Source organism: Apis florea, unplaced genomic scaffold, assembly GCF_048593485.1.
Source record: "Apis florea isolate Af1SG1 unplaced genomic scaffold, ASM4859348v1 contig_3176_pilon, whole genome shotgun sequence".
NCBI lineage: Eukaryota > Metazoa > Arthropoda > Insecta > Hymenoptera > Apidae > Apis > Apis florea.
The window spans coordinates 1-130,128 of record NW_028256716.1 but is presented as its reverse complement, the minus strand read 5'-3'; the positions used below and the strand labels follow the sequence as shown (position 1 = coordinate 130,128).

The following is a 130,128-nucleotide window of genomic DNA, read 5'->3' as shown; positions in this document are numbered from 1 at the left end:
GTTCCCAGGTATTTCGATATTCGTCTTTTTTGTTTAATATCTCCCTTATTACTAACAATATAGAAAAAAGTTTCGAACAAAAGTTGCTTGGTTTCGAAAGGGCTATGTTCCGGTGTAATCACTTTTTTCGTAGGTGGCCTCATAAAAAACTTCTCAAGCACAACATTATTTTTTTAAATGGCACCGTGTACTTTTTATAGCATCGGTCGATGCACCATAGTATCTTCTATAAAAAAGTTCTAATGCACTTTTAGCAAAAAACCATTAGTTAAAAAGATATTTTTAGATTTATTTAATTTGATTAAACTTTTTTATCTCTTAAACTGTAAGTTTTTTACTATATATGGCTTAATACTTTTTTATAGAGAATGCCAGGAGGCACCAACTGGTGTATTAAAAAATGTATAGTTCCATTTAAAAAAACAACGTTCCTTTTTATAACTCCTTCACGCTTCTTCTTATAAAAAAATAAATGGTATCACGATGTTCCTCCCTCGAAACCACGTAACTTTTATTCGAAACATTTTTTAATATCTTCACAAACAAGCGAGATACATCGAAAAGTTTCGATCTATTGGACGAAATTTCCGAGAATTTGACGTCATTTCTTGGAAAAATTTTTCGAACGACCTCCTATCGTATCATGTTCTCCTAATACAAAGTCGCATTTTTGGACAAAAATTTTTCTTCGTTCCCAGGTATTTCGATATTCGTCTTTTTTGTTTAATATCTCCCTTATTACTAACAATATAGAAAAAAGTTTCGAACAAAAGTTGCTTGGTTTCGAAAGGGCTATGTTCCGGTGTAATCACTTTTTTCGTAGGTGGCCTCATAAAAAACTTCTCAAGCACAACATTATTTTTTTAAATGGCACCGTGTACTTTTTATAGCATCGGTCGATGCACCATAGTATCTTCTATAAAAAAGTTCTAATGCACTTTTAGCAAAAAACCATTAGTTAAAAAGATATTTTTAGATTTATTTAATTTGATTAAACTTTTTTATCTCTTAAACTGTAAGTTTTTTACTATATATGGCTTAATACTTTTTTATAGAGAATGCCAGGAGGCACCAACTGGTGTATTAAAAAATGTATAGTTCCATTTAAAAAAACAACGTTCCTTTTTATAACTCCTTCACGCTTCTTCTTATAAAAAAATAAATGGTATCACGATGTTCCTCCCTCGAAACCACGTAACTTTTATTCGAAACATTTTTTAATATCTTCACAAACAAGCGAGATACATCGAAAAGTTTCGATCTATTGGACGAAATTTCCGAGAATTTGACGTCATTTCTTGGAAAAATTTTTCGAACGACCTCCTATCGTATCATGTTCTCCTAATACAAAGTCGCATTTTTGGACAAAAATTTTTCTTCGTTCCCAGGTATTTCGATATTCGTCTTTTTTGTTTAATATCTCCCTTATTACTAACAATATAGAAAAAAGTTTCGAACAAAAGTTGCTTGGTTTCGAAAGGGCTATGTTCCGGTGTAATCACTTTTTTCGTAGGTGGCCTCATAAAAAACTTCTCAAGCACAACATTATTTTTTTAAATGGCACCGTGTACTTTTTATAGCATCGGTCGATGCACCATAGTATCTTCTATAAAAAAGTTCTAATGCACTTTTAGCAAAAAACCATTAGTTAAAAAGATATTTTTAGATTTATTTAATTTGATTAAACTTTTTTATCTCTTAAACTGTAAGTTTTTTACTATATATGGCTTAATACTTTTTTATAGAGAATGCCAGGAGGCACCAACTGGTGTATTAAAAAATGTATAGTTCCATTTAAAAAAACAACGTTCCTTTTTATAACTCCTTCACGCTTCTTCTTATAAAAAAATAAATGGTATCACGATGTTCCTCCCTCGAAACCACGTAACTTTTATTCGAAACATTTTTTAATATCTTCACAAACAAGCGAGATACATCGAAAAGTTTCGATCTATTGGACGAAATTTCCGAGAATTTGACGTCATTTCTTGGAAAAATTTTTCGAACGACCTCCTATCGTATCATGTTCTCCTAATACAAAGTCGCATTTTTGGACAAAAATTTTTCTTCGTTCCCAGGTATTTCGATATTCGTCTTTTTTGTTTAATATCTCCCTTATTACTAACAATATAGAAAAAAGTTTCGAACAAAAGTTGCTTGGTTTCGAAAGGGCTATGTTCCGGTGTAATCACTTTTTTCGTAGGTGGCCTCATAAAAAACTTCTCAAGCACAACATTATTTTTTTAAATGGCACCGTGTACTTTTTATAGCATCGGTCGATGCACCATAGTATCTTCTATAAAAAAGTTCTAATGCACTTTTAGCAAAAAACCATTAGTTAAAAAGATATTTTTAGATTTATTTAATTTGATTAAACTTTTTTATCTCTTAAACTGTAAGTTTTTTACTATATATGGCTTAATACTTTTTTATAGAGAATGCCAGGAGGCACCAACTGGTGTATTAAAAAATGTATAGTTCCATTTAAAAAAACAACGTTCCTTTTTATAACTCCTTCACGCTTCTTCTTATAAAAAAATAAATGGTATCACGATGTTCCTCCCTCGAAACCACGTAACTTTTATTCGAAACATTTTTTAATATCTTCACAAACAAGCGAGATACATCGAAAAGTTTCGATCTATTGGACGAAATTTCCGAGAATTTGACGTCATTTCTTGGAAAAATTTTTCGAACGACCTCCTATCGTATCATGTTCTCCTAATACAAAGTCGCATTTTTGGACAAAAATTTTTCTTCGTTCCCAGGTATTTCGATATTCGTCTTTTTTGTTTAATATCTCCCTTATTACTAACAATATAGAAAAAAGTTTCGAACAAAAGTTGCTTGGTTTCGAAAGGGCTATGTTCCGGTGTAATCACTTTTTTCGTAGGTGGCCTCATAAAAAACTTCTCAAGCACAACATTATTTTTTTAAATGGCACCGTGTACTTTTTATAGCATCGGTCGATGCACCATAGTATCTTCTATAAAAAAGTTCTAATGCACTTTTAGCAAAAAACCATTAGTTAAAAAGATATTTTTAGATTTATTTAATTTGATTAAACTTTTTTATCTCTTAAACTGTAAGTTTTTTACTATATATGGCTTAATACTTTTTTATAGAGAATGCCAGGAGGCACCAACTGGTGTATTAAAAAATGTATAGTTCCATTTAAAAAAACAACGTTCCTTTTTATAACTCCTTCACGCTTCTTCTTATAAAAAAATAAATGGTATCACGATGTTCCTCCCTCGAAACCACGTAACTTTTATTCGAAACATTTTTTAATATCTTCACAAACAAGCGAGATACATCGAAAAGTTTCGATCTATTGGACGAAATTTCCGAGAATTTGACGTCATTTCTTGGAAAAATTTTTCGAACGACCTCCTATCGTATCATGTTCTCCTAATACAAAGTCGCATTTTTGGACAAAAATTTTTCTTCGTTCCCAGGTATTTCGATATTCGTCTTTTTTGTTTAATATCTCCCTTATTACTAACAATATAGAAAAAAGTTTCGAACAAAAGTTGCTTGGTTTCGAAAGGGCTATGTTCCGGTGTAATCACTTTTTTCGTAGGTGGCCTCATAAAAAACTTCTCAAGCACAACATTATTTTTTTAAATGGCACCGTGTACTTTTTATAGCATCGGTCGATGCACCATAGTATCTTCTATAAAAAAGTTCTAATGCACTTTTAGCAAAAAACCATTAGTTAAAAAGATATTTTTAGATTTATTTAATTTGATTAAACTTTTTTATCTCTTAAACTGTAAGTTTTTTACTATATATGGCTTAATACTTTTTTATAGAGAATGCCAGGAGGCACCAACTGGTGTATTAAAAAATGTATAAATCCATTTAAAAAAACAACGTTCCTTTTTATAACTCCTTCACGCTTCTTCTTATAAAAAAATAAATGGTATCACGATGTTCCTCCCTCGAAACCACGTAACTTTTATTCGAAACATTTTTTAATATCTTCACAAACAAGCGAGATACATCGAAAAGTTTCGATCTATTGGACGAAATTTCCGAGAATTTGACGTCATTTCTTGGAAAAATTTTTCGAACGACCTCCTATCGTATCATGTTCTCCTAATACAAAGTCGCATTTTTGGACAAAAATTTTTCTTCGTTCCCAGGTATTTCGATATTCGTCTTTTTTGTTTAATATCTCCCTTATTACTAACAATATAGAAAAAAGTTTCGAACAAAAGTTGCTTGGTTTCGAAAGGGCTATGTTCCGGTGTAATCACTTTTTTCGTAGGTGGCCTCATAAAAAACTTCTCAAGCACAACATTATTTTTTTAAATGGCACCGTGTACTTTTTATAGCATCGGTCGATGCACCATAGTATCTTCTATAAAAAAGTTCTAATGCACTTTTAGCAAAAAACCATTAGTTAAAAAGATATTTTTAGATTTATTTAATTTGATTAAACTTTTTTATCTCTTAAACTGTAAGTTTTTTACTATATATGGCTTAATACTTTTTTATAGAGAATGCCAGGAGGCACCAACTGGTGTATTAAAAAATGTATAGTTCCATTTAAAAAAACAACGTTCCTTTTTATAACTCCTTCACGCTTCTTCTTATAAAAAAATAAATGGTATCACGATGTTCCTCCCTCGAAACCACGTAACTTTTATTCGAAACATTTTTTAATATCTTCACAAACAAGCGAGATACATCGAAAAGTTTCGATCTATTGGACGAAATTTCCGAGAATTTGACGTCATTTCTTGGAAAAATTTTTCGAACGACCTCCTATCGTATCATGTTCTCCTAATACAAAGTCGCATTTTTGGACAAAAATTTTTCTTCGTTCCCAGGTATTTCGATATTCGTCTTTTTTGTTTAATATCTCCCTTATTACTAACAATATAGAAAAAAGTTTCGAACAAAAGTTGCTTGGTTTCGAAAGGGCTATGTTCCGGTGTAATCACTTTTTTCGTAGGTGGCCTCATAAAAAACTTCTCAAGCACAACATTATTTTTTTAAATGGCACCGTGTACTTTTTATAGCATCGGTCGATGCACCATAGTATCTTCTATAAAAAAGTTCTAATGCACTTTTAGCAAAAAACCATTAGTTAAAAAGATATTTTTAGATTTATTTAATTTGATTAAACTTTTTTATCTCTTAAACTGTAAGTTTTTTACTATATATGGCTTAATACTTTTTTATAGAGAATGCCAGGAGGCACCAACTGGTGTATTAAAAAATGTATAAATCCATTTAAAAAAACAACGTTCCTTTTTATAACTCCTTCACGCTTCTTCTTATAAAAAAATAAATGGTATCACGATGTTCCTCCCTCGAAACCACGTAACTTTTATTCGAAACATTTTTTAATATCTTCACAAACAAGCGAGATACATCGAAAAGTTTCGATCTATTGGACGAAATTTCCGAGAATTTGACGTCATTTCTTGGAAAAATTTTTCGAACGACCTCCTATCGTATCATGTTCTCCTAATACAAAGTCGCATTTTTGGACAAAAATTTTTCTTCGTTCCCAGGTATTTCGATATTCGTCTTTTTTGTTTAATATCTCCCTTATTACTAACAATATAGAAAAAAGTTTCGAACAAAAGTTGCTTGGTTTCGAAAGGGCTATGTTCCGGTGTAATCACTTTTTTCGTAGGTGGCCTCATAAAAAACTTCTCAAGCACAACATTATTTTTTTAAATGGCACCGTGTACTTTTTATAGCATCGGTCGATGCACCATAGTATCTTCTATAAAAAAGTTCTAATGCACTTTTAGCAAAAAACCATTAGTTAAAAAGATATTTTTAGATTTATTTAATTTGATTAAACTTTTTTATCTCTTAAACTGTAAGTTTTTTACTATATATGGCTTAATACTTTTTTATAGAGAATGCCAGGAGGCACCAACTGGTGTATTAAAAAATGTATAGTTCCATTTAAAAAAACAACGTTCCTTTTTATAACTCCTTCACGCTTCTTCTTATAAAAAAATAAATGGTATCACGATGTTCCTCCCTCGAAACCACGTAACTTTTATTCGAAACATTTTTTAATATCTTCACAAACAAGCGAGATACATCGAAAAGTTTCGATCTATTGGACGAAATTTCCGAGAATTTGACGTCATTTCTTGGAAAAATTTTTCGAACGACCTCCTATCGTATCATGTTCTCCTAATACAAAGTCGCATTTTTGGACAAAAATTTTTCTTCGTTCCCAGGTATTTCGATATTCGTCTTTTTTGTTTAATATCTCCCTTATTACTAACAATATAGAAAAAAGTTTCGAACAAAAGTTGCTTGGTTTCGAAAGGGCTATGTTCCGGTGTAATCACTTTTTTCGTAGGTGGCCTCATAAAAAACTTCTCAAGCACAACATTATTTTTTTAAATGGCACCGTGTACTTTTTATAGCATCGGTCGATGCACCATAGTATCTTCTATAAAAAAGTTCTAATGCACTTTTAGCAAAAAACCATTAGTTAAAAAGATATTTTTAGATTTATTTAATTTGATTAAACTTTTTTATCTCTTAAACTGTAAGTTTTTTACTATATATGGCTTAATACTTTTTTATAGAGAATGCCAGGAGGCACCAACTGGTGTATTAAAAAATGTATAGTTCCATTTAAAAAAACAACGTTCCTTTTTATAACTCCTTCACGCTTCTTCTTATAAAAAAATAAATGGTATCACGATGTTCCTCCCTCGAAACCACGTAACTTTTATTCGAAACATTTTTTAATATCTTCACAAACAAGCGAGATACATCGAAAAGTTTCGATCTATTGGACGAAATTTCCGAGAATTTGACGTCATTTCTTGGAAAAATTTTTCGAACGACCTCCTATCGTATCATGTTCTCCTAATACAAAGTCGCATTTTTGGACAAAAATTTTTCTTCGTTCCCAGGTATTTCGATATTCGTCTTTTTTGTTTAATATCTCCCTTATTACTAACAATATAGAAAAAAGTTTCGAACAAAAGTTGCTTGGTTTCGAAAGGGCTATGTTCCGGTGTAATCACTTTTTTCGTAGGTGGCCTCATAAAAAACTTCTCAAGCACAACATTATTTTTTTAAATGGCACCGTGTACTTTTTATAGCATCGGTCGATGCACCATAGTATCTTCTATAAAAAAGTTCTAATGCACTTTTAGCAAAAAACCATTAGTTAAAAAGATATTTTTAGATTTATTTAATTTGATTAAACTTTTTTATCTCTTAAACTGTAAGTTTTTTACTATATATGGCTTAATACTTTTTTATAGAGAATGCCAGGAGGCACCAACTGGTGTATTAAAAAATGTATAGTTCCATTTAAAAAAACAACGTTCCTTTTTATAACTCCTTCACGCTTCTTCTTATAAAAAAATAAATGGTATCACGATGTTCCTCCCTCGAAACCACGTAACTTTTATTCGAAACATTTTTTAATATCTTCACAAACAAGCGAGATACATCGAAAAGTTTCGATCTATTGGACGAAATTTCCGAGAATTTGACGTCATTTCTTGGAAAAATTTTTCGAACGACCTCCTATCGTATCATGTTCTCCTAATACAAAGTCGCATTTTTGGACAAAAATTTTTCTTCGTTCCCAGGTATTTCGATATTCGTCTTTTTTGTTTAATATCTCCCTTATTACTAACAATATAGAAAAAAGTTTCGAACAAAAGTTGCTTGGTTTCGAAAGGGCTATGTTCCGGTGTAATCACTTTTTTCGTAGGTGGCCTCATAAAAAACTTCTCAAGCACAACATTATTTTTTTAAATGGCACCGTGTACTTTTTATAGCATCGGTCGATGCACCATAGTATCTTCTATAAAAAAGTTCTAATGCACTTTTAGCAAAAAACCATTAGTTAAAAAGATATTTTTAGATTTATTTAATTTGATTAAACTTTTTTATCTCTTAAACTGTAAGTTTTTTACTATATATGGCTTAATACTTTTTTATAGAGAATGCCAGGAGGCACCAACTGGTGTATTAAAAAATGTATAGTTCCATTTAAAAAAACAACGTTCCTTTTTATAACTCCTTCACGCTTCTTCTTATAAAAAAATAAATGGTATCACGATGTTCCTCCCTCGAAACCACGTAACTTTTATTCGAAACATTTTTTAATATCTTCACAAACAAGCGAGATACATCGAAAAGTTTCGATCTATTGGACGAAATTTCCGAGAATTTGACGTCATTTCTTGGAAAAATTTTTCGAACGACCTCCTATCGTATCATGTTCTCCTAATACAAAGTCGCATTTTTGGACAAAAATTTTTCTTCGTTCCCAGGTATTTCGATATTCGTCTTTTTTGTTTAATATCTCCCTTATTACTAACAATATAGAAAAAAGTTTCGAACAAAAGTTGCTTGGTTTCGAAAGGGCTATGTTCCGGTGTAATCACTTTTTTCGTAGGTGGCCTCATAAAAAACTTCTCAAGCACAACATTATTTTTTTAAATGGCACCGTGTACTTTTTATAGCATCGGTCGATGCACCATAGTATCTTCTATAAAAAAGTTCTAATGCACTTTTAGCAAAAAACCATTAGTTAAAAAGATATTTTTAGATTTATTTAATTTGATTAAACTTTTTTATCTCTTAAACTGTAAGTTTTTTACTATATATGGCTTAATACTTTTTTATAGAGAATGCCAGGAGGCACCAACTGGTGTATTAAAAAATGTATAGTTCCATTTAAAAAAACAACGTTCCTTTTTATAACTCCTTCACGCTTCTTCTTATAAAAAAATAAATGGTATCACGATGTTCCTCCCTCGAAACCACGTAACTTTTATTCGAAACATTTTTTAATATCTTCACAAACAAGCGAGATACATCGAAAAGTTTCGATCTATTGGACGAAATTTCCGAGAATTTGACGTCATTTCTTGGAAAAATTTTTCGAACGACCTCCTATCGTATCATGTTCTCCTAATACAAAGTCGCATTTTTGGACAAAAATTTTTCTTCGTTCCCAGGTATTTCGATATTCGTCTTTTTTGTTTAATATCTCCCTTATTACTAACAATATAGAAAAAAGTTTCGAACAAAAGTTGCTTGGTTTCGAAAGGGCTATGTTCCGGTGTAATCACTTTTTTCGTAGGTGGCCTCATAAAAAACTTCTCAAGCACAACATTATTTTTTTAAATGGCACCGTGTACTTTTTATAGCATCGGTCGATGCACCATAGTATCTTCTATAAAAAAGTTCTAATGCACTTTTAGCAAAAAACCATTAGTTAAAAAGATATTTTTAGATTTATTTAATTTGATTAAACTTTTTTATCTCTTAAACTGTAAGTTTTTTACTATATATGGCTTAATACTTTTTTATAGAGAATGCCAGGAGGCACCAACTGGTGTATTAAAAAATGTATAGTTCCATTTAAAAAAACAACGTTCCTTTTTATAACTCCTTCACGCTTCTTCTTATAAAAAAATAAATGGTATCACGATGTTCCTCCCTCGAAACCACGTAACTTTTATTCGAAACATTTTTTAATATCTTCACAAACAAGCGAGATACATCGAAAAGTTTCGATCTATTGGACGAAATTTCCGAGAATTTGACGTCATTTCTTGGAAAAATTTTTCGAACGACCTCCTATCGTATCATGTTCTCCTAATACAAAGTCGCATTTTTGGACAAAAATTTTTCTTCGTTCCCAGGTATTTCGATATTCGTCTTTTTTGTTTAATATCTCCCTTATTACTAACAATATAGAAAAAAGTTTCGAACAAAAGTTGCTTGGTTTCGAAAGGGCTATGTTCCGGTGTAATCACTTTTTTCGTAGGTGGCCTCATAAAAAACTTCTCAAGCACAACATTATTTTTTTAAATGGCACCGTGTACTTTTTATAGCATCGGTCGATGCACCATAGTATCTTCTATAAAAAAGTTCTAATGCACTTTTAGCAAAAAACCATTAGTTAAAAAGATATTTTTAGATTTATTTAATTTGATTAAACTTTTTTATCTCTTAAACTGTAAGTTTTTTACTATATATGGCTTAATACTTTTTTATAGAGAATGCCAGGAGGCACCAACTGGTGTATTAAAAAATGTATAGTTCCATTTAAAAAAACAACGTTCCTTTTTATAACTCCTTCACGCTTCTTCTTATAAAAAAATAAATGGTATCACGATGTTCCTCCCTCGAAACCACGTAACTTTTATTCGAAACATTTTTTAATATCTTCACAAACAAGCGAGATACATCGAAAAGTTTCGATCTATTGGACGAAATTTCCGAGAATTTGACGTCATTTCTTGGAAAAATTTTTCGAACGACCTCCTATCGTATCATGTTCTCCTAATACAAAGTCGCATTTTTGGACAAAAATTTTTCTTCGTTCCCAGGTATTTCGATATTCGTCTTTTTTGTTTAATATCTCCCTTATTACTAACAATATAGAAAAAAGTTTCGAACAAAAGTTGCTTGGTTTCGAAAGGGCTATGTTCCGGTGTAATCACTTTTTTCGTAGGTGGCCTCATAAAAAACTTCTCAAGCACAACATTATTTTTTTAAATGGCACCGTGTACTTTTTATAGCATCGGTCGATGCACCATAGTATCTTCTATAAAAAAGTTCTAATGCACTTTTAGCAAAAAACCATTAGTTAAAAAGATATTTTTAGATTTATTTAATTTGATTAAACTTTTTTATCTCTTAAACTGTAAGTTTTTTACTATATATGGCTTAATACTTTTTTATAGAGAATGCCAGGAGGCACCAACTGGTGTATTAAAAAATGTATAGTTCCATTTAAAAAAACAACGTTCCTTTTTATAACTCCTTCACGCTTCTTCTTATAAAAAAATAAATGGTATCACGATGTTCCTCCCTCGAAACCACGTAACTTTTATTCGAAACATTTTTTAATATCTTCACAAACAAGCGAGATACATCGAAAAGTTTCGATCTATTGGACGAAATTTCCGAGAATTTGACGTCATTTCTTGGAAAAATTTTTCGAACGACCTCCTATCGTATCATGTTCTCCTAATACAAAGTCGCATTTTTGGACAAAAGTTTCGTTCGTTCGAAGTTCATTCGGACATTTCTAGGAATTTGACATCTTTTCCAAGAATTTATTAAATTCTCAGAACTTAACATTATTTCCAAGAATTTTATTGATTCCTAGAATTTGACGTCATTTCTTTTTAAAATTTTTCGATCGACCTCCTGTCGTTTCATGTTCTCCTAATACAGAATTTTATTTTTGGATCAAAATTTTTCTGTCGTTCATCGATTTTCGATTTTATCCTTCTTTTCTTAAATATCTCCTTTCTAATTTTCGCAATATCAAAAAATGTTTGGTTAAAAGTGGTTTCGAAACGTCTACATTATTGTGCCCTTAGTTTTTTCTTAGATGTTCTTATGAAAATCTATAAATAATCTTTTTGTTTAGGTACTTTTTAGTAAGAAAAATACAATTTAAAAAGAAAGTAGTACTTATACTTGCCCTTTACATACTTACCTTATGAAGTTCTCATGTTTTTTAGGATGCGTTTTTTAACATTTTACTTACATCTAAAGGACTGAAAGGAATCTATGAATTGGATTAAATGTTTTTTGAATAAAAAATTCATTTATTTATTGAATTATGACATTTATTAAATATAATATACAATTTGTGTTACATATTTTTTAATTAACAATATATTAAGTTACATTCGTGTTTATAATATAATATAATATATTAAAAATATACTTATTTTTTTTGTACCTATATTGTATACAATATTTGTATTATTAATTCACTTAAATCTAAACTATTGGAAGGAATGCAAGCTTAGGAATTAGGTTTTTTTTAAATAAAAATACTTATTTATTTATTCAAAAATAACATTTATTGAATATAATTTACAATTAATATTACATATTTTCTAGTTAACGTTTTATTTAGTTATATTTAGGTTTTTATATATTTATATTATTCTTCATAATATTATAAAATGCTTCAAATAAATGTTGAATTTTATGAAAGAGCTATGTTTTTTTGCTTTTAATTTTTTAATAAAAAGCATTATCAACTTATTAAGATCAACTTAATTTTTTTAAAGAACTATATTCATTTTAGCGCACCATTCTAATGCATCTTGGCATTCTTTGTAAAATAAAAATGTATAGGACCACTTAAGTAAAGAATCATTACTTTAAAAGATATTTAATTAAATTTAATTATTTTCTAAATTACAAGTTTTTTGGTATGTATCATATATATATATATATCTTTGTACTTTTTTTATAGAGAATACCAAGATGCATAAACTGAAGTATCAAAAAGTATACGTTTTTATTTAAAAAAAAAACAATGATCGCATAAGAAAATAATTCATTACATTTTAGTATAATTGATTATTTTTTTTTTGATGTTTTAAAAATATTTGAAATATATTTTGCAATTTTGAAATAGTTAGGTTTTAGTTTAAAGCTTTCAAGGGTTTTGTGATTTGGTATAATTGAAACGTATAGCTTATACAATTAGCTATAGAATACGAATGCTATTTGGGAATAAGATTCTAATGTGTATTTAAAATATATACTTTCTGTTTTGGAATAATTAGAATGTATGCATTCTTGGAGTATTTAAAATTTAATTTCAAAAGATTGGAGTGTACAATTTGAAATAGTTTCAACTACGTCTTAGAATACGAATCTACTCGAAAGTTAAATTCTCGCAAAGAATATTTTTCGCAAATGGATGTTGCACTTATAATGACTGAGGATAATTTGCACTCTCTCAAGCATAGTTCTTAATTAATATCCAGAGAAAATTAACACTGGAAAGTTATATTTTCAGAATTCGTATTTGAATCTTGCTTTTTAATTTGGATATATAATTAATTTTCGAACGATTAGAATGTGATGAAATTCAATTTAATGTAGAATGATGATGACAGAGATATTTATTTTTACATAAGCGAAATCTATTTATTAATATACAAGCGATTTTCTCGATCGTTATTGCAAATTGAAAATAAACATAGACAGCGCGTGCTGCGACTCATTCTGATGCAATTTGGCATCGGATGCAGCTCGTAATTTCTGCTTATCCAACGATTAACTGCACATTACATGCGTCGCGATCAATCATTCTCTCATAATTTGTAATATAATAAAGCAACGAAATGACTATCGCATACCTTCTCACAATTTCACAACGAGAAATCAGCATATAGATATCCATTGAATTATTAGAAAGTTTAAAGAATTCAGAAGATCAGAACGTTAAACGATACAATACATTCTTTATAGCGAATAAAAATGTCAATGACTTCGGTGAACGGTTCATTCATCAAACGAAGCGAAGACTTACGACATACACCGGGTAGTATGGAAATTCAAGTAGCATGATTCTAACCAGAAGCTTCTTCATCAATGCTGAATCACTTTCTATTCACCTCCGTGGCGCAAGAAATTCAACAAATCTTCTTGCACAATATTTGAAACATTTAATGAAGTTGAAAAGTTGTTAAATTGTAAAATTAAAATATAAATAGTATATAAATACAATTTTAAATAAGATTGGATAATATTCGATTAATATTCGAATTGAAAATAAAAATAAAACACATTTCGTATCACTTTTCCACGGAATTTTTTACCTTTAATAATTTCGTCATGTTTTAAAATTTCCATCTTAAATTTCTTCAAAGATACGCAAAATGATACGAATGCAACAAACCTCCTTAGGCAATATTTACAATATTTGAGAAACTCGAAAGAAAAGTATTAAAAAAATAGCAAAATAATTTCAACAAGAATATTAATTTAAAATGTCGTGAATCTTTTTCGGAAAACACATTTCATTTCTTCACAAAAGCTTCTATCTCTAATTCCTTATCTCATATCCTTGTCTCTTAAAACTTCCATCTTAAATCTCTTGTAATACACGAAACAACGAATGCAACAAATCCTTCATAACATTTGCAATTCGGAGGAAAAATATTGTAAAAGTAAGAAAACAATTTGAAACAACATTACATGACTCACAGAAATTCATATTTATGGATCTTCTTCGAAACAAATAACTCATTCCGCTTTTCCACAAAATCGTTCATCTACCTCTAAGGATTCGTCGTCCCTTAAAACTTCCATCTTAAATCTCCCCAAAGATACCCATCCTTTTATCCAATTATCATATTATTACACGAACGGGCACGTCTCCGTCGTTTCTCCTAATTAAAAACGCCAGGACCAAAACCGTGGCTGCGGTGAAACTTCCGTGAAACGGTAGACAGTTTGATTCGAGGAATTCCGCGCCGCGGGATTTCGTGGTCTCTCGTGGGAAGGAGATAGAAGGTAAACAGAGAGAGAGAGAGAGAGAGAGAGAGAGAGAGAAGAGGGAGAAAACATGGCAACTCGAGGCATGGAAAAGAGCCGCGATGCCGCTCATTCAGTGTCACGAAGGAGTATTGTCGTCGGCGAAGGAGCCGAGGCGACGATCAATTAAGCGCATCCCGCAAAGTGCTAAGACGTTTATGGCCGACATCTTATTATACCTGGCACATGGGGTGCATGTCGGGTCGTCGTCCTTCTCTGCACGATCTCGACATGCACCCATCGAAGAAAGCGGAACCGTGAAGCCCCATCGGGGCACCGACGTCTCCAGCCAGATGTCTTACAAGATTCGTTTAAGGTAGTTTCGACACGAGCCACGATAACGGACGCTCTGCCGAATTAATTGACGTTATAGACGTGGTTTTCCTCCTCTTGTAAATTAAGTATTCGACAGCCTTGACACGATGATTGATTCGAGTGAAAAATTGGGACAAGTAGTTATAGCTCTTGCAAGTTCTCGTCAAACGATCTATTGTTGTTATATTTTATTGTACGGCTCTTTTTCAAAGTGTCATTCTGATGAAAGTTTTTTATCAATTTTGTAACGATGGTACGAGAAAATTTATCATGGAACAGAACGATAGATGCGAAAAGTCTGCGTATCGTCGTCTGATTCTACTGTGTCTATTTCCATGCCACGTTACGCTTTTTCGAAGATGTAATTTTGATGAATTTTTATTAATTTCATAGGAATTATATAATAAAATGTGTGCGTAAAGTAGAATAATAAATATTGTTATACTTAATAAAATTGTTACAATAGCACGGCTAAAATGTGAATGAAAGATATTCGATTTGAGAGTAGAAGAAGAGTATACTTGAAACGAATACTTGAAATATCGTTTGAACAGAGGGTGCATAATTACTCGAGGCTTGGAAACAAAAGAATGTACATGCATCGATAAATACTTGCACAAATTACAGTTTGTTATTACTTAATATTTCATAACTACTGATACTAATCTATAGTCAAACTAATAAACGACTATAATTTTTTAAACGCGATAAACATTGAATCAAATTTTTCTGGAAAAATGGAAAATAATAGAAAAATCTCGAAAAATTCTCCTTTACTACCGATCCAATTTATATTGCCGGTCCAACGAATTCATTCTTACCATTGCAGGGCGCTCCGCAAAGAAACAAAAACACTCCATTCCAATTCTGGACAGCTCAATTAGTCAGCAAAGGCTTCGCTGGACTAGCTCTTTCTGCGCAAACGAGCTCTCCGGAAACACGCTCGAAACGAGTCCAATTTGCATCTTCGCGTCTAGCAATAAACGCTGGACGGATCGTTAATCAAATGAGCTGGCACGCGAGGGTGGAACGAGAAGTAACGCCCGAGACAATATGGATCAAGGAAAGAGAGAAGGAGACGAAACTGGTTCATCGCGCGAGACCACTTATCCGCACCGACCGCCCGTAAATCAGGCCGGAATAAACGAAATGGGCCATGGTTTCTCGGAGAAACTGTCCAGGTAACGTGCCCTAATATTCGCACGAGTATTGTATTAAAATCTCAACTAGTGTGTGACCTGAATTTTCGTTTTTTCTTTATATAAAAAGGTGAAGGTGATTAATTTACAAAAATGTGCTTCTCTCCGATTTTGATAACCTTGTACGTGTATATTGTCAAATTTATGTGTGTATATATTTAATTAGAATTAACAAAATATATTCTTGTCACGTTTGTAGAAAGATATTACAATTTAAATACTTGAAAGAAACGTATAATCAAAATAAATAATTTTAAAAAAATAAATTAAACAAATATATAAATACGTATAAACACGTTAGATGTAATTAAAAGTTACATGGCTCCACATTTCAAGTCATTATACAGCGTTATACGTACTTAACGAGAAATAGAAGACTTTTTCGCATAAAAAAATCTGATAACCGCATAATTCGAATTGGTAATTAAAATTCCTCGAAATTCAATTCAGCCGTGATTGAAGCTCATCGGCGAGGCTAGTTAAATACTTCTCCAATCCTTGATTAAAAGCTTTTCTCGTCTGGTTAATCCAGTGGAAAGTGTCGCGTGGCCAACAATGGCACGCTTAATACAGCTGTGCGAAACTGTTAATTAAAGTTAATGCATGCGATCCGCCATTATTATCTCGCGTCAGCTGGCCAGCCTGACCAGGATATGCTTACAGCCTGCCGCCTGCTTCTATCGGCTGATTCGAACCCTTTCTCCTCTCTCTCTCTCTCTCTCTCTCTCTCTCTCTCTCTCTCTCGTTACCTTTCTTCTCGCCGCGACGAGTTCTTGCGCGAATCGGGGGACGACTGGCGTGCCCTCCGGATAGAAACTTAATCTTCTACGATGAACGTTCTTGCGTTCTGGAGAGCAGCTTCTAGGGACTGCTTATTGTACGATACGCGTGTGTATGGATAATGTGTAGTGGTCGATTTGATGAAGCGATATTTGGCAGATACTTCGGTGTGGATTGTTTGAAGGGGTTGGTTTTGTTGGCGAGAGTATACAAATTGGAGTTTGATATCGAAATGTATAGTCTTGGAGGAGTCTACGTCGGAAGCGAAATAGCGGAGGTGCTGGATGAATCATGGAAGACAGATTGGAAGACTGGAAGGCTGAAGAGGAAGGGTTTTGTTTTTAATAAATAAATATACGCATCAATTTTTATCAAGAATGAAAAGTTTTAGGTAGATAAGGAATTGTGACTTGTATTATTTATAGATAAAACTTCATCGATATATATATATATATCGAAATAAATTCTCTTAATGTCTTTATAGAAATAGTCTTGATAGAAAAACATGAGTCTTATTGAATCGAGAAGACGAATCCTCCGCGACAGTTCCCATCTTCTCCCCATTAATTGTTTCTCTGGTAACACGTCACTCATACGATTTCCTTCGATTCCCCCTTCAGAAGTCAACCAATAATTCATTGCCTGGATTCGATCTTTCACCATCCGAATTGATCTATAACATCCCTCCGACTTGAAATCATCTTCTATCTATAAAAACATTCTTTTTTTTTCGATCGTGACACGGCTGTTTTTAGCTGTTTTGTAGATAACGAATATCGTATTCTTTTTTAAGTAATATTAAAACTCTTCTACTCGATCTACTCAAATAAATTATGAGAAATATACAAAAATAAAAAATAAGAAGTTAAGATTCCAAAGTGTAAATATATATATATATATCGAAATTTTGAAATTTTATACGTCTTTTAATTCTAGTTTGAATATAACTAGAAAGCTCTATATGTGCTTTCGTAGGGATCTCATTAATTAAATTTTTCATCGCATCAAGCGATAAATAAAACCTTACACTTTTACACGTTTCTAAACGTTGGATTAAAAAAAATTTTCTACAACAAAAGAGAACGTTATAACATTTTAAACGGGCGACTTTGCATTTTTAATGATTGCGCCCGTAAAAAATACGAATTTGCGAAAGCATCCGCTTTAATTATCGTTCATCATCCCCCCCCGCCAAGCTGAAAGGAAGTGCGATGAAAAAATTTTTTCCCACAAGAAAATAAAAATCCCTGTTGTATGGGGTTAAAGTACATTCACCCCGACATGTGGAGGGCCTTTGTTGCAGTTTCAAGCGTAAATCACGGGGAAACGGAAGAGTCTTGGCGACACGAGCCGCGAACAACAGCCGTTGTTCACAACACCGGTTGCAAGGATCGAGGCGAACGTTGTGAGCCGGGGCGATAGTCGAGGATGTACCTTCCGCGAGTCTGCTTCTCGTCCGTGTTACGATACGATCTATTTCTCGAGTATAATAACGCCATTATCCCGGCGGCGCGTGTTTCCTCGTCGCATGGCCGCGCGACGCTTTCACCGAAACGCGGCCGATTAACGAGCGGAGCCTCGGCCGGAAACCGAGGATAACGGCCGTTGTATTTCGCGGGCTAAGTGTTTGGAAGCGTGCGCGGAATTCGGAAATTGTTTCCTTCCTGTTTGGCTTGGCTTATGGGTCTACCCGGAAGTTGATTCATATATTAAGAGAGTTAATGGTGGAGAATTTTTAAGATATTGTCCGGCTAGGAAATTCAGAATCTGAGTTGGTTAATAATTGATTATCGTTGAATAAGAATAATAATTAAGAAGGGTATAAAGAATAATTTGACTCGAATTAGGTCTGAGGCTATTTAATTTGCTATTTGATTTTATTTGATAATGGAAATGAATTTGGGAAAATTTCAGTTTGATTATTTGATTTTGAAATTAATTTATTATCAATTGAAGCAAAAATAATTCTAAAAATAATTTAGGTTGATCATATTTAATTTTGAAGTTAAAATTGTTTTATTATCGATTCTTACTTGGTTTCGTTGGATAGGTTTCGTATGAATAATTGAAAATAATTGAAATCAATTTATTTAATTTTGGAGTTATTTTGATATTTTTGACTTTGATCAAATAACATTAGGGATATATTTGTAATTTTACTAATATCGATTGATTTCGTGGGTTAAAATATAACTGATATGGAATATAAACGATTTAGAATTGATATTATTTCTTCATTGTCAATCGAAATAATTCTAATTCAGTTATTCAATTTTGAATTATCATCAATTGGTATCGTTAGAATAAAGATGCAGCATAATTTCACCACTTAATTTTTTTTAAGTTATTTTATTTCAATACATTACAAAATGTATAATAGAATTTTAATTACCTTACACCTTGTAAGACAGAATTTTAAAGATAGTAATAAATTAATATCGCGTTTAATTACATCGCACGTAATTACACGCTATTACATTATGAATTATGGCACGTGACTACAAGATATATTTCCATCATGCTAAAAAATAATGAAAAACGAAATTTTAGAATAATGTGAAAAATACGTGACATACGCATAACGATACGCATAATGATGTTATAATAGCTCGATTGTGATTGTAATTTATTTCCAACAGATTTAAAACTACGATAATGCGTCGGCTCATATTCTACAAAGTCACGCAACAGCATACGTAATATCGTGTGACGTGTTATTAATGTGTTCCTCAATTATCTCAATTATCTTTGAATTCATCTCGAAGAATATTCGACTATTCAATATCTTGATTGCTATCGAAGAAACTTTCTACGTGGAGATAAAGAGAACGAATAAGCATTTTCAAAATTCCCGAAGGAAAAATTTCAAGGAAAGTGAGCGGAAGTAAAAATTCGTCTTCGAAACGAACGCGATTAAAAACTTGACAAACGAGATCGAGAATTGACCCGTTTTATCGCCAGGGGCACAAAGAGGGGGAATATTCGTCGCGGGATGTACAAAGGAATCCTCGTGGCCGCTGGTTATGGCAACATTAAGCCGCTCGATAAACGCATTACGAGCGAAGAGAGTATGGTAACCAATCGAGTTAACATCCCGGTCATCCGTCGCGCAGCTCGAGTTCCGGCGACAGCGGAGACGCGAAACTCGCAGTCGTTCCGCTCTGCCACGAATTGAATTAAAAGTTTGGTGGTGGGCCGGCTGTCCGCCATGTTAAAGGCGAATGCACCGGCTCAGTCAGCATTTTAATAGGCTATTTCAGTCAGCGTTTTAACGGCACGTGTGTGGAAAACTCGCGATAGCCAGTGCTAGTGGATTATTCGATGAATCGTCTATGTGAAATCTTCTTCATTGTCGCGTATAATCGTTGAAACGATATTACTCTACCAAAAATTTTCCATAATATTCGCGTATTTTATTTCATTTCTCGTTAATGCCAAGGTGACGTACATGGCACCTTAAAAGAGAAAATTACGGTTAGCATAATTGATATATTTAAAAAGGATCAAAAGAAGTTGATGAATAGTCAAGTTGTTCGTTTTAGCCTCGATTCGTTTATTTATTTTTTACGTTATGAATCACTTAGTGCAAAAATGGTTTAAATTAAAAGTAGATAATTACTAGATGATAGGAGATGAAGAGATTTGGTAATGCAATAATATTAAAAAGTGTCTACTAAAAGTGTCTTTTATATAAACTATTATTAATATCTATTATGTAAGGTTATATCACGAGGTGGATAATATTTTTTCTGGAAAATTAAAATACATAATCAATTTTTCTGTGGATGGTTTTTATTATCAGACTTACTCAAAAAAGAAATACGTTTAAGTATTATTTTTATTATACTTTTATTACTTGCTTACCAAATCGATAAAGAAAAATGAATAAACGTGACTCACATCGAGACGTGAAAAATTTTATTATGAATCTAAATCGAAAAATAAAAAAATAATAACGAGCATGATTATAAAAAGAGAGATATATATTATACATTACACGTTTTATAACTATTTGCTTACATTTTTTATTCATTTATTTATTTACACTATCACTCATCTTCCTCGTATTCCTAAAAAAAAAAGGATCAAAGCAGCAAGAACACCAACCCTTCCCTTCCATACAATGCTCTTTAAATCTAAACATCATAAAGATTCCTACGCGCATATTTCCCTGAAATACACCATGGAAACATACATTATACAGCTTGTAAAGAAAGCCAAAACCTTCCACCCCCGACATCCATCCCACACTAATCTCCTTCTTCAAAAATAACAAAGTGCAGGCGCTTCCTCCCGACGCGCTCAAGAAAGAGAGAGAGAGAGAGAGAGAGAGACAGAACTACTCCTCTCCCAGAGGAGAGTTTATCGTCTCGGCGCGTCTGGGGCGCGCGTACCTGGCGCGTTATCGTCGCGATACTCGGCCGGAGTGGACGAAAGAAGAGCTACAGGAACGCTCATACTCCTCTCGAAGAAGCCGGTTCCCTCGTCGTCGTTCCACGCGATAACCGCTTATCGATTTGCGGTTGCCTCGAACGCGGGCCGAACAATCTGACGAGCGCGAGGCATGCGCCGGCTACCAACCCGATTCGATAGCGCATCCGAGTTCCATGGAACGTCCGCTTATGCACGGCCCCGGAAGCGCGACCGAACGAGCGTACCACGCGTGAACGCGGATCACCGCGGATTCTGCCTCCTGTTCCGCCGGACGCATTCGTTGGATTCTGCCGATCGAGTTCCGAAGTCGTTTTCGAATCGGTCGTTTGGGATCGGTTTTAGGGGAATTTCCTGAGTAATTTCGGGGCTGGGATGGGACGGGATTCACGAGAGGAGCGTAAGTTGTGGAGTGGGTTTTAATGAAAATTTGGCGTTTTAACCTTGTGTATAGGGATGATTTAGGATGTTTTGAATTCTTAATTAGGTGATCAATATCTGTGCTTTGTTACGTGGAATAGATATGTTTTAAGTAATGATATCTTTGGATTGTTTCACACGTTTAAAATTTTTTCGATGTTTTAGGCTTTTTTTTGGGAAATTTTGAAAAGAATTTATAGAAAAATAGAATTGGTAAGATTGCTTTAGAACACAATTTATGATACGGTATAATTATAGTTTCGTTGATATGTGAATGAAGAAAAATGACACTGATTTGGATATTTAATATTCCAAGATAAAAGAAAATGTGTGCAGCAAAATATTTTTGCTTCAATTAAAATTATACGACGCTCGATTGCATTGCACCCATAATGCGTGTATAAAAATTAGATAAAACCGAGAAATCTGTTGTTAATAAAATTCAAAGTGAGAAAATTCTATTACTACGAAGACAGGTGAAAAAGTCTAAAGTGGTTTCAGCGATTGTGATCAAAGGTATTTGGTGTTTCCAGAGTTACCGATACAGAGTAACGTATTCACAGGATGTAACCGTGGTCCGGCATTCTTACTGTTTGTGCTTGCTACCGCAACAGGCGATTAGCGTAAATATACTATCCTTCCCACGAGCCATTAAGTAAGAGGGCCAATAAAGATACCTCCGCGAAAGTGCTGTAACGCGGTTTGATACGTTATCATAACTTCAGCCGAGTTCGTAGCCGGCAGCGAGGACATGGACGTGAAGTTACAGCTTCATAAAATGCGTACGGTCATCATGATTTCGAAAGGCTCTCTCGTGCGTTTCGATAACGATTGTCCTTGCTCAGTGAGTGCCGATGTGAATTCTTTCTCGGCCAATAAATTATTCGCCAAGGATTGTCCTTGCTAAATTTACATAAGCAATCTCTTTTCAGATGTAAAAATTTCAAAGAACTCGGAGAGACCGTTTATTTATTATAAGGTTATCGAGATTTTATCAAGGATTTAATCCTTGATAATAACAATTATATTTAATAAATGCGATATAAACGGATTCTTAATTTTTCTTTCTTTCAAGGATTAATAATCGTCTTTGTTGCATAGATATACACGAATTTACCAACGATTTTAATTTAATTCCAAGGTTTAATCCTTTCACTTGCATCCTTCAATATCTCTTTCGATAATATCTCTTGATATTCAAACATAATTGGGAGAATTAATATTCAAGAGCGATTAGAACTAATCTGTTTTCATAACAATATAAACGTCTCTCCTCACCATAACAATGGAAATAAAATTTAACTTGAGATCGATATATATATATATATATTTACAACTTTCATTGAAAATAAACGTAATAATTTTCTTCAAAATATAATATAATAATAATTAATCTAAAAAATTTCTTCATTCGAATTTCAATCTTCTAGAGAATTTCTTTTTATTCTAAGACTAGAATAGAAATTCTAAAAAGTATAATTTCCAAGTGATATCGATATTATTAAAATTTAATTCTCAACTGTCGCTTCCTTCCCTAACAATTTTCAATTCATATTTTCTTCCCAACTACTCCCATTCCAAGAAACATCAAAGCAACCAAGAGAGTATCCTCGAGGCTGGGGTCAGTCGAAACAAGTCACCGCGGCCAGTCATTACAGTTAATAAGCCCCCCCAGCCTTAAATAACGCCAGACCATTGCCGCAGATGACAGTTATGACAGGCACGACCCATTGTTCCCCGGGTACCAGTAATTATTGGACTCGGTGGCCGCGTTACGCGGCCGTGGTTGGTACCAACAGAGTGCAACAGGGACGGATAGAAAGCTCACCTATCCGCGGCATTTCAACTGACACAGAGTCCCAGATAAGGGGCGGAGAGGCGGAGGTGTACTTCATGCGCCATTTAGAAGGGTAATGAAAAGACCGGCGTCGGATATGACGGGGGAGAGTAATTGCGTGTACAACCGAGGACGTTGGTACTCTCGTCCTTCCCGGCACTCGGCGTCGACGTCTTTCCGACGGCGTTCAGACGATCCATCCACGTCCTTCCGCTTATCCCGCAGGCCGCCTCATTGACATGGGCCTGCCGACGACAACGTCGCTTACTCTAATTTCATCGTTGGACCGTTTGGCATCCCCGTGGACGGACCACGCGCCCCGTTTGATCCCTCGTAAGCGTCACCCAGACGCTTAGGAATGCCTGGACGCGACGTAGCCGGTGCATTTAACGTTCACGATCGACGATGGAACGCCGGGCGACGTTTACTGATACGAACCGGGTTCCTGAAATGGATTCTGGAATTTTAACTCATACCTGATGCCGGCCGGGGGCTAAATTGGATTCTATGATAATTTTAGCGCGCAGTTTTAGATAGAAGAATTAAATTTGGACGTATAGAGCAGTCTTGTTTAATAGATCGATTTAATGAAGCGATTGTTAAACCTGATGGAATTATATATTGTTTTGCTCTATGATAATTTTAGCGTGAATATTGGGCTAAAATTTGGAAATTTGAAGCTTGAAATAATTAAATAATCGAGAAAATTTTACGATAGAATAAATAGTTCGTCGAGATCTGGGAGAAGATAATTAAAAAATAATTTAATTCTTTGACAATCGAAAATCGAGATCTTATATGTATTATTAAATTTTAATTGATTCGAAATGAAATTAGAAATTAGATGACTCTTAAATAATAATGAAATTATACTTTCATTTTTCCATTATAAGTTTATACAGTTATATCTGTAATATCAACTGTTCAGAAACAGGGTAAGAGTAAAAGCAATATTGAAGAGTGTGACTATGACATTTATGAAACCTCTATTTGAAGTGGAAGGTAAACGATGTATAAACGTTACATGCCAAATGAGCATAACCAATTAAGAATGTTTTATTTCCCGACTGACGTATTATTTTTGTGAACCTCGAATTGAAATATCTTTTCGAAAACACGTTACCGATAATTAAAGACAACATCCATTTCTTAAATTCACGCACAGCTCATAAAATTGTACTACAATAATACAGTAATTCTTTCTCCAATCAATAATCTCTCGAGAGAAACAATTACGAATTCGCCACGTAGCAACGATATTCCTTCCAGCCTTGGTAAACTGTCGATTCTTATACTTTCAGATCAGCCGAATCCCTAGATGGGTACCGTTAAAGAAATCCTCCTTCCGCAATTCTAACCCCCGTGTCCGGCGGTCAGTCAACGGCCAGCTATATTTTCGAAGCTTCCTTTCACCGTGGCCCACGGTATTTGAACGCAGAGAAAGGAGAGCGATGGAGAGAGAGAGAGAGAGAGAGAGAGAGAGAGAAAACGTGGACGTGGTACGGAAGAGGAAGCACGACGACGAAAAGAAGGGTGGTCGAAGAAAGAGGATCGAACGGAGGAGTAGTCGGAGGGAGTCTGGTCAATGCTCGCGAAAATTGGCTTCTAAATCTTGCCGCCGGAATGAGTAGCGCACCCCCTGGTGGCTGGCTCGCCCCTCTCCACTCCACGATCCTTTCCGTCGAAAGGTGGAGGATGGAATGAGAAACTGCTGCGGTTTGGATGGGGTAGGCGAGGTGGGAGGCCATTGTCGACTACGTGGGGGCTTATGGGTCCCCACGAAAATCCGCGAGGCAACGGACTTCCATAAGTTGCGTTCAATGGGACATTGGTATAAAGAGAGGGTAGAACGTGTTTCTGCATCTTTTGAATACGGTTTTGTCTTTGGGGGATCATTTCGTGTTGCAATTTTTCTCATCATCTGTCGACGTTGGTGACCCTTCTTCTCGTAATTCCTGTAACCATAAGAAATATCGTTTCCTTGATATTTCGCCTGTATGTTCGATTAAGAAGAGAATTTTTAACGGTAAACATAATAATAATAGTTTTCTCACTTGAAATATATTATTTGATATTTTTTATTTTTTAGGATATATTGAATCGAGTGCTTTAAAACTTCAATATATTTCCAAATATTAGATAAGAATAATGATACATCTTATCTAAACTAATTATCAATACTAAATTTCTGCTGATTTTCTTTTGTATAAAATGATCTTGTACGTGTTAAAAATTAAATATATGAATTATCTCATTCAAGATATCACAGTTTCTCTGTTTTCTTTTCCAGTTTGTCCATTTAAAACTTAATAAACGATTTGCGTATATTATTTGATCAAGAAGCAATTTACCGATATTCAGTATTCACACAAAAAACTATCCTCAAGAAAATCCATTACTCTAAAACGTCTCCAAACATCACCAACCTTCCTGTAAATTATTCCAGAGACACCAATGATCCAATCGTTTCAACTTCCATCCACGTCCAATAATCGGAAGGAAAGTACAGTTGGAGTTGATGAATCACCCGTGGCACGTCAACCAACCAGCTGGTGTAAGGATCTCCTCGGAAAATTCGACACTCTCTGAGAAAAAAAAACGAACGTATAAAAGAACGAGCCACGAGAATAGGAAAAAAAGATAAGAGAAAAATACACACCCTCGGTTGAATACAAATCTATGCTCCTCTCGTGGAATGAGCCAACCAGGTATCCCTCCGATTCTCTGAAGGAAAAATCCTCGCGTCGAATATTCCTCGTCCATCGATTTCACTATCTGGTGACGGTTATCGCGCCAGGAAGCGTCTCGTTCGTCGCAAACACGCACGTGCGTGGCCCACGTGCAGTCTGGGGACGACTAACGCTGCAAACACGAAACGCTGCCGGGTGTGGTCCTGGCCAGGCGAAACGTGATCCCCGTGGTAAACCGCTGTTTACCAAGAACGAGAGAGAGAGAGGTGTACCTCCTCCCCCGAGAAACACCGATTCTCGCCAGCTTGATCGATGCCCACGTTAATCTGTCCTTAAGACGCCTCTACGCCGTCCTTCCTTCCGGCTATCTGCGTACAGAAGGCCGTTATTTCCGGCTGGAAGGTATCCTTGAACGTTTTCGAGCAAACATACCGTCGCGTCGAGGTGCGATAATGAGGGACCGCTTCCCGTTTTGGAATCGAGGATTGGTTTTTTGGGGGAAACTTTTCGAGGAGATATTTGGGGATAGATAAAGTTGATGAAGTGTGTATGTGTGTGTGGGAATTCTTCGAAGTGGGGAGGGTTTATTCGTCCTCGGATTTGGACGAGGATGTTTACTGAATGCTGATGGTGAGGGAGGTTTGGATGTAAGATGTATTGGGAATTGGAATTTTTGTGTGCTTTGTTCCTTTGGTTTATGTATGATTCCTTATTTATAATTATTTTGTATATTTAATTCTTTTAGGGTTGTCAAACAAATATTACATGCTCACTTTCATTGTTTTCAAAATTGTTTTATAAATTCAATTGGAATTTAAAAAACAAAATAATTTTAACAAATTTATATAAAATAGATAAAGAAATAATGAGAAATCATTGATTACTTTATTTTTATAAAAAACGAATCGCGTAAAATTATTTCTTCAAAAAGAGATATAAAAAAATCGCAATCGTTAACTCGACTAGGATAACAAAGAAAGAGAAATTTCGCCAGGATGGTGGATCGAGTGGGCTCTCGATCGACCGCTTTTCACAGGCAGGAAGCTGCCTGTTTGTTGTCTTAGGTCGAGTTCGAATGAAACGCGAGCGTCCCGATGCCGACTCCGTTTGGAATACCGCTGTTCGATCCTAAAGAAACATACGAGGCGCCAGCAGTTACGAACGGGTTATGGGAAAACAATGGTTTCCGGGTGGCATACGAGCACCTGCGACTTCCAGCTACCGCCCTCGCCTCCCCATCGTCAACGACAATTTATTTCCTTCCTCTAATTAACCGAAGAACTACGATATCGCAGTTACACGATTCTTTTTTTCATCCAAATTGATTTAATTGCATCGTTTTCGAGAACGTGAATTAATCGCTGACCACGAAGTGAGAAAATCAAATGGAAGATTAACTTAACTTCCTATAATTGGTTAGCGATGGATCCGATGAAACACAATAGTATTGAAATAAAGAAAGAAAAAAAAAAAAAGGATTGAAAAATTCAAAAGTTGTAACTTTCACGAATTCATATTCTGTACGAAATCTTGATTCGATGAATCGGTTTCTCGAGGCATTTAAAATAACAAAACGTTCAATGAATCGTGATAAATTAAAAGGGGAAAAAATTGGAAAGTTTAAAAGTTACGTAAAAGCCGCTGTAACTTTCACGGAGTACAATCTGCGCGAAACCTCGACGTAACTCGATTAATCCACGAGAATCAATTTCTCGAGGCGTGAAGTTTTCGAAATCGTTAAATCAATTCCGCCGATTATTAACACCGTGTCATTCGATAAACCATCGATCGAAGGCCACAGGCCTTACCGATAAATTCCTGGCGCGCGCCAACTTCCACGGTCCGCGAGCAATCGATTACCCAATATCGTCTTTCACAACCCGGAGGTCTGGCCCCTCGCTCGTACGGACGTTGACACAACACGGCTACTACACAGTTGTACAACTCGAGAAGATAATATTACGTATCGGGGATGCTATAGAGGTCATCTTTACATACGGAGGCCTGACAGCTGCGTAATCGATGCGACCGCGACTACCATGGAAACCATAGTTTTCCAAACCGTAGACACAACTTTCTCCTCAACTACTACCACACTCTAGATAGACCCTCTGTAGGCACCGGCGTTGCGCGTTTACCAACGTTGATCGTTTTATCTTTCGGTGTTTCGGGAAGCGAGATCCCGCTCCGAAAGGAAAAACTCGAAACGAGAATTCGCCTGGGGACGAACTTTTCGCCAATCTAACGAAGCCACTCGGTTAAGCCGATTACTTTCGTCGGAACCCCGGGAAACTCATCCGTTACATGCCGCGCGATAAACAGAAACTTCTCCTCCGGGCGAGGACTCGATAAATCAATTAATTTACCCTGGCCGAATAATCGAATAACAGGGCGTACAGGTGGCTGGCTGTGCCAAAACTTCGTTTGTTCCTTTATTTTTTTTTTTATTTTAAATCCAACGTCTTCCTACGATCATTTCAATATATGTCGATTGTTCGAAATATAATCGATCTATGCATGCCCGAGTACTTGAGAATCGAGTGATTTTTCGAATTGAAATTTGACTTGTTATTTAGTTTCGTTATTAGAAACGTAATAAAAATACCTTCTTTATGCAAGTGCAGTAGATATTAAGTAGAGTTGATGATTATAGATAACGATTAGAAATTAATTTAAGTTAATTCGTGAATAAATAAAATAGCATTTGTAGAGAGCTATTTCAGACTGTTCAATTTACAAATTCCAAAATTCTGATCATCACAAGAATTTCGAATCTAGAAAGGCTTATCTGCAAAGATCTCCAAGATATTCATATTTCCGGACAACTAAAGACACAGGAAACAATGATCAGACGAAAGAGAAGCCAATCTCCTTGGTCCGTGGAATAAAAGATCTTCTTCGCAAGATCTCTTATTACTCGAAGTCTGGAAAGACTGTCGAAAGTAGAACTTCGACGAAAAGGACCGAGCAATCGGAGCACTAGCGACGAGTTTACGTGGCGCATGAAACCAGTCTCCATCTCGAATTACAACACTCGTTACCACAGCCGTCTCGAGTTCTGGAGCGCACTTTTAATGAGTTTCCTGGCCCATGGTCAATTAGGCCCAAATTCGAAGGCCCGTGGATCCTCCATCAATCGACGACGTGGAACGAGGAAGTTTTCACCCCATGGAAACGGGGGTGTTTACATCCACATGATTCTACATGTTTATGACACTCTTCGAAGAAAACGACGTTGCGTGAAAATAGCTTTTATCACAGTGGTTCTCAACTCTTTTTTTTAAAAATTAACTTTCTTTTATAATTTACGATCCCAATTATGGAAAAATATTTCTCTTTTTATAGAGAAATCTTTTATCGAAGAAGGATCAATTTATTAAGAAATATACACCTTCTTAATATAAATTTTTATTTACGTTATATATGGATTCTTGAGATTCTCAATATAGAATGAACAAATATTTTGTAACAAATTTCTAATCTTTCGTAACGTGCAACTTTCTTTTCATAATCAATTTTTATATGTAAAACACGTACAATATTTTATTTGTAAAAGTGAATCAAAGAGTCTGATGCACTGAAAATAGAAAAAATATTAAAAAATCCCATAACAAATATTTAATATAAATATATTGCAGGTTGGGAATCAATGCTCTATCAGAATCTTCAGAGAGACATTTCAGTTTCGCGAAGTTGTTGGAGATTTTTATTGCGCTCGTGTGCACACCGATGAGCCCTCCACAGCGTTAAGTGGGACTTCAGAAACGAGCTGTAAACGTTCGCCAATCCCGAACCCCCTTTTATTTGGGGCGCGAAGATTCATGGCGAATGTTTTCGAACTGTCGCTTAGCCGACACGCTTTATCGTTATTGTATATATTTCCTGATGTGTCATCCTCTGATTCACTAGGGTTGCTTCACCCTGGGTGGGAAGTAGTTTCTGAGTTGATGATTCTTGCAGTTTTGAAAGTAATTCAGATGAAAGTAATGAAAGTAATTTTCATCATTTGAATTGATAGATACCGAATTGAAGATGACTTTGCTTTGATATCAACGTGACATAATTATTTTAAAAACATTTTATAATTTTTAACAAGATCCTTTTATTTAAAGGTAAAAATGTTTTTATCCTTTTACGTCGAATTTCCGTTTATGTTTAAATTTTAAAGCTTCGAAACTTGTGAATTAATAAAATTTACACAACAACTTGCTTTAAAAGAATAGTAATTTTAAATTGACGAGTTAAGTATACACAGATTAATTAGTTTCATTTTATTCAAATCTCTCCCTGTCATCCGAGATTTAAAATTCATACAAATGTGATAACTGTGTTCCGCATTATTTTCTATAAGAACTGTGAAAATTGAAGTATCGTGTCACACGAAAATCGTTCCAATTTTTCCCCTGTCATACGAATCTTCGTGTAATGCGAGTACCGTGTTATTCGAGAGTTCATAGTTCGAAACGTATATCTCGAACGTTCCATAGAATTACCCGTGTTAAATACCTCGATCATTTTCAATAATCATAGATCACCACGATTGCCATTTAACCTTTTAGTCTGTACCACCGTGTGCCCTCAGAACCACCCTTGAAACCGCAATCTCTCAAACCGTGGAAAATGCAAAATCTGGTACACTGAAGGATTCCTCTGAATTGCAAACGATCACGCATCTCCATTTATCCATGCGTCTGATCGCGGAATTCGTGGTTGGCCAAAAAATGTTGGCCAGGCCACAGAGTAGAAGAGAATGTTTCCATTCGATTACACTGCTAATTGTACGAAAATGATCGATCCTTAAAGCAAATTCATACAGTCAGTTCTTCTTTATTTACTCTTTTTTATAATTTTTTATAATTTCATTCTTCTGGATTCTACTGATCGAAATGAATATGAAATACATATACCATTTATTATAATTGCAAATATTTATAAATTTGTAAATATTTGTAAATTTCTGTACATTCAAATTTTTTATAAGTGTTGTATGTATTTATATTTGTTGTTTCTACTTATATTTTTGTGTCTATAAAAATTTGATACGAAAATGAAACATAGAATTTGAGAAACACTTTAATAAAAAGAAAAATAGTATATGCAAATAATTTTATACTCTAACGATATTTATCAATTCTATATTAATCCATGATCCATATAATGTCATGTAACCAATTAATGTAAATCGTTTGATTATTCTATTCAACGAATAATTCTCAAACAATCTACTCAACACGTAATTTATTAATTTTGCAAAATGATCCATGCTATTCGAGAGCTAAGAGAAAATTAAGCATTTCAAAAACGTCAATAAAAAATAAACCAAACCGAAATCTCCGTTCTCAAATCTCGATCATTTTGCGTGGAAACGACAAAAATAATTTTATAGCCAATCCGATATACATAAAAAAATTAATCTACATAATATCCGAAAACGCGAATCATCCCCCATTTCGCCTTCAGAACGATTCATATATCCAATTCCAATCCCCTTTGCCGGAAACTTTTCCATTTCCGTATTAGCCACAGCGACGTTTTGTTTAAACACGGGTTAAGCCGGCGTCCCGTCGACTGGACGCCGCGGAAACTGTCTGGTTTCGAGGGAAAATGCCGCGTGAAAACTTTTCCTCCCCCCCGTTGGCCGAGAGAAAAAGAGAGAGAGCTGCCTCCTGGTTTCTCTCTCTCTCTCTTTCTCTCGTTCCTTCCTTACCCCGTGCAGGAGGGTTAGATGGAGCCGAGTAATGAGCTTCCCGGGCCGCTTGTAACGAGCAAAAACTTATCGTCACTCTCCCTCCTGATTTACTCGACCTGCCACGTCGTTAGTTGTACTGCCTCCATCCACCCGATCCTCTTCGACAGTAACTGCGCTAGGCGTCCTAAAGTCTTCGACGTATTCTGGATCCGACAAGCATCGAGACGTCGATTCGTTCTTTGCTCTCTTTTCACGAGTTTTTTGCACGCCGATTCTTTGAAAACACGCGACGTTTTTTTCGTTGGAAGATGGTATCGATGATCACGGTTTTTGGACGATCGAACGAGCAATGGCGGCTGGTTGATTGATACCCTCGAGCGAGATCGAGCAGATTTTTCGTGAGATCTTTCGTAAAGATGTTCTCCCAAGTTGTGCGTTCGAGAAAATTTTTGTTCAATTTGTCAGAATGAAATATTTGGTAATTTTCAAAATTCTGCAAGGAGCAACTCTTTAAATTTTGTGTATTTTTTAACCTTGCATTTCGCACGTTAATTTACAATTAATTGTAAGATTTGTGAGAAAATAAAAAATGTGTTTACAATTACATTAAATCTTGGTATCGTTTCTTTGTAATCAACAATGAGATATTTCATTTGTCTTCGTTCTATCTAGGGTCGAGATATCTGGCGTTATGTTATCTTCGCTATGACACGAGATATCTTACTCGAATCATCGCATCGAACAACGTTTCATCGCGAGACGAGGCCTGTTCGAATGGAAAAATGCAAAAATGGGAGCATATTTATTTCGCCGTATCTAATCCTTCAAGAATGTTTCTCATTTGAAGATTATATTCCGTTGATGATTCCACGAAAAGTCACTTTTTTCGAAGAGACCAACGTTCGAGATGTCAGCACAAGAATCTGACCCTGTTCCTTTCTCAGAAACGGACATCGATAACCCTGTTACGAGAGGTCCTCCTCGCGATGGCCTCGGCTATGCGATAGTTTCAACTTGCTTGGCTATTTATTGAACCAAGAAGTGAAACAATGATCGTAAATAACGAACAGATAAGTTCCTATACTAATTGGTGACGGATGCTAAGCCGTGCAATCGCTTGTCCTACCATGCCGTTTACGACGTTTTTATTACCGATAAAACGTTCCTTTTTTCGTGGAAAATCTTTCTTCGTAATCGTCGCTGAAATTCATTTATATCCTCCGATATATATAAACGAAAAATAAGAGAGAAAGAGGAAAGATCGAGAGAGGATCAATGAGAAATGCGTAAGTGTGCATTCTTGGAAACGAGGATCGGGGAGTGGAGATAGCCTGAAAAGATTACTGATGAGAGTCAATAGGCGCATAGAGAAAGAATTAGATAGGGAAAAGATCGAAGGAGGAACGTTAGGGATTTGGGACTCGAATCACGGGAATGCCTCTGAATGCCTCCCTTTCTCGTGAAGGGGAACAATGTTCATTAATAAAAAAGTCGGAACAGGGGATGCTCCTATTGGGTTTACGTCGTCGCGCCACTTTTTTACCCGGAACATCATTCACTCCCTGTCGCAGAGCAATTCGAAAGAATATTTACGGTCGCATGCTTTGCATTTTAAAGAAAAAAAAATTTACGAAAAAGAGATAATTTTGTAATAAATTATCGGGTATTATCTGTTTTTGAAGACGTTAAAGAAGTTTCGAATACATTGTGATGCTTGAATCGAATTAAACCGAAGATACGAAGAAGGAACTGGAAAAATTTAAAGATTGTTAAATTAATTTTGAAAAAGATAGGAAGACAAATGGAATAATAAGGATATTGAAGAATCTAAGATCAACATCGAGGACATTAAGTTAATTTCATATTTCAGACTTAGAGTTTTTATCAATGAAAAATCGGTCACGATTTTAAACTCTTGAAAAAAAGATTAAGAGTAATGATACGACGATTAAGAGTGATGATAATACTTCACTAGTGAAAGTGAAAAATTAGGAGTTAGCGGTGATGTAATATAATTGAGAAACTTATCGTTTTGGAGATTACGTATGCAGTTAAAAATATGGGCTTCAAGAGCAGTAAGAAATATTTGTAAAAATATATTACAAATTTACACGCTTCCAAGAAATAATGACACATCCTAGAACTTCTAGTGTCAACGAAAATTCCACGTCACAATTAACGAAACGAATGCATTTTAAAATAAACGAAGATCGATAGAGGCGTGGTCCATATTCCCTTCTGGTTGCTGGAAAAATTAGTGGACCCCTCTTTCTTTAGTTCCATTCCATCTTTTTTGGAAACAGGCGCACGCCGCCCATGATCCGTGAGTTATTTAACTCGTTTGTCTTAATGAGAGTTATTTGATCCCTCGTGTCGAATTGGCGCTGCAGGAGACTCGTAACGCAATAAAGCAAAAAGCTAATGGCGCTCGTTACCGCATTGTTAGGTGATAAAGATCTACACAATGCATAAGGCGTCACGGACGCGCTCGTTTTCGAATGCGTTTCTGCCGTCGACACGTGTTCCGACTCTTCGTTACCCTAATTGCGTAAATTGAGCGCAATCTGTCAGGATGCATCGGGCGTCGCCCTCGAATCGTTTCTTGATAGTTTTGCCACGCTCCGCGCCACGGTTCACGGAATCGCTCTCCTCCTTTCCGCGGCTCTGGATGGAAATGGGACGCCTCTCCTCCGGCTGATTCCATTTAACAATAGGAATGTCTCGCGGATTCAATCAGCGGAGATTCTCGGCAAAATTTTGTACAACTTTGTCGCATTCTCGCTGAAATTTCGCGACAATATAAATATAACGAGAGAATCAAACGTAAGTATTACACTTTGGAGGAAAAGAATTCATTTGGTAAATATTGTATTAAATAGATTAAATAAATATAAATTGTAAGCAAGTAGGGAAGCTCTTCTCTAACTTAAATTCTTCTCTTCCTTTCACGCTTGATGATTGCGTTTCTTTTATATATTTCTTTTATAATATTATTAAACAAGAATTTAATTTCGAAACAATTAAAAAATCAAATATCCCAAACTTTTTTAAAAATTCCTCATTTCATAATCCACGAAATGAAAATTAAATCTTTCAAATCTTTATATAAAAGTCACAGATAAACATACACTATTCGATCATGAATAATTCAAGCAGAGAGTCGTACAACTCGTGATATTTCATATTTCCGAGAACTCGTATATATTCATATTCATTCGAATAAATTCTTGAAATCTTAAATATCATTCGTAAAAACACGATTATTCCTAGCCGAGGTATCGCATCCTTCAAAATTGTTCAATCGTAATAACTCAAAAAAGTTCGACGCATACAAGTCCTTCCCAAGAATCAGAATCCAGATCAAGAAATTCGAGCAAGATTCGAGGAGAGATCTCGAAAGGGGGGGGAGGCAAAAGATCAGCGAAATAAATTTAGCGGCGAGACACAGGCTACTTCTCGTTGGAGCGTGTCGTTCTAAAAGCTGCCCGTAGTCGCGTCCAATTATGCCTGAAACCAGTTTAACCGAGGGTTGCGACGGCTGCCGACTGGTGGCTGATCGAGAGACGAGCGGAAGAGGCCGGTCCAAAAGCTTTCAAGATCATCGGGCGGACATCCCGCGGCGAATAGCTACTTCTGTAATGATTACATTAGCTTAGCGTAAATTATACGCGCCGCTGAACCCGTGCAAGAAAGTGGAGGGGGGAGGAGGAGGAGGAGGAGGAGCTCGATTAGAAATGGCCGAGATAGCAGGTTACTCGTTTTATCTGGCCGACCGATCCTGTCATGCTTCGCTGCGTCCTCGGTGGACGCTGTTGGGATCCCGATGGGAGGAAACGATTTCACGTCGCGCGTTCGAGGCGACTGAGTGATAATGACATTGCTCCCGTCGATGTTGCGATATTTTTTTTCATTTCCTCCAAGGGAGACGTGAGACTGATTTATTTATTCCCTCGTTGCAGATTATTGGCTCTCTCCCTCTCTCTCTCCCGGTTGGAATTAGTCGCACATTCGAGGATATTTATCGGTGGAATGTGGAGTCGAGTCGAGTTATAGAATTTCTTAGATGTGATGGAAGGGAAGAAAGAGAAAGTCGAAACGTAAATGAAAAGAAAGGGATGGAATGGAAAAAAAATGGAGTAGCGAAAAGAAGATAAAATGGAAAGCAAAGTAGGAAGAAAAACGATCTGAAAGGGAGGTGAAATAAACGAGCAAAGTAGAGACAAGAAACAAGAAACAGTCTGGTGAAAAGCGTTTAAGTGTTTCGATAAACAAGGCTAAAAATGTATAATTGTTTTTGAAATTGATTGACGCTCCTACGTTGTCGTGTCACTATCGTGTATTATTTGATACATATTTTAATTGAACGATCGTATAACTGAGAATGAATAGCAATTACGCGGGGCTCAGTATATATAAGACGGCATACGTAAACCTAGGGCTTTCTGTGGAAAAATGGCACGAGAGAAATAAAATAGTAGTGAGGAACGAGGCGGAGTAAAAACGCGTAGTGGAGAATAAACTGGAGCAGTTAAGTAGCGGGGGAGCGGAGCAGTAAAGGAATGAAAAATGAGGTCGAGCGAAACAGGAACAGGGAATAAAGAATAAGAGCGGTGAAGAACAGCGGTTCCCGTGAGCGGAAGAAAATAAAAAAATAAATAAATAATGTAAAATGAAAAAACAACGGTGGATAAAGGAGCGTAATAAAGCAATCTAGAAACGAAATATCTTCTGATCTGTAAAATTTGCTCAACAATTATTTTCCTCGATGAAAATTTTAGGAAGAAAAGAATCTAAATATTTCAATTGTAATATTTCAAAAGCTCACTTCTTCTGTTAAGAGTAGATGGACAAAAATATCTTGTGTTGATGATTCTTGTGTTAACAATGAAAATATTTATTTATTTCATTGTTTCAGCGAATGAGCGAAAGTTGGTTTATTTTAAGAAATCAATGAAGTTTCTTAAAAATCTTCCTTCGAATTTTCACCGCTTGTTTAACGCCTCGCGCTTAAAGAGTTATCAACCATCGCAAAAAGCAATGCATCGAGAACAATGCATTTCCATTACCAAGAAGATTGAATAACACGATTGTAGTTTTGATTACTGAGACATTAACTCACTCCATCGAGTCGTTGCCAAAATTTTCTTTTCCTAAGATAAGACGGTTAATAATTAGTGGTTCATCCAATGGAGTCCTCTTGCAAGAAGATGCTGGGCGTCCTGCCAAACGCATCTTTAGCCAGTTCCCTCTCTCTCTCTCTCTCTTCCTCTCTCGTTAGACATACAATCCGTTTGGCCAGAATGATTTCTCGCGATTCACGAATCCACGGCTGGGAGTGGGATCGATTAAAATACATGACTGCGATGAAAATGGGATGGAACGATGGCGGAAGCAGGGAAATCGTGCTAATGGAAACATTTCCGATGAGATCTCGTTGAACGTGGCTTGTCTTCCATCGAGGCGAGATTTATAATCCACTTTGGGGTTAATTATTCGTTTCCAACATTGCGGAACATTGAATTATGTTTGAACCGCCAATGATCTCGCTGGTTTATATCTGACGGAGTAAATAGAATGTCGAATTTTTGAATTGAACTTGTGATCGAAACGTTCGATACGATTTTCAAGTATGATATATTAACGTGATAGTTGATCTATGCTGAGAATATATGAATTATGCGAGAATATTTATCAATGAAATTTTTAACTTCGAAGAGATAATTTATTATTTCAATATATTTTTACGTATAATTTTAATAAAAGTAATCTAGTTTTTGTACAAAAATTTTTATTATTTCAAATTTTTAAGTTGGATAAAATATATTTGAACTGAATTGGAAGAAAATATTTTAATAACTATGCATTAATTTAATTTTGTTTTATTATTTTTATGTTATTATGAAACTGCAGATTTATTCATTTATAAAAAAATTTTAATATATAAAACGTATATGATGTGCATATTAAAAGCACCAATGTATTATTCAGAGTATAATAAACGCACTATGTTTAAATTTGAAGAACAAAACACATTTCTATTTAAACTGCATTTTTTTAATCATGTTCACAAAAATTTACATAAAAATTCTACCTATTATAAATACTCTAAATTTTTTTAATATATTATTATATATTCTTCGAAAAATAATTAATTACATATAGTGTGTCATATATAAAACTGTGAATAATTGTAGTTTTATTCAGAAACTTCGACACGCTATTGACACTGATTCAAATAAAATCGATTGATCAAACTACAATTTAAACATAAAGATACGTTCGCCAATAAAATTAATAAAAAATTCCCGAATACTAATCTACCAATATCTTTAGTTTTTTAAGAAAAATCGATCCGTAATTCTTGAAAATCCTGTACAAATCGCGAGTCTACAAAAGTCTGCAGAAATTTTATTTCATTTTACCTACACATGATTATAAATAATTTAAACGTACATCGCGTTTAGTTTCATTTCACTCATCATTCAAAATCTACTATAAATATAAATTTATTAAATACAAAAGGATTGTGTCCAATAACTTCTTAAACTTTGCATTACAATTAACAAATACGGGCTATACGAATAACAGACGATTTCTAAAAAAAATTTAATTTCCACACCGATCGTACTTTCGTAGATAAAACTCGAGAGACATAACGAGACGTCGAAGTTGGACAATTCTCCATTAATGCACAGTCGCGACGGAAAGTCTCACAAAACCAACCTGTCGCCGATACCTGTCCCGTCTCTAATCTCCTATGCACCCCAGAGTCCGATAATGGCGGGAGCGATGCACCTGTCGCTGTATTCGAATCGACGGACGCGTGACGCAACTCTCGATACCGTTCTCCCTCCAATTCTACGCGAGTTACCAATTTATAGGATCGAAGTCCGGTCGTCTACGTGTACCTGACCCGTGTCTACACGCGTCTAACACGCGTAGCTCATTAATCGAGAGCTCTGTCGCCGACGATCCACCCACGGAGGAGAGGCCCTACCCAAACCTACCCGTCCGTTTCTGTTTCCCGGTTGGCCGAACCGCTACGTTTCGTAACCGACTCCTTCGACTCCTTCCTTCGAGGCCCACTGTCGCCCTGGTAACGCAAACCGGCCGCGTGCACCGCGGTCGCCTCGTACACCGTCTGTGGAATCGCAGAATGGAAAGCTCGAGGGAACGGAAACGGGTTGAGGAAACACATCCGTCTGCGTTTGAACGGGCAAGCTTTTGACGTAGGTACGTACTGTCCTCTCAGACGTAGCGCAAATACGCACCTGGCCGGCCGGTGTACGTGCCCGTTTTCCTCCTCCTGGTGGAAAGTGGGGCCATCACAATGTTACTCGAGATGACTCGACTGTCTGTCGAGATCGCTGCCTGTCTCTATTTCTATTCTGGCGGAAGCTCTAACTGCGAGAACCAGTTATTATCTGCGTCCGTTGTTATTGGAAAGTTTGTCAAGAATTTAGGCGGGATTTTGGATGATATCCGCGAATTTCGGGGTTAATGGTGTGAGACGTAGGAATAGTTTTATTTGAGGAAAAGATTCAATCGTTTAAATTATATATTTTTCAATGTGATGCATCCTTTTTTTAATATCTTCTTCTACGAAAAATTGCAAGGAAATATATATATATATATAATAATAATAAAAAATACATGTGTATAATATAACTTTTGTTAGATCGACATAAAAGGTATCACTCGTATCAAAATAAGAGTATTGACTAGTATATCAAAACTTTAATCACTGCGAAAAATTCTCTGCATCGAATAAACTTGTTATCGTAAAATTTTCTCGTAGATATATACATATATATATATTCTCCTCTTAACGCGCACTTAAACCTTAACTACACGAGAAAGTTGTAGAAATATCGCAAAAGTGGAAGATACACTACACCCGAGTTAAGTGAATCACATCAAAGTTCCTCGAAGCTCGAATCGAAGTCTGGGCAAGTTTCGCGCAAGTGGAAGTGCATTAAAGCCGCTCATCGATTGTGGCAGTGAGTTACCATCCCGGTTGAAGATTATTAAACCCTTCCTCCGTACGCGATACGGAAGTTTCGCGTAAAGTCGTACGATTTCTCGTATGAAATTGGCGAAGGGCGACGACGGGGCGGCGTTTAACAACCCTACGGCCACCGCTTTAAAACTTTAATGTTTCCTTAGCTCTTTGAATCGCTTCACAGTTCCCCCGGCAGCGAGCGGGTTCAAAGCTTTGCGGGGGATGGGGGATCCGCATTCAGATCCATTCTCGCGTCCGCGACCATCGTTTCGCATTAAACCATTTAACTTCGTATCCGATCCCCTCCCCTCGCCCCTGTTTCACCGCTGCAACAAATATTTGCCGCGTGTAGTTTGCGTTGGACTTAGGAACCGGCGTGAATTCCATTAAAAGCGTCGTCGATGAGTTCATTCATGGGCGAGTTTGCGGATCCACTCGAGACACGTCCTAAACGACGAGAGCGATTGGGTTATTCATTCGAATGGAAAAACATTGGTTAATGTATTCCACTTGGCGAATAATTGTGAAATCATCTTGGAGGAATGCGGCAAGTTTTCGGTTCGATGTAGAAAGGATAAATAAATCTTTCTCTTGCGGCAAGTCGTTAATTTTTTTGATATTATTTTTCTATATATATATATATATATATATATATATATATATATATATATATATATTGTAAAAATTTATTCAAATAAAGAAGAATATCTATTCTTCTTTTGAATATTTCAACAATGATTACGATCAAAAATCAAAAATTTCATTTTACAATTTACAATTACAATATTACAATTTTAACCATTATTAGCCAAATTTCCTAATTTTCTTCAAATTTAATTTTAAAAAACTCGCTATTAAATTCTCTTCGTTTCGTTCTTTCTCAAATCAGATTCATCGCATGCGACACGGTTTCATTTCAGCCTCGCTTCATCGTGATCGTCTCGATTACCGGGTTTCCCACGAATCGGCTCTGAGTCCGTATCCACGTCGATCGCAATTAATCCCAGGGCCAAAGGAAAAGATAAATAAATAAATAGTCACGATCGGCGTGGCGAGGTTGAAGACGAGCTCTCACATGCGCGTGATTTACGCACAACAAATCTTCTATCCCATCGGAACGCGTAGGTCGTGGATCGGCCGAGGCGCAAAGCGAGAGGCGGTAATGGGCCCAGTGGCCGACGGAGGATAACAAATCATAAATACGCATACGGCTGGTGAGGTTAAAAGTGTGCTTAAATCTCGAGCCAGAATAATGGACTTCCCGTTGGTATTAATAACGATCCACGTCTTCGTTGTTTCTAATGGATTTTTCTTTGAAAGAGAGAGAAGAAAAAAAATAGAAAAAAAGAACAGGATTCTATCTAGAGATAAAACCACCTAGCTGTTTCTCTTTCTTTTTCTTATCGTCTCGTCGGATGATGCACCGTCCCTCTTGAACTCTTGTCACGACTACACTGTTACCCACGGCACTTGGAGGAGGAACACGTGGCTGGCGTCACTTTAAACAACTTCCTCGTCTCCCCTCGGCCGTGACTGGAGAGAAACGCATCTTCTTTGCGGCTTCTTAATGCCCTACGAGTCTCATAAAGGGTCTAATTGTTTCGAGGATTCGTCGAAAATGGGGCGGAAGCGGTGCTGTTAAATTGCTTCGAGGATTGTTTTCGATTTCCCCGTTTCCTCTATCGAAACGAAGGAAAGAGAAAGAGTGACGATTGTTATGGTATATATATATAATTCTCGATAATTCGGTGGGAAACGAAGAATTTAAAGCTAAAGTCGGTCCGCCTACGTTTTTCTTCATCACTCTGGGTGATTCCTAGGTAGCGTTGTATTGTAATTTCGATTCGAATTATCTTCTCGTTGCTATTTCCATCGATCTGCCTACACGTCTGTGACAACCTACGTGCTTGTCACGTTCAAACACCCCCGATGATTTTCTCTTCATCCCCGAAATCGATCTGCCTACATGCTTGATTTGGACGACGAATCGATCATTATCGATAGATTTTTCTTGATTGTTAATGGTTCACGAGACAATCAGAATCGAAAGAATAGGTCTATAATAATAAGAGTATTATAGAAAGAAGCGGAGGAAGAAAATCGAAAAATTGTGATTGCTTTCTATCTTGCTTCTCTTTTTGTTCTTCTTCCTCTTTTTTTCATCATTTCTCTTTCTCATTTTATTTCGATCGCTTCTTATAACTTCAAAATTCAATTGCAGACTGTTCGATGGTCTCCGAGGAATTCGTACTATAATTCTTTTCTTTCCTATCTTTCCAATTGAAACCTCAAATCTAATAATATATATATATATATATATATACCTTCATACAATTAATAACAAAACAACGAAGAAATTTTTTTAATTAATAAATGCAACAGCTTCAATTAAATTTTATACCATTTCTTTCCTTTCTGCCTAATTATATTATATACGCCCATCTATTACATTTTGAAAAGTGAAGCAAAAAAATCCGGAGAAATTTTATTCGACGATCTAACGATCCTCGTCAAGACAGCTTCAGCTGTGCACAACACAGCCAGATCAAGGTAACGCGATAAACCTTAACGACTATCAAGCCGCGTCACGATGCGAAAACACGCGAGAGCATACGTGCAAGCATTGCTATTTCGTGTGCGTGGTCGTCGTTTCCTGACGCGTGCGCTCCCATGCCGTCCTGCTCCGGAACCCGGACACCGATGACGAGGTGTGGGATGAATGGGCGCGTTACGCTTCGCAGCCTTCGCACGTCAGGGACGTATATACTTGTACGTGTACAAATCCGTGATGATTTTATGGGGCACGAGTGACGCGACGATTACTTCTTGAGGCGGTACGCGATGACAGGCAGAATGCCGATGACTGATCGTGGCCCAGCACACTTTTCATTCGCCCGTTAACGGATTACTTTACTGGAAGGAATGAGTTTGCGTACGTGGGATGATCGAAAGGGTGAGAGAGGAGTCGGAGGATCAAAAGGGTTTCGCGATTCGTTCAAGTGGCTGGCCCTTATAGGGCGTGTTTAAGTGCTGTCTCGGCGGATCAATGTTTGGATTACGAGTTAGAGTGTTTAGGTTTTGAGAGGTGAATTGAGAGGTGAATTTTCAGATATTTTCAAGTCCTTGATGGAATTAAGGCGAAAGGCTGATCGATCCGAACTTTAATTTAAACTTGGTAATTTTCTCGCAACACAAACTTTCTCTCTTTCAAAGCCTCTCAAAATTGTAATAATGATTCTTTTCATAAAATTACTTACTCTCCTTTCGCACAATCTTCGTCGATGTATTTCCACGCACTTCGCAACACACCAATTACAACACCCAAAATATACGACAGTTTGACCGAGCAACCCACGCCGATGACCGAAAATTATTTGCCTCGGCAAACGATTCTCGAGAATTAATCATCCACGCGTGTATAGGGGCCAGCGAAACCTTAGATCCGTGGTTGTCGCAACGTGCGGTCAGAAACCGCAAGCTCGAGGCGGATAAACGCCGACAACGAGACACTTCTTTTCCTCCGGGTGGCGCAAGAAAAGGAGGAGGAGGAGGGGGAGGAGAGAATATAGAGGAAAGAAGGAGCGAGCGACCCACGAAACGACCACTGGATATGAGTCACCCAGGCTCATAATTACGCTCCAATTGTTGCCTCTCCGCCGCGAAAGAGGAAGGCGAGCTTCTCTCGCGTTTTAATGCCGTCTGACCGCCCCCGCGGCCTGTCGCTCTTGTTCCCTTGAGAAGTCAGCTTCCCTCCTCTTCTGTGAACAGCGAAGGAAAAATATTGCGGAGGACTGGTTAATAAGTCCTCCAACATTCGGTAAAAGTTCGATCTCGCTCGTGGCTGGTACGCTCGAAGCTGAGGGAAAGGGAAAACCGGTAACGAGAAGAAATTTCAAAGCCGACAGTTATGTACGTAAACATCGCGAGTCGATCCATCCTTCAACTGTCGGAATGATTGATCAAGTGAATCTAGTCCGGCACGGTTCTTGCCACGGGAATATATATATATATATATATATATATATATATATATATATATATATATATATATATATACAAGACCTCAACCCGTTCCCCGTGCCTCGGGCCAAATCGATCCGCCCTTTATCTCCTTGATGGATCGTTGATGGAATCTCGGCGCAACGTCGAAAACCGCTTCTCGTTGTACGTGCACGATACGTAATACTGCTACTGCTCGCGTACTAGTTTAGCAACAAAGTATGGTGGATTGATCGCAATAATCGGAATCCATCGGTGAATGTTGCGAATTTTTGGATATTCTTCACAGAATTGAACTAAATTTCAAAATGGAATACGAAATATTTATTATCGAATTTAGATATCGAGGAAGGAAGTTTTATAAAAGGAAATGTTTTGTATGAATTATGAAAAATAAGATATCGAACTTCCTTCAACATATATTTTTTTAAATAAATTATATTCTTTTCGATTTTCCTAAATTTGTAAAAAGGAATCTGTCCTTCTCTCGTGTTCTGAACGATTATATTATATCATATTGTTGTTAAATAATTTTCAAGCGTACATTACATGCATATATACATTCAGTTACCTTTCAATTAATTTTAATAAACACGAAACTCTTTCAACGAACGTAATCCTTCTGAAATTCTTGTTTCTTCGACGAAGAATAAGATGAAAATTCTTGAGAATCCTCACTTCGGGCGATCCGGTTTCTACGAAAACCATTCCGTGTCCATTATCTATGGTATTGTTCTCGAGCGTCCAGTGTTGGGCGCGGCGATAAATCGCCACGTTCGGCAAAAAGTACCCACCTTCTCTGGGTGGCCGCCACCCCCTTTGGAGGATTCCATCGTGGCCGCGAAGCCAGTAAATAAAATCGGCAAGCGCCACGGCGATTTACGGATACGGAGGCAGTAAAGGTTTCCGCTCGATCGGCCGTAAGCGCGGGTGCTCGATGTACCGATACACGATAACAGTGCTTGCTCGTCGTGGCATCGGCTCACCCGCCGTGAACACGCGCGCGTGCACGCCACACTCTTTCCACGAGGCTTTATCGCCCTGTCGATGTCCCTTCCACCGGCTACATTTACGAGTCTTAACCCATTGTTCCTCGCACAACTTCCTTGCCGATTTATTAAATATCTACAGTGTATTTTAACTCTGTATCTTGACCCTTAGATGAAATATATATATATATGTATTGTCGTATATATTTAAGACGAATGGACGTTTGGAAGAACGTTGATGGCTCGATTGAGATGTTTGGACAAGCATTGAAAAGGAGTAATAAAGTGGTTAAAATATTTACGAGCCTCGTCATCCGTGCTCGATTCGTAGGATTGGAGGGTGGTTCACATTTCGAATCTTATCTGCTTTGTTTTGTGACGGGATCGCTGCAAATGTTTATTAGGGGAGCTCGAAGCGTTAAAGATGCGAACACGAATTGTGTATACTCGCGAAAGAAAAGTATACGAAGCGAAGTTTTAGATGGACGTGACTGAAAGCCTCTTGAAAATATCTATTTTATTTATTTGAAGTATGTTAGAACCGTAAAACAGACAATTATTCATTGGAACTGTAAATAAGGACGAGCCATCCGTTTAAAAGAAATTCCAGCACCAACTCACGAGCACTACCAGATTTACAATCTACGACTGATCTACGAAAGCCAGCAAAACGATTCCGCGTGTAATACACAGCTCGCGAAAGAAGGACGCGCGTCCATCCTCTCGTTGCCACGTTCTCGAGGTTGTCCTTTATCGGCGTCCAAGACTGTGTCCAGTCGACTCGGTGTTGCGTCTCGTAGAGTGGGCGAGAATTACAGGCATTGTGCACGCTGGTCGTTGCGGTAATGCGGTTCGCTGATTTATCGCGGAGCCAGGCCACAAGGAGGTGTAGCTAATTGTTCTTGCATGCAGATCCACACCGAGGCGCGCCCCTCTCGTCGCGACGCTTCGAAATTAATTGTACATCACCGTCCCTCGCGTCCTCACCTCCCCCCTTTCACCTTGGCCCGCCATTTTTCCATTCCTCCTCCATGATTCTGACGTCGTGCGCGTGGCACCTCTCGTCTGAATGCATCCTCCTCCTCGAGGTTGCGATCCTCCTCCTCGACCTCTCTTCTCGCCGTAATAAACTCGAAGGTTTGCAATACCTTCCCACTGTTATTAGACACGCGAAGAAAATGTTCGTTTCGCGCGTTTTACGAGATGTTGTCGATCTCGCCGGGCGTTCCACGATCGTAACGAGATACGCGTAATTGTTGGCCACATAGATAAGATGAATGGGGTGGGTCTTGGCGGATATTCCTCCCGTGGAATTCTGGGATTCTCTTGAAACGCAGCTGTTCCTCGGACAACCACGAGCCGCGAAGAGGCCACGATTTACGGTGCTTAGGAACGAGTTAGAAATAGAATCGCCGAGGAATCTCGCCACGAGGTTGGCTACGTTCGACGATATTAATATTGGCCCCGGTGCTGGGAGGACTTCGAGGATTTCTCTTTTATTCCGTCACACTCGTCGACGGCCACCCTAGAGTCTACCAGTATCTCTGTTCTGTAATATGTTACATGTGTCTCTTCGTGTTTCCTCTCTTCAAAAATATCGTGATATTCATCGTCGATATCAGTGACTAATGATTACAGGTTCGACGTAATCTTCGTATACTTTATGAACATGTAAATCATAATAGATTATGATTTAGTCATATCGTTATTCCATTAATTTCCTTAAAAAATCTTTTTAAGATTTTTTTTTCTTAAATGCGTTGTGATCTTAGATGTTTCCTTTGTTGTAATATAACTGCTCTATATATCGTTCTAACTCAAAGATTCAATAATTTAATGCATTAAATAATTTCTACTGGGATAGCATTTGATCATATCAAATAGTCACAACGATTCAATGAATCTCTACTACGCAACTATAGAAATTTCTCCAGAAAAATCAATGCACGCTGACTAACCACTTTCCAGAACCACCATTTCAACCGCTTCGTTCATCGTTTTCGTGGTTTGAAAAAGAAATCAGGATGACTTCTCAGGATGATCCTCCGGCGTCCCCGCCATTTTTCCTCGTTGGGCGTTCACGAACTCGTCGAGCACGACCGATGCAATTATCGCTTGGGGCAAGGCGAAACCCACCAAGCCCGAGAAGAACGAGCAATTTGTTTCGGCGACAAAGCGCGGCGAAACCGCTTGGATTCGATCCAGATTCGGCCTCTCTCCCTCGAAATACTCCTTTGGATCTTTTCCTCTTCCACGTCCGCTTGTTTCGTTCGAAAGCCGCGCCGCGAGAAACGATGGCCCCTGTTTGTCAAGAGGCATCAGGGAGCAGGCACCCGTTTGTCAAGGGGATTACATCCCCGCCAAGAAATATTAAAATTCCGACGTATCTCCGTCGTGCGTGGCATCACCACCGTTTTCTTCGCGCCATTCCCCTCCTTTCTCACCACTCCTTCCACCCCTTTCCCTCTTCTGCACGCAATAACGGATCCGAACACTCGGCCTTTCGTGGCTTTTTCCAACCTCGTACATACGCGCGTTTCGGTTGAATACGAGAGAGGCCGTCTTTGTCGAATGGAACGCAACGGTACAATGGAGAGGTGCCCTTCAGAGCCCCGTGTCGATCACGAGATTCATTCGCCTGCGATTCATTCGGGCTACGGTTAATCGTTTAATTGCGTGAGCTCTATTTTTCCTCGACTATTTCGCGTGTTGATGAATCGCGTCGGTGAATGGAAGGAAGGATTATGAGCATATATATATATATATATATATATATACACGATTCACGGAGGTAGAAGTTTCATTAGGAGGGCTGGAGGGGGGGATAGGTATTGTTCGATATACGAGAATTTAACACCTTGTACAATTATTTCGATTAATTTTTCATTCCGGTTTATTTGCATAATAACGTTGCACGAATTTCTGACAGAGTTTTCATTCAATTGTGTATTATGATGAAATTTAATGGAATGTGTTAACAGTAATTTTCGTTTAATACACCGTCTGATACACCGGTATTTCTATTGTATGTTAAATTTATCCAATACTTATCAGAAATGTTAGAGCAAAAATTATTCAAATATTTTGCAAGAAAGTAAAATTATTTACGGTTTGAGCATTCGTTTACTCGTATGCTTCTTAAATTAAATTTTATAAAAAGAAAATAGAAGCGCGAGCTGAGAACATGCGGTCCACGAACAATAATTTAACCATCGCGGTTACTTATATAAGTTGTTATGAAATAACAACTAAATTCCTTAGTATTTAACCAATTGACGTAAATGATGATTTAGATTTATGTCGATGCGTTGTGAAATAATGATTATGACAGGCGTGCAATTGTTACTTTTTACATTGCAAATACCGATTTAAAGATTCCCTTAAAGGAAATCGTTGCAATATTCTGAAACTTAACCTTCCTATTTTCATTTCCACGAGTACAATAATTCTTTTCCAATAAGGATGAATATATAATTCGAACGAATAGAATAAAAATATACAAATAAAAGTATCCGTCGATTTTTGAATTTAAACAGAAACGAAGAGAGATAAGGAAGATAAGATGAAACTTCAACGATAACTGAATATTTCATAATATTTAATCAAGCTGAGAGTTACGACTTTCTAAATCTTCCTCCCAATTGTTTTCTCCATAATCGCTCCCTCGCTTCGCAGCTAAAACTCGAAGAATTTCCAATTCAACCGTCGTCCGTCCCCATTACGTATTCCCGCGACAAACGTGCGTCTCTCGCGCGGAATCCGCGGGAGCGGCCGCGATAAAGCGCGCTGCTGTTGCTCTCCGTTTTTTCCCCCGGGACGAGTTAATTGACTGGACGCGATTCACGATGAATAAAACGAGGACGTCCAGTTTCTCTTCGCGCATGCCATTTGTCGCGGGGAAAAACGCCGCGAAGTCGAAGCACGCGCGTCTGCAACGCGACTCGGAATCAATCGGAGGCCAACCGAGAAGAGAAAAGAGCGGTGAAAATAAAGGGGGAAAGAAGAGAGCCGAGGAGGAAACGGAATATCGTTGAAGAGATTCCAAGTTACGCCTTGAAATACCGATTATACGCAGGCCACGCGATTTATCGAGCAGAACGGTCGACGGAATAATCGCTACGTTAAATCGAAACGGTTGAATAAAATTGAAATGGAGAAGACGTCTAAGAAGATTATCTCTAAAAGTATCTCATTCAGGGACCAAACTACTAAAATGAAATCCACTTTTTGAAAAATAATTTATCTCGATAAGGTATTGATAATCGATGTTTGATTTTCTGAAAAAAATAATTAATCTGATTAAGAATTATTTAATCATTCGTTTTCGAATTGCCGAAATTTTTGGTTAGTATAATAATAATAAGTACTTCAAAAATTTAGTTTAAATTTTTTAAGAATCTGGAATAGTAGAGCAAAAATTGCTGGCAAAAGGTCGAATTAAGTCTACTTATTGATATTTTGGCAATAGAAAAAATATTCAGAAAATTTATTTCCACTGCATCTAAGATTAAACCGCGTGAAGGCATTGCACATCAGAACTGACCCTGATCGTCGCATTACGTAATTGTAAACTCGCACGTGCGATACCTCGAAATCGAACGCAAAGGGAATATCGAACTCTTTTCCTTCTCATTTTATCAACGAGGGCAACCGGTTTCGCAATATTTCGTCGTATTTCGATACGAAATCTCGTGGAGCGAACTCGCGTTTGCCATTGGGGGGATCTGGACCAAGAAAAAATTCTTTATCGCGTGTTTCTCCAGTTCTGTGTTATGCGTGACTATAGCTCTTAAATTGTAACTGTAGTCGCTTAACGATAATAATAGATTTTGCACTCCTAAAGCTACTTTATCCGGAGATTGTAAGCAGGAGAGCTTGTAACTCTAGTTTTGATGAGCGAAAAGGTAAAGGTTATCGTGGTTCGAGTCATTATTTTCAAAGATAATTATTAACTTATAAAGAATGCATTTCTCGTTCTCGTTGAAAAATTTAATTAGATATTTAATATTTATATGGATCATATTTTCAATTTCATTGATGAGTGAAGGGGAGTAAAGATTTCAATAGAATTATTCGACGCGTTTATCAAATTCGAATAATTATCGTCGTTATAGATAACGCCAATCCATTTGTAATAGCTATATATAAGTATATTTTTAAATCATTAACCCATTTCCATTTCAGTTTTAAAGTCGACGAAGATCTGCTTCAATTAGGACAGTCTGGAAGATAAAAGGTTATCTGCAGGATGAATCATTCATCAGTGTCTTTCTGTATCGTTGATTCATGTTCTGAAAAAATGATTAATCATTTTAACTCTTGTTTTGTATGAATTAAGAAGATGATGTTTCTTTGAGAAAAAAATTATTCGTTAAAATGCAAACAGTTCGTGGAACGTTCCAAAATTTAGAACGATCAAAAATTCTTATTAATCTCGACTTAATAAAATTTCAAAATATTTTCCAATCGTAATTACGCAAATTAAAATTATCACAAATCACAACACTCAAAATTATTAACATCATTTAAAAGTATTGTCCAAGATCACCGATTCTCGCCGTTATAAATTCTTCTCGACGACAATGAGAAACCTTCCCCCATATTTCATCAAACAATTTTCAGAATATTCCTTCGTTGCCCCCTATCTACTTTCTATCGTGCCATTTCCTGTATAGGTTTCCAAGCCCAAAGTGATTTGTAGCAGGAACATGTAGTATCTCGGTCTCATCGGGGAACAAACGTGCTTAAATGTAACTTGGCGGGCGCACTACATAAACGTCGTGATACGGAATCGTTCCGTTTCTGCACGTGCGAGCGGTCGCTGTTATCGAGGGCCAATAACATGGTTGAAACACCTTCGTGGAACCATTTATCGAGTGGTGGAGCGCACGCTTCTTGGATACTGGATCGGCAAGGGGTCGATTGTTGCCATCGGGGACAATAAGATTAGCAACTTCCTGAGATTACTCCGCGAGGAAAAAGTTGGAAATGGCTCTGATTGAAACTAGCCACGGCCCCTGAAACTTTCATTCCTTGCCGGGGAGAAAGAATAACTTGGTGGTCGGGTCTCTTTTTCGCCGAGGATCATTCTTGTTTCTTTATGCCTCGAGATCCTCTTCTTGGGAGAGAACTTCTATCGCGGGAGGGAGGTTTAAATCGAACTCGGGAAGTTTCGCGTTTTAAGAGGATTTTAAATATATCGAATGGGGTATTTTATGCCTTGGTGTGTTGGCCAAGATTGAAGCTTACGCTTCGAGGACTTCGAATCTGGGTTATTAAACGAGTTCTTATATCTTCCGGGATGATAGACGCGGAAAGATTCGGATTTAATAAGTAATCGAAGTTTTCCGAGGGGAAATCGGAATGGAAGAAGAACTTTGAAACTTCTAATATATTAATAGTGTGCATTAAAATTGATAAGTAGGTGGCGCAATTATTGAATTTTGCGAGATGGTGATACAGATAAAATTAAATTGTATCAGAGAGATAAAATCGAAGATAATTTGCAAAATGATTGAATTTATACAATTTCAAACGTTAATATTTTTGGTTCTGCACAAACATGAGCTAAATTTCACTTTCGATATCTTCATTATTAAGAATTAATTTAAGAACTTATAATAAGATAAAAATATTAGAAGCTGTGGTAATTATTACAAAAGAGTATTCCTTCGATTTTATATTATTCGAGATATTTGCAGAAAACTTTTAAATATTCATCATAGCTTTATCTGGCATAGATAGTCATTTAAATGTAATCATATAAAAAAAAAAAAAAATTAAAGGATTATAGGATAGATTAGATCAAATTTTATTGGTTTATTGCTTAAATGGCATTCGCATTTTTATATAATTTAATCCAAATAATAGAAAATTATCACGACGTAAATTATTTTTCGTTCGATTAAAAATTGCACTAAAAATTCGTATAATTTCGTTATGATTACATTTCTAAACACTTCAACGATTTTATCTCTTTTGCAATATATATGTTATTAAATTAAAATTACCAACCAAGACACTATTCGAAAAGAGTATAGTATATTAAATATCCAAATACAAATAATATCATATTTATTGTAAGAAGCAGAATACGATACATATACTATCAATTATAAATCTAAAACAATAAATTCATCAAAATTGTTCAGAATCGTACTCTCTGATAAAACATATGAGAACATATTCTTTTATAAATACTTAATTATGAATTTTTGAGATGAAATGTAAATTTAACTTAAATTAACATTTAAATAAATACATGTTATGCATGTTCAAATGTACAATGAATCTGAGCAAACGATTCAAGAAGATTCTTTCTCCCATCGCAAGAACCGCAACGAGATTTTTGATGCAAAGAGTGTCTGTGGCTTAATTGCCCCTCGATACAAGTCTGGATCCTCACGAACGTTTGCATCTTCGTTTCTGTTCATCCGAAAGGAAGAGTGTCTCGTTGATCGTCGAGTGGTGGCGTCGAAAGCGAAGGAAAAAGGAGTCGTTGCAACCGCGACTTTCGCCCTTTCGCGGAAACTTTAAAGCTCTTTCTCTCTCTCTCTCTCTCTCTCATTCAGGGGGTGGAAAGTTCAAAAAGTCAATTAACCGTTCGTGCCGCTTTTTCCGTCGATCGAACAGTAATAAGTGGAAACGAGGGAAGTTGTGGGGGGAGAGAGATCTCGAGATAAATATAAAGCAGGGGGCCAGAGACACCGGTTTCAACGACGTCTGATTTGGATTAATGAAGTCGCGCCAAGTCACTCAACGCAAACGCCACTGTGCATAGAATGTATAACATTGAACGTAGGCTGCTCCATTCAAAATGGATCTCTCTGCTGTCTACGACAGGGCACCGTTCTCTTTTCCTTCGTGACCTGATTACTCGAGGCGACCGTGTTTCACAGCCCCGTCACGCTTTTTGAAACGAATACTTTGAAGGGGATGGTGTGTGTCTTGAACCAAGAATTCGTAATTGCGGTGTAATACGATGATTTTTAAAAAAAACGATCAACGTTATCTCAATAATTCAAAGTAAACGTGGAATCATTTAACTCCATTTCAAGATTATTTGAAAGATATTTCAAAGATCATTCGAAATACCTAACAATCGTCTATAAAAAGAAAATTATATACAGTCTCTATTTTTATATGTGAAATATAAAAAACACGAAAAATTTAGTTAAAAAAAAAAATGCTAGTACTTGTAATTTTTTGATCACAGACTTTATATATGGTTACGTATAATACCTCATCTATGAGGAGATCGATTTCATTCGTGGACGAGTTTGGAGATTATCAAAATCCACTCGTCAGCAACACGTTCATTCGACTGTTTAAAGGCGTTCAGAGAGATCGAAACAAGCTTACCAACGTCACAACCGTTATAAAGTTCAGAACAAGTTAATAAAAGAATCCTCTTGAAATCACGACACGTGATTTGAACTCGACATTGATACGGCAATATGTAACAGAGAGTGGCCCGAACGAAATTCTGTCGAAATTTCATATCCAATAAACGTGGACGATGAATTATCGATACCAATATGAATTTTTCATTAATTCCCATCGTTCGCGGCCCCGGCCTCTCGTTAGCTCTTTATGTGCTTATAATTAAAATTGATTGGCTTAAAAGAAGAAGCCGATATTAATCACACGCGTAGAGCGTTCGATAATTAAATACACAGGGCTCAAACGCCGCAAATTTCGATATCCACCCCCGGGGGCCCTACCCCCGGGCCACGCGGGCACTCGATGCATATTTTAGCAGTTACGTTACAAATACCGAAATTTCGCAAAAATAAAAGAGCCACAGCCCTTCGTCCCGACTGTGGATATCGACGGCGCCGCGATTCATTCACGTCCACGCCAGCCGATAATTAATATAACCCGTTTTAATCATGCGCTTGCGCGAGATTTCATGGGTGAAAGAATAGGTGCGCTATAAGTGCAGAGAGAGAGAGAGAGAGAGAGAAAAAGAGAAAAAGTCCGATTTATAATTAAGCGTATTCTAATTGAAAATAAAAGTGGTATTGAAAGAGAGAGAAAGAGAGAGAAGAGAGAGAGAGCTGTTGAAGAGGGATAGAGATGGATATAGGAGGAGGATAGAGGGAGAAAGGAAAGAGAGTGATTGACGTTAAGTCGACCGGTTGACTCGATTATCGTTTCCCCGGTCATTAAGGAGAAATGTCATTTACCTCCGAGCTGGAGCATCCTCTCGCGGATTAAGATAAGCGATTACGTCACGATCGACACCGTCACCGCTTTCGAATAAATCAGCCGGTGTCGTTCGACGAAAAGCTGGACCGTTCAATTAAATTCCATTAAATCATTAATTTCCACGTTGGGCTTCCATCCATCCCGCCTCTCTTCGCTCGTTTCGCAGGATAAGGGAAAATCCTTATCAATTTATCGATGATCGTCGCGTCGACATCCCCTCCTCTTTGTCCTCTTTCATATTACCATTATGTCATGACTGCACGAATCCCTCCATCCCTCCCTGATTTATTCGAGAAAGTTTTCGCAACGTGGATCGTTGCACGCATTGTAACCTCAGGAAATTAACGAAGGCAATACGAGGGTAATCTGCGCGCGGTAATTAATGCGCATGCTCCTTCGTTATTTTAAGTAATTTCATTATCCTTTCCTGTTTACGAGCGTATGGGTAATATGTGCGCCGGAACGTAAACTCATCGTCATTAACGGGGAGAAAAGATTTTGAGAATTACTGGACTACGTAGAGTTGGGTATATATATATATATAAGCAAGCTTCTTGCACAGGCCGCCATCAATCGCGAAATTACGGTTAACGTGACCAGTTTCCATTCATCAGATCCGAGGCTGAGATCGATAACGACTACCATGGATCACGCTCTCTCGATTCAATTTCTCGCTCGTCTTCGCACGACGCCGCATCTTCCACGACATCGCGAAGCTCCTCTCTTTTTATTTAGAAATTTCTATTATATTTCATCTTGGTGCTGGAGAATTATTAAGTCTGGTTGGAGCGATACGACGTTGATGAGAATTTTTGCACCGATAATATCGTGAATGATTTTGTTTTGGAAACTCGATTGTAATAAAACGAAATTAAATTATTATAATTGTAGTTTGTAATGGAAAATTAGACAGATAATAGATTATTTCGAAATAATACTTGTGCCACGTAATTACAAAAATATATATAACGAAGATGAATTTAAAAATTTTTTTATATAAACAGTTTTATGTAAAAATGTCAGATTAATTACACGAGAAAGATATAAGGATAGTTGTTGCCTTATTTATCATAAATATCCTAAATATTTCAGAATCAAAACAATAATATTTTCTTACAATATTTTTCTGGTTTCATCTATAAATAAAAACAGATTAGTTCTAGTTAATTCTTGAACAAATTAATTACGAAAACGTTTTGATTCTAAAAATTGAACGATTTGAGCGATATAAATTAAATTAAATATTGTTCTTATTCGTGATTAACAAATTGCCATTTTGCTTTCCCGAAGAATGTTCTGAATGATAAGATTTTAAAAACCATATAGATTAATATTAAAGAAGTTTTTTAATTGGAAAGACAAGATGTTCTTTTAAAAACTGATCAAAGTAGCATCTAAAATATAGAAAATGATCCTTGTAAACATGGATCATCGAAAACAAAATTTTTTTAAAATGATATTATTTATTGATAATCCAATATTTTATAATGGAAAATCCATTAGAACTGATGATTTATATTTCAATATTTCATTACGAAGTAACCCGTCCACGAAGGGGTCAAAGACCAATATTTATCCTCCGCATATCTATTAGCCCAAAAACTTATTAAAATTTAATCGATCACATTTCGAATTCAGCCGTTCCGCTGAAATATTAAATGAATTCAAATTAATATTTCACCAGGATTTTCACCAGACTAAAAACGAGACTCTGAAGCAAATTAAGTAGGATACCACAGGAATCCCAGGATGTCGTTCGATTTTTCTCTTTCTTCTCGCGGTTCTCTCGGTTCCATTACGGTGATTGCCGAGGTTTTCCACCGGGCGAAGGATATAAAGTGAATTATGGGAATATCGCTAAACCATCCGCGCGCAAAAACCGCTTCGTCGAGAGGTAAATCGAGCGGCATCAATTAGAATTGATGGATGAAAAAGTGCTCGCCGATCGTGACCCGTCCCTCTCGCCAGTGTGTACAAGCCACACGATGAAAGATGAGCCGCAACAAGAAGATCTCTCCGGTTGGATATTAATTGCCCCGTGTTTGCGGAATTTTCTATTCGCGGTTACATGAATCTCGCCTCTCGCGATGGACGCCACGATGCACAAACACCGAGCTTTCAGACCGGTTGGGTAAGAATCCGACGATTAAGAGTGTATCTATGAATTTCTTGATTTTTCCTCCTTTAGTTTTTATTATTTGACAAATTGGAATCGAGAGAGACGAGTGATAATGATAATTCGATTTGCGTTGATTTATTAAGGGCTATCGCAATGCTTCATTTGCTATTTATTCGTCGTGTAATTTGTGTTAAATTCTGATTCTGAGTGAGAATTTTGAAGAATTGGTGAGTCTTCCATCTAAATGTTTCAATTATTAATAATTATTATAATTTTCATCGTATTAATATATCTATTATTATTTTAATATTTATATTTTGCTAAGAAAATATTTTCAAAAGTTAAGAACTTTTTATATAATATTGTACTTTTTATATCATCATAATTAATATTCGACACTAATAAGACGAATTCAATTATTTTCAAATTTACAAATTTTAATATTTGAATGTAAAATATTTAATATATTTTATTAACGAATATTTTCAACCAAAGAAAAAATATTTTCAATACGTTTAAATCAGGAATTAAGATAACAAAAAATCAAAGATATAAAATTTGAATCAAATGTGATTCAAGTTTCGAAGAAAGAAGAAGACAAGTATACTATTAATCCTATCCGTTTCACATACACACATTCGAAGATGGAAATGCTCGTATGCAAATCGAAAAATAGAACAAAACAGGAACCAAACTGGTGGATAATCTCGACCTGGTCGGAGACTACTACAGAAGAAAAGGAAAAGAGAGACAAAAGGTCTCGATGAAGGAAAAAGGCGAATAAGAAGAAAATCTGGGCGTAAAGCGATGCTTTCCATCGCCTCCGACGATCCGGAAAACGGACAGCCATTGTTGAGTTTGCGAACGAATTAAGGACAGATCCTCGCGAACGAGCAAGAAGACCGACGTAGCTAACGTGTGCGAAAAAGAGGACTGGCAGTTGAGAGAAGAAAAAAAAAGAAAAAAAAAAGGAAAGAAAAACTATCGTCGGTATTGCACAAAGGGCCCGGTGTTGTTCCATGCATTGTGCAACAGCCCTACGTCCTAATACACGAGAAACCACAGGGCTGTCAAGAGAGCAAGTCTTTCTCTCTCTCTCTCTCTCTCTCTCTCTCTCTCTCTCTCTCCCTCTCTCTCTCCAGTCAGGAAGAGAGAAGTGGATGGAAGAAAAAAAAAGCCGATGGCATGGAATCGTTCGTTACTCTGTGGAAGACGTCAAGGTGGATGGACCATGGCGAGGAACAGAGAAAGAAAGGAAGGAAAAAAGAAGGACGATGAGGCATGGGAGCTCCAGTGGCCTGCAGCTGCCTGATAGAGCAGTCTTCGCTGATGCGCGAAATCGACGAAATCCGCACCTGTGGAACGAATACACAGGTCTAGCCATCCCTCCTCACTGTGGGTGAACTTGGGGACACTCTAGCATCAATGGGCGCCTCTTCTGGAACAGGAATTCAATGTGTAGATTCTATATTCCATCGAAAAATATTTCCAGGAATTTTCGACAATTCTTGAAAGTGACACCAAATGCTTGGAATTATACAGTGAATGAACGAAATTTTACTCGAATCTTTCTTTGAGTCTCTTTATATAAATTTAGATATTTTTTTCTTGCATACTTATCTTCTGTCATTTTTTGTACATTTTTCAATAGTTTTCTTCATTTTTTAAGAATCCAAGTTCTGTATTTTTATTTTTTTGGAATATCTCTGGATTGTTTTTAATAATCTATTGCGTAATTATACCGGTTTCCGAATAATACAATCTGATATGTCACTTTTGTTTTTGGAAATGAATAAACGAGATATTTAACAAGAATGTTTAATATCGAAATTTTCTGAAGAATGAGAAATTATTTTTCAAAATGTCGTTTTTTTTATCATACATGAATTTGCTAATTGATCTTTTTGAAAATTGGGGAATTTTAATAGGATTCAAATATCATGTGTATATGTGTATGCACATCATCTATTATAATTATTCGAGCGATAATTTTTATTGTTCGTATATTTTGAAAAATCTATGATTCATTTTTGGAAGAATGAATATTTAATATATTAAGATATTTTTTCCTAGTAAATTATATTATAAAAATCAACAATAATTACGTTTTATATGAAACACGCTGAATATATAGAATATATATAAACTTTAAAATTACTTTAATAAATTATATTGTATATAGACAAAAAAATATAAAAATTTTAGAATTGACTTTACATTCTCACCAGTTTTTTCTTTCCAAATCTGCCACCAATTTATCTTTTCCAGTCTACATTGTCTAAAGAAAAAGAAAAAAAAAAAAGATTCGTGTCATTCACCGTTACATTAAAGTCGTTCAATCTTCCAAGCTCTTTTAAATCCTTCCAAATTCGACCATCTTGCCTAAAAGCTCGTAAGTCGAGAAAGTTGAATGGTCATCGCCATCCGCATCCTTTCCACCCCTCTCTAAGAAACATCTTGGAGAGGACGAGCCTTCCGTGGCAACCCCATCCGTCTATTAATCCGATCTTTTGTGCCCGCTATCGATCACGACTGCTCACAGTAGGGGGCGTCCACGAAGCGTTCGACAGCGTTCTTTCCTCTGGTGTAGTTCGTGCAGGTATTTTCAGGTAAAGCCACACGCTGCGCCGGCGAAAGGGTACGCGACTTGTTTTCGACCATGGGAGCCACTCGTCGACGGAATATTAATTATGTTAATTACCAGCCCGATGAGACTGTTCGACGAGTGGAACGTGCTAAATGAGTTTCGTTAGTTACGATTGCTCTCCCTTATGGGGCCGATAACGCGTCGCCAGGACGTGGAACACGCGTGCTACGTACCTGGATGTTCTCTTATTGTGCGAACTGATTCAATCGGCCGGCCCGAATTTATGCACCGAAATTTTCTTGGGATGAGGATCCAACCCGACATACGTAGCTGTCTCGAAAGGTGTTTATGCGTGTCTTTGGAACACGCGCGGCGATTAAAAAAATTCTGTGTGGAATAATTTTGTACATTTTATTGGGGAAACGAAGAAGAAACGATCGCCTGTAAATATTATCATAACGAGGAATGGGTATCTTTATATTTGTTAGAAGAAATTAATAAAAAATAATCAAACAATTAGTTAAACAATTATGAACAAATATGAAAAAGGAATCTCACTGGTTTCATTAAACCAAAAAAATTCCACAAAGTACTTTTCATTCGTCCGAATCTCTGAAAGCAACTTAACGCCTGTATCACGATTTTAATCTCTCAAGCCTTTTCTCGTGGTACGAAAAAGAGGAACGAAAGCCAAGGTGCACGAGCAAAGATCAAGGAAGCGCAGGATGATGCTCGCATTCCATGGTGGCCATGGAAACAAAAGGAGGCTTCCTCCTTTGTCTCACGAGGGCACACCCTCGTGTGCCGCGGCATTATCCGCCGGTGACTCGATATTATATCCATCGAGACGAGTATCGACGCGAGCAGGGAGAAGAAGACCGCTCTTCTTCGACCTCTAATGGCACGTTGGTTTTCTGAAAGCGGGCGACGAGTCCTAGACGCTCCTCTAACCCGGCAATTTCGGTGCCCCACAATCTGCCAGATTGCATCCCGCCTAGAAGGCGAATTATCCCTCTCGTTCTCTCCTCCCGATGTATCTGTATCGGTATATTCGAAAGAAAGGAGGCGAAAGGGCAAATAGAGAGAACTCCACCTTTTCCCCCGCTGCCACTTTTGAGCCGCTTGTAATTCCGAAACGAGGCGTTTCTACCTTCCACGATTTCCACGATGGATCTTCTCTGTGTGCGTATTCGAGTGGTATTCCCCTCCCTCTGCCTCTGTCTCCGAGTGGTATAATGACAGAGTTTCGTGGGTTTCCGGGAAGGAATGGAGCAACAGATCCCCGTTTGATGTGACGATGAATCCAAAGGATCAAACGATTGCAATTTTATATCCATCGAGGGCGGTGTGGTCGGTTTAATTTTCATCTTTGCTATCCTGGATCCATATAAAATTTGCGAAATAAGGTTCCTTTAAGGTTCCGTTCAATATAATAACTCGTAGAGTGGTTATTTCGATCTGCTCTGTTTAATAAATCTTTTCGGATTTTATATACGTATATAGGTATGGAAGATTCTTCTAGTAATTCGCCATTTTGTTGGAATAAAACATCAAACGAAAGGTCATTCTCAAACAAGGTAATACTTCACGTTTGATCCCCGAAAACTCCAGCCCCGTCTCCCTGGGAAACGGAAAAAAGAGATCCGTGCGGGAAAAAGAAGGAAAGCCTCTTGCCGGAAGAAAGGAAGGCAGGCCAGAACGTTGCACAACAATCCGGATGAGAAGAAAAGAAAGGAAGAAAGGAAGGAAGGAAGGAAACGTCATTCGACGCGCATTCTTGGAACGCGTGCCCGGCAATTTTGCGGCTCGAGGATGCCTTCACAATTAGCGGTATCTACCGAACCGGCGCATTCTTCTTGCGGATGAGTGTCCAGGTCCCACGCGGCAACCCCTCAAGGCCATCCCTATCCTTCTCGCTCCTGTCCGCGGTTTTGTCGTTAGGCATTAATTGAGCCCGGGTTCCGTGAGATTACAGAGGATCCTCTTCCTTCGTTCACAAGTATATAGCAGTATATATATATATGTATGTACATATATATATATATATCCCGAGAAACCGAATGAATTTCAGCCCGCGATGTCCCCTTCTCTCTCCCTCCCCCAATTCTCTTTTTCTCGGCCGCGTTCCTCATTTTCTTCTTCCCTGGCAGAACTGCCCGGGAAGCAACCTGTTATTAAGGGACCCCGCCGATTAGATTGCGCTAATGGCGAACCGCTGTCTCCTCCGGAGAGAAGAAAGAAAGAATCGGCCGGCCGCTCTCGTCCCCTCCGTTTATCCTCGTCTCCTCTTTTTTTTTTCATCCCCACCTCGGCGCGATCCTGTGTTCCCAAGGACACGACACGCTCTAGATGGAAAGATGAGAGGGGAAAGAGAGAAAAAAAGATACGTGTATATATATATACACGAAGAGGTGAGTTTTCTCGTTTCCTTTCCACTAGTAGGAGCTACTACGTAGCAGGTCGTGATTCCATTAAGGGAGGCTACCTTCGTTGATCCTTCGGTATCCTGTCGGAATCGTGGCGATTCCCTCCCGCGCTGGATTCGGCAACACTCTTTTAAGCGCCTCGTATTTCCCGTGGGAACGCGACAGACCCCCCCGACAAAGGCACGAAAAACGTTTAATAAATAAATTGATCGGGTTTCTTCCTTCCAATTCCCTTTCCTCGTTCTCCTCTTCTTCGCACGCGTTGCTCTCCTCCTCCTCCTTTCGAAACCCCGAGCTTCCGTTCGAAAGGTAGGCCGATCCCCCTCCCAGGAAACGCGACACCATGGAGACCTAAGCTCTCCAACTCACGTTTCATTAGCGAGCTAATACCCGGGCGACGTTTCTGCCTCCGGGAAATTATTTTTATTCGTATTGTTGTGTCGGGGCACAATGGGGAGGGACCGCGTCGTTGGTGGCTGCTGGGTAACGCATATGGCTCGCTGAGAACGAAGCGACGCTGAATTTTCGAGTGCCCGATGTTTCACGCTGATTGTGATGCAGTTTCAACGCAACAGGATCTGGGTCGAGTCCCGCCTGGTTTGACCTACACCGGTCGATTCGAAATCCGCATTGCGAATTTCGAGTTTCCGGGCTGGCCTAGATAAACTCCTGCGAAGGATTATATGCGCAGGAAATTATAAAGCGAGCTAGCTAGAGCGGAATATTCAAATGGATGATGTACGTTTAAACTTTTCGTAAAGTAATTTCGAATAATAAAAAATTTCTGATTTAATTGTTTTTAGATGTAGTTATTACCTGTAATTGATGCTATTAAAATCCTCGAAATGATGGATTCCACGCTATTATCGAATACGTGTATAGGATGTTTTAATTAATTAATTTAATTAGTTACATTGAAAAAGAATTTATTGGCTTTCAAGATGTAATTATTCAATTACAGGTATGGAAGAACAAATCGAATAAATTTAATTACTCCTCTGTATTTAATAATTGGAAAATATATAATCGATTTGTACTTTATATTATAAGAAAATTCATTGCATCCGGAAATTATAATTTTATTGAAAGTTTTTTGTGTACAGAATAATCGGTTATACAATTATATGGAGCAATTTTTTTATCGAAAAATTTCTTTGACTAAAATTATTCCCTAAAAAAAGTTATTTTTCAATTTTTAAAAATAATTTCATCTCGAAATATTTTTCACAGAATGACGAAATATAAAAACATTTTATTTCATATAAAGTTATAAAGTTTAAAAGAACAAAGAAACGTTAAACGTTGATATTTCGGTAAAAAGAATTTCTATAATTAACGAATGAACACTTTTGTAGAGTTCTTTTTAAATTATTCACAACTATAAATTATATTCACTTGATACAAATTCGTAATTACTTTGAAAATATTTTCGAAAACACGAATAAAAATTCAAAGGAGACAAACGTGAATAAACAACATTTTTCTTGCGAACCAATCGATTAAACAAAATATTTGATTTTTTTACACGCATATTTTTTTCACATTAAACAATCCCAACCTGTGCACCAAACCTATTTCGATCCAAACGGTAGCAGAGAGGATTAAAAGAAAGGAACAAAAGCCTCGCCTCGAACCCTCCCTCCCTCCCTCCCCAATACAATTTCGCAATACGAAATCACCTTCCGGATTGTCGCGTTTCACAAACCGCATCCACCGAGCTCGCAAACTAACCGATTCGAATATTCGCCTCTCGAATATTCGCCATATGCTCGCTCCACTCGACTCTCTCTCTCTCTCTCTCTCTCTCTCTCTGAAAAATTCTAAACCATCGCGGGACACACGGTTTCCCCGCGGCGATCGTGCCGACTCGTATCGAGGCGCACAATAACGATCTGGAAAATTAGGGTGTGCGCCACAGCCGGTTGATTTAGAAGGAAAGAAAATGAGAAAGAGAGAGAGAAAGGAATAACTGGTCGCGCGTTCATTACACGACCGTTTGCGAATCGTTGCTCGCGATACACAGGACGGCGGGTTGGCAGCAGCGGGGTGACACAATTGTGAACGAGTGGCGAGTAACTCGAGTAGGCACTCGGCCGATCTCTCCCGCTGCGGGATACGCGGCCGCGCAACAGGCTTTATGCGCCCGTTGCACCACTTATGCAATCGTGAATGCACAGCTACCCCGCGAACGCGTTCCTCCGCATTTCAATGGAGGCCCAAGGCTGTGCCCGTGCGGCTATTCAACGCGATTCCACCGAACGGGAATAACGAGTCCTTCCTGCTGACTCGCCGATGCGTTTGTCTTTATCGACTATGTGTATAATAATGGACGGTGAAGGGACGGTGTAGGGTTGAATGGGCGGGTTTTGCGATTGATCTGGTTTCGAATTGTTTTCAAGCAGTTCTCTTTTTTTTTATTTTATTTATTTATTTATTTATTTTTTTTTTTTTTTTGATGAAACGTAGACGATGATGGGCTTTACTTTCTATGATATTTATTGAAAATGATTGTTACTATAGAAAGTTTTGCTTATATGTGTGTTATTATATTTATCTTTTGTTAATATAAATTAACTAATGAACTATTTTTTTTCATGAATAACTTAAATTATCCATGTAAATAATTGTAATTCTTTTTTTGCAAATACTTCAAAAATTAAGACCAATCGTCGATTATGTATAAAAAATTATTTAGAATCCTAACCTGTATAAGATATTTAAAAATCAATATTCGAAAAGAGTTATAGTTTTTCTATAACTTCATTATTTTTTTTTGTATATAAAATTTGAGAAAGAAAGGTGTTAGGATTTCAAGTTGAGAAATTTTGATTAATTAATCATCGATGAAGAGAAATATAATAAGAATGAAGGAAATTTAGGTTTTATAAACGAATAATTAATTTGATTAAATTAATAAGATTTCGAATATCGGTGGAAATAATTGGAAATAATTTTGCTTAGTTAGTGATTGTTGAAATGTTTAGAAGGAATTTTGATCTTATGAATAGATCGTTTTGAATTATTTTGACAGAGTTTTCAAAAATATTGGAAAATAATTCTGATTCACTTAGTCATCCGATTCTTTGAAGATGGAGTTAAATATACATATGTATAGACGGATAAAATAAATTTGAATATATTTGGTTTTAAACGATTTTAAAAAAATTCTTCCTTTCTAAACGAAGTTTGTGTTGAAAGAAGAAGAAAAGTTGTAAGGTTTCGAAATATTGGAAGATATTTTCAACAAAAGATAGCTCTTTCTATAACAAAATAGTCAGCTAAAATTCTTTTAGAAATTCTTTTTTTCGTAAAGTAAACTTCGAAGAGAAAAAGATCACTTCCAAGTTTCAAATACTGAAGATATCGTCTATTAAAGATGATTATACAAATTAGTTGCTTATCATATTTTTCTTAGATTTTAAAAACGTTTTGAAGAAATCCTTAATCTTTGAAATAGTAAAGAAGATTCCCGAAGTTTACAGACTGGTACGTAATATTCATAAAATACAGCTATATAAATTGGTTGCCGAAGCCACTCTACCAAAATAGAATTAAACATATTAATATATTATCCGAACTAATCTCGCAGGATAAGTAGGAATCACGGCATCGTTTAACGACGGCGAATCGAAAACGAGGCAATGTTGTAACGCGTTTTCGTGTTTTTAGTGTCGAAAGACGGTTTCATTCGAATGAAAATAATCTTATTACCCATAAAAGCAACGTTTGAAGCGATCGTAAAGATCTCTACTGTAGCCGTAAAAAAAGAAGGAACGAAAATAAAAGAAATGAAAAAAAGAAAAGAAGATGGAAAAGAGATCGAAGAAAACGAGGATGAAGGGAAAACAAGAAGTTTAGATCGAAATCGATATCTCTTTCAGCCTTTGCACATTGTATGGAATATGAAGAAGGGTCGAAGGGACGATAAACGAAGAACGAACTCGTATCTCGAATTTACGACTTTTATACCGACTTTTATTTTTTCCTCAGATTTTTCCTACGACTTATCGATTCCATTAAGAACTATTAGCAAGCTGAAACCAAAGTTGCCTCGAGAAAGAGAGACAGGTTCTCTCGAACGGTCAATGGGCTCTCGACTTTGCTTACCTGTTCGTCCAGTCCCGTCTTCGAGTGGATTCATTTGTTTTAGGACCAAGGAGGACGAATGGAGATTCGGGCCGAGAGATAAAGGAGTCGATTCCCTAAGGTCTTCAGGATCTATCTTCGAATATTTCGAATTTGTTCCGCCGTGAAAGATGACTGTGCTCTTTTCTACGTATGAGAATCGATTCCATTCGATTTATTGTCGGCGGGTAATTAATATTCGTCTCGAGACAAAAAATTTACCAATATTTATCTATCATCTTTTCAAATCATCTTTTCAAATAAATTTCCAATAGCTACTAATGAGTTAAAATAAATAATTTTATTAGTCAAATACTTTCTGTTATTAAATTCTCATTAATATCTTTAATTAATAATTAATGCAAAAACATTTTTCACGAAGAAATATAGAAGATATTTGAAAAATTTGCAATGAAATAAAATAAAGCATGGAAGCAAAGCAAAGAAGATTAATAATATCCTTAAAAGTTCCTTTCTTCGATTCCCCCCGGTTTCAACGTATCCATCACTGTCTCCATTTGAGGTCTGAGATATATTTATCCCGTTTCACGACTCTTTTGCATCGTAACAGTGACACACTTCGGTTAATATATAATCAACATACCAAGATCCAAATATCTCGTTAAATTAGCCATGCAATTCACATTTCATCTCTTTGTTCACTCACAGAGTGAAATAACACGTTCCATTTTCCCCCCTTTTTCCACAATTTCCAACGAGAAATATTCGTCTTCCTTCCCTCTTTTGATATCTCGAGGAAGCCCTCGAGACAGCCGAGCTCCTCCACGTCCAGTTCCTTTTTCTCTTTTTTCATTTTTTCTTTTTTTTTTTTTTCCTATTCTTTTCTTCCATCTTCCATTCTCTCCTTTTTTCCCTTTTTAATCCGCCCTCGCGTGCCCCTCCTCCCCTTCCTTACAAGAAATGGGACAGGCTCGGATTTCACCGGTGGACTCCTCTCGAGGAAGGCTCGCGTCGTAACTCTAGACAGGCAGCGTCGATTTTTCCCCAGGAAAATTAATGGACCCGCTGACAACTCGCGTAAAAAAAAAGAAAAAGAGGAAAAAAAATACACTCCCTCGTATATACATCGATTTCCTCGATGCGAGGAATCGCAATTTCGTCTCGCGTCGAGGAGTCTTTTTTTCGTCTCGAGCTTCAAGCTTCGTTTCTCGTCCCAGCTTGATCGATCGTTTGTCTCTCTGCGAAATCAAACTCTTCGTCGACCGGTTTTGGTTTGGACTGGGCAGGCAATTGCGTGAATCGCAATGCATTTCGAATTCTCGAATTTTAGAATTTTAGGAATTTGGATCCTTTGGGGCAAGGCAGGCGAGGTTATCGCTTACGCGGTCTGTCAATTAGGGCTATCTCTCCGCAGAAAATCGGTCACTTTGATCTCCAGGCGGAGTGATTTGCTTTCCTTTCGAGTGGAACGAGATATCCGGGGAGAGGAAGGGCACAGAAATGGTTGATGGGAAATATTTCGGGGTAAAAAAAATCTTTACTCTGAGATATTGTCGAAAGAGTAATCGAAACGGGTCTGAAATAATTTGTGGTCGCCTTAAGAAAATATATATAAATCTACCTGTTTGTCTTTTATTTCTCGAAGGTCTGAGAACATCTACCTGTTCATCAAACATTTATTTTCCCAAATTTTAAAACATCTTTCGTTCCCAGAATTCTTTTCTTTTTTAAATTTTAATTCAATTTAATCTCTCTTTTCTAATAAACAATTATTAGAAATTCATTTTGACAAATCTTAAAGATCAAATCAAAATCAAATTTTATCCTCGAAATTAATAATTTTTAGATCTTTCATTTCTAAATAAAAATTCACCATATTGATTCTTTGATTTTTCTGAAAGATATCCAACGTATCTTCATTTTAATTTAAATTTTTTTCTTTCAATCCTCGACTTTAATTCAACTCAATAATTTCTCAGTTTCAATTCTGATGAAAAATCATTATCCAGTAACGATCCAATCGTAGAAGAAGTTCGCTGCTTCGATGAAGAAGAAACGATGGAGCGACCAGGAGGGGTCGCGTTCTCGAGTTCCTGGCGGTATCCTGGCGAAATGGAACAAGATTTCCCTTACAAGATTTCCCTCTTAAGGGAAGCAACCTACAAAAACGAGCACTCTGGAAGCCTCTCGTGGAAAAATCGCGGGCTGAACTGATTCTGGAAAGGTGTGCTCGTTGAAAAACGTGGAACGTTTCCCTCCTTTTCATGCAATTCCTCGACGACGGATCCTTGGCGAGCAGATTTCTTCTTCCCTTTTCACGAAACTTCAGACCAGGAATCTTTGTTCGTTCGCAAGAATACGTGAGGAGGCAAGTCGTTAGCGCCATTGAGATTCGAGTTTCTGTTCCGATCGCGTCACGTGCTCCGTGGAATTTCGTGCACGACGAGAGTGCACGACACGTGTTCGCCGCTGCTGGACCCGCATCGTTTCGAGATCCACGGACACTTGAGGAACGGTTTCGAGAACATCAAAGAAGCCCTCATTGATGGCACAGGGGAAACAACGAGGAAATTTAGCGGAAGACAAGAAAATAAACCGAAAGGAATCACAGTACATGGGTAAACAAAAATACAATGGTTGGTTGTTTATGGAGTCCCTAATTCGAAACAAGAATGAAGATGTAATGGTTATTAAATTAAAAGTGCTATTCGTATTTTATCATGTTCATTTTTAATTGTGTTGATGCATTTTCGTTGTATTAAATTGTTACGGATACGAAATATAATGTATTTGAATTATGTTGAAATTATATTTTTACGAATCATCTTCAATTTTATATATATACAACGAACCTTCCTTTAATTTAGGAATTCTTCTTTCATTAGCTAATATCTTTGTTAAATTTCAAACGATTCCTTCCCACCCAAAATATCACCGAAATAAACCAAATTCTCGTTCAAGCGGAAGCAACCCCTAACCGATAAATATTCCTGAACGATAATGTACCATATTTCCCTTACACTACATTTCCCCCACAGATAAGAACTTATTTCCAAAACTTCCAGAAAATCTCCTTCCCCTTTTTTCTTATGAAATACGTAATATAAAATAAATAATACGAATAAACTTGGTTAAAATTCGAACCTGCTCACCGTCTCCTTTCACCTCCAGGGAGGAGAACTCGGTCCCGCGGGGAATGTGACCGGTACGGGCCCAGGGCAGGGGCCTGGAAGGGCTGTATCATGCACCGGGTGACCCCCGCTGGGTGCTTCTGTACCACGGCAGAAGAGGGGGTGTGGCACCCCTCGGGATCCTGCGGTCATCCCTACCCGTCGGCGGCCCTTAGAAGCGGTCGTGTACGCGCACAGCGTGGCATTATGCAGGCCCCGTGTTCCACAGGCCGTTACGGAACCGCCCTGTAATGGGATAAAAATAACCGTGTTTATATAGGATTACGAGACGATCATCTTCCACTGGGCCGAGTTTCCATCCGAGTGGGATGGGCGAGGCCTTGAAGCAGGAAGGGTGGAAGGAATTTTCGTCGAGCTCCGTCTACGCCTCGTGAACCAGTACGCGGTTAATAGATACGTGGTGATGAGTGACGCATTTGTATTTACATCGCGTGTATCGAAGAGTTCATTGGATGATGTCACTTTTCCTGGAAATTGTCCTTCTCTTAGTCTGTTTGACAATATACATCGAGGAAGGTATACATACAATTTGACAAAAGTGGATCTAAAAACGTGTTATACTCGCATAACATAATTGATAATTGTTTAAAATTTAATAATTAACGTGTTCCTTTTTATCATAACAAGTCACTATTTCGAGATTAATACTTTTCCTCAAATGGACCAATCGTTCGAGAATATTTTCTGAAACGAAAAATCTGTATATTAGGAACAATATTGTTTAATTTTATTGTCGTTTAGTAAATCTAATAGATTTATATATACGCAATAGATGTGCTGGACAAGACATTAAGACAAAAATGTACATTACGCTAGAAAAAGATTAAAGAACGGCGTCCCAATCGCCCAATCAATCAAACCCCCTCCACCAATCCCCTCATCGTTCATCGAAGGGAAGAAAAGGTTACATCGTGTGTTTGCCACGCTGCTAACGAGACAGCAAGCGAGCTCGAAATCGTGTCCGTCGATATTAACCATCCGGCTATATTTGATTACAGTCTCAGCTAATTGCGCGTCACCGTTCTCCTCCCATTCACCGTTCTCTTTCTCACCCCCTCTCACAAACCCGCCGATCAATCGACTATCACTGTTGAGTCTACTGTTGAACGACGCTAGACAAACCTCGATCAGGGATCACGCGAAGAATCTACGCGCGCGCGCGCGTGTGTGTGTAGAAATGATGCATCAGGGCTGCAGCAGAGAATCCACCCCCGCGTACCATGCGTGTTATTAAATTATTCTAGCGTAACCCGGTGAATCTACCGGCGGATATCTACCCGCAGATATAAATTGATACCGACAACGCCGATTTCGAGCGGCGAGAGGATACAATTGGCGCGCCACGCCGGGCTAAATACGCCTGTTCGCGTATGCACCTCCGCAACGGGGTTAAATTCCTGTTATTAATGGATTTGTTTGCGGTGCCTACCACGCCGGTCAATATTTATTTATCCGGGCGAATATGTTAGCGTAGCGACAAACGTTTCTCTCCCAATTCGACGCGCGGAACAGAGAGGAGGAGGAGGCGAAATGGAAAGGAGTGGACGGCCTGGTTTAAAGAGGGCAACAGAGTCAGAAGGAAATGGCAAAGATCGTAAATAAGTGGCGGCTGTATTTATTTGGGGGATAAAAAACAAATTTATGCATCGATCCGAGCTGCAGCGAGGAGAGGAGAGAACGTTTTTGATTTCCTCAACCCTTTTTTTTTATTAAGGCCTTTGATCGTGAACCGGTGACCCCCGCGCCGTCCAAACGAAACGTCGCACACCTTTTAAGTCGGTTATGTTGCCCTTTTAACGGGAGACGACGAAATTGTGCAGCTTTTTTTCACATTCCCTTCGAATTTCTTTTTTTTCTTCGTTTTTGAAGTTTACGCAGATTAGAGTATCAAGTATTGAGTTAGTTGTAGCGTAGTATTAAGCGATATTGGTATTAATATTGGATATCTGGTGTGCTCGTTCTAGCATTCATGGAGTAACCTGTTCTTATTTCAGGATCGTAATATTAATTCGATATACAGTAATTATTTAAATCAAAACGTCAAGCCGTTCATTATATGAAGTCATAATAAACCTACACGTCTTGCAATTTAAATGCAGCCACGTTCATTATATTAACTTCTGTGTTTAGTACAAAGAAGAGAGACATTAATATATTCGGGACGTTTAAGTAAATTATAAAATTTAATAATACACATACGATATTAAAATTAAATATCCGCTCACGTACATACATACATTTTATTTACTTAACGTATCGCATTTAATATGAAACGAAATTTCACAATATTCTCTTTTACTCCTCAAAATCACAATACATCATTATATTATAATTAGGAAATTTTCTATGCTTTCTCAATTCTCGATTTAACTTAAAAACTATACTTTCTACTTATTTAAAGATTAGAATCCAATTTATTTTATTTTCTCCAACAAGAAAAATCGCGAAAATGAGAATGAGACGAGGGAACAATTCTCTTATATATTTTCTTACAACCTAAAAATCAATTTCGTTTCAAATGCGAAATAAATCAAATTCGAACGAGATCAAACGCACCCAAACCTCCAAAACCAAACAACACGATCATCTCCACAACCACCAAACAATCATCCAAAAAAAAAAAACGAAGAACGAGTCACAAAACCTCCCCCTCCCCCAACAAACATTCTCATTATCCCCACCCACGAACACCCATACAAAACTCATGCATACATACGAGGGCAACATTCACTCCTCCTCCTCCAGAAGCGTCGATCCGTTTCTCTCGACTGTTCGCGCGACACTCAGCACGGTTGGCTCGTCGAGGCTCTCCAGCATCCGCGCGCTCCCACCAACGTGGCCGGCTCGAGCGCACGGCTCGTCTCTCCGCCGCTACTGCCACCACCACCGCGGCCCTCCACCACCACCACAGTCGACGGCGTCTCCACCACCACTCTGAGCGAGCAGCGGAGGAGCCCAAGAGGCGAAGGGCCCCGAGGTTTCTGCGCTCGGAGTCAGTTGGCCGAAATGAGCCGCGCGCGTTGGGGCTCTCGGTGTTCGTTCCCTCGTTAAGGGTGGCAACGCGACCGGTGGCGTGCACCGCTCTACCCGTGAGATGTGCGGGGATCGAATGGAATACGCGAATCGGGCACCGTTCCGCCGAATTAGCCGTATTTCGTACGAAAGTGACGGGGATAGTAGATAGTTTTCGAGAGAAAGATACCGCTTGGTGTTGAAGGAAAGGAGTGGAAGGGTGTTTGGAAGAAGGGAACCACTTCTCGACGCCAGGTGAACTCGGGGTTTCATCAGCTTTGATCGTTGATCGTCGACGATCAGTGTCAGTGCAGTGGGCTTCTTCTTCTTTTTTCTTCGAGTGTCCACTTTCGAGTGGAAACAGTGGTTTTTGGAAAAAAACATTTGAACATTTGTGTGTTCCTCCATCCCCGAGGTGCAAGGTGGATTTTCTCTCGGGGAAACCAAGTTCTGCGATTTTTTTCCTTTTTTTGGATCTAAGTTTGCAAGTGAGTTGATTTTTTTTTTTTTTTTATTAGATTTGGTTTATTTAGAACGCTGTTCAAGTTTTAATTAAAATTGAAACGAATATTTCTCTAACGAGCTGTAACGAACGATTGGCGGTTCAAGTGGTTCTCCTTGTGTACATCGATATTTTTTCAGTCGAGCAGAATTTCATACGTGTTTCTATACGTATATATATATATATATTTTTTCCTTTTTTTTTTTTTTGCATGTAACGGGTGATTTCTTTTAATATAGGCAGAAGTAGTCACGGTTGACAGAGCATTTCGAAAAGCTCGAAATTAGGAGGCGGTCGCTTATCTGGCAAGCCGAACTCCCGCTGGGCCACGGCTTAAAGGTCCCCTGGAAAACCTATTTAAAAAGCCGCGGCATCCAGTGAAACTGTTTCCTCCGAGACCGTTCTTACGCTCCACTTGCCTCCCAGCCGTCTCTCGTTATTGCTATTCAAATTAAGTCACCGTGGCCCGCGGATAAAGCGATTCTCGTGTCGGTGATCTCGAGTCGAGAGTGTTGCATAGGAATTGGGAAAAAATTCTGCGAAACTTTTCTCTGCCGATTTACTTGTTGCTTATCCCCCTTATAGAGAAGTAGAGTTTGGATAATTTAAATCGAAGCCGACATATTGCTCGATAGACGCAATTGAATCGTACGTATTTTGCGTACTTTTATCCAAAGCGTTTATTACTTTTAGCTTCTTGGAAATTTGTTATCCGCTGAAAAAGTGTTTACGATATTATCATCGGAAAGGAAATAATTCTCGACGATGTTATTTAGAAAAACAAGTATTTATTACCCTCGCCACGTGTTTAAAAACGAACGGTAATTCGACACTCAAAACATAAACATTATTGTAAAGAACACAAGTAACATATGTCAACCTCTGTTTCACTTACATCGAATTCGTCCAATCATTCCACGAATCCCCCAACCTTTCCAATCTAAGCTAACCACGGTGACTGAAAAGAAACACACACGATGAAAACACCTTATCTTTTGTCGCTTTCTGACACGCGATCGCGTATCCATAACGTTCAATTTTAAAACTTTCGATCACGAATAAAATTGCATCGAGGAAATCGGATGCTCCCGTTTCGAAAAATACGCGAAACGAACGATTCTCCGGCGGATCGCACAATCGTAAAGTGGCATCGTCCATATGAGGCCAAGATTCGTAAATTCGGCTCCACTTACCAGTATTACGTGGCCTGGATCGCGACGTGTGCAAAGAGGGGAAGTTTCCTCGTAAATTCCGCGCAAAAGAGGGATTCGGTGGTTTCTTAGCACGATTATTCGGGGCTCCTGATCTTCGTAGGCAATGTGGGAATGTGGTTATAAAATGTGGATCGAGTTCGAGTTCATTGATCATGGTTGATAGACAAAGGAGTCAATTCAGGAGGAATTATCTCGGTAAATAAAACATTATTATGTTCATTCATACACGGGAATGGAGTTAATGAATGAGAATTTAATCAGTCAGAAGTTAAGAGCCGATTTCGGAACGAGGTTATGCGCTCGTAAAAATTTCTTAATGAATTTTCATGATCTTTAACGTGTAACTGATATTTTTGTAAAAATCGTAGGCTCTTTCATTGTTATTGCTTTGTTGTTTAATTTCAAGTTATCGCGACGATATTTCGATCGGAATGAATATTCCGACTGTCGATGAAATTATAAATTTCTTGTTACGAACGTCACATATTTAAATTTTATTATTATTGAATCGTGTATCGTGTTATATATAGTCCTGGAGTAACTTCATCTTTAATTAATGATACGTATTAATGGATAAATATTATCCTACATTTATCAAAATTCCATTAATTCCACAATAAATATTTAAACCTGTAATAAATAATAAATATTCCATTCATGAATGATTAAATTCATCATTCACTTCTCTTAAAATGCTTGCTTGATTCTAAGAATTTTCTGTTTAATTAAAAACAAAGTACACCAATACAATAATTCAACACACTACTTTTCACACTAAACATCAGAAAATTTAAAATTGAATTGAATCCACGAACCAACGCTCGCAAGAATCTCTCGTCTCTCCCCTGCCTCACGACTAGAAGAACGATCGATAATTCACGGTCACAGCCGAATCGACCTGTGCAATTCATGAATAGAGGAACGATTGTCAACCGCGCGACCCCTTTCGTGTTTCGTCTGGCCGGTGGGAGAACGAAGGGGGCGAGGCATTGCCGCGATTTCGAATCGATAAACGCTTGAAATTGCGCTTCTGATCGTTCTTTGCGACGAGGCTTGTTAACCTTCCGATCGAATTCTGACGCCCGATCATAGACGCCGCTGTAACGAGGATCTATCGCGAGAGACGCGACTGCAATAATCGGGCCCTCGATTTCGCGCCCTCCTTTTGTCTCTCTCTCTCTCTCTCTCTCTCTCCACCCCACCTCCTTTTGTCCGTGAATGCAATTAATTAATAAGCCGCGTATCTCCCGCTCTCTCTGGCCGACCGGCCATTGATAGGCCGTGCATTAATCGTCGCCGCGATACCGACACAATAATTACGCCTTTGTCTCCTTTGACAAGGGGGGAACGAAAACGATTCCCTCGAGTATCGAATTATTCTGTCTCTGTGAAAAGTGCAAGAAGCTTTTATGCACAGTGATTCTGGCGAAGATGATGCTCACATTGTGATTTAGGTGGACGTTTATTAATAATTGGGAGATATATCTTTTTAAGTGAATGAAAAACATGGGATGAGTGATAAAATTGCGAGATGTTCTTTGTGAATGGAAATTTGTCGAGAGAATGTTGCTGTTGTTGTTGTAAGTATATAGGAAATATTGGGTCACGATTGCTGGGTTTGAAATAATGGAGGTTATCGCGATGAGAGAGATTGAAAAAAAAGTAAGGCGATAGAGAATAATTGCAGGAAATGGAGGAAATTAATTAGATAGAGGAATTATTATCAATGATTGATTCGCGTATTATGTGTAAATCTTTCTGAGAAATTAAATACTGGTTGTACATTTTCACACTGGAATTAAACGAGGAATCATTATTTAAACATTTTCGAATCTCTCGAACAGTCTCGAAATCATCAACAGGAAGTAAAAAATCCGCGTGTCATATTTTTACCTAAATTAAACCATCATCTCCACCAACGAATTCCCTCCTCGTCTCAGTCAGCCTAATGCTCGAAAATGGCCGCCGCCCACGCGTCTAACTTTCGCTTCCCGTCGTTCTTTGACTCTTTCAAAAAAAAAAAAAAAAAAAAAAAGAATCACCCCCTCCGTCGAAACGTTGCTCGTTACACGAGCAAAACGATCGGGCAAATCGCTTGATATCGCGCTCGACTCGCGAAATTCCATCGGCGCGACTTTCGGGGTCGGCGATGAAAGAAGCTCGAGCGGAAGCGGTGGGACGAAAGCGAGAAGGCTGAAAAGCGTTGACATTCAAAGGGTCGCGTGTCGTGTTCACAGGAACGACGACGCAGACGATGACGACGAGCAGAAATAAGAGGATCCATTGGCGGAGTGCTCGCGGTTCTCCGCCCGACTTCTTTATTTTCCGGTCGAACGAGTTGAAAAAGAAGAGCGACTCCTCTTTCTTCATCCAGCGGGGAAGATCATTACGGTGCTCGATCGTAGGTCGGTTACTCGTTAATAACGTCTGTCAAAGTGAAATAACGGTACCAGAGTACGATTCGTTTAATCGAGACTTCCGATTTTTCTCGATCCTCTCCTCCCGTTTATCTCGACTCTATCCGCCAATAAACGCTCTCGTACGGAGTCGAAAGTCTGTTTGATAATGAAAATTCCGTTCGACGTTGGCTGGGGACGGGATCAGTCTACGGGATAGGCGGAAGCGAAGGATCGTGTAGCGAGGGAATAATTCCTTTGGGATAGTCTCGTGCCGTTTTTCGGAGACGAGGATCGTTAATCTTGCGCCGAGCTTTTTTACGCCGGCATCACGAGCTCGCGTGTACTCACTCGGCACGCTCGCTATCGTATCCCGTAATTATCGAACCGGTGCGTGGCTTTTTGCGTGAATGTAGATAGAGATTTCCGTGATTACCCTGCAGGTAATCGTAAATAATCGAGTCGATGCGGTCGACATAGTGTAGATTGTACGCGCACAATATTGAACTAGTTCTCTCTCTTTTTTCTCTCCGTTTCTCGTCGCCGAGCTCCCGCAAAATTGGCAAACGAAATAAATAATAAACTTGTTAATTTCCTCGATCTTCACATTTACTTCATTCATACTTCAAGAAAGGGTATCAATAACGAAACACTTTCCATATCTTTGAAAGAAATGAGAACAAATTTCATCATCAATTTTACAAATTCAAAACAAAACGAATCTAGAAGAAAGAAGCATAGAATCCTCTCTCGTCCAATGTTACAATTTATTAAAAGTACGCTTACCTATAAATTAAATTTATAATTACCATTAATTCACCGTGCCTTCCATCTTCCCCACATCCAAACAACCGCCACTTTTTCCCCTTCCTATTTCTTTCCCGCATAACGCGATACCCATCGTTATGTAATCCCTCCCCGCATAACGTTAACAAACCGAAACTCGAAGGATCGCTCAAGAAGCGGGAAGAAGCGTCGAAGAAAAACTGTTGCCGCAGCAGTGGCGGAGGGGGAAGGAGGCAGGAAACGCGAGGCACGTGATGGGAGTGCGTAAGGCCGGTCGTCAGGCTGCGTTTCGTTCCCCCCCCTGGCCCGCTTTCCGTCGCCGGGTCCCCCATTAAAAACTCGGCGATGCGGCGTTATCTCGGCCGGCGGATCGATTTTCGGTATCGCGGTCTCGATCGGCTCGCAGGAAACGACGTTGCCGAGGGAGCGGGGCCCACCTGGCACGCGTTGCCCCTCCATCTGCTTTCTCACGGATCCTCTTCCTACCTGCTTGGAAACCTCGGCGTGCACGCGAGCGCGAAACATCAGTTGTTCACGCTCCGGCGGCTATCCATCGGCTATGGATGCCTGTTGGTCGGCTGTGGATCGATCGTGGATGGGGTTTTTTTTTTTTCTTTTTCTTATGGGGACTTCCGTGCGAGAGGAGGAGGAGGAGGAGGAGGGTATAATGGATACAAATCGAATCGGAGCGAGATCGATCGGGTAGAGGGAGATGATACAGGGTTAGATAAGGGGAGGGTTGGCACGAGGGTTGGTATTTGTGGCAAATAACGCGTAAATCCGATGGATGGAAAGTTAACGCGTGGAGATAAGGGAAGGTAGATTGGGGATTATGGGGTTTGGTGAAGGATAGGTGAGAAACGTACGAGGATGGGTTCGATTTATTATATCGTTAGGAAATTCTTGGCCCCCTCCTCCCCCTCCTCTTCTGTAATTATGTATTTCTGAAATTATGTTTGAGCAATATACACGTGTATAATAACCGTGGAAAATATTATTATGTGAAATATCATTTGCATAGTAGTCAAGGTAATCGTGTTTCGAGACCGTCGAGACGAAATAATTAATAGAAATATCAACTCGTAAGGGCCTGAAATTTTAATTACGAAGAAATTGTTTAATATGCGAGCTGGCCACACGCATAGACACGCGTATATATAATTTATCGGGTATAAAAATTTCATATTTACGTTACAGTCTTTCCCTTCTCGTTTCCCAATTTGTTTCTTAATATTCGCCCTCTCCTCCCCCTCCCCTGCCTCATGTCAGAGGCATGAATATGCAATTTAATAATTTATGGAAATTTATACTTGAAACATGAGATATATATAATTATTGGGGGGAACGAGATTTTTGAGATGACAAAATATTCAAAATTGTACATATATACCAGTAATTTTTCTTTCAATTTTAATAAATTAGAATAAAGAGCGATAAATTTCAAAAGTTGCGCATTCTACATATGTTTCTGTATTAATTATTGTAAAAATCTTGAAGCAGAATACGATGATAGTTTAAATTAAATGTCAAAGAAACGGGTCTCTAAATAAACGATAGCCGAACCCCCTTGCGAAACGAGATAAAGGAAAGGGAATGAAGCGGGTATCGGGTCGAAGCAATAAAAAAAGGCGAACAAGGGACAGCAAGAGAAACAACCCCGACGAGACATACATCACGAAACGTCCCAAAAATGTTGGTAAAACGTGCACACATACGTACACACACATATGCATCACGCGTATGCTTGGCATGCATGACGGCGAACGATCGACACGCGAGATTAGAGGGAAAGCGTATCGGGGAAACGAGTTTCTTCTGGCGCTAGGTCCACCGCGTCAAGATCGCGCGACAGATAGACCGGTCCAGGGAAAACATGCTCGAAAGAGAAAAAAAGGGGAGAGAGAAAAAAAATATAGACCTGTCTAGATCCTGAATTTTCGCTGGACCCGCCTCCTGCTGGATCGTCGAGTTGCGTATGTATTCATGGAAAACTGTCAAATAATTCTGCGACGCGATTCGAGAGAAGCGTTTGATCCTCTCGCTCGAGCGAGTAGCGAGCAGCTCGATGGCGTCGTTGACTCGCGCGCACACGTGGCCAACCGAGTATATTTTCAGCGACACACCATCGGTCCAGTCGCTCTTATTCGCGTGACGCGGCTTTAACGAAGCGATCAAAGAAATTACGAAGGTGTGTTTCGGATTTAGAATTCGTAAATAGAAGAAACGAATATGGTTTCTTTCATACCTTCATATTGATTTTCGAATTAACGAAGTATAGTGGTGGTTCATTTTTCGTAAGGGTAGTTTTAACGACGGAGGGTTTCTCTTTGGAGGGAATCCGATCGCTTATTTTTAATTATAATATTATTTTTTAGTCATAATTGTATTATAGAAAATCTTGTTGCAATCACGTATACAAAAATTTTTATAATAATTATTTTTAAAGTCGTTTGCCACGATTATTTTTCGTTGCATAGGGAATGTGTATGCTGCGATGAATGCATTTTCCGTAGATAGATAGTGAAAAAAAATATTATTCGTCGCTGGCCACATACATATTAAATGCTTTATACCACGTTTTCCTTTCATATTCTAATATTTATTTAAATTTTCACTCCCTAGAAATATAAAATATTATATTTACTTAACCTTATTAAAACAGGTTAGTTTTACTATTACAAACGAGGGGTCGCGGCTCAAAGAAGGTCGAAGGAAATATTGCACAATACCACTTCCCCTAGCCGCGCATACATATTTTATTCCAGTTACAAATGAACGATTGCACGTGTTCGTTATAAAAAAATCTACGCTCGAATTTACGCAGCTGCGAGCTCATAAATCTAAATATTAACTCGAAATTTCGTCGTATCTGGAAATAAGAGAAACGATAGAGAACTTATTCGCCAGATTTTCCACCAAACAGGCTCCCTCCGTTTGATCATCCACTGAAAAATCCAAGACGCGGTTCCGCTCCACAACTTCTTAACATAAACGGGACCGTAAAAATTCACCTTTCCCCTCAACCGTTTCAAAAGTCACGGGTTAAAACCCTTCTCGAGTCACTTTTGACGTGGTTCCTTCGCCGCTCCTTTCGCCACACACGCGCGAAGTTGAGATGTAGACGCTTTCGACGCCACAAAGGAAAATCGATGGATCAAAGATCGTACGTAATGGACGAGGTTACAAGAGGCTCGCAGCGGTGGCCACGCTGCACTGGATACCCATAAATCGGCCACGTCCCGCCGAATTGAATCCCCGTAGTCGCAGGTAGCCGCAAATTTGTACACGTTGAGGTTTCTCCTCTCCCCGTGGCAACAAAGTAAAATGGCATCGGCCCAAAGAAGAAGGTGCTCGACTCTCGTGGTCTCTGTCAAAGGAAACTTGTATCTTCGGGATCGATTCAGATCGAGGGAAGATAAGACGCGTAGCGCAAACTTACAAGCTTGTTCTCTCGAGCATTTGGTTCGACTAACGGGCCCCGTTAGACCTTGTATCTCGAAGGATCTTCATTTGGAGGATTATCCTACGTGGTAGGTGAGCAAAGAAGAGGAATATTCTTATAGACGTGAGGTCTATAAAGATGCTCCGCAAACCCACATCCCTCTGCACGGGGGGTTGACATGTTTATTTCGCTGCGTAATCTTCTCGGATTACGTTTGAAGTTACGTGGGGTGGGGTGGAGAATGAGAAGAAGAAGAAGAAGGAAAGGAAGAAAGGATAGGGGGCGGAGGCACGAGGAGCGTATACCTGGGATCACACGTGTGAGCTCGAGAGTTCTCTTGTGGAGGATCGTGTACACACGAAACGAGTCCTTAAGAGAGAGGCGACTTCGATCGATTTGTAGCGTGGGCCAAGCTGATGTTTGATGTCTTTTAGGTCTAGGTTGGTGAGGTATGTTAAAATGGTAAAGGTTTGAAAGTAGGAATTATTAATATCAAAAATTTCTAAGTAATTGTTAATTAATCTCTCTCTTCCTTCGAGAGAAATTTATTCGTTGCAACCCCTAAAGAATATTATTCAAGCCAATGAAGAGTAATGGTGGAAAAATGGGTGTTTTCGAGTGAAAGAAAATTATTCCCCAGAGAATTTATTACTCCATTCATCGCGTGAATACGTAGAGTTCTGATCCACGGAACATACGTGGGTGGGAAAATTGGTCGGGGGATGATTTACCGAGAAATGTCTTTTTTATAGTGTTTGGAAGATTCGTCGGGAAGATACGAGGATGAAAAATAAGGTAGATCGATCTTTGTTCCGCGGAGGAAGAGCGAGAAAGAGGGAGAGTACGTACATTTGGACGTTTATTGTGAAAGACGAAGTTTATCATTTTAATATACATCCTTTTTTTTTATCCTTCGTAAAAAGGTTGCTCGTAAATCAAATCCTTCCCTTATCCGTTCCTTATCATTTCGAAAATTTTCTCATATAAATCCAATGAACACACGGTGTGTACTGCGGAAAACAGGAGTCTGTCTATCCCAAGAACAAAATACCAGGTTGCAAGAGAGCCACTCCTGATTAAGCCATTCGGCTCATCCTCTCCTTTCAGCTTTCCTTCCCTTCATCCACAGGATACTCGTATATTTTCCAAGCCAATTTCTGCAACCATCCAGCAACATCCTTCTTTCTTTCCTCAAGGGGAAAATCGTGGAGAAACACGATCACTCGAACGGTCTGTTATTCAAGTATTCGTGGCTGCGTGAAACGCAAAATTCGTGACGCTGTTACCACGTAAATGCATGCAAATTTATTACGACCGGGGGCAGGATGCGTGCGTCGCAATTTACAACGCTGTAAGATAAAATGCGTAATATCCCTGGGCATTAGAAATGTGAAGGAGACGTGGTGGTATAACGCCGCGAGATTACACGGCGGAGAAGAGTCGAGATCGGCCGAGGAAGTTTCTAAATAACACGATGCACGGTTTCCACGATACGAAATCGTGGGTTGTCGAAGGGGAAGGGAGGGGGGATTGAGAGAAACAGAGACGTATAATAATTGGTGTTTCAGGAATCGAGGGGTTGCTTTTTCTTTCCTCGATCGATCCTGACACGCAAATAGGATCAATCAACGATCGATGGAATGGAAACGATTATAATCGATCGAACGTGAAAATGTAACGGAAGTTTGGACGATCGAGAATAATAATTGATGAGAATTAAACCGATGCACATAAAGCTCGTCGTTAATAATTTTCAGCGTATATCACACACTTTTTTCTATTCCTCCTTTCCTTGAATTCTATCCTCCTCTATATCGCTATGGATTAAAGGTCTGAAAAAAATGTTGCACGTAATTTCCTCAAATCGAACATTTATCACGCTGTTGTAATGATAAATAATTAAATTTATCTATCCAAAGTCATCCTCCTCCTCCTTCTAACCTCTGCCTCGTCTTTAACATTACTCATCATTCCTGAACTTCGACCTCCACTTCTATCTGCCTCACCCTTTACCTGAACCCGAACACTCTCCCTCTTCTGAATTTTATAAAATCCTACTCTAAAATCATTTTCAAAAAGGTTATTTTCCATAATCGGAATATTCGCGCGTAGGCCATCAGGCCAAAGCGATAATATACCTGTATAATTTCGTGCTTGTAACTCGTAAGATCGTTCAACTTCTAATTTTACTTCCTCCCGTAATAAAATTCCAAACTCGGAGTGTAAATTAACAGTAAATCCACCACAATATCCCCGAGATTACCGAGTTTCTCCTTCGACGTCTCGACGAGTGAAAAAGGAAATTCTTAAGAATCACGAAGCCAAGATTCGATTGCTCCGGTTATACGGGCTCATTCAATGCAAAATATCGGCGTCCGACTTGTATCGGTGGAGGTAACCAGGTTTAATTAAAGTCCAGATGAAACTTTACGAGCGGCGATAAAGCGCTACGCACACTTCCCTCCGTATTTGCACGAACGGTTCGGTGTGTACTCTCGCGGAGGGAACTAGTTTCGCGCGAGCGTGTACTCGTCGAACTCGAAGATGGAAATCAACGAGGAGAAACAAACGCGAGTACCACCGCACACGCGTGTCCGACTCTGTATCGGTGGATTGAAACGCGGCAAGCTGGATCGTTTGTCAATGTCGTCCTTCGGTGGTTCCTTTGTTAGTTTCGCGTTTGTAGGTGGTGCAAATTATTTCGTTTCAGATCGAAAGTGGCCCGCGTTTGCTGCTGCGTTGTGACTCTGTCGGCGGTCCAACTAATTATCCATGATGAATTTTGTTAACGTTCCGTTAAGAAATCGCTTGAAACTGCCTAAGTGGAACTAAAATTAGATCGCGCAACAATTTTAATTCGGCTTTCTCTCGTGCAAGTTTTCGGATGAAAAAAATTACTCATCTTTGAAAACAAGGTTTTGGATGCAAGGTTTTGGTTGGAAAATGGTCACTTCCAAAAATACAGAAATAGACGCGCTGGATATAGATTATAGGAAATCGTGTTGAAATTTCTCTCGTGTATAACGCGAGGAAAACAATTCGACTGAAACAGGAAATTATAATTCCTTTGTTTATTATTATACAGAGAATCGCGTGATACGAGAGTCTACCGTATATAAACATTACTTTCTATAAATATTAGTATTAATCAATAATATTATTGATTTGCGAGACAAACTTTACTCTCAAATTTTCCTAAGACAGCGTGTATTTATAACGATATGTTGTACAGAATCTATAGAGATTTTAACATTAAGAACGTGTATATTACATATTTTTGCATATTCCTTATTAACTTTTAGGAAGACGTGACATGCTACAGTAGCAAATCGACAATTGATCGAGAGAGGATTTTAAAATCGCATGGAATCGACAGTGAGCTCGTTATCCGGGGGGGAAAGTCGATGAAAACACGGGAGGAACACAGGACAGTTAGGGAAGGTGGGCGAAGAACGGTCCCTGAGATTCATGACGCGGAATAATCCACGGGGCGAGGAGAGGAGGCTGTGGAATACCGCATTATGCGAGCGTATCGGCGCCCTTACACAGATTTCCCATCGACGCCAGGAAAGAAAGAGAGAGAGAGAATTGGCCGGGTCTAATCCTCCAGGACGGAGGACTCAATTTATAAACGTGCCCAGTATTACCACTCAAAGGCTTAAAACACTCGACACCGAGCAGACGTCGTGATGCCTCGCGCGGACGAACACATGGCATTTCACACTGCAATTGCTACGAATGCCTGCCCGCACAGCGTGCGCGTCAGTCGGGGATAAGCGCGAGAAACTCGAGTGCTATTCAACCCTGGTTGGCTGCCCTAGGAAAGCTCTCCTTTCTTTTCACGGGGACCTGTTTTCCAGAGGGTCTTCCTTGCCACTCCACGAGCTGCCCGCTTTCCGTTTCGTGACGCAACACCACGCCTCGTGTTATTCTCCCTCCCGTCTTTTGATCCTCTTCGCCTTAAATCCTCTATCCTTCTTTGGTGTTAGCTTATATATATATATGTGGAAAGATGAAAATGTAGATGTAGATGTTCGAGGTAAAATGTGCGAGAGTGTGCGATTCAAAAAGCGGTTTAAAGCTTCGAAGGGCGACTTGGGTATCGCGTGACAACAGGTAGAGGGGGGTCGGATTCTCTGGAGTATTCAGCGGCTACCGGTTTACGAGGCCTCCACTGCGATGTTTCTATTTCGCCGTGGAACAGAAACAGACGTCCGTGGGGCGAGATCAACGCGTGTTTACGATATACGTGCTGTGTATACGTGAATTGTTATGCGTAAGATGGAGAGGGAGAGTGGTTTAGTGCTTTTCGGAGAGACTTCCAATCGAGAATTCGTTATTGATTGTTCGTGTCTCGCGAGAGCGCGCGAAATTTCGTCGATATTCTCGGGAGGGTGGATTCTATTAGGGTTGGTGGAGCTCGATGGCAACGAAAGTAGACGGAAAATGTGGTTTTCTTGAAGGGAGGTATTATTGATCCTAGTTTAACAATTATAAAAATGATAACGTTATCATAAATAGAATATAAGATTTTATTTTTGATGAAAGTTTTTAATATATAGAATATAATAAAATTATTTCAACGATTATTTTAAAATTCTCTTTATTATACAAGTTTTATTATAACTTGTCATACTGTTGTAAAAGATATTGACAGACGAAATTGTATTGAAAATACGAAATAATGTTGAGAATTATACTCTCGAGAATGATACCAATCCAGATCAAAATCCACCCTCCAACGTTCCAATTATCTCGAAACGGAATTTTTCGCGTCAGGTTATCCATCAGACGTATCGCCATTAATAATTAAAGATCCTCGGTTATCGGGCAAAATTGGTTGCCAAGAACGGAGAAAGACATGGAAAATTCGAGGGGGCGAAGCAATGGGGAGGACAGAGAGGAGGAAGAAGTTGGAATTACAGCCGGTGGTTCCTCGATGGAAGAAGGCGCCACGAGGAAATTTCGCGTGCGGGAAAGTGGAATATTTAAATGGCAAGGGTTGCCAATCGGCATCTAAGTGGCACTCTCGCCACTCCTAACCGTCTTTTACGTTTTCCGGTGGTAACAACGGAACCGCCGACCCACGTCGATGTCGTTTCCGCCCTCGCTATCGCGTGCCATGAAGAAATTTTCATATTTCCTTTTTTCTTTCTTCCTTTTTTTTTTTTTTTTGAAAAAATATGGTTGACGACCCTCGTATTTTTCGATGGAAACGCGCCCTTCGAAGGGATGGCTTTCAGCGAATCGACTTGAAACCGTTAATTTTTTTCCAGACCTTTTTCTTCTATTTTCTCGTCTGAAGGATGTGTATGGATTTTAAGAAGCTACAAAATTCAAAGGAATTGAATTTACGAGGAGTACCGAGGATTTCGAGTCGAGAGGCGGTTCTTTTGTTTCAATGACGAAATATTTTTGAATGGGGTGGAATTTAGCCGGGATTTTTCATCGCGAATCTCGAGGGGATGATAATAATAATGCGGAGAAGAAATGTTTTCGGTATCAGTTGACAGAAGGACTCGTGCATCTGATAATCTGGAAACGGAAGTTTCTGTTCATTATTCAATAGCAAGTTTTTAGCCGATTTCACGATGTAATTTTGCGAATATGTCGGTACGTGGAGCGTGGAAATGGGAGAGCAAAGGGTCTAGAAGTCGGTTTTTTACATGTTCTTTGTATACATCCGTGAAAAAACTTGCTCGTTCATTTACGTTAATTAATCATGACTGACGGACTACGTGTACCAGCCGGTTCATGCAACGTTAATCCGTTTCCTTGAATACAGCGGAGCACGCTTCTCTAAAACATTCCGCAGAAATGGATAATGAGTGCGCGCTGCTTTATTCATTGACGTGGAAACAATCGCATTAACCTTATCACCAACGTAGATACACCGTGATACTATTCCTCTATTAGATGTTAAAAGCACGAAAATTTATCCGTGAAAATTCTTTTTCACAGTTTCAGCGCAATTATTTCAATCTGGATGAACCTTTGGATTTCAAAAATTATTAGATTTAAAATTCAGATTTTTCCAATTTCAAATCAATATCTTTCTCAATTTCGTTGTAATTAATTTTAAAAAAAAATATTTATCTTTCAGGTGCGGTTCCCTTCTCGTACCTCAGTTCGACGGCGTAAGATGAACGAATGATCGACGAACGACGGTGACACTTACGCGATGAGGCCGAAATCGTGTTCCCTGTTCCTGTTGTTCTGCGTGTTGATGCCGGGATTGGTGTGCCCCTTCACATCCGGCGAAGGTGAGCTTGAAACTTCCGCCTCCAACGAAAAACACAATCCTCTCCCGCTTTCTATCGATCCAAGAACTCGACCATGGCGGCGGTCGATGACGAACGAAGTTGTCGAGTACCACTTCTTTCTCGCGCCACGAGAACGAACGCTCGTAGATCGCTCGATAAGGACTCGTCGCGAAAAATAACCGCCATTTTATTATTTCCAACTGATCCGACGCGTGCAATTAGCCGAGAGATAAGGAGTTACTAATGTTCGCCGTTAGATTTAACTCAAATCTGAAATAGGCTTCCATTTCCAGGAAATATCCCGGTTTATTTATGCCGTAGTATAATTAACTTGTTCACACCCTAAGCTTATTTATTCGTGATCGCGATCTCAACTAACAATTTATTACCCGAATCACCTAATTTTTCGAGCAAATAGATTTTTTTAAAGAGTGAAACCTGAATTCAACTCTCCAACAGACTTTCATCTCTTCTTCGTTTACTCACAATTTCGAACAAATCTTCGAAACAATATTTCAAACGATGAAATAAGGAAAAGACGTCGATAAATTTCTCAAATAAATCCCAAAGAATCTCCAATTCCATTCCGTCGTCATCATCTCGATCAAAAGGGATACGTCACTGATCGCGAAGGGGGGGGAAATCGAACACGGCTATGCTTTTTGCGATTCCCTGGCACCAGAGAGAGAGAGAGAGAGAGATAGTCTCTGGTCTCGTGTTCTATGTGCACGAGGCTAGTCACGAGCACGGTCTCGTCGGTAAAAGGGAAAGGGTGAGCGGAGGGGAGCAGATCTAATTATACGGCAAGTCAGCGTCGTTGATTAGTGGTGGGCATAACCGGCCGGTTACGTTACACCAGCCGTTTTCGATGATGGATTACGCTCCCCTGGAGCTAGTTTTAAAGCGACCTTACTCGAAGGGGGGTGGAGGCTTGGTCTTTCTCGGTTTCTTCGCGCGCTCGCGAGACCACGTGGCCGGCTAATTAGCGTCCTCGACATCCGCAGGCCTCGTCATCGCTGCGCACAGGGGATGATGAATGGCGGGTGTGTGGTCGACGAAAAGAGAGAGAGAGAGAAAAAATATATCGTTACATATAATAATAACGATAGAAAGTTCACAGTGCCGAGGAGCTTTGGAAAGGAACGTAGCTCGAAACGAGAGTCGATCGAGAGAGAAAGAGAGAATGCAGCGAGAATTATTGAGTTCTTTAAATCTTCTTTCTTAGAAGAAACTTATTTCCTTCTAAAATGACAGTGTTTCAAATTAACATGTTCGCTAAAGTGTGCGTTGCGCTTTGGGCATTGGTAAAAAGAATTTTAAAAGGTGGGTGAATGATATGCAGTTTAAGGCAGAGGTCGTTGTATCTGTTTAACACCTGTCGGACCTGTGAAAATTACGTGTTTCGAAGATTTTTTATTTTTCTACGATTGTTAAAAATATAAATTGTAATCGTAGATCGCTCGCATTTATTCTCGCGTTTTATTATATCGCAGCTTTAGATTTTGTATTTTGATTATTGAGAATGTCGATAAGGTTTTTTGCTGAGATTAATTTTCATTTTTATTGAGATAGAAATGTAAATCTAGACACTCGTTTATATTCATTATGTTACATTAACTATATCGATGTTTTAATTGCCTAATCACGTTCACGTTGCTCTAACATTAAAATGAGATATTCATTAAACTAAATGTAGAAGATAGAAATTTATCCATTTTAACTAATTGTCGATTACCTTAATTGAAATTTGATACAGGAGTTGATTAAATTTGTTTTCTATAAATTTTAATTCAGAATTGTTAATGGATCCCACGTATGCGTTAATTTTAAATTAATAATTAAATTAAAAAGAAACGAAAAAGAAATAATTTTTAAAGTTTTGGCTATCGGTATACGTTTTTAACAGGATGATCCATAATTGATAAACGATTCAAAATAAAATAGAAACATGGAATAAAATTTGTTCATATGTTCCAAATACAAGAAATTCTTGAAAACAATTTTTCAAAAATTATTTTCACATTTATTAATTTTCATTTTCGATCACGATTCTCTTTTTCGTTTTATTCCAAGAAACTCATTTAAATCGCAAGGATATAACTCGACAAATAATTAAAAATTTCACTTTTCTCTTATCACTGTTTCATCCACCTCCGCACGAATCGCTCACTTAATATCCCAAAATTAATCTCACATCCCAAAATTTCCATCTCAAATATATCCCCATGTTATCCTGGAACAACCGCAAACTCTGCCTAACAAAACTCGTCAACGACCGAACATCTCTTCACCACGCTTTTTCTAACACGTAGAGGTAATTACACGCTCCCCTCCCGAGAGAACAGGCACGGCCGTCCATTTTTCCCCCGGGTCGAACCGGGCGGAAAGGAGAGGCATCGCGATGCAAATTACACGCGTCGACATTTAACGACACCGATTGTGTGCACGCGTGTGCAACTTTCCCGCGAACACCCAGGTGCGGGTATCGCCGGTGACGTGGAGGAAGAAACCGGCGCCTAAGAAAATCGCTTTCCGTCCTCGCCAACCTACCTACGACCGAGTAGGAGAGAGAGAGGGGGGAGACTCACGTGTGTGCAGGAACGCGCGTGTGAATAATTATCCCTACGATTTATCGCGACGTGATATCGTGTCATAATTCCAGCGAGTCGGTTGCCCGTTGTTCCGCCGTGCCGAGGAAAATATTAGCCTTGTTAATAATTAAACGGGAAGCTCGACGCCGAGCGTCGTTTCCCACACATTTAAGACCCGAGCCCTGGGTCTTGTAACTTCGCGGCCGTACTCTATTTTTCAGAGAGGAACGTTTTCCTCCCCTGTGGGAAGGGAGAGGAGAATTTTAGATACGCGAGAGAAACTTGGTTGATTTCGAGATGATTTAACACGGTCGAGATATAAGATTCCGTGTAAATTGATCGCGATTGGAATTGTTGAGTATTTATACGGAAAGAGAGAAAGAGTTGTAGAGTTTTGTAGGGAAATTATTATGGGAGGAGGATCGAATTCGATTTAATAAGATTGGGTAAATGAATTTTGTTAAAGAGTATCTTGGAGAGTTTGTAATTAGATCGTTGCAAATGAAATGGTTGAATTTTTAATTGATTATTGGCGTTCATATCTTTGTTGAAAGGTAATATTGATCAAAGTTTGACTCGACAAGTGCTGTGCATCTTATCCATCGGAGGGCAAGGTTAAAATTATTACGATTGTTCAATTGATCGTTATTAATAATTGTTTTATTTATTTTTTTCTTATTGTAGGCTGCAACAATTTTTTTTTAGTTTAATTTCAAACTTGTATAAGAAATTATTTATATTTCATATTGATAGAATTGAACTATAATTCATTCGACTATACAAATAATTGATTTTTTTCATAATAGATAAGATAATTGATAAGGTAATATAATTCACCTATGTTCAAGCTTTAGATCGTGATATATATTTTAACAAATATTTTAAAGAAACCATATTTTTAAACAATTTACAGATTTATATGCAACAATTTAATATTATCGATGATACAGATTGAAGTGGTGAATTTTAAATAAATGAACATTTTTCATGTGCGAAAAAGAATTATTGAAAAAGGTTATGGAAAATGAGTCATCATACGATTACGATTCCATTCGTTATTATTATATTGTAGAAAGTCTTTTTATATTCTAAACAATTTTACTATCTATACAAATTAATACAAATAATAGAATTGATTGAACGAATATGTATTAAATATACTTGAAAAGTAAAAAATAATCGCAAAAAGAAAGTTAATAGGTTATAATTCGATTAAACGTGAATAAAATTTAATTTGAATAATCGAGACGATTGCTTGCAACAGAAAATGAAAATCAAACATTTATTTCGGCAATTAAAAGTTGATGTTGTAAGCTATTTCAGAGGAATAACATTTTCTAATTTGTTGGTACGAACTAGAAGATTCTTCCCACCTGGAATATTAGCCATACGAACAATATATAAAAAAATAAAATCGAATCGTAAAAAGTAAGTTAACAGGTCGAAATTTTATAATTTGGAAACACATATTTTTCCCTAACGAAGAGAAAAAATAGAAAATAACAAATCTTCAAATTTTCCGACATTTCAACTGAAAAGGATATTCGATTTCACGTGCAGTAAACGAAATATCAGAAGATAGGATAGACTGTCCGAAGGATGAGATAATCCAGAAAAAATCAGCCATTCCCACCGAATTATCCCCGTAACGATATTACCGGGAGGAAGGTCGTTCCGTCATCAGATAACATGCATCAAAATTACGTAGTTTTACGTAGTTTTCAACGAGGTCAACCTTCTGAAATCAACGATCCGCCGAACTTATCGACGTCTCCTCTCTTCGCCTCCCCACGAGCCGGCTTTCGCCTCGTATCCGGTAGCGAGAGAAGAATTACGAGCGGAGAAAATGCGAAGCCGATCCCATATCAGAAAAAAAAAAAATGTTTATTTCAACGCGCGAGAAAGCGTAAAATCGCGTCGGCGAATCTCTCGATTTACGACTAATAAATTCCCCCCTCCGTGAAAATGGTATCATTTCGAATTCTCCATCCATTCGAATTCCCGTCCATCCAAGGTTCACGATATACCAATCATAACGCAGATACTTTTAAGGCACCTCCTCCGTGAGAACCTATTACTCATCTGAGCCCCGTTTCGATGATAAGTATCATAAGTAAATCGCGATCAGGTGACCCTCACGATGTGATCTTCGATCGCGGTCGGGGGAAGGTAGAGGATGAAATGATAATAGAGAAGGAGAGTGGATGGGTAGATCGGTGGAAGGATAGGTGGGAGGTCGAGTGGATCCCGCGAAATCTCGCCCCGAGCAAAAATGCAAAAGCGAGTGTTGGTTGGCCGGTTGGCTCGACCGAGCAATTACCGTGGTTGGTTCCACGGAACGGGGCCCCTTCTCGGGCCCCAAAGGTTGCGTAGGGGGGAAGGGAGGAAAGCAGAGTCGAAGAAAAAGAGAAAAAGGAAAGGAAACCAGGGGGAAAGAAAAGAAACGTAGGGAGAGATGATGGTGGTGGGAGGAAAGAGTCTTTAATCTTTCGTAGTCTCTCATCGGCACCGCTGGCCGACCAGCGGTGTATCCTGGCCTCTGTTCCGCTTGTTGCAAGCCTCTCTCTCTCTTGTTTCTGTCATTCTTTCACCCGCCGCGACGAAAGGTCGGGTCAGCTTTAATTATCGTAAATCAAACGAGAGAGTGGTGCGCGTCGAGAGGAGGAGGTGGAGGAGAAGGAGGAGGAGGAGGGTTGTGCAAGCTCGCGCACGCCGCGATTATTGTTGAAATCGCGGAGAATGACGAGCAAAAGAATGGACTGGTAGAACGCAGCGGCCTGTGGGATCGTGAAATATCGACCGATCGAATTACAACACAGGCGATATTTTCCCCTGCTGCCCCCACCCCTCCCCCTGAACTCTCGCTATCTTTGGTTGGTTGGCCAAAGAGTATCGGTTTTAGCGGAGACGAGTTGCGAAATTTCTCGATCTTCCCGCGTTCGAAAGTCGAATACATCCTTTCTGTCCGGTGATTCTTAATTGCGGCTTTCGACAGTATGAAAAGCGGCTTTGCTCGAGCAGTATCTTGAGGAACGAGCTGAGTAAACCCGGTTTTATGGTTAATCTTTGGAAAGCGGTGGATCGCGGTGAGCGTACGATGTTTTTTAGTCGATGGTTAAGTCTTTTTAATTGGATTGTAAATTTCGCTTTACGTTTTGATATATTGTCAGACGCAACTTTTGTACGTTTGTACTTTTTTTCGTTTTTTATCGATATCTTTCCCTTTTCTTTTGTGCAAAATATGAATAAAATTTTTATATTGGATATATCTATAAAACTTACATCAGTTCTTGAAATTATTCGCGTTTTTCTTAAATCGTATTCGTTTTCTATCGAGCAAATCGATAGTCATAAATACTGATAAACCGTCGCTTGCAAAAAAAAATATTGATGAATTTTTCCAGAACAAGAGGCCACAACGCGTGGGCGCGAGCTATAATCGAACGACTTGCCCACGGCAAGTATGGAGCGCGAGTTTTCCCGCGCGTTCGATCCCGCCTCGTCAGAGATTCGAATCTTCGGTGCCCGCAATTTCAATGCAAATCGGTACACGGTGCCCCATTGTGTCTCTCAAATGGAACGATGAATCCGCAAAAAAAGCTTGGCACGTGAAATTTTGTTCCAGTTCGACGCCTCTCTCTCTCTCTCTCTCTCTCTCTCCACCGAGTCACAATGGGCGATCGGTCGAGGGAATCGGCGTGACACCGATTATCGATACCAGGAGGAAAAGAAGGCGACGAAAGGGGAGGAAAGGGGGGCAGGGAAGCGTGCACACGCAGTCAAACAGTCGTATCTGATTCTGTTACTCGGTTAATTACACGCCTTGAGCGTGGGCCTCGCTTCAATCGACTCGTGTAATGCGCATCATCGCCCTCCGCTTTCTCGCCGGTCGCCACTTCCGGGGGGAGTGAGGGCCCGTTTAATATTCACCCTTCCGTGCCGAGCTGGCGCGTTTTTCGACTCGTTTCGTTGGTTTAATTCGCGCCCTATCCCCCGCCAGATTTTTCGTCGAAAAATTTCGCGCGATCGTATAGGTGTGTGTGTGTGTGTGTGTGTGTGTGTGTGTATGAACGCGTGACGGATGAAATTCGATGAAGAATCGAGTTAAACGCGTCGACCACGAGCCAGGATGATAGGAGGAAGCGGAGGAGTTTTGATGAAGTGGAGGATTATCGTCGAGGATTAATATGCAGTGGAATGAAAGTGAGGAAAAATGACGAAGATAAAACCTTAATTTTCGGTCCAGTTGATAAATACATTGGGTAAATGTTTCGTTTAAATCGATCGTTTAAATTGATACGAGAAATGAGAAAGTTTTGTGAATCGTTTCTCGATCGTGATATTTTTTTTTTTTTTTATTTAAAAAAATGCATTGTTTACCCGCGAAAAATATACAACGCATGCTTTGAACAATCCATCTCCATAATATTTTTCTTTATTTTTAATCGGAAAACAGATATGTTTTCGTTACGGTTACGAATCATCCTGTATATAATACGTTTTAATAAAAACGACAGAATTTCCGCAGCGAATATACGAAGATCTTTATGAATGATACAGTACACTGAAATATATTCTGTACTATAATGTACGTGTATATGAATCATGAAACGAATGGGATAGATTTGGAGCTCGTGCTGGGTCGATTTACTTCGACTAACATTTTCCACTTTATAGAATAATCAAACAAAATGCCTAAAAATTTTTCCTTCCAATGTTAAAAACTGACTTGTGAGATACAATTTAAAAAAAGAAACAATCGATGTAGATTTCTCTAAACATCGAAAATTATCTTGCGTAAAATGCAATATATATATATATAATCGAGTGAATACAAGCAAAAAATATCACTGTTGGAATATTTTCTCGTAGTCGTTCTCGAGTAAGGGATCTGAAAAGACGAAGGCCCCTTTCGAGTGACTCTTAACCCCGGATTATCCGAAACGATACTTATTCCAGCGTGGAGAAGTCAACACCAGGTGCGAGACAAATATTTTGAACGACTTTCGGCGAAAAAGGTGGCGAAAAGCTGTCGGTCGGGAATTAACGTTTCCCATGAATCGGTCCCTTACAAGTTGAAAAGAGGAGGACTACTACTTCCGGTCTCGAGGGTGTACCGAAATACACAATAAGACGGCGCCCGCTCGCCTCGAGCCGCCATTGTATTCCACGCCATTCACGGTTCACGACCTCCGGGGCCCAAATAATACCAAGTCAAGTCCTCTGTCGAAGTAGGGGTAGCCTGCTCCCAGGAGGGACTTTGTTCTATCGTCATTCCGTTTAACGAGAGATATACGTCCACGAGTGGACCCCGTCTGTTTCTTTATCGATCACTATCGTAACGGACAAGCCGGAGAGCCTACGATCGATACCAGATCGAGGATGGGGACAAGAGGGATAAGGGAGGGAAGGAGGAATCGATGGAGGAAGGCAGTGTACTCCTTTCTTCTCTCTGATCGTTGGAGAACGAGGTTCCAGGCTGAGATGAAATCAGGTTGAACCTCCCTCGATTCGTTCCGTTTGGACAGCCGCGCATTATCTCGGAACGGTGCGCGACAACAGCCCCGCATTGTATTCGGAATCGTGGTCAGAGGTCAGAGTTAAAGGGCGGTCAGTGTACCCGGAGGATAGAGACTTCTCAGGTGGCTGGGCGCTGATTCGCAGGGGACGACAGTTTGTCTTCCCGCGATATTTTGAATGGAAATAGAAATTGTGATAAGTGAATTCTAGATGAAGGATATTTCACTCCGATGAAAGATATTTGCCGTGTGCAAGCTTGACCTTCCTTCTCGACCTTTCGGCTCTCGACCGGCTGAAAGGATCTTGAGATATTTATTTCGCGGTATTTCATATCGTATGTTGAATTTTGGGATAAAAAGATTCGAATAAAAAAATATACGGTAATAAATCACACAAGTGATTTTATATACTTTAAGCGAATTAATAAGTTATGTTATCAAAAACAATTTTTGTTCGATATGAAACATAATGATGAGAATAGAATGAATTTCTAGACGAAATTTTAGAGTTAATTTTACACCCTCGAAGAGATTTTTCGTCGAAAAAGAAATTCTAGAAAATTTTTTATACCTACATTATACCTACATATTTTCATTGAAATCAGATTTTTCAAAATAAATGAATTTCCTTGTAAAATATAAGTGTATACAAAAACTTTCGATCGAACTATAGTTTTCTTCTTAAATTCGCTAAATCAAGATATTTCAACAAAAATGATTATTCCCGTTTGTAAATAAATTAAAACCAAAGAATACTACGACGAAAGATTTAAATAAATTTCTGCCTGCAAAAATATTATTATCCAAAGCTTGAAAAGCTTTTCAGAACGCGTGAAACCAATTATATTATTCTATTATCGTTCAAAACTCGACACGACAATTTCCCCTGCTTCCTCTAATTTCCGGCAAAATAAACGAAATAAAATAAACTCTCTCCGGCATATAGAAGTTACATTCGGCGTATAGTAGTAACGTTGATCACGCAATAAACGTGTAGCTTCCCGGGAACCGAACTTCCTGGAAATTCAATTTCCTCCTTTCGATTTTTCCCGGCAAATTAGCACTCTTCAACCTCCCGGCGCCGGTGTCAAGGTGTCAACGAGGGTCGCCGAGCACCTTGATTTCGAGGCTCGTTAGGCGCGCGAGGCTCACAAGAGGGATCCTCGCGTACGCGTAGCCACGGAAGAGGCGGAAGAGTCGAGCGGCGGGGTCAATGAAGCCCGGGGCACGAAGCGTTACTCTTTGGCCGGTGTTCGGCCTGCTAAAATAACAAGGCACGTGACGCGAGAAAACAAGGAAGCTCTTGTCTTTTCTCCTCCTCCTTTCTTCGTTGCTCCGGCCTTCGAGTTTGCCTTTTGGTCCTCTTTCGATCTTCCCCTCCTCGCTCAACGCTTACTCCTCTTATTCGATTTGCGTATTATGTTGTACACGTGGGAGGCTGAACAATTTATTGGATATTTTTCTCGAATATATTCGCTTTCTTGTTAACACGGCCCCGGATCGTCCGGGGGAATTTCGTACGTCTTATTCACGGCGTTGTGTTGCCGTTGGTTATTTCTGCACTTTGCATTATGGTATGCAAATAGAATTGTTTATCGGGGAATGAAGTTGCTCGAGAGATTTATACTGCACTTTGACATTATAAATTATTGTTGTTATCGCGAAAACCGTGTCTGATGAAAGTGTCTAAGCGAACTTTTTGATCTGTCTCAATTACGATTTCGATATTTCTTTTTTTTTCAATTCCAAATTTGATGTAGATAACTAAACTCAAATCTAATAATAGGATATTCGTGATAGTTAATTATCGATTCTGATTAACATTAATTCAAATTCTCTCGAACAAAGAGACAGTGTAAAAAATATATTTTCAACAGCTTCCACGTATTAATCTTACGTAAGAGATCAGTATTAAATGTCCCCGTCGATTAGTACGCAAATATTATGCCAATAGTATTCAAGTAGTACATTTTCTATCCATTGTAGATCATTCTTGTCCATTCACTGTCATGTATTCTTGTAATTCCATATTATCTTCCACCACAAAAAAAAAAAACTCAGAATAACAATTAATGGACCCAACGAACAGACTAGACAATATCCTTTCCCAAAGTATATCGAGCCACGTATGAATGGGACACGTTTCCAAGGACGGAAGACATTGACCAGCGCCGCCTCGAAATAGAGACGTCGCCGTTCAAGTCCTCATTGTTCGCCACTTTCACCGCCATAAATAACCCAGACCTAACACCCCTCCCGACACCTCTCGCCACACCTAATCCACAATCCGTTCACCGCGATTCGAAACAAAAATACACATATACTCGAAATCTCGCCCGATTATCATTTCTCTCTCTCTCTCTCTCTTCCAATCTTCTCGATCTCTGGCCAAGCACGTCCTCTAATCTGCATCCTCCTTCGCTTCCTCCTCCACGTTCCATCCGTGGCGCAGGTACCTTTGTTAATTAAGAGGCGTCATGTGTGGTCCCCGTCGCTCGTATAGGTACACGCTGAAACTGTACACGCTCGTGTCTCCGGCCGGCGTAATACGTGGTCAACCCACGGCAGTAGCCACGCGAGATGTCTCTCCCTCTGTGTATGTGTGCACGTACGTGCAACACGCGCGTGTACACAGGTGTGTAGAGAACTCGTATCCAGCCAGGAGACACGGCTAACTATCCAGCTACACCGGCTAACGAGAGGCCTCGAGCGGAGGCCTCGTGGCAGGGTGATTCGATGGATACACCGTTTCGTTCCGAATTATCGGAAACCGATGAACCCGATTTTCCCCTTGGAACAGTGGCACGAGGCTCGCGTGTCGCGTGACGTTGCTCAATTAAGTTCGCAACCGGCCCCCCTTCTCTCGCTCCTTTTTCGATCCACTCCACTTCTTTGCAAGAGAGAGAAGGAGGGGGAGGAGGATTGTTTAGACGCGTATTTGCTACGAACAATTATCGTGGCACGATGGAAAGAGAATTCGACAGTTGCACGTTCGAGAGATGCGGTTGATTGCAAGGTGATGGATCGGAGATTATTGAGATTGGATGGAAGAGAGAGATTGGTATTGAAGGTTTTGGGATAGATTGTTGGAAATCTTATCGCTCGGTGGTGGATTCTGTGGGATAATGGTTGGTATTGTGATGCTTACGAGGTGAATGGGAAACGTGTATTTGAATATTTGAAAGTAAGGGATTGTAAAGAATTGTCCTTTGGAATCTTTTGAAGAATTATTTCGAAACGAATGGAGGGAAGGATCTCTTTGATGAACAGTGAATACATCAAAAAATCTTTGTGACAATAAGAATTATTTGTTATAATTTATTGGTATTATTATTTGCTAATAATTGTTTTATTGTACATCGTTAACGATGAAAAATTTAAATTAATTATTCAAAGAATAATATAATGGAGAATAATTGTAATATTAGTGAGTGATAATGTTGTGTATATTAGTTATTTTTTTCTTGAAGATATTATCTATTATAAATAATTACGAGTGTCTTTTGACTTTCTTTGGGTGATTTCTTTAATGAGTATATTTAGTTTTGATGGAATAAGAGAATATGACAATTTAAAGAGAGAAAAGATAGCTTTCTAGTAGATGCAACCTCCATGTCATATACACAAAATCAAATCTATTAAACCTGTTCAAAATTTAATTCAATTTTTTCCTTTCGCTGAAACAAATTTAAAAATTTAATTCATCATCCTAGATATTACTCCTTCTTAAAGAATTTAATCCTAAAGAGATTAAGATTAAGATTAGAGGAAACAAAATCAATAAATTGGATTTTTTGTTTATTAATATTATTTCATAAATCCAATCTTATATAAAATTTAAAACAATGATAAACTTCTAATACATATTCTTCTTGTTCCAAGAAAATATTTGTTACTTTACTTCCATCTTTCAATAACGCAATTTTATCGCGCAATTCCTCTAATGAATGAAAATTTCCTAATCATGCCTTAAAGTTTTAAAAACTTCATCAAAGAATTACTATACGATACGATTAAATAAACGAAGGTCGAAACCGTGAGAATAATCCACGCGCAAAAGAAACAAATACACGCGTAATACAGCTCGGTTTCAATCTTCCCCTTTATCAACCATCCCCACCAACCAACCACCCCATTTCTCCAAACTTCTTTTTTTCCTCGAGTTCGTGTTATATCGCTCGATTAAGCGTTCATCTGATTACTTTAGTTTCTTTTTCTTTCTTTCTTTTTTTTTTCTTCCCCCATCCCCTTCTCTCGCGATGTCGAGAGAAGAGAAAAAGAAGAAGCCTCGGCCCTCGAGGGGTGGAAGCGAGGGGGTGGCGCGAATTAGCGTGGTGTACGAGCGAGCAATCAAAGAAAAAGAGAGGGGAAAAAGGGATACGGTTGTGCTCGAAATGGCCAGCCTGGAATTTATACGAACTCGACCAGAGGAATTAGGCGGAGGGAGTGGAAACGATTCCGCGGAACTTTATCGGGCAACCGATCAGCGGAATTATCGGAAATCGATGGAAATCCTCTTTTCGCCGGCTGTGTCTCCTCTTGGCTTCGCTCGATTGAGTCCTCTCTCTCTCTTTCCGGGTCTTCTTCCTCGTTCCACGTTCTCCGTCCTTTTCTACGTCACGCTCGATTCCCTCCGTTCGTATGTTTGCGAACGTGTGCACACACTGGGAGGGAGGGGGTGATTTTGACTCGGCGGAAAGAGAAAGAAAGGCGCGAAAGGAAAACATCGCGGACAGACGACGACGTGGATGTTCGGTTTGTTTTAATCGTTTGTTTTAATCCGTGGAAATCCGGTGTTTTCGGAGTATTTGGAATAAATGCTTTGGAAAGATGATGGATGAAAAAAAGGGGAAAGGTTTATATGTTTGGTACAAAGATTCTTACAGGTGGGTTATTTCGTGATTTGTGGATATGATGTATTTTTAAAAGAAGAGAATTCATCGATGATACGTTAAAATGGAATATTGTGATTAATATTGTGGTTTAAAACTATCATAAACACATTACGTTGAAAAACAAAATTTTTATTTATTAATTATTCCAATCCAATGCCTTAATTTTACTTCATAATCTAATTCAAGACAATTGATAATTATTGACAATAGTTAACTTTACATTTAGAAAAATATAATGTTTCAATGTTGTTTGCTTATTTCACTAACATTTTACAACAAGAATAATTATATAAAATATTAATAATTATTAAAACGAAAAACAGAGTAATAATTAAAATAGTGCTCGTTTTTTATCTACTTCATCTATCGATACGATGAATTTATCAATAAATATTGATATAAAAAAAAAAATAAGGAAAAAACACGATAAAAACGATATTCCCTTTCGATCGGTATTCCCGAAGTGCTGTAATAAATGAGAGAAAAATCTGAACAATACGCGGTTCATTCCGTAGTGAAAATCGGGAAAAGAGGTACCAGAGGTTGAATGCGCTTTGGAAAACACTCGATTTTCACGATCAGATATATTCGAGAAACGAGTACACGTACCGGTATTGGCCATACGCGGGCATTTGTGAAAAGATTGAACGAGGGAAAGGCGATGGGGGTGTGAAAAGAAAACATGGGGAAATGGACGTACTTTATGGTGCACGATATTCCTTTTAATCGACCTAAACCCGCAGAAAATCGACGTTGCCAGCGTGGTGTCGATATGGCTGGTCGCGGTGGACCAAAGTGGCTAACGACGATTCTCCTACGAACTGATTCGCGTACAAGGAGAGGGGTTTAAAAACTGGCCGTACCCCATCGGCCACTCGATCGGGATCCATTATCGAAAACCGATGAAAATTCTCTTTTAGCCGGCGCTTCGATTCGCCACGGTAAAAAATTTTTTCTCCCCCCGTCCCTTCACCTTTTCTCATCCTGTCATATATATATATATACTATATACTATATATATATATGTATGCACGAATGTCTTTTTTTTTTTTTTTTTATTCAGCTCGTTCGTTCATTCGTCCGCCGACGCTTCTCATTTGCCCGTTGCTCGATTTCTATCTCCGTGGTCCGGATATTGGAGGTATCTGCTCGCCATCGGGTATAAATTCTGACAATTTTTTCGGCGCGAGAGATGGACTTTTGTTTTCTCGCTTTTTTTTTTTCTCTCTCCGCAATTCATTCGAATGCTTCTCGTGAACCGCGTGAAAAATAACGAACGTCGATAACGATAAAAAGCTGCTGCTCCGACGCGACGTCGATCACGATTTCCATTGCGTAATCCGTGTTCGGTGTCATTCGATAATAATTTCTTTTTTCTTTTTTTTTTTTCTTTCGGTTACACTTGAATAACGTAACGAAAATAATTGATAATAATTATAAACTCGATATCAATCAAAGTGATTAGCTACTCGTTCAATTTTCAACGACATAGACGGTTAATAAGATGATAAGATAAGGGATACGAATATGGAGAAACCGGGAACTGGAGGCCAATAATTTTTATCACCCTAACTGTTCTCGTTATATTTCTGTCCGTTGTCAGATCATTATATTTCAGAAATACAAATACCTCTCTTTTATTATAGGTTTTTTCTATTTAACGAAATAGCAGTATGTTTCACAAGAAGTTTCTACACGTGAAAGATTATTTATAAATCTATAATCTAGATCGTGGATATTTTCATGCGGAATAAAATGTATATAATTATTGATTAAAGACTTGATATACATTTCTTACGATCTTCTCGAACAAGTATCGTCGCAAATAATATTCCAAACAGTAAACTCGACTGAATCCAAAGTTCAACCCCAAATCTAACCCAATTATTCCCACCACGCTACAAACCATCGTTATGACCTCTTAATGAGAAACACATACCTTCCTATAACCACCCTCCTCCAACGCTATGTACGAGCGGTTCGTTTCATTTTTTTTTTTTTTCCTTTTCCCCACGAGAAGGCCCGCTATATGGAATCCCGAACGATTATCTCGATGAAAATTGTGGCCCCCGGCCAAATGTCGCACGGGGATAAAGGTTTAACCGGTTGGCGGTTGGCGGAAAATGCATCGAACTCGCGTGCACCGGTGCTCCGCGTAAATCCGAAAATTCATTACTGCGGGGCCGATTGTAGGCGCGCGGACCCGTTCCAAGCGGGCGAGACGGCAGGCATTAATGGGCCGGCGCCAGGATTTACAAGGGGGCCGCGTACTCTGTCCATTGTTGACAAGCAAATATAGAATTTTCACGATTCCGATGGAACGAGCCTCGGGGCCGGGTGAATAAAGCCCGCGCGAAATTAATAACTCGATCGTAAATTACGATTATTCCGGGGGGGAGGGAGAGTGTAGTATGTGTATTTAGAATTCAAATGACTGACTGCGCGTCCAGCCTGATCCCGCCTGATTGCCGCCTCTCTCCTCCTGCCGCGCGTTAATGACGTTAATCCAATTCTATGAATTTATCACGAGCCGATAATAAGCGGCGCCGTTTGTTTCGATTCGGATTTCGGGATTACCGTCCGACTTTTAACTCGATTGGTGAAATATTTTCGGTGAAAGATTTTATTGTGGCTCGGTACAAATACGATATTTTGTCGAAGAATTCGTCGATGTGCAGGCAATAATGGTGTATGTAATAATTGATTGTATTTTAAACCTTGAATGAAGTAACAAAGTAGCGATAACGATTTGTTGAAAAATTTTAGAGAACATCCTGAACAACAGTATTTATTATATCGTATATTTCGATACGAAATCAATATGCAAATATATTTCCAATATCCTTATCCTTCTCTACTACTTTTCTAAATAATTACTCAATAAGACATTGACTTTTGTTTCTTCCAGAAGGCGAGGATGCCGCAGAAGACGAGGATTCTTATCTCTTGGAAGAGGACGATGTGCCTTCGGCGACGATAGCCACCGACACAGAGCTGATCTCTGAAGCAGGCGGCCATCTACCCGTGTTCCTCACGGAACCAGTCGATTCCTTCGTGGTGAAGAACAAACCAGCCACGTTACATTGCAAGGCCGCGCACGCGTTGCAAATCTATTTCCGGTGCAACGACGCGAGGGCCGAGGATTCTCAGCAGCAGGACTTCGTGGACCCGCACACGGGTACCAGGATAGTCGATTGCGAGTTGAACGTAACAAGAGATCATATCGAAGAATATTTCGGCAGGGACAAGTTCAAATGCGAATGCATCGCCTGGTCTGGTTCAGGACAGATTAAGAGCCAGCCTGCGACTGTCGATGTCGCTTGTAAGTGTGACGATAATGCGATCGTTAATTATTATTAATCCTGATTAATACATTCGTTTTCTGAAATTGTGTTTTCACAACATCGTGGACAATTAATTCAGAATATCTTCGCGAGAGGGAAGTAAATTTGTGATTGAAGAGACAGCTTTGTGAATATATTTATGAAAGAATGAAATTATTTTAGAGCACGCTCTAATTACTTTGTGCCGAACACAAAGAAGTTTTAAAGCAACGCGAGATATCTCAATTCTTCCAAGAAGAATTCGTCGATAAATATTCGGACAGTTGTTTGCCCCGCTGTCCGTGCAGCCACGTCTTACTTCTGGCCCCTCGTAATTATCTTGATTCTCCTAAGGTCATTATTTAATTCCGACCCTTAATGCGAGCCAACACAATGACCGAGGCACCCACGGAGTTTCTAAGAGAATCAATTTAGGAAAGGGCCGTTTGTCCGGTGCTTGCGCTTACGTAACTCTCGTTGGAATAACTACGCGAAAATAACGTGGACAAATCAATAATATCAATTCTCCATTAACTCGATAAACTGTGGATAATTAAATTAAAATTTTTATAACCATTACCACAGAACTTAAATTGAAATCTATTTTATCCCTTAAATGCTACAACTGTTTGAATATTTTATATATATATATCTTTTTTTCGTACATCATGTGTAATTTTTCTCAACTGCATAAATTTGATAGATTATTGTACTTTTATATACATATTTATGGATATATTTCAGTTCTCTTCAAATTTCACAAAAATCATCTTTAATTATTTTTAATTGCTATTATTTTCAATTTGATATCTTTCTACTTTTACAACCTATGGGAAATTCTCGAATTAACTATTTCATTCGCCTCGAAGAAATACCATGTTCCGTTAGTATCCTGTTTCTGAGAGCCATAAATCCCATTTTCCCAGACCTGAAGAAGCAATTCGAGTCCCCACCGTACTCGGTATCGGTGGAGGCGGGCCAGAGCACCGAACTCAGGTGTCTTCCTCCTGTGGGAGTGCCACCGCCGAGGGTGTACTGGCTGAGAAATAACGTTCCCGTCGACACAGAATCGGACACGCTTTTAGTGTCTAGCGAGGGACACCTTCTTGTTGGCCAAGCGAAACTCAGCCATCAGGCGAATTACACTTGCGTCGCGGAGAACATCGCTGCGAAGAGGCTCAGCGAGCCCGTCAGCTTGACAGTTTACGGTGAGTTTCTTCTTCTTGCATTCAATCTTCTATATATAGTTGTGAACAAAATTAAGTAGAAATTGTTCAGATGGTGGAAATAAATTTGAATTTTTCAATGTAGAATATTTTTAGTACAAATAAAATCGTAAAATCAGTTCCTACAACTACTTACACGTATTTGTTTATATGGTGAATTTTAGATAATAGAATTATATGAACGAGTAGAGAGTTTCGCGTTAACAGAAAAACAATATAAATAAACATTGGGATTATCTCCCAAATGTATTCGTAAAGGAATATTCGTATTGGAAACTTTAATATTATTAACCTGTCTAATAGAAAGCAAGAAGTTTGTGCTCAGTTACGAAATCTAATTGTCTCTGATTGCAAGAATAGTCAAATTGTATAGCTAATCCATACATCACTAAAGTACGAAAAAAGTCATTGTCATTCTGGAAACAAGTAATTTGGTATGACGAGAGTAAATTTGAATTATTAAATAAGAAAAAGAGGGCAGGAGTATGAATCTCTATTTCATTTTCATTTGACATATTCGAAATCCTGTCAAAGTTTTTTGAAAAATCAAAATAGAAAAATATTCTTGAAGCAATAACTATCAAGTGTCAAAATTAAAAAGTATCGCGTAACGATGGGTTAACTATCCTCTCGAAAAATAAAATCATTTGATTCCAGTGAAGGGAGGATGGTCGGCATGGTCCGCGTGGTCGGAATGCCATTCGAGATGCGCGAAAGGGGGTCAAAAGCGAACACGAACGTGCACGAATCCTGCCCCCATGAACGGTGGCCAAACCTGCATGGGCCCGTCTACGCAGAAGATGGACTGCAACATCGCCTGTCCGGGTGAGTGTTCTACGCCGTGAATTCATTATACACGACCTCTCTCGGCCAGGTCGAGGTTTTCAAACGAGGAAGCATCACGGTTCGTTAACGTCGATACGCCGTCCATTCTATTCCGCGACCGAACAGACGTTTCTTGCACAGGTTTTTCTTCTCCTCTCGTCCACTTCTATCCGGTGGTGAAGAAACATCGTCCCGTTCTCCTCCTCCTTTCGATCGTGAACTCGCGGGTTCTGGCAACGACAAACCGATATTTTACCAAGATGTTACGCCAGAGGTTTCCTCTCTTTGATTTACGAGCTTCTCTCTCGCTCACGATGTCGTCAACGTCTCAACGGGAGGCGGCTCGACTCCGTTAAATCGTATTCACCTTTCGAAAACGTCGTTTCGTGACGACGAAACGAGAAGAAGAAGGAGGAGAGGAGGAGGAGGAGGAAGGCACCTGCACGCACGAGGTGCGCGCGGAGGTGTCGTATTGAAAATCGTCGGGGGGCAATGGCCGAAGGGGAAACGAGGCGGGGTATCGAGGAGAATCGACGAGTGAAATATTAACCCCCTTGTCTCCTCGTTGTTGTTGGCGCGTTGCACTCGCGGAATTTTGATATGGTTAGCTATTTTTAATGGTACTGTAGACGGAGATACGTGGAGAGACGTGAATGTAAATGATAGATAATTCGTTTTTTTTTTTCACTTCGCGTTTACCATGTTTGCCTTCGTTGTTGAAAGCGAGAACGGAGCTAGACAAGGAGGTTAATCGGAAAGTATTATTGACTGTCGCTTATTATTGTGTGCGCACGTCTTTCACACTAACTGTGTCTGTCCCGCTTTCGATAATGCACCTATACTGTCTTTCTGTCTAACGCTCGCTTCGGAATAGCCGGAACTATGGAGGAGTTCACCAATACTCTAGGTAAGTGTTTACACGTAAATCCGCTTAAAAGTAGCAATGTGAACGAAGAGAAAAGAGAAAACAAAAGTAAAAAAAAAAAAAAAAAAAAAACAAATTTATTCCAATATATATTAGATTGAGAATGAAATATACCGATTTTTAATCGTTAAACGAGTTTCGAGTTCGAACGCGAATTTACAAAGTTATTAACAAGCAGATATGATCGAGGAGATAATCTCGTGATATCACGACGATGTCTCCGTGGAAGGAAGAAAAACTAGAGAATAAAATATATACCGAAAGTGGAAAGAGCCATTTGTAAGTATCGTGTCGCAACTCGAGTCGAGATTGGACGCATACACAACCGCTTTTTTTCCACGGGAGCCCAAGTACGAGTCAATTAAACGGAGAGAAAGCGAGGAAGAATTCTCGCGGCCGAATTGACGAGTATGGGTTTTCGAACAAGACTCGTGGGGATAGGAGACGAGTTACGAGACGACTGTCCCGTTTCAACGTGGCTTTTTACCGTCGCTTTAACGTCGAGTCCCCTTTAACGGCCCCACGAAAGAAAGACGATCCCTCGAACCGTTCGCCTCTTTTTTCTTTTCCCGGGGAACGCACAGTGGTGGACGGAGGATGGTCCAGATGGTCGGCATGGTCGGTGTGCGGCACCGACTGCACGCACACCAGGAGAAGATCCTGTGACGAGCCGCCACCCAGCCACGGTGGACGACCTTGCCAGGGGAGGGACACCAGCGTGGCGAATTGCACCGGCGGCATGTGCAACAGTAAGTCACGAGATCCTTTCCCATCCACTTGTCACGACTCTCTTCGACGCCCCATCGGGTCGTACCCGCGTGAAAAAGACACCTTGTCGAAGTTGGCGGGTACGTAGGAAGATGTAGGAATCACCGTTTTTAGGGCGAGTGATAATAGATGGTTGCAGGGTGGTGGAGGTCTTTTTCGTGGATTAGGTGAGGGTAGGAATAAGGGAAGGGGATGTTGGATAGGGAGGTTTAACTGGACGTTGGAAGTTCGTGGATCTCGATCGAGTTTCGTCGAGTTTGACAAGGTCGGATAGTTTGTATCGAGTTGGAATGAATTGGATCCGTGGCGTGTAATTAAATTTGATCAAGCGGATACTTTGAGCGAGTTTTTTTCGTGATAAATGTTCGAACAGTTTCAAGTATTACTCATTCATTTTTCTTATTGCTTTCCACCCTTCGAAATGCTAATCATAAATTGAAAATTCAATTATCTAATCGGATTGTATTATCGTTTTATCGTTCTTCTATCGTTTCTTTTTCAGATGGCAATACAAAAATGGGCGGCGCACACTTGACCGAGGAAGGTAAGTTGAAACTCAACAAACTCATTTTCTCGAATAAAATCAATTTACGATAATTCTGTCTAGCGTACGATCGAGAAAATAATCGTGGTATATAATAATTTGTAACGTGCGTGAAAAATCATTGGTTCCGTGGTGCGAAGCGCGAAATTCGAAATAAAACACGGTGAATAGAGGTGGAACCGGCCACGAAGAAAAAAATAACTCGTCGCGCGACATTCTTAGATGGATTCTTCACGGCTTGTGAGCTCCATTTATATTCAGTGTAGATGCTCGGCCCGCGATCAGATACGATTCAAATCGTTCGGGAAAATAGAATAGAACGATCGCGAACGCCGCTCTGAGAACGATATCCATCGATTCAGATATATTAACGCGATGTCGGAAGACGTCACGAATTGTTCTAAACGGTTTTCGCGTTGTTCCAATAGAAACGCCTATCTTCGTGTAAATTCGATTAAAAAGAACTAGAATCAATATTTTTTCGTTCTTTCGATTGATCTTTGAAGATTTGAATTGAAAAGACATGTTAATTTTTCAGACAAATTGAAATTTATCACTGAATATTATTTAGTGAAATTTTAATGATTCATATGTTCGATATTGTGCATATTCAACAGATACTTTAATCGATTACTAAATAACAAAATTAGCTTTCTTTCGATGAAATAAATCTCAATTTTTACTACATTATATTTTACTCTTTGCCAAGATAATCAAACAAATAAGAAATTTGATCCCGAAAGATATATAACAATCACAAATTATCGATAAATTTTTGAATAAAGCGATTAAGTAGAAATTGTTTAATATACAAAATAATCATTAATAATCGAAGTACACGTTGAACACGTCTTCCGTCATTTTTGCCCAATTTAAACCCTTCCATCTTTCCAACAGTTCCCTTCACTGTTGCTTCAATAATTGGTTTCCACGGTTTCGTAGCCCGAGGAAAAACGCCTTCTCATCTCATCCAACCCCCCCTCATCATCATTCCTCCGCTATTTACAGATCAAGTTTTCCACGCGAACGACGAAAGTACACAGCCGCTCCTCGTATTTACTTTTAATTACGCGACCGGTTAATTATTGACGCTCGGCAGAACGATCATCGAAGGGCCGAATCTCGGCCCAAACGGTCGCAACAATGAAGTGGCCGAGGGTGGCCTATACCGGATCCGTATAGATTCAGACAAAGAGGAGGCCTCCCTCCACGTTAGCCGGTCGATTCTATCGACCGAACCACATCAAAGTTGCACGCGATACCGTTCGACACAGGTCTCTACTCACCTTCCCGTCCCCTCTCCCCTCGCGTCGATGGGGGTGGGCCCGCTTTAATATCGAAGAAAATTATGTAATCGGTAGCCGTTACGCCTTCCTCGCCCTCCCCCGCTCGTGGAAATTGATCGTGCATGCAAATAAAGTGCCATTATCCTGTGGCGGAGGCCTGAACGTGAGTAGCTCGGTCGAGGGGTTGGCCGGGCCAGAAACCACCCCTCGACTTCGATTTTCGTCGAAAGCCACGATAAGACGCGAGAATTGTTGCGAATTGAGCTCCAAACCTGATTTTAGGGTGGTTTTCCGGGAAATGGTTGAGAAGTACACGTTTGAGGATCTTGAGTATAACTTCGAACGAAAACGATAGAGTTGACGGTGTTAAGAATTAACTCCATACTCGCCGTTTTTTTTGCATTTAGAAAAACTTCGAGTCACACAATAGAAGTAATATCTTAACGAAATATCAATTCGATAATAAAAGTAGTTATTTATAAAGTTTTTTCTTAAAGATAAGAGGAAATATTTCAAAGTAGTATGCGAAGTTTTCGGGAAAGAGTCGTGAAAGTGCGATAACGAAAAGAAAGAAAAAAAAAAGAAAAAAAGAAAAAGGCAATCGGAGCCAAGATCCTTTCGAGGGTGGGCTGCGGATGAATTATAGGTTTCAGATACATTAGGTCGAGGTTATGAAGCGTTATCAATTGCCAGTAGAAAAAATAAATCTCCGCGACCCCCTGCACCACTTTCCAGCTTGCGTAAGGGGGTGGAACACGCGAACGATCGAGGAGAGCCTAACCCAAGCTAACGACGTGGAACTATTGCGTTTTAGGGAATACATCCTTCTCCTTCCATCTCCCTCTTTCTCTCCCCCTTTTTTCGTTCGTATGCGTTTTCGTCACCGCGATATATTGATGTTCGAAGCACGTGTCCCCGGGACAAGCGTGCGCCAAGCATGATCCTGCGAACAAGGAACCGGCTCTCTCTCTCTCTTTCTCTCTCGAAAGTCACGTACCGGAGTTACAACCGAGAATGGCTTTGACATTCTAAAATTGGAAGAAGCTTAGGCACGTCAGACGTTGCTTTTTCATCCGAAGATCTCGTACTGTTTGTCGAAAATCCTCTTGGCCAGACACCCGTGTGATCTTGAGCGTGACAATGAGGCATTGAAGGGTAGAACGTGGAAAGAATCAATTTTTAATGTGTTCCTTTTTTAAATTTTAATGTTTGTTTAATTTCCAAGTTAGAGATGTTGGAAAAGTAACAAAGTTTTAGTATATATTTTTTTGTACAAAATTATTGTACGAATTGTTAGATTATAATATATGTTGTGAAGATTATTATATATATGAATATTACGTAAATTGTTGTAGAATTTTTTCTGGAGAGAAATTTTTATGGTAAGATTTCATTGCAGTCAAATCAATAGAATTCCTTTTTTCTTTTAATTTTAATTTATGCAATTTGGAAATTAGAGCCTCTTGTTCGAGAAATAATTTTTCGCTCTTAATAAGTTTCAAGTTGGATATTTTTTGTAAAAAATTATTATAATAGACTTTTAAAATTTTTATAGAATCGAATCTCCGATTTCGTTGTAATTTTAGTAATAGTCAATTTCTATTTTAAATTTTCTACATATAATTCGCTAATTATGATTCTTAGAAACGTTAAAGTAATAAAATAATCCTTTCGATAAGTTTCAGTATTTTTTTTTTATGATAAATTTATTACGATAGATTCCTAAGAATTTCTAAAGTAATATCTTTATTTGGTTTTCAATAAAAATTCGGAATACAAATTAATTATCCAATTGATTGAATTCAAAAATCTATAAGATTTCTCGTCTCGTTTCGCAAATCTATTTCCACGAACTATTTACAATTTACGAGGCCACGTAATCGTCGGATCGAGTATTTACAAGCGGTCAAACCGCGGCAAGAGTTCGCGTCAAGGAGTTCACCAATGAATTCCCCCGTTACATAATTCATAAAACGCCGCTCGAATCTCGGTGAAACTTTGCATACACCGTGATTCAATCCCGATTTCACGCGGACAAGAGCCCTATTCCGTGTATACACTCACGATGACGCAACGCACATCCCGTAATATCCTGTCACCGATTATTTTTCGCGGTTTTAATCGCGTCCCACGTCTTCTTGGTTTCGTGTTCAACCGTGTGCTCGTCCACCGACTCGAAGTTATTATTCCATTCCAACGCTCCTTTTTTCTCTTCTCTTCTCTTTTCTCTCTTTACTTTACGGTGCCGTTTAACAGCCACGACAATAATGATCCGAGTGTTTATCGTCAGAAAGCGCTGAGTAAAACGCCGGAATCACACCGGTGTAAAACGATAAAACGAAGGGTGGGCGAAAGCAAGACGAGCTTCTGTCTGTCCCCCCTCGGCGTAAATGGAGAGGAAACTTAAAAACTTTCCTTCTTAGACGATCCTCGTAATATTTAGCGAGAAACGTTTAAAAACTCGTCCTCTTCTCGCTTCTTTTTCTTCTCTTCGTCCACGACGAAATCTTGGTCCACGCGTATATACGTTTCGTCGTAAAAGAAGAAGAAGAAGAAGAAGAAGAAGAAGAAGGAGGAGGAGGTAGGAAAAGGAAGGAAGAAGGAGAAGAAGATCGCATAAAAGTTGCCGCGTAAATTATTCATGAATGGTGGTCGGGGTCCGGCCCGTCCACGATGAGCACGCTTCGCGGATACGCGAGAATTACCGGCGCCATTTGCACGGTACGTCTTAAAACGAGTGGCGAGATCGTATCGCGGAGTGGCCCCTTAAAACGAGGAATTAACGCTCGTGGTTACTGTAATCTCCGACAGGGCGATAATCTTTCGACGCGCGGCTTAACGCCATGCCGTAACAAAGTCTCGAATTAGCGGGTCATGCTTTCTCGCTTCTGTTGCGTGTTCGAGGGAAAAGATGTTCATGGACATGTTGGTGGACGAGGCGCATGGTCGATTTGCGGTTGAACGGATTTAATTAGACACTAATTAATCGCGCTGATGTAATAGTTTCTGGATGAATGTTCGACGTATTTTCTTTTAATCCTTTCCCTTGTAACGTCGAAATCGACCTCTTGACATACATTCGTAATTCATTTTTTAAATGTCTGTTTGTTGAATGTCTGTTTCATTCTAAAATTTGAGAAAACGAATATCACGATGAGTGTAAATATAATTATTACATCGTCAAGAAAAGTATTTTATGAATGGGTTGAATGAAATTTTTAAGATGTTCAAGTTATTTCTCTGTACAACTATAAAAATATCGTTTTAAAACTTGTCAAGTTTCTAAATTTTTTTTTCTTTTTTTTTCCGCTTAACGTATTAAAATAACAAATGTAAGTTTTGAAAACAGTAAAAGTCATTGAATGCAAATTACGTATATAATATTTATCTTTTTTTAACATCATATCTACATTATTAAAAAAATAATGGTAATAATTTAAGAAAAAAAATCGTAAAACCATGAAGAAAGATCGGGAAGAAACAGCACGCGTCTTCTAAGAAATTGATAGAAGGAAAAGAGAAGGAAATAATTAGATTCTATAATAAAGTAATTAACATTCTGCAATACCTGTACCATCATCGTGTCGCGCGTCTTTCTGACCGGTTCACGAGACAAGAATAAAGAAAGGAAACACGTCGTTTGATGTTCACAGCGAACCGGCAGATGGACGTGGCTCTCTACGTCGGCTTGACTGTCGCGTGTGTGGTAATCGGCGGCCTGGCATTTTTCTTAGCGAAACTTCTGAGGCGCAAAGGTCGGGACCATTCCCTTTACTCCATGGCTCGTAACGGTAAGCATTTTACAGATGGAAAAAAAAAGAGAGAAAGAGAAAAAAAAATAATAAGAAGAAAGAAAAAAGAGCCAACCGCGCTGGCTCTTCACGAACGAAGGAGCGAGACACGATGTTCCGTGACTAATAACGCTCCTATAATTAAATGCTTCGTGTTTTGGATCAAGCTCAAGTGAAAAATGGACTCGTTTTTCGGCCCTTCGTCCACGATAGATTCGATTAAAACGATACTATTTCGAAGTTTGAACAAACGCCACGTGTTCGCTACTTTCATCTATATGTTATAAAAATTTATCCTTTTCTGGTATTCTAGTAACACGTATTAAGAATAAAATGTACATAATTTCATTATGTTAACTCTTTCTTTGATACGCACAACTACACATCGTGTGAATTTTAAAAATTCAAATTTTTCCTTTTTTAATAGGTACAGAATTTAGAATTGATATAACAAATACTAGAAGCATCCTTTAAGTAAACCGCGTCTTTTCTATCCACTTATAATAATAACACAAGGGCGATATTTTTCTTTCGTCGACACTAACAACTTTCAATGCGATAACCACGGCGCGAAAAATGATACTTTCACTAAGCAACAATTCTCGACAATTTCATTACGCGAATCGTTGAAAAATCCGATGAAAGTGGCGGACGTGGTTGTGAGGCTGTGAAGTCGGAATAGTATGACAGCGGCGTCTGTCCGCAGCGCGCAGAGATACCCACGAGCCGTGGCTCGGCGGTGTGCGTTTCAGAATTCCAGCCGGAGTTCTTCCCGGACCAGGACAAGAAGCTGAGCCTTCAGCCGGACGTAACAGCGACGAGCGTGCCGGCCTGTTACGAGTATCCTTTCGACCCGAAGCTGTCGATGTCGAGATCCCTCTCCGAGCACCATTACGACGTGCCCCACCTGTCGATCGCCCCCCAACCGTCGCCAATGTCGCCAACGCCAAGCACATCGACCCAGGAGTCGTGCAGCGACAAGCAGATCCATTCAGATTGCGAGAACAGCGTCACTAGCTCCTATCCGTCCTCCGACTCGACTTACAACGTCGCCTCGGAGAGCGTTCGTCTGCCCAAGCTCGAGACCGGAAACGTGGCTGGGGCGGCGGTGAACACGCGTGGCGCGCTTCTGGTTCTCCCGGATGCGGGCATATCGATGTCGGTGCCCGAGGGAGCCGTGCCGAAACCGCTCAGGGAGGAGCTCTACCTGGCGGTGCTGAACGAGGATCGCTTTAGGCCTCGATTACCCGGTAAGTGGCGCGTGCATTATTAATTGGCAACTGGCTGTCCGTGACGGTTCCGCTGGAACGAACGCCTCATCGACCCCTCGATTACGATTCAATTGACACGCGGACGCGGCCCCGATGGACTGGTTTCCGGCCGTCTTTGCGACCGTGTTGCACGCCCTGGCATGTGTAATTAATGTATGCGAGGGGAAATCTCGTAAAGACACTTGTAGAGGGAGGGAGGAACGTCTTCTACGATTCGATTTATACAATTCCGTGATCGAGAGGAAGGGGCAATTTAGATAGCTAAACTTTAGACCTTCGTCCCTTTGTTCCACTCCCTTATCTCTCTCTGGTGAAATGTGTGAAAGGAACGGACGTTACCCTTTGTTTCCCTTCAGACGGCATCACGCAACTGTCCGCGGTGGTGACGTGCGGCCCTTCGTCGGCGACCTTCAACAAGCCTGTGATCCTACAATTCGAGCACTGCGCGATGCTTCACCCGGCCACGTGGGAGCTGAGCGTGTGGGCCTGCGACGGGCTGAGCGTCGAGGATGGGACGGCGGTCGCCTCCTCCAAGGATCATCAATCGATCACGTGGAGCAGGGTGTTAACATTGGGCAACGAGACGATCAACACGCCATTGTTCACCCAGCTTGACCACGCGGAGGCGTTCATTGTGACGGAACAGTTGAGGGGCTACGTGTTGGCCGGTCAGAGCTGCGAGAACGTGATCGCCACCAAGAGGCTGCGAGTGGCGTTGTTCGCCAGCCAGGCTGGCCAATGTTGCGTCCGGGTTTACGCGGTGGAGGACACGAAGGCAGCCATGAAGGCGATCGTCGACAGAGAGTCCCAGATCAGAGGTTACTTGTTGGACAAACCGAGGACGCTGCTGTTCCAAGACAACGGCGAGTCGCTCTGCGTCAGCCTCGAAGAGGTTGGCAACGAGTGGCAGAGCAAATCGCCCACGGAACGACAGGAGATCTCGTTCAGGGATATGTGGAACTGCCAGGAGAACACGAAACACGTGACGTTCGGCCTGGACACCGCATTCGGACCCACGAGCAGCAGAAGCTACAAGCTTCAGGTGTCGCAAGGGAACTCGGACACCAGGCAGGTGTTCAGGATCGTGTACGACGGCGCGAAGCAATTGATCTCATCCGGAAGCGTGACCAGACCGCTCAGAGAGGTGACCGTGGTCAGCAGCGGGCACGCCAATAACGCGACCACAGATTCCACCACCCTCAGACCGTTTCGGTTTACCAGGTCCCTGAGGAAACAGCTATGCCAGTGCCTGGATCCGCCTAATGCTCTCGGCAACGACTGGAGGATGCTCGCGCAAAGGCTTCAAGTCGACAGGTTAGCAATCTTCTCGAGATTTCCGCGTTTGCTCGGATTACGTTTGCATGCGGAGCATGGTAGCTGAACACGCCCTCCGGGGACAGAGATATTTTCTTCCCTAATTCCACGTTAGGGTGTCTCTTCGAAGGATTCGTTTCTCTCCAGAGTTGATTGTTCTTGACACCCATTGATTTGTGAATCTTGTTTCTTTTCTTTTTTTTTTTTTTCGACTGCGAATATTTTAGATTTGATTGAACTTTGAGAATTTTTTTAAAATTATACAAAGAGATGCTTCAATTTTTATGATTTTTTATGATTACGTGATAAAGTCACGTTGAGTAAAGATTCGTTTGGTCGTTTAAAAGTTATTAATAAAAATATTTCTTCGAAATTTATTGAATTTATATTAGGTCTGGATTAGATTATATTACATACTTTTTAATAAACAATGGCTCATCGAAATTGATACTCGTTTCTAAAAGTATAATTATTATTTCGATCGAATTCCTTGTCATTTCATCGTCAATAACTGTTCCACGTTAATATAAAACAAATCCCTTTCAACTTGCAGGTACATCAATTACTTTGCAACCAAGTCCAGTCCCACGGAGCACATCCTGGATCTCTGGGAAGCGAAACACCACGAGCCAACAGCTGTGACCGATCTCCTGAATCATCTTCGAGTAATGGGCAGAACCGATGCCGCCACGATCCTCGAGGCCCAGTTGGGCCCATGGCTCTGAACGAGCGGGACCCAGCCGCCATGTGACGTTTCCTGTGGTGAGTGAAAGTCGAACGGAACGAACGAGCCGAGTGAACGAAAAAGAAAAAGTGGTGAACCGAACGTTTTTTTTTTTTTTGACGCGGGGAACCCGGACGTTCCTCTTCGGACGAACTGATCGAAACACTGCCTTAATTTGCGCGGGACGCTCATCCCGCTCGCTCCCCTTCTGTACATAGAAACTTTCGTTTCTTTTCTTTTTTTATTTCGTTCCCTTTTTCTCTGTAAGATGAACGTTGTTCGAGGCGACATTGTCGAGATCTCTATTGAAGAGAGATCGTATTGTAATAATCGTGAAACGAAGTAAAAATTAGAGACTGTGCATTTAGATGATATATATATATATATACGTGTAAATACGTGCTAAGGATTGGCGAACAGATACAAATGGATATATCCATTTAGACGGATGTTTATATAAATATAAATATATAAATAAATAAATATATATATAATTAGATAGAACATCGAGCAAGGAACGAAGAAACGAAAACGAAGAATATTGTTCCATACAAAAAAGTACGAATAAGAAAACGGAAAAAAAAAAAATATATATATATATATAAAAAGTGGTAAGAAGAGAAAAGGAAGATGTTTTTATCGATTTGTTATACATATACGGATGCACGAGCATACACGCGAGTGGCCACTGGTTTCCTGGAAGGATGATCGTGCCAAAATTCTCACTCTCGGTTTCGAAACTCACGAACCCGTTTCCGTTAACGTTTGTATTCAGATGTTTGTTGAAAGAGAGAGAAAAAAAAATACATAAGTAAAAAAATGATGAGAAAAAAACGTAAAGAGAAACGCGCCTGTGGTTTTTTTCGCGTGCACGTCGACAATACACTGTCCCGTGCTCGTTACCCTCGACCATAAACCAAGAACAGGAGCGAGGGATAACGCGTGAACACGGGGTGGAAGTTCGATTCGCGTAGAACACCACTTCGATTCGCGAAAAAAGAAATCGGATGACTTTTTTTAAATCGACGCAAGTTTATTTGGAAGAATTGTATATTTGTTACTTTCGACGAATAAAATATTCTTGTATACCTCGAGCGATTGCTCATTTTCATTTTTCACGTTCCTCTTTCATGTTCCTCTCTCGCTTGTGAATAAAATAAAATTAGATGGTATGGTTTTTAATCGGCAATTAATTTTTTGATATCGATAAGGACTATTTAGATAAAATACGATTTTTGATCGTGAAATAAATAAAATCGATTTTAATTGTATTTATATTATTATAATTATAAGGGATAATACAATTTTATAAAGGAAATTATTAAAAGAAAGTTAATATAAATCATATTTAAATTTTATTAGCATGGGATTAGCAGGTCTACAAACACGAGAAATAATTCTCAGGTAAGTGTTATTACACAAACTGAACAAGCTAAGCCAAATATCTTCACCGAATAATCTCAAAGGTATTAATTATCTAAATATTTACTCATAAAATATAAACATATATATTCCCTCCTCCAAAGAAAAAAAAAAAACCAATAAACGTCCCTCATAAAATGAAGCTTTATAAGATTCGAGATATATCTCACCGTGACCACAGACTTAGTATTAAATTTCCACGGTAACAGGATCATAATTATGAGCCGAACGTGTTCAGCTAATATTGCCAGGCCTTCGCGCGAAAGACTTCCCTAAATAAGAAACCCTCGAGGCAACGGGTAACACGATACGGGGAACAACGTCCTAATGTCCAACGAGACGCTGAAAGAATGTTGCCTTCACCGGTGTACACGGTGAGTCAGCATCGATCCCGCGCTACTCCCACATTTCTCGCGATCAAATCGTCGCCAAGTTTCCACGTTCCATTATAGTTTCGATTCCGTGATATCGAGTAACCGTTCCAGGCCTCGCTTGGATGCGTGCGCTTAATACGGCCGCGAATTAGTTCGAAACCTTTTATCCGATCCCATCGTTCCCGGAATTACGAACGTGCTCGCGTAAAATAGAGCAACAAACGTAAAACGTAGGTGCATTATCGCCACGATTTTCAACGAAATTACCGTTTTTTTTCACTTGTGCAACATTATTTCGTTTTAGAATTCAAGGAATATCGTTGGAATTTTAATAAAAGAATCGATCGATTGAGCAAAAAATAATGAATGATGAGTAAATGTAGTTAATCATTTTTTAAATATTTAAAAATTTTCAGAAAGCTTCTTGCAAATATAATAAATAATAAATAATGTTGCAGCTCTTTCGTATCGTTATATGGTTTCTTTAAATTCCTTATTTTCCTCTTATTATTACACATATTTTTCATAATAAAATCTTGCAGATCTTTAATCGACAAACTCACAGGGAGTCAAGCTTTAAGAATTGCTTAAGAATTTTAGAATTTATGAAAACCAAACAACTTTACTTGTCGTGAAAAATGATTTCATTAATACTTTAGTACATCTATATTAAAATGTGTCCTTTTCTTCTTCTTCCATGCTCGAAAATCGAAGAAATCGTCAGCAAAAGGAAGATCCAACGTGAATCCTCGAACGACTTTATAAATCCGCGCCTTTCAATGAACACGTTCAAAGGCCGACAGCTGCGAGAGCTCGCTCGTAGGCGCGAACTCCTATATTTCAAGCGCACGGGAGTAAAGAAAATTGCATTTCCTTTGGTAATCGCTTCACGGAACACGATTTGTTGCACGGGCGCATGGCGCATAAATCTAAGTAAATACAGTTTCATGCCGGTTCGAGGTGCACGCAACGCGGCTCAATCAAGCCAGAAGGACGACGACGAGAGGCGATTCTAGCTGGCAACGATCTATCCGGACACGAAACGCCGTCTGTCACGATCTTTCACGTGAAAGACACAAGTGCAACGGTTGCCGCCAAATGCATTTTATCGACGTATCGTCGATAATTTCCACGGGAAAGACTCTTTCTCCCCTCCACCGTCTACTTTTCTTTTCACTCACACCCCTTTGCAACTGCCTCCAACTATGACGCAGACACAAAATACCGCTTCAATTTCCCTCGACGAGGTGGCGAGAATTGTTGGAGAAGAGAATATTTCTCGAGACTTTTTACGCCCACACCATTGACATTTCTCTCTCTCGTACTTTTTCTTTCTACCTCTCACTCTTCCATAGAAGGGGTGGAAGTATCTACGCCGCGGAAAGAGACACGCGACAATGGACGTCGAACGTAGCAATTTTGAAATGTCGATACCAGTCACACGTACACCTTTTCCAGCTAGCATTGCTTCCTGCTTTTCTTACGTACGACCTGCCATTTCTACGTCTCCTTGAAGGGATATGGAGCTCTTTTCCTTGATAACTATCGATATTTGTTTGAGCAGAGCGATGTTACTTTGAGGACAGCTGGGATTTTTTCTTCTTTCTTCTCTCTTAGTCTTCGTTCGAATAAAATTACTTCGATATTGATATATATATTTTAATTGGAAATGTTTCACTAGATGTTGTCTGAGAAAGATTGGACGAGTGGGTCAACGAGATAACCTTGATTATCTGAAATCGCGTAGTGTATTTCCGTTTTGAATGAAACAAATTTACGTGGTACATACAGGGACATACGTTTTTATGAATGATATTCTGAAACGCTAGTTATTTGTATCCAATCGGTCGATTCGAAATTCGTAATCCGACTCGATGAGATAACTCGAGGTTACACAGATAAGACATTCATCTCTCAAACTTATCTGTCGATGACAGGCCAATTGAACGATACTCCGCTAGACGAGCCATTCAAATCCACCTATAGAATATCTCTCAAAAAGAATTCGTAAAGGAAAGTCTCGAGTTTCGAATAAAAATATACAAAAAAAAAAAAAGAGAAATAAAATTGTCAACGCTCAAACAAATGAGAGTTACAAACTTTATGAAAACGTGAAAAGGGAATGGTCATAAAGAGCAGGGAAAATTCCTACCATCGTAGGAATCTCGTCGCGCGATATTTAATTTAAATTCCAGCTTGGAAAAGAGCGTCCGACCATATGACTCATCGTGGCTCATAGGCAGGTTCATGTATGTACAAAAAATACCGAAGTGAGAGAAAAAGAAGGAAGAAACGTGGAAAAAGAAAAGAAATGGAAGAGAAATAAAGAGAAAAGGAAGAAGAAGGGCGAAAACGTGAGTCAGTTTCTCACGGAGCGAGAGAGGTCGGCCTCGTCTGAAGGATCTTCGTGGAGAACAACTATTACGGCGGATCTTTGAAGAAAAAAAGAAAAAAGAAAGAGAGGGCCGGAACCGGGCCCTGGAGTGGAAAGCCGCGCCTACTAGAAAATTAAAAAGCCCACCACTTGATCTCTCCGTTCGCGGAACATGGAGTCTCGATCCTCCTCTTCGACTCGCGGCGAACACGGTGTGTTGTTCGACGCTGCGTTGCGTAAACGTAACGGAATGCGCACAAGTGTTCTTCAAGTGCTCCAGCATGTTGCCGCACGGTGGAAAGTCTAAGTGCCATAAAAATAGCTCGACAGAGAAACGGTTACTTCTCCCTCCTCCCGAAGCGAGTGTCGCGTCGCGAGAGATGAACCGCCTTTTACTATTCGCGCAATCGCGACACTGGACACCTCGGTATGCCTAATACTCATTGATATGCGTCTACCGACAACCGTGTCTCGATCACCATAGAGGTTCCCAATTCTTCCTCGCCCTTCTGCACGCCTTTTCGATTCTTGAGAATTTTTGGATCCTTTGCTTTTCACAATCTTCTATGACCGTCTCTACTTTTATGGATCTCTGCACCTTCTTCCTCTCCGAACAATCTTTAACTCTTTCCACTTTGGATTCATTTGTTTTTCCATGGATTTATGGATTTGATTTCTGTTCTAGATTCTTTGGATCTTTCTACTTTTGTGTACATCTTGGATTTATTTGAGTCTGTTGGATCTCCTTGCTTCTGCAGATGCAAGTTCAACTTTTGGATCTTTGAATTTTTCTGCCCTTTGTCTCTTCGAATAACATTATCCACAATATTGGCAACCACTGATCAAGAATGTACCGCCGTAGTTTCCATGCTGTGTCGGCATTAAGCGGTCGGATTTTCTAAATGCCCGTCATTACGTGCCACGTCGGATAGCGCGGATTTTCTAACGATCACGAAAATAGGCTCGTTTCGCTTCTCTATTCGAGAGGGGCACTCACGAAGGCTCAGCTGGCTTAAACGGAACGTCCTACCTGTAATGGCCGATCGACCAACTAAACGGACTAGTTTCGAATCGACGAAAAGTGAAGTCGTTCCGAGTGTGAATTTAATGCGACCGCTTAGAGACATGCCTCGACAATTCGCCGCGATATCTCGATATCGGCTACCACATATTCAATATCTATCACGAATCCAATGATTCGTTCCTTTCCACTCGATTTTATTGTCCACGGCAAGAAATAATAATAAGTAGTCGGGCTCGAAACTTTCCACTTGTAATAATTTAAACTGGAAAAATTATAATTATTTGATATGCTACTTGTAATAATTCTCGTCTTCCATTACGCGATGAATAAGCCGTTCGTAGCAACATTTTGACATTTAGAAATCGGATTGCAAGGATTGTTTGCAAATAAACCCCATTTGTAATTCTACGATTTGCTTCCGACGGCGGTATAGTGATATAATTTATAATACTAAATACGTATCTCTGTCTGATTACCATTGAAACAAGAAGATTAACCATATTCCGATACAAAGTTTCCTCGTTACGTTTACTTATTAAAGTTTTCCTCATTCCAGAACAGAAATTGAAACGATAAATCCTTATTTATAAAATTCTCGGTTTTAATCTTCACTCGACCATCGTCGTATCTCGTCAAAACTGAACGACAAAAATTCTATTCAAATATTAATTCCATTGCTTTTTCTTCTTTTGCACTCTTCACAATAATCTAATCCTCCATCTCTTCATCGTTGATCGGTCAATTCACGATTCGACACTCGTTTCCAAAAGGTGTAAATTATAAATTATAAGGCGGCACGAAGATCACGATACTCGCGGTTTATATTTCTCATCCATCCTCATCGGCATGTCGAATCGTCATTAAGGGCCGGCCCAGTTCGTTTCTCTTGCCGACAAGGTGTCGCGGAATTTTTGTTGCGCGGTCACGTTCCGTGTTCTTGTCACGGGTTTTCTTGTCTCTGGGCGTTGGAGTAGACACGCGTGACATGGTAACGCGAGAAAGCCTCGGCGATACAGGATGACGGACGATTTCAGTCCTGTCTGCTCGGACTACGAGCCGAGTTTTCCCCGGTATAGCGTTACATTATGCGATCCGTACGTAGAATTTTCTATCCTAGGAGGCTCTATCCTATTGGAGAGGCTGATCCTTCGACTTTTATCCGCCGACCTATTTTCTTTTGATAGGAAGATAAATCACCGCGGTGGTGAACGGATGGAATAAAGTGGGAGTTTAGAGATACGCGTTGATAGAAATAATTGGAGGATTGTACGAGCCGATGGAGTTTATCGATCAACGATAATTAATACTTTGCAGTTTCTATGCAATTAGATGAATGTTAATATATTGTACATTTTTTTTAGAATTTGTTATTCAAATGCGATTGTACGAGAGATTGGTTTGGAAATAACCGTGGAATTTAATAAGACCGGTTGTACTACTTTCATTTAAATAGTTTGCTAGGATTTATGATGTTGGAATCTCTTTTGTTTTCTCTTTATTCAAATTAATAGAGAAATGTGTGTATATATATATAGTGATAATAAATATGTCTAGAAAGAAACGTGAACAATTTAAACAAATCTATTAAAAGGAAGAATTAAATTATATTCCAAATATTCCTTTTTCTTACTACAATCATCCATATTCATTTCTCTTCATTTCTCTCTTCATCTTCCAAATTCCGAAAATGTGACAAAATTTCCTTCCACTCAATTCTTCTTCTTCTTCAATTCTTTCGTCCAATCTCTTCGAACAAACCTAATTTCCTCTTCGTTAATCTCGTCCAACCGGCAAGAAACCCAAGAATCTTGCTCGCTCGATAAAACAACGATTCGAATTACCAACGAAAGCATTCGTTACTTCAGCACGTGAAATCGGATTCGAGCGCATTCTAATTGATCCCTCGCCCCGCAACAAGGCCCCTTCTCCTCGTTTTCTTTCCTCGTTGACGACGTTTTACACGCGTTCTGCGGGCGCTTCGTGCTCGCACACAGCTCGCGGCAAGACAAGACGAGGGACCACGAGAGACGTGGTACACGAGAACAAGCTCAAGGAGGTGTAAAATCGCTGCGGAGAAACGATGAAAGTGAACGAACATTCCAACGGCGTCGTTTCTCCGAGGCGATTCCCGGCCGCCCGCTGTCGTAATGCATGACAAACAATGCCGATAACCTATAATCTTCGTGGCCCGTTAACGTCTCCTTCATAAAGGAGGGAGAAAGAGCGGGAAATGATGCGGAGGGTGAGCGTGCCGCGTTATTTTCCAACGATTCGCAACGCGGTCGACATTTTGATTTTACGAAGTTACGCTCATTGAGAATCAGGAGATTGAACTAGCTGCGTATATTCATGTTTCAAAATAATGAACGTTTCACTTTTCAATCAAACTTGATTTAAAAATCGGTAAGTAAGGGAAAATCGTCAAATGGTTTTTTCTTAATTTTTTATTCATTCAATTGAATAAAATTTTTAAGATTATCTATAATCGTCTCTCGAATAAAAGGAAAAACAATCAAAGTGGCGTCGATGAATAAAATTGCATCCTGCAGCTGTTCTCGATTATTCTCTCTCGAGAGAAGAAGAAGCACATCGGCACGGATTTGCATATCTCGGCCGGATTAATCGTTCGCCTAAGAGGATTAAAAAGCAGAACACTTTTATCATTACTTTCGTTCGATAAAGAGGGAAAAAAGGAGAATAAAAGCAAAGTGAGATATTGAAGTATGAATTCCGTTAAGGCTGCTGAATGGTCAGCAAATGCGACAAGACAGCGTTACGAGGGAATGTACCGTAACATCTTGTGTGGCGCCGATCTTCCGGACGTATATTTCGTATGTACGAAGAATTGTTTCTCTCGTCGAAGTCCAACCATTCATAATTTCCAAGTTCCATCGTTGTGCCACTATTTCGCATCGTAAGTTGCAGTAACCCATTCGGCGCCAGCCATCCGGATTGCCACTATCTACGAGCGAATTACTCTCGAATAGTTTTGACTGAGTGCATAACTATTCTTCGACTTTGGCCTTGAGCGATTGAAATGTGCTGCTGCTCTTACCTCGTACCACGTTTCGAAAGATATATTTTGATTTATTCTACATCGTCACTTTTTGTTTTAGATATGCAAAGTGTTAATATATACGGAGGATCGAAAGCAAACGGAAGAGTTGCTTCAAAATTTAAATGAAGTGAGACGAGACAAAGAATTGTTTTTAATTCAATAAATAAGCTTCAACCAACATTTTTGTTTCGACTTCTAGAATTGACTTTTTAAAGATATTGCATTAATTATTCTATATTATATAATTAAAGAAAAAATCGTAATAGAATATTAAATTAATAATTATGATTATTCTGTATTATGTAAATTTGGAATAGATTATTTATCATATTATTTATGAAAACATACCGTCATAAGATTGGATATTAAATTTACATTGCTCTTATTCGCGTCGATTATCGAACAGAGTTTCTCGTTAATCATCGACGATCACGCCATTTCCCGGGAGAGAATTCTAACCGACGATTAGAGAGAGAACTGGGACCGTTTGTCTGGAAAACTGAACGGAACTAGAAAACTTGACGTTCCGTTTACTCGGTCTCTCTGTGGTGGCCACCAGTGGCCTGTCTCCTTCGTAATATACGAGCGAACGAGAGAAGAAAATTGAAGAAACGCCGCGGGCCTCGTGCACGTACTTGCACCGTAATACCACGGAGGAACGGATTGAACAAGACGAGAGGACGAAGTTGGCCGACAACCGTCTTTTGTGGGGACGGTAGCCGAGTAGTCGTCGTGAAATCGATTTCATATACAATGCCATTCCATTCTTGATGTAATAAGACGCCGGTGTATATCTGTACGATATTGTGCTCTCTCAATCCGGACGATTGTAACGTTACTAGTATGACGGTGTACAGGGTGTTAATACATTCGTCGAATATCTTCGAAAGATGTTGGAACGAGCACAGAAATATCGATTGAACGAGATATATCTCAAACATCGTTTTATTATAACTTTAAAAATAATTCTCGACATAAAGAAGTTGAGATGTTTTCTGAATTAATTTTAAACGAAGAAGCTGAACTCAGTGGTGTCAAGTGTAGAGAACAGTCTTTTACATTAATTAAGTAAATTAATTGTAATAATTCTTTATTTTGAATCGATTATTTAAACGGGGATATTATTAACACCCTGTATAGCGTGAAATTCGAAGAGGAGCACGCACGATCTTTGAAAGTATTACTCGACGGCTCGTCAAGACGGTGTGTCTCTCCGGCTACTGGGAGTGGTAATCTCCTGTTCCTCGTATTTACACATATCCTCCCTGCCAGCCGGGGGATTTACTAAATGCGACGTTTTCCGTGTACCAGCTAAGCCGAAGATCGCGTCAAGCGTTTCTCATTCGGACGGGGACTCGTTCGAACGGGACCAGTTTGTATAATACCTGTGAAACGGTTCATGAAGAGGAGATTATGTTTGAATAAGGTGTACGGAGTTGATTGGGTGTCTGCATTATTGATGTAAGTGGCGAAGATTTGTAGAAAATTTGCCGTTTGAATATCTTTATTGAGTTTAGTTTAAAAGAGAAACGATCCGCGACAAATTTTAATCCACAATATTTTATTTACCCATCATTTAATTTGTTTAATCATTTGGAAATTTAGTAATCCAATCTGGTACATTTTCACAATTTTCCGGAATGCTTGATAACAATTCCAAGACAAATATAAAGAAAAAATTTCAAAGTTTCTTTGGGAACAATTTTACATCTTATCTCAGATGACCTATCTTTTTACGTAGGATCATTCTTTTCCTAAACCACCTTGTATACTCTCTCTCTGCATATATATATTTTATATACATCGTTCTAACGCAATATCGAACGAGATCCACTATCCGCTCCACTTACACGCCATTAATCCCGGCACCGTTTCCCCTTTGAACACGGTCCAAGGAACGAAACTCCACCACCCACGCCCGGTCCCATTCGATCCCAATAACGAAATAACTTGGATCTCTCTCCTAACGATCTTACACACTCGAATACTCGAGAAAGAAGTTTCGAGTGAGAATTTCACCGTTTCGATCATTCGATTGATCCCTTCCTCCCCCCCTTATCCATCTTCGTTCCAGGTTGGAGAACACAGAAAGCGTCCACCTATCCACCCCGTTCCTCCTACCGTGCATACATATGTATCCGGTGTTCCGAGCATTGTCAAGACCGGCCCCGAAGGCAGTAGATAAAGAGCAAGACGGATACTCGGTTCTCGAACTTGCCAGCTGCCTTTTGCCCACGCGAATTTGGTGACTCACTTTAGACTCCCTCCTCCCTGGACGTGTGTATATACCTACGCGCTCGAATGTCACTCGAACGAATGCTCGGTGTGTTAGGACAGGAGCGGAGGGGAAAGAGAATAGGCGGGGGTATCATATTGTGTGCTGTAAGGCCTCGGTTCCGATAAGATCCTGAAAACGGTTTGATAGACGATTCCGCGCTCTCCTTTTTCATCCTCGATTCTTCTTCTTCTTCTTCTTCGTATCTCCGTATCTCGAAGAAGATGCGCGAACTCCTCTTCGTTTTTCTGCGCCGGATACATTGTTTGACCGACGACGGAGTTATTCATATGTATGAGAGAGAGGTAATGGGATGCCGGCACGGGTGGATTAATAAAAATGTTTGTCATGCTTCTTTAACGGGAGGCGCATCGAGCGGCAATGATCGAGAGCAAGAAATAAACGAGCTCTACGCGGAGCCGAGCCGTGATTATCCTCTGGCTACGAAGGAATTTAACGATCTGCTCGTGAACGTACGGGCTACGACCTGTCCGATCCCCGGAGCGAATGGTTGAGAAGGGGAGGAAGGAGGGGGGAGAACGAATCGATGCGCTTTGGAAATTTCTATCTGTCCCGAGACTCGCGGAAGCCGTGCATGGAATCCCATTTAAAGCGAAGACACGGTTCGAGTTTTTGAAGAAATTTCAATACTTTTGAAAATTTAATCTAATTGCCGAGGGACGGTTTAATTTATTTCTGAAATTTATGTTCAATTTGTATCGAGTAAAGTAAGAAGATAATATCGCCTGGTAATGAATATTGAAATCTGTTGAAATCTTTTTGAGATAATCGAACGTTTATAGTGAACAAGTTTAGATGTCGTGTGTATAGCTTCAGAATTTTTAACTTGTATAGAGAATTTTTTTTTGTATAAAATATTATAACTGGAATCTGTGGAAGACCATTGATCAAAGTAAACTACAAAATAGTGGACCCGTTTTTTTTATGCCCGTATGTCACCGGTGTGTACATTAAGTGATCTACTAATCGCTGGAACGATCAAGATTCCAAATATACATTCTAGACCAATATTTTCTAATGATCCTCAAACAGAAAATATTCGATCGTGCAACCCTTAGTCAATCTAATACCCTGGTCCCAGATGAATGCACGCATTTCTTTTACAAACGTAACACATTTATCTCGATGTTTAATCCTCGTGTCTGCTCGCTCCAATTGCGACAGTATCTCAACTGCCGGAGGGCGGCAGAAGGAGGACGCACAACTGGACCCGGTGTCGTGCGTTTTAATACCCTTACAACCGTCCTCCTTTGTTGGCCACATCGACACGTCGCCGTATCAAGATCTATTTCGCCCTGGCAAACGCACCCCTTTAAATGGTAGCATCTCGCTTAACCCTCGCGCTGTGACCGCCCCTCCCTTTACATATTTCACTCTCCCTTGAACGCCATTGAACGGATCCTCGAAAGTCCACCTATCCTTTCTACCAATTTTCACACGCGTTTCCTTTATGCATCTCGAAGGGAGGGAGAGAGAGAGAGAGAGGGAGAGAAAGAGAATCGGCGTGTCTCTTTCGAATCGCGATTGTCGCTGCGACACTGGAATGAAACAAAGGAAAAAAGGGGGAAAAAAGGAAGAAGGAAAAAGAGAGATTGTCGAGGGAAAAATGCGCATCCAGTTTTGCAGAAATGCGGGAAGAGAAGGGAGTATAGAAGGGAGATGACGTTTCAGGGAGGAGAATGTATTCGAGGGTGACTTGACGGCGCGGCGGGGAGGGGGATGGCCGCATTGTGCTCCCTGGAACTTTGCTCTCTCCGCAATACAATAAAATCCTCTTTGCGCGGCGCGTCATTGTTTAACGGCTGATTGACGTTGATCGAGGGGCACGCATCGGCTCCCTTCAACGCGGCTCCGGAAAAAAGTGTCGCCCCACTGGAATCTCGCGCCACTGCTCCCGTTAACGGACGTCGAGACGGGCGAATATTAGACGATCGGGAAATTTTCTGTCACCATGGGACGAACCATCGTTCTCCCGATGAATTTTTACGCGAGACAAACGTCATATATCTTCCAAATATATATTGGAAAAATACTTTTCGAGAAGAAATTTTGAATCTATCCGATTCCATGTAATTCTGTTACATCCGAGTGATTTCAATCGGCATCAAGTATCTTATTAATTCTTATTACTGTCTCTTGGAAACATGGAGTATTTTCATAAATTTCAAATTATCAAACGATACTACAAACACTTTTTTTTCTTGGTTTCTTAATCTTGATTTCTTAATAAATATTTTCAAGAAAAAAATCAAGATTTTAGAATTTTATATAATATAATTTATAACTTTAATATATTTTAGATTTATTGTTTATTTGAAAAAGAGAAACGAGTATATACGATCTCAATTTTAGCAATTCGAGATGATTCTCCCCACATCTATGGAAGATAAAACTTTTATGTTTCAAACGTATCGGAAACAGATCGGTTCGAAACAAGATTCCCTGACTTCCGCCGACTCTTTGACATCCGTCGGCGTCACGAGCATTGTGCGGGAACCCAGTGACGCGTGACACGTCCCTGGAGGGCCGGGGGCGCCGCTAAATAGAACGCCCATTAGTAACGAATACCGCGAGGAATCCCCTCGTGTGCGCCTCTCGTATACATAATGCGGCGACTTTGGCCAGGGCCGGTCCCCTTCGGGAACGATACGCGGTCGCGATAATTTTCTGTTAGTCGGTAGAGGGTGAGGATTTTCGTGAGAGACGCACATGTTCAATATAACTGGGTGCAATGAGATTAATCGAAGAATTTAAAAGTTCGTCGCGCTTCTAATGACCTTCTTCGATGCTCGTTTCACCTGCCTTTTTTACCAAAAATAAATTCCACTTTTTGAATTAGAAGTAGAAAAGAGAATAAGATGTTGAGTAATATGTGTTTCAAGATTTTTAAAATGGTTAGATTAATATGAATGTGGAAGCATCGTGTATACACGTTTTTTAAAATAAATAAGGACGTCAAATATTTGGAAATTTAAAAGGATGTATAATATTTTAAAAGAAGTTGTTACACATTTATCATACATTTACCGTTCTCATACTTACTTTTTTCTTTTGGTATTGTCATTTTTTTAGAGTTTTAAAATCTTCTCTTTACATAATTTGTGTAAATTTTGATATTTACTTCTTGCACACTTATCTTCTACTTTCTTCTATTTTCAGTGTGTACTTAATCATTTTTTTAATTTTTTTAGAAATTCAAGCTTGGTATTTTTATTACATAGAATATCGCAATTGTTTTTAATAACCGATTGCATAATATATTGTACCAGCTGTTCGAATAGTATAATCTGATATATCACACTTGTTTTCGGAGATATTAAAAAATATTTCAAATAAACGTTATTAGTAGTTTCAAAAGGAACATAATATTATGTAATTGTTTTTCTCCTTGGATAATACAAAGCTATATACAAAGTTAAATTGCTGCATTTAAATAGAATTATATATTTTTCAATGCATATGTAAAAACAGAATATTATTCTCTATATATATTATTCTTAAGAAACTACCAAACTATATATAACCACAATTTATTAATTTAACAGATATTCAATTATATTTAATTATTTTCTCAATTAATAATTTTTTTTATATAAATGAAAAGTATATGATTACATATAAAAAAATGAAGTTCAGCTTGACAAGTTTTTTATGAGTTCACGAAAAAAAGATGGGATAAGGGCAGCAGGATATAGTCCTTTTGAAATCATTCAACTTTTATTCCAAGCATTTTTTAATATTATGAAGAATAATATAAGTATATACAACCCTAAATATAATTACATTAATTGTTAAATAAAAAATATATATCATTAATTGTAAATTATATCCAATAAACGTTATTATTCAATAAATAAATGAGTTTTTTTTTTAAAAAACATTAATTCCTATTCCTACATTCCTTTCAATTCCTTAGATTTAAGTAAATTAAAAGAATTAAATATAAAAAAAAACAAGTACATTTTTAATATATTATAAGAGATTATAATAAGAAATCAATTGTTAAATAAAAAATATGTATTATTAATTGTATTTTATTGTATTGTATTTTATGTATTGTAAATTATATTCAATAAATGTTATTATTCAATAATTCATGAGTTTTTATTTAAAAAACATTTATTCCTATTCCTACATTCCTTTCAATCCCTTAGATTTAAGTAAATGAAAAGTATGTAGTATAAAAAAAAACAAGTATATTTTTAATATATTATAAGAGATTATTACAAGAAGTGTAATTAAATCAATTGCTAAATATGAATCACTAATTGTAAATCATATTCAATAAACGTTATTATTTAGTAAATAAATAAGTTTTTTATTTAAAAAACATTATTTCCTATTCCTACATTCCTTCCAGTCTTTTAGATTTAAGTAAAATTTTAAAAAATAATTCTTTAAAGAAAGTATAACGTAAGAACATCAAATTTAATAATTAGATGTAAGTAAACTGATAAAAAAAGACATTTATTCCTGAAAAAATGCCCGATTAAAAAGTAAAAGATAATCATAAGGTAAGTATAAGGTAAGTATTATGAAAATTTAAAGACGTTAAAATTTTGATTTGTTTAAAAATATTACTTTGTTTATTCACATTTTCAAAGTTTATTTACATTCTCGGAATGATTATTTACATTTTCACAAATTTAATTAAATTAATTAAAT

General features: G+C 38.9%; 1 protein-coding gene and 1 long non-coding RNA gene across 5 annotated transcripts; one reads left to right on the top strand and one right to left on the bottom strand.

Annotated features, from left to right (window-relative positions):
- Positions 1-24,155: 24,155 nt before the first annotated feature.
- On the bottom strand, positions 24,156-71,101 carry LOC105735554 (uncharacterized). Its single transcript, XR_015292639.1, has 5 exons — positions 71,015-71,101; positions 68,252-68,523; positions 25,970-26,368; positions 25,737-25,895; positions 24,156-25,265 (listed from the first exon to the last, which is right to left on the bottom strand). It is a non-coding gene; the product is annotated as an uncharacterized LOC105735554 (long non-coding RNA).
- Positions 71,102-71,229: 128 nt separating this feature from the next.
- LOC100867754 (netrin receptor UNC5C) lies at positions 71,230-116,009 on the top strand. Of its 4 annotated transcripts, none has more exons than XM_086910407.1 (12): positions 71,230-71,798; positions 85,754-85,913; positions 101,827-102,240; positions 103,168-103,449; positions 104,125-104,292; positions 105,167-105,199; positions 105,802-105,966; positions 106,488-106,529; positions 111,469-111,606; positions 112,359-112,856; positions 113,234-114,191; positions 114,745-116,009. In XM_086910407.1, the coding sequence occupies exons 2-12, from the start codon at positions 85,832-85,834 to the stop codon at positions 114,914-114,916; spliced, it is 2,952 nt and encodes a 983-aa protein (XP_086766533.1). In that variant the 5' UTR covers positions 71,230-71,798; positions 85,754-85,831; the 3' UTR covers positions 114,917-116,009. The 4 variants fall into 4 exon arrangements, with proteins under 4 accessions (XP_086766533.1, XP_086766536.1, XP_086766537.1 ...); XM_086910409.1 differs by having other exon boundaries at positions 71,284-71,798; positions 101,830-102,240; XM_086910410.1 differs by lacking the exon at positions 105,167-105,199.
- Positions 116,010-130,128: the final 14,119 nt, after the last annotated feature.

What these genes read in the sequence shown, in the direction of transcription:
- LOC100867754 (XM_086910407.1), top strand. Translation starts at nt 85,832, where the DNA reads ATGAGGCCGAAATCGTGTTCCCTGTTCCTGTTGTTCTGCGTGTTGATG. An exon ending in CCCCTTCACATCCGGCGAAG is followed by an intron (nt 85,914 to 101,826) that starts GTGAGCTTGAAA and finishes TGTTTCTTCCAG; the next exon opens with AAGGCGAGGATGCCGCAGAA. An exon ending in CTGCAACATCGCCTGTCCGG is followed by an intron (nt 104,293 to 105,166) that starts GTGAGTGTTCTA and finishes GCTTCGGAATAG; the next exon opens with CCGGAACTATGGAGGAGTTC.